Below are 119,191 nucleotides of genomic sequence, written 5' to 3' on the forward strand. Positions count from 1 at the left end.
TATAATGTGATTTCAAAAGAACCACATCTGGAAAATGTTGAAGAAAAAAAATTCCATTGATTTATAAGGCGCTTGGGTGTGAAGCACCAATTGATTGCTGATGGAAAAAACATTAATATTAAAGAAAAGTGGGGGGGAAAAAGGAGTCTACATTGGGGATCAAGGTTTAGCCTGTTATTCATTGCAAACATTTATTACATTTCATATGATGCAAACAACAGTAAGTCCCACCCTTGCTGGAATAGCTCATCATCTTGTCATGAGGGAATTAAAGAGACACAAAGGGACAGGGACAGAAAAAAGTATGTATTATGCGCAATTCCATTGTTTCCTTACAAAACAAAAACAAAAACATAACAATCATCTCATAGTGAATTTTGGCATCTCCTTCTCTCCTGTTGTATTGTGGAGTAAATGTAAATAAAACAAAAAAACTCAAAAGAACAAGGCATGCATAATAGTATCTGGTAATGCACATAGATCAAAGGATACCACTTAGAAATACAAAATCCATGTACGATGTTTGTGTACATTTCATATATATGGTCCCTTTCTTAGGTGTCTTAAGCCTATCTACCTGTTCCCACTGTGGGACGTGTCTTCTGCTTGGTCACTAGATTAACCCTGTGAAAAGGTCTGAGCAGGAACGTACATCTGTAGTATGAACTTCTAACAGTGATGACTACTAGACGTTACATCTGGCTGTTTATTTTATTCCTCGCTTCATTTCTTACTGCATGTTATTATAAAGATATTTATTGCAAAGTTCATTTAATTTATTTAAATAGTCTTCCTTGCATCAACTGACCATTGTGCTACCTACACAATTTCAAACCTTATCAGAGTTACAGCCAGTATTACTTCTATTAAAACGTTCCTCTTGTTAGTTATGTTACCACCCCATGCTTCTCTTATGTAAATTTAAGAAAGGAAAAAAAAAAAGAGAAAAAGAAAGGGGGGGGGGGTGTTATTGACTATTTTGACTCAATATAATGTGACTGTGCCCACAGAGCCTGGGATGAGAGTATTTTAACTTCCAAATAACCTAAAGAAACTCATCACATTTCTGATACACCAAGATCTGTTCCATTTTAATAAATGGGTAAAACAGCCACATGTATAGAGTGGGGGGTGTGCATGTGGCCACTTCATTTAGTTATTGAAACCATGTGGGGAAAGCAAAAAAACAAAAACAAAAACACTGCGATTAAATACGATGTTGAATGTCTTTACTGTTAAAAAAGTGTACTGCAATGTATACAACTATGTTGCTCTCTCTCATTGTTTAACATGTTGTTGAAGAGGGGGTGGGGGAGAGGCATTGGATTGTTGATTATATAAATGGAATCATGTACAGTTTTACACTTATAATGCATCTATCATCATTATCAACAGATCGCAGTGAGCGAGGGAGAAAGGGGCAGCAGAGGACAGACAACATAGAAAAGATTCATCCACTTGAATTTGAACACCCTTTGCTGTGGAACCAATGCTATGTTACTCTTTCAAAGAGGGGAAGAGAAAAAAAAAAGCGAGAGATGGAAACAACTGTGTTCATGTACAGGTATGAATGCTGTAAGTGCAGAACCAAATGTTCGACCAATAAAAGTCTATTGGGATCAAGTTGTACTGGTTTCTCTGAAGGTGGATGTAGACTTGATTAACCGAACGTGGGGCTGAGCATGATGGTACTGGTGGCAACGGTGGGCGACTCGAATGGTTGGATTTAGCGCTCGCCCTGATAATCGTGGTGGTGGTGGTGTCAGCGTGTCACGGGGCTTGGCTTCTTTAGTCGATGTACTGGGAGAGCCAGCGGAAGCCCTCACCGTAGCCCTGCCTCTTCAACACACTGCACATGAACACCTCCAGTGGTCTTGTGTTCAGCTCCTTCAAGGGAACGTTGCCCTGAGGATGGAAGAAAAAAAAAAGCAGAAAGAAAAATTAAACCAAACCCACTTTGGGACCACAACACATTGGTACAAGGCTCATTTACTGCACATGATCCCCTATGTCTTTTACATTGATAAAATATCTGACATGTTATGCAAAAGAACCAGGCAGGGATTTATCTAGGACTGTTGGTCCTTTCACATTTTGATATATGAACTTATATATATTTTTTTCTGTTCTTCAGCATTTAGAGCTTTAAAGCCTTGGTTCACTTGGACGGTGTCTCACCTTTCCTGTCGTCTGTCCGTACAATCCGAAGATTTCCCTCAGCTTCTCCTCGCTGATGGCTTCTGGCCTGTCAATCTTGTTGCCCAGGATCAGAATAGGCACATTTCCGATGGTCTCATCTGTCATTAATGCCTGGGTGGGTCAATGAGAGTGACAACATTCGTATTGGTAGGTAAAGGTAGATTTGGAATCATATTCCAAAAAGTAAGACAATGCTTCAACACATTTAAAATTCATCTCAAACAATGGCTAATAAATTGTTGTACATTGTCTGACAGTGTGGGGTAAATTTCTTCTTCACTATTTTTGTCTGACCTGTCAGAGACCACAGATGAGGAGCAGCCTTTTAGCTAACTCTGGTATATTTACATTGATATCTTCAATAATATGCATCGTCCCTTCTAAATTAAAGGGAAAAAATTAATTCACGAGCAGATTTATTTAAAAAAAAAAAATAATAATAATAATTAAAAATGCGGTGTTTGAATGAAGCGTTTATGGCTATTATAATTTTTTCTAGTAAGTTCTCACAGTTATTGCTTTGATTGTCCTCTAACTGACTAAGTTATATGTAACTAGTAGACAGTAGTAGCCTTTGAATAGCATGAGTTTTTAGTGACTTGAAGTCAGACAGGAGACCACAGTAACAATGACGTTGTAGCTCATTTGGCTTATGAACCATCACTGTTCATAGGTTACTGCCTGTAAAACTAAAATGTGACCTTGAACACAGCTGGTGTGAATTTAAACAAACTTGCACACAAGTTTGGTTAAATTCTTTCCAATACAAGGAGGAGGAGTGATTCTTATAGCCATGCCAGGTCATTAATCATTCACCCAGATTTGTCCATTTAAAAATTAAATTTAAAAAAGCCAGCAAAAAACATGCTTTTGTGAAACACAATTAGAAAATAAAGAGTGTGATTAACATTTTCCTGTAACTCCTAAAATACAAACAAAACATTTGACTGGCCAATGTTACACTTTTAGAATTTGCTCAGTTTTGGATGTTCTGTGAGCAGCTTTTGCCTTTCAGACTATTCTAAAACTGGTAAATTAGTTACCAGAAATATCCCTTTGGTCGGCTGGTTGAAAAGTAGATTAGAACATGTAGGGAAGAGAAATGAACCCCTCTCTTTTAAGAAGCGGGGCTAGAAGCAGATTTTTCAGAAACATCCAAGACATTAGATTAATGCACCACAAACTGAAACCCTTAAAAAAAAACATTTGAATAAAGAAAAACTGCCATACTGTTTTGTATAATCTATCATAATTCCCATAATATTGGTACCCATTGGGCAAACAATTGTGATCAATAATATTGTGGTGCCGCTTTCATACAAACACGCTTTTTTCAACATGTTTCCTTTTTCTCTTATTTTTAAAATAATTATTAATTATATTGTGTTCTTTTTCTACATGATTACTTGTTTTCTGAAAGAAATAATCCCTTTATGAGTAGTTCTTTAATGGTCCCTTTGTATCTTTATATGGACTTACTGGGGAAAAACAAAAACTATTATCTCCTCTCATTTTTTTCTCAAATTGCAATTATCAAATACATGTGGTAAAAGGTAACATGCACAATGAATAACCAAAACTACACTTATTTCTCTCTTTGTTATTATACTAAAAGCTGTCAAAAACGAGGCTTAGCGATGTGATGGGGACCACGTGTGTTGCGGGTACTTACATCAAGTTCTGCTTTTGATTCACCCAATCTCCCGAGGTCTGCACAATCCACAAGGAAGACAATGCCATTGATGGCAGGGAGGTAGTTTTTCCACACCCTGCGGGCTGAGTGAACAAACAAAATTTAAAAAAAAAAAAAAATCTTATTTGTCAACTTCTCTTCTGTTTTAACCTTGGGCTAACCAGACTGAAAACTGAAGTACATTAGCCATACAAATGAATATTGTTGTTTCCTTAAAAACAAAATGCAATCAGTAAAATACAAAAACTATCAGAACACAGACACACCTTGTGCGTGGCCTCCAAGGTCAAAGGTGGTGAAAGTCATACCAGCAATCGTCAGCTCTTCTGAGGCTGGAGGGGAGGAAATGAATTAGTCAAGCAAAGATACTGAAAAAACATCAGTTTAATGCAATTCCATATGGAATATCCAAGCGCATGTTACACATAGGTACGTTACATTTATGATATTACATCCAATCAACAGCATCTGCTTTAAAAGTGTCTGTTAACAAGAAAACAGATATAAATGTCTGTAAAAGCTGCCTCCATTTCTTTGTATTGATAGTCTTTTGACACATAACCGAATGAGCATGTGTGAACGTGCATGCATGTGACAGAGTAAGCACCAACTCACTTGGGTGTAAAGTTGGCACATGCTGTCCCAATCTGTCATCTTTGAGCATGTGCAGTAGCGTCGTTTTGCCAGCATTGTCCAGGCCAAGAAATACTAACTTGCCGGATTTCTTATACAGTCCTGAAAGAAAGCCAAAAGTATTTCAGAACACAAACCTGTACGCTACTACTCTTTTTTTTTTTTTTTAAGTTGCTGAATCACATTATATATTTTTTTAACCTTTAAAGCAAATCAGTGACACTAAACAAAGGCTGTCAAGCTCAGACCTGTTCTTAGAACTACAGGGGACATTTAATCCACATAAGTTTATATAAATCAGAACACCATTTTGGTTTTCTCAAATTCACACAATGATTATTTAAAAAGAAGTAGTTAGTTTCCAATTTGATGGACTGATTTGACTATTTTTCTTTCTTCTTCTTTTTTCTTTTACATTTATTAAAAATATATATATATATATAAAAAAAAAAAAAAAAAAAAAAACCTTTCTCAAAACATAAAAGGTGCAAAGTTATGCCACTCCTTGATCAACTTTCCTAACAAGATTACAAGCCTTTGTGTTTACAACTCTGAGTCAGCATAGTGATACCTGGTGGATTTATAACATTTCTGAGTCAGTCAACTGGATGACATCATTACTTACAGCAGCACTATGCGACCTGTCTAACTGGGAGAACAGGAACGCCCGTTTCATATAAGCAGTTCGAACACAGAAACTAGAACAGCACACCCTGGGGAAAAGAGCTGCTGGTACACATTTCAAATGGACACTCAGAGAGAGAAAGAAAAGAGGGGAAAAAAAAGAAGGGTGGAAAATTCTGTCATGTTTCTGAGAGATGTATCCTTTATGAGGCTTTCATGTTTACGCAGCATGTGGACATCACTGAAAGCTTTAAGCTGAGCGACTTTCAGGGAGCAAAATGGCAATGCCATAACCCATAGGCTACCGTGTGTTAGAGCTCTAACCAGGAACTAAAGACATACACTGAAGCAACAGAAAGAATTTGAAAAATGATGACCACTCCAAAAAATGGTGATACAATCAAAAGTGTAAGAGTGTAAAAATGGATGTGTTAGAATGTGAAACAAAACAAAGCATTTTCCTGACAAGGGCTGCAGCTGAAAAATATTTTATGAACAACAATAAAACTTTGCAGCGTGGATTAGGAGATAATGAGTGAGGATGTACCAATCCAACTTATTCCATTTCTAATTTGATACCTTACCTTCAGTTATATTTGATATCAGATCTCAACTAAAGCTGTACTACCCACTGTGTCCCTCTTATGTCAACAGGGTCAGGATTGAATAAATGGCCCATTATACCTGATGTCTCCCTAGCAAATGGCGGCAGACGCCAGAGGTGACGCTTAAAACATGCTTTGGTGCATTTTTCCTGATCATGCATCTCTCAATTTTTGTTACCTTGCATGGAGGTGCAGACAGGTTGAAGACATGCATGTGCAATCCTGTCAGTTTTTAACCACCATGGTTCACCACTCAGAGATATCCATATTACACAGAGGGAGATGCTGCAACAGCCTGGAAAGATCAGACTTTCTGTGTGAAACTTTGGAAAGGTTTTGCCTGAGGGACAACACCTATTTGTTTAGGTGGATATTGCAGCGAGTTTCAAGCACTCTCAGCCAGTATATATAGTCCTCACGTCACAGCTGACTTCAGGGCTGGACTGGGACAAAAAAAAAACAAAAAACGGCCTGGGCATTTTGACTAGAGACCGGCCCACCAGGTATTAAAGCCATAAAGCCTTTGAATGAAAATAAACGCTGTTGTGACAGTGATGTACACTGTCCTGTTGGTATATGTATGATTTCTATACATTTTACATCAGATAAAAACTTTGGTTGTAAGATTCAGATAATTATTTTTTAAAAGCGAGACATTTTAAATGAGAATAAGAAAGAAAAGTATTTCTTTGTGCCCCCCTTTCCCTGTTAATGCCCTACCTGGCCCCCTGACCCGCCCCTGCACAGTTACCAGCTGTCAGCTACTTAGAAAAGGATCCTGATGTTATTTGTCTCTCAGAAACAGTTTATAACTTCCCTTCAACTCATTCATGTCACCTAAAAAGGTAAACCTGTCTCTCCTTCACCTGTTCAGCTCTGATGATTCAGTAAGGACATCTCCTGGTTTCATCTTCATGTTTCCCTCTCACCAGATATCCAAACCGATATCATGACCAGTAGCTTTTACAGCTGTGGCTCCAGCAAATATCAGCTGATACTAGAAAGTAATAAGCAGTGATGAGATTCTGAAACCACCCAGGTGAAAGCCTTTCGCTATTTGGCTACACCTAGAAATTCTGTCCATGAAAATTATGAACAGAATCAGGGACAAAGGGCAGCCCTGGTGGATCCCATCACCCACCAGGAATGAGTCCAACTTATTGCCAGTTATGCAGACCAAGAGCTGGTCCAGTGTTCCATGACCAGGATGAAAAACGCATTGTTTCTCCTGTATCCAAGGTTCGACTAACAGATGGACTCTCGTAACACTGATCTGCCAAGCGGCAAGCAGATCAGCGTTAGTCAATACTCAAAAAAGTAATTATCACTCCAAGGAGAAAGTAATTAATTTTACTCGTAACATTATTTTCATCTTACTGTAACCAGTGTTGGGGAGTAACGGAATACATGTACCGCCGTTGCGTATTTAAAATACAAAATATGAGTAACTGTATTCCGTTACAGTTACCGTTTAAAAGGGTGGTATTCAGAGTACAGTTACTTTGTTGAAATAAATGGATTACACTGCGGTACTTTCCTGTTTCATTTTGTCGCGGGTCAGGACTGTTTGGGTTTTGTTTGACAGCTACGTTCTGTTGATCCAGGCGGCAGCGTTACGGTTGCCATGGTTACAGGGCGACGCTCTCTCTCTCTCTGCGACTGTGTGTTTCCTGGGTGAGAGAGCGCCTTTTCGTTGTTGTTGTTGTTGTTGTTGTGCTAAGCTAACAGGCAGAATGCTACAAGCATAGCTCTAAAGAATGTAGCATCATGGGCAGTGTAGTCCGTGCTGCAGGGAGAATGGACTGCCATACACGTTATGGGTCTGTGAGCTCGAGGAGGGAGAGAGAAAAAGGGGAGTGGAAAGGTACGAGTTGTCATCGAGGAAAAACGGGAGCTGGAAGCATGTAAATATAATAATAACCACTTCAGCCAAGAAGAGTGCCTGACGAGCCCAGTTGTAAGTAAGCTATTAAGACTCGACTGTACACCGTGTTCGTGTTTTCCTCCGAAAACAATAAGTTCCGTTGGAGCAGTCTTTCAACGCCTCTCTCTGTCTGTCGCAAGAAAAGTTGACCCACACAACAAAGTAAAGCTAGTTTTCGGCTACGAGCCGACAGGGACCCCGCCGTTTTAGTCAGAGGTCCCTTTACTACAGTTCGGAGTCGCGGACCTTCAGTAATAGTAATAAATCACACAGCAATAGTACATTCACGTTGTTGTAAAAAGCATGATAATACATTAAGTAATCCAAAGTATTCAGAATACGTTACTGTCATTGAGTAACGTAACGGAATACGTTACAGAATACATTTTGGGGCATGTATTCTGTAATGGAATACATTTTAAAAGTAACCTTCCCAACACTGACTGTAACATAGCTGAAATGCATTGACTCATAATTACCATTTAACAATACAAACAGAGGCTACAGTTTCACACACCAAAACAAATCGCTATCCTAATAAGGTCACAAAGATAAAAGATAAGATAAGATAAGATAAGATAAATTAGTCCCACACGTGGGGAATTTGTTTTGTTACAGCAGAAAGTGGACAGTGCAAAGTTACATAGAAAAATTAGAAAAACACTGGAATAAGATAATGATAATAATATGATCTTTCTCTCAGTGTTTAGGTATGAACACAAAACTGACAACACAAAGCAATGATGAACACCAGCACAAAGACACTTCAAAGTGATCAACACAGTAATTCTATTGTTGAAACGGAGGCTGCAGCCTGTCTGCTCATCAGTTTGTTACCTTTGAAGTTTAGGGTCTGTCTGGCTGGGTTGGGGTCAGCAGTCACTCAGCTTTAACATCACCCTGCGTTCTTGGCTAGCTTAGCGTTAGCATGCTGTCTGACTAGATGCTTGCAAAGAGTCGAAGCTGTGTTAGCAACATAATGCAGGTGTTTATGTCCTAGATGGAGTTTCCAGTTTACCATTGCATTCTCATCCTATTGTGCAATAACAATAAAAGTAATGTCATATCCACAATATAGACTGTGTCACTATTGGCAAGTGCAAGAACCGATAACTGGATCGATAGACAAGCAGACCAACAAGACTAACAGTTCCCAGTAGTCCAAGGAAATGGACAACTGGGAACCGGTTCTTGATTCCCATCCCTAGTTGGTACTCACCTAAAAACTGTAGTACGCTATTGAAACCGCTAGAAATCCACTCCAATAGGAATGACATATCCGGAGCTGTTGAATCCTGAAAAACAACCCCACCCCCCAAAAAAAGAGGATTCAAAACAAAGGAAAGAACAAATTAATTCACAGAGAAGGGTATTTTTCCCCCTTTGGACTGATAAGTGCTGTAAAGTGAAGCAAAATTTTTAAATATTTAAAGAAAATATCTTATCTGATTCAACAGTACTTTTCAAATTTTATAAGTTGTAAAATTGTGATTTTTTTTTTTTTTTTTTTAAATAGGGCAAAAACCAACTTGCCAAAGTATCTGAAAATATTAAGTGATAAACACAATTAAAGGGTAACACATAACTTAAGAACTAAATATGCCAGTTGCATCAACCTATCACACAGATACTAGCAACTGCTGATAAGAACAGTGAGTGCCTTTCTACAGCCAATGATTATCTTGTTCCAGAAGGACAGGAGATTCAGAACCCTGATCACATACCATCTGACAGTTTCTTGACAGACAACATGAGCTTTAATCTGAAAATTATGCCGTCTAAGACGTTTAAATGGGGGTAGCCTAATTGTTTGTCCAATTAAAAAAAAAAACCCAAAATAAACAGACTCAGATAACTACTACAAGTATGAAATCAATAGCAGTTTCTGTTGTGTAACAGATGTTTTTTTTTCTTCTTTTTTTCTGGGTAAGACACATTTTTACAGTCTTCATTTTTTATTTCTACTTCATATAAGCTTCTTTGTCTCCCATTTAAGTGACCCAATCAAATATGTGAGAGCTATGCTTATGACATTCAATAAAAGGGAGGACAGAAAAAGCAAACATCCCCTCTCCAATAAGAAGTTTTTGCACTCCATTTCCAACTTCATCTCATTTTTCAATCCTCACACTGATCACAGCAAGGTAAGCTGGTACAGACCTCTGGCCCCAATTACGTAACATGAAAACAACTCCAGGGCTAAAGTATAAGGCTGACAAAGGTCAAGATCATGCAAATACAGCTGAACTACACGTCAGCTGGTGCCACACTGTGGACCGATATGCTCCCATGCCTGCCTCAGTGACTGTAAAATATTCGGCAAGCAAAAGATGCATGTGGCCATAAAAAGCTTGCCTGAAGTCTGCTGCCTTACTCTGTTTCAACTGCATTTGGCGGTGTCGTTTACAAGATGTGCAAACTGATCATCAAGCATGACCAACTGCTACTACTAGGGTCTGAAATGAAAAGCCAAATGCCAACAGATCTTCTGTTTGGTCGGTAAATCTCAGAAGACTTTCTGACACACTGACAGGTAAATATATGCCCTAAAAAATACACATGAACAACTTTAAAAGACTATGCTGACGCTCTACTACATTTTGCTGTTGTTGACTTGCTCTGTCATTTGCCGTCTGTCTCAGAGTCCAATGAACAATGACAATATTCTAACAAGAGAACAAGAGCTCACCCAAACCAAACGGTAGCCCTAAGAAAGACACAGACACTATCAAAATAAAGGGAAAATAGGAATGGGTCTTTAGAGTAAACAAATAAAAATGTAATGCAAACATGAAGGTGAATTACTCTGATCAAATTGATTATCCATGAAGAAGGTTTCCGAACCATTACAGCCTTCTTTTTTCCTCATAAAGGGCCTCTAGGACGAATGGTCCCCACTTAAGATGTCAACGTTACCTGTGTTATCTTAACAGAAGTTTATGAATTTTCCTGGCCATCTAATAGACAACAAGATTCCTTAAAAGAACACCCCCTAAGAAACAACTTCTTAAAAATCCATTCTCATGTCATACGATTGAGGAAAAGGCAAAAACTATTAGGTGGGCCTAGGGCTGTGCGATATGACCAAAATCTCATATCCCGATATAAAACATCTATCGTCCGATAACGATATAAATCACAAAAATGTAACATTTTCTGTAAATTCTGTGAATCTCGGGTAGCTGAAGTGCTTCTAGCTGGGCGTCATATATCTGGAGTCGAGTGTTTTACCGATGCATGAAACTACACATTTTTAGACATAGGTTGTAACAGCCGCCGTTTTCTTTGCAGCGTGCTGCAGGGAAAAGCCTGTTCTAACGTTTGAGTCTAAGGTTTATTTTTTAGCACCTGACGGCTCTTTTTTGCTTCTCATTGGTAAATACTCTGCATACTATTTTACGTGATTCAGTTTATTTTGAAAAGTCTCAACAGGATCTTGAGCTTTATTGAGAAAGGTTTATGTGGAAAATAAACAAGCGGACGCGATGGTTTTACCATCATTGTTGCTGATGACAATGCATAAAAACAGGCGCTTGTCCGTCCATAGTGTGGTTATATTAAATATAAGAGAAAGAGAGAACTTTAAGAAATGAATATAGCCACTACAGTGACCATCAAAACGATGAAAAAATATTGCCATAAACAGTTTATTTTGCAACACCACGAAACAAATGATAGCGTAAAATGAAACGATAGACGTTTTTATGTCGTCATCCGATATATATCCTTATATCGTACAGCCCTAGGTGGGCCCCAAACTTTTCACATACATTAAGTTTTTTTTGTTAGTTTGATTTATTTTTTTACTTTTAAATATGCTCAGTAAAATTTTGTGCTCAATTGCTCAGTACTTTGAGAAATTATGTTTTGAAATTAGTTGTTACATATATTAAAATAGTTATGCTACAAATGTTCGCTTTTGCAAAGTTATGTGAAACAACAAATGGTAAATGGCCTGTATTTATATAGCGCTTTTACTAGTCCCTAAGGACCCCAAAGCGCTTTACATATCCAGTCATCCACCCATTCACACACACATTCACACACTGGCAACAAGGCAATTAATTTCATTGGCCACTATATTTTCTCTATATTTATTTGTCTCCTTTGCCTTGAACCTTTAACTTGTGACAACAAAAAAGATGACTTCGGGAACTCAAATGTGCCCTCAAAGAAAAACTCGTTATAACTAAGATGTCTAATATAATTAAATCTGAGATTTAAATACACTGCAATAACGCTGAGTCAACATTAAATGGGTAACAGGGGTGTCTTATCAAAAATCGTCACCCATGTAGACCGCTTACCTCAAACACTAACGTGATCTACCTCTTGAATTCCTAGTTCAGCGTGTTAGTAGCAAAGTGCTCATGTCTTAGATAAAGCCTATCAGAGCAGTGTGTTACCAAACTAAGATGGGGCACATTTTCTCCTCTGAGAAGATATGAATTATTATCACATTTAGGTTTCAGGCAGTACCTGTCAACTAACATAACACTGCGAAGACAACGAATGCGGTTTGACTCGGCTGTCAAAATCCCCGGGTTATAACAGCCAGTATAGACGTAGCAGTGAAGTTAGCTAACCTTCAATATGACGGCTAATGTTACAGCAATTGATGGTCTCTGCCAGGTTACACTTCAGCCAAAAAACTACAACGAGGACTGTATTTAAGAATGCCAACAAACCATGCCACGCTTATATATATATATATATATATATATATATTGGCTAGGTATAGTTTGAAAAGAGAAGGCGAGGCCGGCTAACCGGCTAGCAGGAAGCTTCTAGCTACGTGTCATATTCTCTATCACTTAGGCGACGTTGCATCGATGGCTACGTTAGCTAACTAGCAGTTAGCTACAAAAGCGGCTCTTCGACGTGCTAAAACCATGAAATTTGTGCAATACTCCGACTGTTTTTCAACTCTGAAATAAGCACCAATGTTTAAATAAACATGACAACGGGTCAAGTTAAATGTACACCTCACTCCCAGCACCGTAACAGTAAACTTGGTGTAAGAAATGCTAACGTAGCAACATTAGCAGCCGGGAGAAATTGCTAGCCTAGATGTCGAACGTTTACGGGACTCTTCAGATATCAAGTACATTAAACAAAAAAAAAACTTACCCGTTATCTAGGTGTAGATTAATATAACAAGTATGTTCGCTCTAATACTCATGTAAATTGGTCACTTGCTCAAAAAAACCAGAGAGCCTGCAAAATGCCAGGTCCTTCTCTCCTCCTTCGTGTTTTGTTACTGAGCCACGACACTGCAATGGCTGTCCAGCAACTCCCCGAAAACTCTGCCCTGCCGCTTCCTGTTTATGTTTCACAGTCATCTTTCCGGCAGGGGAACTAAAATCTAGCTCCGCTCTGGATTTCTTTTTGTTTCAGAGCCAACATGGACATATTTTGCTCATTTTTTTTAATTAAATAATTTTATCGGTGTATTAACGCGTGTGTGATGTTTGCTCCAAGTTTTCATATTGTTATAGTCAAATAATCTCGTTAGGCAAGTCCATGTCAGCTCTGATATGACGAGATGTACTTTGTTTATCTCATATTTAGAAAATCATTTGTTTAAAGCAGTTCAAATTAATAGTAAAATAATAATAAGAAAGAAAGAAATGGAAAACTATACTAATAAAATCTTGCACTCCATTCAGGAGGTGCAGAAGATAGTCCTCCTGGGAACTGGTCACATTCTGAGGAGGACTTTATCCATCAAGTGAATCATCACATGATATCTCATAGTAGTTCTAAGTTGAAGGAATAAACTCAATATCATGAGTGAACAGAACAGGATTTTAAGGATGATAAAATATTAATATTAATAAAAATACCCGTCAAATACTTTCTCTACGAGGCAGGTGTATTTTATTATATTATTTATTATAGAGGGTGATGTGGTATGTAGCTGTACTTATGTCAGCAGAGCTTAATCACTCTGTTAGAGAAGGTGCTTTCTCTCGCGGTCTCTCTACAGTAACCGGTGCGGAGGGTGGTCCGGATTAATCCATGATGGGAACAGTTTGTTCAGTGATCTGCTCTCCAGCTTCAAAAGTGTTAAATTTGTAGCCAGTCACAGTGCCACCCTCCAGCAGACCACTGCGAAGTAATTGTGCTTGCACAACTGAGTAATAGAGAATCTCCATCATGTATCTGCACACACTGAAGGATCTAATTTTTCTTATGAAACAGAGTCTGCTCATTTCATTTTTTTATACAGTTTTTGTGTTGGTCTTTCAGGTCAGACACCCACAACACTAACATCATATCCCAAGATAGACACAGGTCATGTAGGATGTAATTATTTTGCAGATTATTTGAAATGTATAGGACTTGTAGACCATTTTTACATTCAGCAATTCTTATTTCATTTTATATTATAAGCACAAAATGTATAGGCTACATCATATTATGTGCATATGACTAGAAGGATAAAGTCCTGGCAAAAACGAAAAAAGAAAATTAACAAATTATAGTTAACTGACTTATTATTCTTAAAGTTTTGTTGTCACATTTCTGCATTTCTTGACAAAAATGGTCAAACATTTGATTTGGAGTTTGTCCACCAGTTCTTATTCATATGGAATTTCCCCAGTGATTAAAAAAAATAATGTACAAATGTATTCCCTTTGACTTTCTTATCACTTTCAAAACAATGATGCTGGATTTTTCCCAGTTGCATGCAAGGACAAAACAAATAGCTCGGAATTCATAGAAGTTGTAAGGAAACTCAATGTCAAGTCTAAATGTTTCCAGTGCTTGACTGTTTAATCAAATGCAAAAAAGGTGAATTAAACTACATTAATCCTATTATAAAGATGAAGCTTATTCCCAACTAACCAAGGTTGTTTTTTCCATACAGTTATGTCCAAAAGAATTCACCTGGGGACAAACTATAGCATATTCTTTTAGTGCTTTAACTTAGATTAGAGGATTCCACCATACGTTGGAAAAAGTATCGCAGGTTGTATTTCACGTGCAATTAAATGAGCAGCTTCTCAAAAAATGCACAGTGATTGTCCATGAACTCGATGATGTTTCTAGTACACTGGAAAATCCTGTGCACCGGAGGAAATGCCACGTGTAAATACTGCGCATGCCCGACAGTTTCTACGTTGATCCTGCTGGGTGATCCCAGCTTCCGGTGAAAGGGGAGAAGTGTCTGACACGATTACTCTGACCAGGCCCATCGTTACTCACCCGTAGATAGCCGAACGGGTTTTTTGATAATGGCGATGGGCTTGTAATCGTCAACAAGTCACCTAATCAACTTTTTTTTTGAGATAATAGGAGACGTCGCCGCGGACGACGCTTTGAGCAGGCTACGCGCCGTCAGAGCTACAGGTTTAAACGTTACCCGCGACTGTCAGCCAGCTAGTTAGCCAGCTAGTTAGCCAGCTAAAGTCGTAGCTAGCTTTTCGCCAACCAAGCACCTCTAAATTAGATCCTGGTGTCTGTTTCAAGATGTCAACTGCGGGGTTCAATTCTCAGAATGGGACTGGGACAGGGCAAACATACGCAAATGGTGAGTAACTTTTATTAAATATATTTACTTCAACGCGAAGTAGCTAACCGCTAACTGGCTTTTCGGTAGTCACAAACGAGCACTAGCGGCACTTCTTGGATCTTGTGTCTGATGCTAGTTGTTAGCTAACTGACTTGCTTAGTAACACTGTAACGATAGGTAGCTAAGTAGGGGCGACCTGTCAGGTGTAGAGCTGAGGTTAATCTTGATCTATGCTACCATGATGACTTAACGTGACCAAAATAGTTTCTTTCTTTAAGTTACGCTATACATACACATTTAGTTAGTGTTTGAATGTTTGCTACTTTTCCCTTGTCGAGGTGGCAGCCCAACAGGTTGATTATAGGACTCATCAGGCACCATAAAATTATAGAGACAGGTGTTCAATTGTCCGACCTTTCTCCACACAACATAATATAATATACGTAGATATAATGCGAGCTCGTTGATAACTTGAAAAGTAATTGTTTTTTTCCTTTCATGCTGCTGGATTTGTCTGAACCTTTTTTCCCTTCCTTTTTTTTTTTTTTTTTTAAACTCCCGATGTAGTTTTAGTGGCAGTGAATAAATACATTTGCTTGTTTACTAGTTCTTTCACTGTTGTGCAATACGGATTTTCAGCTGGCTTAAAAGCTCTGGCTTGTCTGCGTCCTGCGTTTTTCTGTACATGTGGCACGTTGGGGACCATCCAAATATGTTAAAGCAAAGCAGCCTGAAACAGATAAATGTCTTAATTTCAGGTTATTCATATCTTTTTATGGTTTTCCAGTGGAGTACTGATATTTCACAATCAAATTAGTCTGCACTTGAAATAACTTTCTTGTTCTGTGCAGACAACAGCATCCCTAGGTCATAATACCTCAGCTCCAATTCAAAAGTTGTAAATGAGTACACGTGATTTTGGTCATTTTAATATAGCATTGTTTTTTTCCTTTCTTTTTCTTTTTTCTAATTGCAGTTCAGTTAAAAATACAGCAGTGGAAAATAAACAATGCCAATTACCAACAAGAAAAAAACCCATCAAGCACATCAATAAAGCTGGGTGGCATGACTTGAATAATATTTGTTATCCTGGGTTATCTTTATGCAAATGAAATGTTAATGTGTGAATATGGATCTTTGTTTAAAAAATGTTTCCATATATCAGGTGTAATTCCCATCACTTATGAATGGACAGAAATGTCATATTATAATGCTAAGCTTCGTGTATAAAGACTAAAGGCAGTTATAAGGAAACTGTCCATTACAAGCCCCTGCATATGCTCATAGGTGAGGGTGTGGTTTTTGTGTGTGTGTGTGTTTTGTTGTTGTTGGGTTTTTTTCTTGACTGATTTATATTTTATTCGGTATCATTATCATATACCCAGTTTTTGTTAAAGCCAGAAGTTGCAGTGGACTAGACTCAAAAGGCTTTCCTGACTGCCTTACTAGTATTCAAGTTAAAGCTGACAGTCTGCGCTGTCTCTGTATCTTTGGTTCATTTTCTTGTCTTGAGTATTAGTATTTCTGGCAGCACAGGGTTGAACTTCTGAAGACAATTTAGTAATAATTTAATTACAGCACTTACCCATGGGCATTCTCCCATTTAAACTGAAATTATTAGTTTTGTGTTTGGAGTTAAACAGCGCCAGTACATTAACAGCCTCACTATTTGAACTTGCTGTCATAAAGTGGTCTTTAGAGCTGCTTTCATTATCTTAATCATTGTAATGCATATTTACACCCTCAAGTCTAGATTCACATGGGTTGTATTTTCCTACTCTGTAAGTGAAGTTTTTCTTGTTTTACCATTAGATGCTTTTTGTTTTTTTACTGGAGTGAAAGGTCTGATATCACACTCGGCACTTTATGATTTCTGATTTTCTTAGAATTTCCCTGCTCTTAGAAAGGGCATAGATGACTGGATTATGTTCCGTCATCTATCTTTGCATGTTGAGAAAAGTTTTCTAATCCCTTTTCACTCTGCTGACTTTGCTCTGCTGTCAGTTATAAAGTAAAGGAATAAATGCATAGTAGTGAAACTGCTTGCATTACATAATCGTTTTGGCCACAAATGGCATCACATTGATGCTGCAAATTAAAGTGTGCTGATTAGATCATTCTTGGTAGTTTTTGTCCTGCTTTCCTTCCTTCTTCCTTATAACTATTTAGAATTTGACAACTGTTTCCTGTTCATAACAAGATCTTACATCGCCTATTGTTATTAATGTTTGACACTCTTGAAACTGAGATGTTTGTGTTACATTTTTAGCCTAGTATCTGCACAGTAAACACAGCATTTTAATGGTGCACAGGTGTCAGCTTTTATCACTGCTGTGTTCAGTAAGTAAGCCTGAAACCCACTGTCACTGAGGGAAAATCACAACAAATTAAATCCAAGTAAAGAGATTACTCCTCTGGGCTGTCGGCTCATTGGTCATTTGATGCATCCGTGTAGTTTTCACTGCCAGCACTGTGCCATCTGTTTTTCATATAAAAACATTTAAAGCAAGTGGATTGCCTTAATTAAAATGCACTTGAATCACAAAAAATAGCCCCTAGCTTGAAATCTATAACATTGCTGGTTACATCTCTCTGTAACGCTAAAGGCTTTACTGCTTTTGAACCGAAGGCTAAATTTCAGATATAACTCTTATCCTACATGACAATACTGTTATTTAAAGAGCTGCAGCCATTGTGAAATGTTGGCGAGTAGTCAGGCAGATCTTTTCCCCTAAACAAAGGGATTGAAATAAGAGTTTTTATAAAAAAATAAAATTGACATAAAATTAACCAGAGAATTAAATGATTTTCATGTCTGATTTTAATTACTCAAAGAGGAAACTGTGAGAAAAATGTATTAACATGTCTGTATTTATCCTCCTCTGGTCTCCAGGTCCATCACAGAATCCTGTTGCCCTCCAGCAGCTACCAGGGGTTAGTTATGGGATGACTAATCAACCACCATACAATCCAGTGCAGGCCAAAGCTCCTGCACCCCCTGGCCCTGGACTTTACCCAGCTGGGCTATACCAGCCTATTCCCCCAGTTAGCTCATATCAGCCAGGCCCACCACCCACCTCCTACCCATCTTCTGCAGGCCAGCCACTGTTGCCCAGGCCTCCAATGGGAGGTCATCCATCACATACCCCTCCTCAGTCTGCCAGCCCCAGTCCTGGTCCTAGGATGCCAATGCCTCCTGCACAGGCAACACCACCTCCTCCTTCTGTGTCTTCTAGTAGCTACTACCCCAACCCTCAGCAGCCCATGACTCCAGCATGGCAGTACAACACACCTACACCACCACTGGGGCCAGCAACCTCCATTAGTGCGCCTCCAATGGGCCCTGTGGCAAATCATGTGAATCCAGCTGCAACCTTAGCAGGGCCATCACTGCCATCATCAGCATCTTACAGCTCAGCAGCACCACTACCACCACCTCCCAACATGTCTTACAGCACTACCCAACCCCCGGGCCCAGGAATGCCTCCCACCTCTCTGCACGGCTATACACAGCCAGGTAAGTACATCAAGGCATATAACAAAGAGATACTCAGTGTTTCCCCACACATAGACTTTACGTGGCTGGGAAACCTGGACAAACTGACAAAGACATAATTTTTTCTTGCAAATTATTTCACAGTGTTGTTTTCATCCAAAACAACATTAAGATTAATATATAAATTGACAATCCCATCAGTCTTATTTCGAATGTTCAGGTGCTATTGACCTATAGTCCTTTGCGTCCAGTTTTTCCATGTTTTCCTACAAGTGAGTTGGTTAACTTGCTCTTGTCTCTTGTGCCTTTTATACTTGAGCCGTCTTGAGCCTCTTGCCCTATAGTCCTTGCTCTGGTGTGGAAATCTGCTGGTAGAGTGCCACTCTAACCAGCTGCCACAAGTGGAAAGCTAAACTCATGAGGATAAAGAGCATAACAAGGCCTTTCTCCACCTATAGCTGGAGTCTGTCCTTACGATGGAACTAATTGTTACTGTTATTTCATGTAACCAAATACATATGGTATTATTTGTTATGTTATTGGAAAGGGCATATACAGTGGTGTGAAAAAGTGTTTGCACTCTTCCTGATTTCCTGTTCTTTTGTATGTTTGTCACACTTTCATGTAAAGGTAACACAAGTAAACATAAAATGCACTTATTAAATGAAGGTGTTTGTTATTAAAAAGAGTAAAAAAAAAAAAAAAAAAAAGTTAAAGCGATTACCCCCCTAAACCTAATAACTGGTTGGGCCACCCTTAGTAGCAAAAACTGCAATCAAGTGTTTGCAATAACTGGCAGTTAGTCCTTTAAAGTGCTGTGAAATAATTTTGGCCGCTTGTTCTTACAGAATTGTTGTAATTCGGGGCGATCGTGGCTCAAGAGTTTGGAGTTCGCCTTGTAATCAGAAGGTTGCCGGTTCGAGCCCCGGCTTGGACAGTGTTACGGATTCAAATATTGGGGATGGATACAAGAGGAAAAACCACAATAACAACACTGGTCCGGCCGGGTTGAGTCAAACGATGATTTTAATGATCACACGCGTGGGAGATGGACACCGTACGCAGACAGCATCAGATCTCAAAATGGTGGAGCATTGATCAAACTCTTATAGCCTCTAGTGGCCCCCACCTAGTCATAAAAGCCTAAACATTCACATGCTTTCTCTCACACGGCGCCTAAGCTACGACCTTGGCTCCCTGTTTAACTGCTCCTGCTGAGATGGGGCAGAAAACTCCAGTATGTTCTGTTCTCTTCTAATCAGACAAATAAGGCGATGACTTTCTGCGAACAGTATTTCTTATAACTCAGCAGTATAATGCATCAGTTATCACCTTCTTCTAATTCAGGAGAATAATTCAAACTAAAACTACGTAATAATTCACAATCTTTAATTAGGTGTCTAACATGGCATAAAATAATATTATAATCTCACACTCCCCCTGTTGAGCTCTTTAGAATAAAGAGCTCACCTACACCCTGTAATCCAGTGTGGCCGGGTTCATTTCTTCTTCCCCCTGAGGCCCTTTGTCCCCCTGTTGGGCGAACCATATGTGAGATGACCTCTGTGTTTGCGCAGTTCAGATGCAAGAAAAACTATTATTACAACAGTAGCAGGTACAGATGACACTCCCCAGTTCTTCCACAGCTTTATTTTGGTGCTACCTTATACCCTTCAGACGTACTCAGACTAGAACCTCTGTCCGAGGAGCTTTTAGCCTTTATTTTATTGCTGCAGCCACCAGTGTCTTCCAGTTGGGTGATCCTCTGCTCTTCTTTCTTCAACCTCAGGGGTTAGACAACCCTTCAGTCGTTGCACAGATCAGGGGATTATTCTGCCCCGATTTCAAACAACGATCTGTGTATCCTCGGGTCCTGTGTGTCCTGTGTATCCCCCAGAAAAAGGAACAGGAACGTGTCCCCCTTTTGCCCAAGAGCCTCTCGAACCTCGTTGGTCTGGTGTTCCTGGATTTCCGCCAACCCCTTCATGGTTAACCCTTTACAGCCGATCGGAGTGGGCACGCTCTGTTTTGCGTAACTATTTTTAAATCCCGGTAGCACTGCAACCACGTAAGCTAGCGCAAAAATTTTTTTTGCATATGAAACCGGAGGAGTTGTACTTACATCTTATGCCATCAGCACATAAAGCTTTGCAAAAACTGCATAAAAAGCGCTTGCAGGAACAAAAACATAATATTCCAGAAACACGCTTTACCGATCCAATCAGCTGGTCATAACACTTCCTACGTTGGAATAGACGTCAGCGCGAACTTTTGCATTTCCGCCATTACATGCCCGAAACCGGAAGTGACGTCATTTTCGCGGAAATGTAGTCTTTTTTACTATCAGGGCCTCAGGGCCTATACTCGTCTTTTTAAAAGTTATCTTTGACTTTATGACTTTCTGTGTCGTTTCTGGGATGCTTAGGACTCATATTGCACTGCTGGAAATAGTTTATTTTGATGCATATGCTGCTTTTTTGCAAATTTGCAGTATAATATTTATTTTCGTTTTTCCTGCAGTGTATAAAAATTGGTGTATTTCAAAAATAAAACTATGAAGACACTCAAAATAAATTTCCTGTGGTGGGAAACTATTTTGTGCAACTTTTTTGTATTTACAGTTTTGAGGGATAAGCCTCTTAAATTTCTCTAACTACAAATATATGTTAAAAAAGCAAAAACGATTTTCAATTTTTTTGTAGTTTATTGCACTTTTTTGCAATTTATGTAATTACTATGCACTTAATGAATACATATTATTAAAATCTGGGCTATAATGGTTGTATTGATGTATAGCAACTTGAAATGCTCCCAAAAATGGCTCCACAGCATGTAAAAATATGATATAAGCTCTGGCGGACTTGGTTCTATGGTAGGTCTTAAAGGGTTAATGCTGTTAGCCCTCTGCACTCAAGGCATTTCCTACACTTTATCAGTCTGGACCATCACGCCGAACGAAGCTTATGACCTTCAAAAGACCGAGTGCCAACTCATTATAAGCACATTTGCAAGGTGTGTCTGAAAATTATTAAAACCACTCATTTTAACAAAAGACATCAAAAACAAATTAGCCATTTTTAATCCTAACATTTGCCCCCCCAAAAATCATGTGTTTGCTTCCGCCTACTGTCCCATGGTTTCCTCTCCAGTGTGGTACTCAGCTTCTCATGAACACAAGCATTTTATCATCTAAACGCTATTCAGTTCATTTCAATGATTAACGCTTAAACATAGAAATAATGATTTATGCTTCTCACTGGATCTCTAAAAAAGTCCGGAAACCTCTTGGGTCACTATTAGCTTAAGCTTTACCATACCTAAGTTATTAAAACACAAATGAAGTCATAAAGATGTTCATATAACCCTTGTTTGATGTTAAAACTCAACTTCCCCCCTTCTTTGACACGTTCCCATGTGTCAAATCAACGGAGCTAGAAAATTAAAAGAAAAGGTTAGTGACCTCATATCTTAGAAAGTATGAGACCTTCTCCTATCCAGTGTCGTTGCTCCAGTCCTGTCAGCCTGTGCCAGGGAATGAAACCAATTTAATTGTCATGTTAGATCTGTTCAACTCCTGGCTCCGCCCAGAGCCTGCGTCTGCAGAATTTCCAAGAAACAAAACCTGCATTAATATGAACTTCACTGGAATATGAACTTGTTGACTACTTTTGACACAGCAAAGGAACATTCTCTCCTTCTCGAGGACAGGCACTGACTCCCACTTATCTCCTGGAGCCAACTGTCCCTTATGGAGACACAATATTGCAGCTACAAGGTTTCGCAGATTGTTAAGTTGATCTGTGTGTAATGCTCTGAATCAGGTATGTAATATTAAATGAATGTCGTTTAATTAACTGCCACTACTTAAAACTTAGCAAAAGATATAACTGAATAAAAGATCGCCAAGAAAAACATGATATCAGTGTTATGTAAGCGCGTGAGGCCTTCTATGCTCGAAGTCACTCCAGTCCATAGATCAGCCAAACATCGCGTTGACTGTAGCTTTTAACCCTTATTAACTTGAGCACAACTCTATAATGAGCAACAAACTGCAATATGTATAAAAATGATCATGGTTACACCTGCAATGAAAGATCATATGATTATCCTGACACCTGTAAATAGAAGATTAACCTGAGGTTATAACAATCACTGGAACACAAATGTTAGTATAATGTCAAAAGCTTCAATAAATGATCAATGCAATGTTTGTTATATGATTCTGATGTAACAATAATGCTGATGCTAAAATAACAGTAAAACACCCCCTTTTATCCCGTTAATAAACTTGACACATAAACGTTTATGAATGCCTCTTTTAAATTTTATTTCCCCCTGCTTTTCCCTCACTGACCACAGCAGGGGAATCTTTGTCTTGATTCATGCTATGAATCCGGCTAACCTGATTCATCACTGAGCCCCACCGTGACTGGCATCTGACAGGGTGGCGCTGCATACTCTTCCTTTAATGTCTCTATGTTCAATCTGTTAATTAGAGTGCTTAAACATGAAGTAGACTGCGTCCACAACAAGTCAATACAGCTGTAAATGTGGCCAATTATCAATCAATAACAAAAAATAGCTTTTATTTTATGCATGCTTTTAGTCAACCACTCACCCAGAGGATCTTCAATCGCAGGAAATTCCTTCTCCTCATTTAATGAGTCTGTCCTCCTTCCATGCCCTGGTAACTGGTCCATCCAGAGCCATATGATCTTGAAATATACATACAACAAGCCAAACCACACCTTGGTCACACCAACCCTTTTCCGCCCTGAAGATGTTCAACGCCATCTTAGTCTGGACTGTCAAAGGTGACTTTAACGCTGACTGTTCCGACAATCCATTTGATAACATTTCCTGGTCAGATTTGCCAATCTCTGCACCAGGGTTTTAATAGCTTTGCAATTTTCATTAGTTTTTATTTTTATTTAGCTTCGACTTCAGATTTTCAATTTTATATCAGTTGTAATTAGTTTTTACCAATTGTTTGCTAGTTTAGTCTAGTTTTTGTTTTCTGAAAATCCTTAGTTTCAGTTTAGTTTTGATTAGTGTCAGTTATAGTTTTAGTTGTGTCTGCAATAATTAAGTGTAACAAAATCCCAGTTTCATCATATCAGTCATGCTCTTGTGCTTATCCTTGGGTATTGAGACTATTAACTCTTGCAGCACCGGGTGTTCGTAATTTTGGTTCAAATGAATTGATAAACTTTTTGAAGGCAATTGACTCACACAGTCATGTAGATATCCCAGTCCTGTTGTCTCGGGATGCATCACGCCGCCTTGTCTGGGGTTAGCTTCTGTTTTCTGGGGATGACGGTTGAGTGTGCTCCCGTACCTTCTCAAGGTAAGCTAGGTTAGCTTTCTGGTGTGAACTTTTCAAGTGCACTTTAAGGTTTGTGGGATTTTTTCCCTTTAGAAATGTCCCTTATTTGCCCCTCAATTTGTCTCTTTCCACTACAAGACACTTGCTTTATCCAAAACACAGTCGTATTCAAAGTAATCCCAAATTGGACTCTGACGCTTTCTCCCGACTTTTCCTGACATGATTCTGCGCGTGGACGGAGCAGCAACACAGACGACTCGACTAACGTACTTGCCACCTGCTGGCATAATGAGACAGCAAGAAAAAATCTGGAAGCTAAACTTCATTTTCACCCTTGACTATTGTAGGACACGCACACATCAATGAAACTAAACACATTTTGCTATAAATTCAGTTAATTTTAGTTAGTTTTGTGAACACTCATTACAGTTTTAGTTAGTTTTCCTTTTTTTGTTTTTATTTTATTTCCGTTAACGAAAATGTTTTTTCACTTCTAGTTTTCGTTATTTCATTTGTTTTCGTTAATAATAATAGCCTTGCACTGCACACTGGAATAAACAGAATCAACATGATCAACATTTTACTGCGTGTTATTTCACCATCTTATCGATTCAAATGCTCCATCCTTATGTGGTTTGCGACATTATGTTTATCCACTCTGTCTCTAAATGTTTGAAGAATTTTCTAGTTTGGGGTCAAATTTTGAGAATTTGACCATAAGTGAAAGTTATGGTGTTATCACCCCCCTTCGGGGCTTACCTTTCCCAGTTTTGATGATATTCCTCCCTATTCTTTGCAAGTACCCCCTGTTGGTGGCGAGAAACTGTTGGTGTGGTCAAGTGGGTGCTGTAAAAACAAATGCTCAGGACAGAACAGTTATCAGCCATGTACTTCATACAAAATTAGCATATATTTGATTTCATATTGATCCTCTGAGTGTAATGGTACATTTTAATTTGAATTTATCAAAGCTAAACACAATAATTTTTCTTTATTTTGCTCTTGTTCTTGTGCAGCACCACCTCTCAGCACATGCCCCTACTTTTAAATTGCTGACTATTTCAAGAGAGCACCCAAAAGATGGGGACCAGTGTTTATTATTACATATCTCCATTTTGAATGTGACAGTGACCAACTGACTATCCCTCAAAGAGTACAAGGCCTAGGCGTCCCCGGCCTTGGCAAGCGTTACCTCTGAGCACTGCGTTTCTTAGCGGTCCAACCGCCGTTCTATAATAATTTATAATACTTTGAAACAACAGTCAATACCCCAAAACAAGTGTATGACTGACCCAGGTCCAACCTGTCTGACCAATGGGACTCTAACCCACAAAATGACCAATTCCCTATCAAACTAAATTCACTCAGCAGTCCAACTGCTTTAACTTCAATCAGCAGTCCAACTGCTTTAAATACTCAGTACTGTCACTTTCAACGTTTCATTATCATTACTTCAGCTTCAGTTCTCATGAGATTTTTTTCATCAAAATCAAAACAGGCCTTCTACCAGTAATTTCAGTGAGTAGACTTTAATTTTATCATGTCCAATTTGGCACACTTTGGAAATAGATTCAACAGGTAGTGCCTTACCTTTGTATAAGCCGGCTTATACAAAAGCCGGCTTATGCCCACTCACGTCAGACCACTGGCTTGTGCCTGTCCGTTCGACAACCTCGGACCGTCCAAACCTCCAACTTCCACCCCAATACCACAGGACGAGCCCCCAAACTGTTACGGATTCAAATATTGGGGATGGATACAAGAGGAAAAACCACAATAACAACACTGGTCCGGCCGGGTTGAGTCAAACGATGATTTTAATGATCACACGCGTGGGAGATGGACACCGTACGCAGACAGCATCAGATCTCAAAATGGTGGAGCATTGATCAAACTCTTATAGCCTCTAGTGGCCCCCACCTAATCATAAAAGCCTAAACATTCACATTCTTTCTCTCACACAGCGCCTAAGCTACGACCTTGGCTCCCTGTTTATCTGCTCCTGCTGAGATGGGGCAGAAAACTCCAGTATATTCTGTTCTCTTCTAATCAGACAAATAAGGCGATGACTTTCTGCGAACAGTATTTCTTATAACTCAGCAGTATAATGCATCATATAACAATATCATTCATTCACAATAAATCAGCGGTCTAATGTAATGCAAATCAGTTTAACAAATGCAATAGTTATCACCTTCTTCTAATTCAGGAGAATAATGCAAACTAAAACTACATAATAATTCACAATCTTTAATTAGGGGTCTAACATGGCATAAAATAATATTATAATCCCACAACAGTCTCGGTTGTTGTGTCCTTGGGCAAGACACTTCACCCGTTACCTACTGGTGGTGGTCAGAGGGCCCGGCGCCAGTGTCCGGCAGCCTCGCCTCTGTCAGTGCGCCTCTGTGAATAACTGGTTGTGTAAAGCGCTTTGGGGTCCTTAGGGACTAGAAAAGCGCTATACAAATACAGGCCATTTACCATAATTCAGCCACATTGGAGGGTTTTCAAGCGTGAACCATCTTTTTAAGGTCATGTCACATAGAGGTGGGAATCACCATACATCCCACGATACGATATTATCACAATACTTAACGCACGATATGATATTATTGCGATTTAAAAAAAAAAAAATTTTTTGCAATATTCAGATTCTGTACATAAAGTTAAACTTTATCAATATTCATTTTATCTAATATCAAAGTCTCGCACTCAGTCTTTCTCTCATTTCAGTCAGTTTTATTGTTGACAAACTGAACGGTTTGTATTACAGTCTAGTCCAACTTAACTGAATGCAACCATCTGGTACAATTATAGCTATTCTGAACTATGCAATTTATGAAAACTATGCAGCCCCTTCAGCAACTGAAGAATTTGAAAGTAAATTAAAACAAAATATAAATTTACATTAAATAAAGTTTCAAACTTAATTAAAATAAAACATGTCTTAAATTAAAATAAGTAAACTGTCATGTTTATTGCTGCCAAAAAAAAAGTTAAACACATTTGGACAGTGAAGGAATGTCAGGATTCTTGCTCAGAAAAAGGATCAACATGCTCTGAGCAAAAAAACCTTTTTTGTAACAAAATATCGATTTTTGCTGTCCCTGTATCGATACATTATTAGCAAACAAAATATCACGATACTACACAGTATCTATTTTTTCCCCCACCCCTAATGTCACAGCATCTCAGTCAGATTTAGGTCAGGACTTTGACTAGGCCACTCTAAAGTCTTCATTTTGTTTTTCTTAAGTCATTCAGAAGTGGACTTGCTGGTGTGTTTTGGATCATTATTCTGCTGCAGAACCCGAGTGCACTTTAGTTTGAGATCACGAACAGATGGCTGGACATTCTCCTTCAGGATGCTTTAGTAGACAGCAGAAATCATGGTTCCATATACCACAGCAAGTCTTCCAGGTTCTGAGGCAGTAAAACAGCCCCAGACCATCCCACTACCACCACCATATTTTACCAGTGGTATGACAATTTTTGCCCAGTCTCTTCATTATTGTTGAATCATGATCTCTGGCCTCAACAGAGACACATGAAGCCTGTGATTCTTTAATGTTCTTCTGGGTTCTTTTGTGACCTCCTAGATGTGTTCTCTATGCTTTCTTGGATAATTTTGGTAGGCCGGCTGCTCCTGTGAAGCTTCACCAATCTTCCAAGTTTTCTCCATTTGTATATAATGGCTTCAATAGAGTCCCAAAGCCTTAGAAATGGCTTTGTAAACCTTTTCAGATTGGTAACTGTCAGTGACTTTTTCTCAGGTTCAGACCTTGGCATGATGTGTTGTTTTTGAGGTCTTTTAGCCTGCTTCACTTTGTCAGACAGGTTCTATTTAAGTGATTTCTTGTTTCAACAGGTCTGTCAGTAATCAGGCCTGAGTTTAGTGAAACTGAATTCAGCTTTCCAAAAAATGTGTTTAGTGACAGTTAATTTATGTTTAACAAGAGGAGAGATTACTTTTTCACATACGACCGGGTAGGTTTGGATAACTTTTCTCCCATCATCAGTGAAATCGTCATTTAAAAAAATGCTTTTTGTATTTACTCGGGTTATCTTCGTCCAATATTAAAATTTGTTTGATGATCTGAAACAAGTGTGACAAATGTGCAAAACACTCGGAAATCAGGAAGAGGGCAAACATTTTTTCACACCACTGTATGCACTGTTCAGTTGAATTCTGTGTACAACACTGAACTTCCAGAGGCCACTGCACTAACCCAATGCAATTTCATTTTAAAAAAAGATGTAATTACACAGTGGTGAGGCAACAATTCTTAGTTGTTGCAAATGAAACCATAATGATGCCCCCTGTCCTGGGGTCAAATCAGTAAATAGATGAATCATCCTGTCGGGTTTCACTGAAAGCACTGAACTTTAACCAATTATTATCATGCAATTATTGCCTATTTAATTACTTGAAAATATATACTGTAATGTGTGTTAATTTGGCACTGTTCCTTTCTGGTATCTTTTCTGTGGTGTGATTGCTTTAATTTCTCCCTGTCATTGTCTTCTTTCATTGATATGTGTTGGAGATATGCATATCTAGAATGCTGATATGTTGGAGCTGGACATTGCCCTCTGTTCCTACACTGAACATGTTGGCCTGCTGTGGCCTCTGGCTCCCTCCCAAGCACAGAAACTCATTTAGTCTGAATACAAAGTTCAAATACAAACCATATTGTTTCTTATACTGAATATAATTTAGCTTTTGGGACCACTTTTACTTTTTGGCACAGCCTCTGGTGATAATGATGAAAAATGAAAAATGCACAAATTAATGCTGTTGATATTAACCAGTTTCACTCATTTGTATCTCAAGGTTATTGGTTACATTTTAATTTCCTGTGAGGGTTAAGGGTAGCCTTCAGTTAGCTCACAGCGGTAACAAAAAACACTCATAAAGAGTCTTAGTAACAGGAAGTGGCTTTGTTACATGATTTAGCTTGACATAAATTGGTTGTGTAATATGTGACCACAGAGGCAAAGTGATTTCACAAAGCATTTCTGTAATTTAACCTAGATTTTTGTTTGTTTTAGTGCAGTACTTGCAGAGGTCAAACGGTTGCTTTGAGTCTTTAATTTTTCAGTCAACTTTGATTTAAAATTGCCCCATCAGAACTATGTGTTGATATCTTCTTCTTCTTCTTCTTCTTCTTCTTCTTCTTCTTCTTCTTCTTCTTCTTATTATTATTATTATTATTATTATTATTATTATTATTATTATTATTATTATTATTATTAGTGAAACATTTTCTGTAACATTGAAAACTGTAAAGGAAAGGGTTTTTTTTGTTTTTTTTTAAAGTTCTTTGTCTATTTATGCTTTTACTACATAAATCAGTTTTTGAATAAACTCTGTATGGGCACAAAGGGCATTTAGTTTAAGTGGTAAAAAAAATGCTTGTGATCATGAAATTGGGTTTTGTTCTGTTGAGTTGCTCCAGTCTGCAAAAGCATACTTGAAGCCATTTTATGTCTATATACATAATGAACCTGCCAAACTACATTTTAAAACTTCATTAAGGATGGATGTTATTAAGATTTTCTTCATATAGGTCAGGTCCTTTTTTGTTTTTGTGTTTTTGTTGTTGTTTTTTTGGGAAGAAAAGTAGGAGGACATAGGTTTCCAGCATCAGTGCAACTATTGTGTTATCTCCCACAGTGTGGAACAAAATCTTTGCTTTGCAGTGTGAACTGTTAGAAAACCACTGCAGTGTTAATAAAAGGAATTGAGATGATCAGGCATAAAATTCCAGTGGATTGGATTTGGTCCTAGCTATCAATGGAAACCTATACAGCCACTGATTGTGTGTGCAACCTATACAGCACATGCACACACAAATACATCCGCCTGACAGACAGTCTAAATCCTCCCCAGGCATCCCTAAAAAAGAAGTCTAAACAAATCCCCCCCAAATCATTAAAGAGCACTGAATGTGACTGAATCACTAGACTAGACTGTAATTGGTCTGCAGTGCTTCTAAGCCCAGTTCTAACAGAAGGTGTGCCACTTTTTCTGTGAGGCGACAAAGACATCATGTTAGAGCTCTTAGCTGATCTTGAAACATCTATCCCTTTAACATCCGATGGCATGATTTGATGGTGCAGTTATTCTCATTAAACTAAATTACACATTTCTGACACACATCATAATTACTAATAACTTAATGTATTTAGTAATCTTTGTCGATGTCTTAATTCACTCTAATTTGGTGATACAGGTCTCTACTGCAGCGGTTTTAAAGTTTCAGATACCTGTCCAAGTCATAGACAAAATGATTAAATTCTCACTAGTCATTCTTCTGACTAAATATTTGCTCCTAATTTGTGTCTGTGAACCTTTATATTTTCTTAGTTCATTGCTGCAAACACCTGCTCTACAACAGTAAATATTACAAAAATTAAATAATAAGTGTTTAGGTGGATTGTTTTAGTTTGGAGTGTCTCATATTAATGCAAAAAAACAACAAAACAAACAAAAATTGTTTCGTCTTGGCCAGACCTGTTGTAAAGGAGGTAATGCTGTCTAGCAAATTGATGGTTTAACTTTAACTTTTAAGTTTAACTTAAGTAGGTAAAACGGGACTCTTTCTTCAAGACAGAAAGCAAATGTTGCCCACCCTTGGCATACAAGCTTAGGAAATTGCATAATTAACATAGTAAAAGAGTAAACATACTTGCTGTCTTCAGTCATCACTAAGTTCATCAAGAAGTGTTTGTTTGGGCACAGACAGTCCTGAACTAGCTGGTGTGTTAGTGCAGATGAATTCATTTGTGCTCTGAGGTTAACTTGCTGTAGGTTAGTAGCGCCACCAGCTGCTGTCACCACAGCCTGGAGCTTAGTGCAGTACAGTACACTCTGATGTCTTGTACATGATAGCATGTTGGAGTTGTTTTACATAGACTGCAACCTTGACATAATTTTAGAAGTGATAACTGACCAGCTGAAAGCTGTAACATGATGTCAGCAGATTCACAGGGATGATAGAAGATGTTGCTAAAGTCCCGGCTGTGTGCCAGAGAAACAAGCTACACTGGTTTCTGATTAATTAGTCATTTATTAAAGAGAAGAAAAGATAAACATAGTCATTGATTCAAGCCTTTTAATTTTAAAGTTTTCCAGTTCTCGTGTCAAAGAAACCTCTCAAATTTTTCACATTTTGTATGCAAAGTAATTAGCTCATTATACACTGAATAGAGGAAATCATGACAAATTACAGTCTTTGTTTCTCTACAGGTGTGGCACCTCCACCAATGAATCCCATGGCGCCCCATACATACCAAGGCCAGTCAAACAGGCCTGCTTATGGGCCTCCACCTACAGGTCCAACACCTGCAGGCCCACCACCAACAATGAAACCCACATCGTTTCCCACTGGTCCTCCAGTGGCAAATGCCACACCACCACCACCTAAAGCAGATGGTATGTGTAATCTTTTTATAAGTTTTTTTTAAAACACAGAGCCCAGATTTCAGCACATTTGGAAACATTAGAATAATCATTAAACATTTTACTCCCACAGATGTGATAATCGTGATATTTAATGACTGCATATCCTTTGTATAAGCCAACGTGTTATTATCTCTCTATATATTTTTTTTCCTGATCACCTTCCATTGTTTCCCTCCCTCCGCTCCTTCCACTACATGCCAGCTCAGTGTGGGGGTGTTGTTAACAGCACTCTTTCCCCCACTAAGCCCGACAGCCAGGAGGGAGATATTGAATGTCCAGGTGTGGCAAAATCAGTTTTCAGCTCTTAGATGTTGTGTCAGTGCTGTGCTGCCAGTCCTGTCTCATCTGTACAGTTCTTGCTTGTATCTCTGGATGCACTATTGAGCATATACAGAGGTTTCATCTCATAGTCTTAAAGAATAATGGATATAAAATGAAAAATAATCTAGAGATATTGTAATGGCATTCATAGTAACTCTGTATCTTTTTAGTGCTAAACTGAGCATCCATGGAAACAATTATTTCTTGGTGGTGTGTTTTACCTTTTCAGTCATCTAGACTCACCATGTCTTCCATGTGGCTCAACTTCTAAATATTAAAATCACCAATGTAATAATACTTCCCATAAACATGTTTAGTGTCTCTTTAATTTGCGTCATCATTAGTATTGTCATTGTTTTGACCCTTTTTGTAGTTCATTTTGTTCCATCCCTGTTATTTGTGGTTGGCAAAGTGCCGCTTAAATTATTCATATCATGTCTGTGTTTGCTTTGAAACAGGAGCTGTGGCTGGCAATGGCCCGCAAGCAACAAACAGCTATAATCATCTTGACAACAAAATGGGTAAGGCGGTTTTCTGTGCACACACCAGTCACATTTGCAGCCTTTGCAAATGCCTGCCCTTGCATTTTTTGACGAATATGAGGCATTTCTACATTTTATTGTACAATCTTTAATTGTGTGATGTACGTCTTGAATCCCAACTGGATTCCCTTTTCAGTACAAATATCTAAATATTAACTGTCACAAATCCCACTGCGACTGTCAGCTCTGGTGAACAGTCTTTTATTTTCTGTTTTTCCCTTTGGTTCCATACCAGCAGGCGTCTCGGAATTTGTAATATACTTTTCATATCATCAGCAAATCCCATGAAAAGAACAAAATCCACAATAAACAACTTCTGCTAACAGCCATTGTTTGTGTAGACAAACATTAAGTAGCTTAAGCCTATAAAAACACATTCAAATCCTCATTACCACGAAACATTGCCACTGGGTTTTATTTAAGTTGGTGACTAATATGCCTTGCTGCTGTGTGTACCTGTCAGCCACAGAGCTTCCCATTTTTAGTGATGTCTGCTATTTGAGTTCTCATGTAAACCTTTGTAAGTGTAAATGTTTTTAATGTTACTGTTTCTTCCATAGCTGGCCCGACTCAGCCTGGACCACCCGGTCGGCACTTGGGCCACTACCCTTCGCTCCCTCCTGGGTACCAGAACACCTCAGCTCCCCACGCCACCCCTCCCATCCACCCTGTGATGCAAGCCGCCACGCAGCCTTACACTCAAGCACCTCAGCCATATCAGCAGGTGAGCCTAACGTCACAACCCAGTTCCACATAATTTTAGAACACTTTCAAGTCAAGTCAAGTATTTATTTATTGTCATTGTCAAAGAACAATGAAATTGCGTTTGGGGCTTCCGTACAACCCGTAAAAAAAACAAACAAATACCCCTTAAAACCCAAGTGTAAATATTTAACCCAGTGTGACTTCAGTGCAATGAGACAATCCTTAGCAACAACATGAGAACAAGACAGGTAATGTTCATAGGACATTCAGACAAAGACCTGAGAAACATGACAAAATGCAACAATGCAACCCGTTCAATATTATTGTACTGTGAGATATGATGGTTGTCTATTTAAGAAAGAGGGGGGAGAGAGAATAAAGATATAATGCACCAATGCAAACCAGTTCAGTGCTATTAAGAAGTTGGATATGGTTATTGTCCGTGAGAGGGGGGCAGAGAGGGGAGGGGGGCAGAATTCAGGAGCCTCACAGCCTGTGGATACAGGCTGTTGGCCAGTCTGGATGTTCTGGCCTGTATAGACCTGTACCTTCTCCCTGAGGGCAGCAGGTGGAAAAGGTGGCGCGCAGGGTGATGTTGGTCCCGCAGGATACTGTGCACCCTCCTCAGACAGCGAGTGGGGAAGATATTACTGATCTCTGGCAGAATTGTTCCAATAATTCTGCCAGCTTCTTTCACCACCCGCTGGAGTGCTTGCTGGTCGGCCTTGGTGCAGCTGGGGAACCACACTAGAAATCCATGCGTCAGGACGCTGCTGATGGCACAGTTATAGAAGTTCAACATCAGAGGTCTGGGAATGTGTGCGCTCCGTAGTCTCCTCAGGTAGTAGAGGCGCTGTTGGGCCTTCCATGCAACTAAGGTGATATGGTTGCCCCCAAGAATTTAAAACTGCTCACCCTCTCCACCGCCTCACTGCCAATGAAGAGAGGCAGATGGTTGTTATGACTTTGCATACACAGTTTGTTTATTCGATTTTTCATTGACTTGCACATGAATGCAAAACACGTACTGGTTATATGGAAAGGAGAATAACCAACACTGGGTTGCTTTTTTCACTGTTGCATAGGGTTGAACTGGTTATAGAACTGGAATGGCTAAACAAACTTAGGTGAATTATAGTAAAGGGCTTGTGAGGGAACAGTTTGCAACCAATATTTAAATCAATTTTAAATTAATTTTATTTCAAGATACGAATTTAGGAAAAAGCACTTGAACACGTGTGGACTTCAAAATTCTCACATTTATTGTGTCAAGTAAATATTATTAGACTATCAGGCTTAATGTATTTTTTGTTTGTTTGTTTGTTTGTTTTTTTTGTTTCAGCCACCTGGTGGCCTGGGGCCAGCTCAGCTAAGCCCATCATTAGCAGCCATGAGCCTCCAGTCCAGCACCCCAGAGGCCCTGAGAGTGGTCAACCTCCTGCAAGAGAGGAACCTGCTGCCACCGGCTCCAGTCCCTGCCCCGACTCCCTGCCTCACCCAGGACCTGCAGAAACTCAACTGCAGCCCAGAGTGAGTCATAATGAACTAATTTTCCGTGTTGTTGCATTTGTCTTTCATTGAATTGATTGTTTTTATCTCATACAGCTAGTAATACTGTAAATGATCTCTGTTTAGTTTTTATGTTTTTAAACTCAAAATTATAAATGGTTAAGAAATGCTTTGTTTAAAGTGGGACATCAATCATATCACTGTTTCGTGTTAAGTGCACACAGCCTAAACGCTGAATTTGCCACTCTGTGTGCTTCCAGAGTTTTTCGCTCTACACTGACCAGCATCCCTCAGACCCAGTCTCTGCTCAATAAAGCCAAGATGCCACTGGGCTTGCTGCTTCACCCATTCAAAGACCTCTCGGTAACGTGTCAATTTATTATTGAATGTTCATTCTAAGTTGTCAGTCAGTTTAACTGGGTCAGTTACTCCAACAGCTTCCACTGTGAACCTCAGCTGCAAGCCAGCAGGTTTTCAGCAACAAGTGCTGAGTCTATCTTTCGTTTATTTCAAAGCAGAGAACATTAATTACATGTCATACACATCACCACAATCCCAGCTGGAGATTTGTTACCCGGGGCCTATGTTTACTATCATTACCACTTTTATGATCAATCCTGAGTGTGAGGAGACAGCACTGATTTCTGTCCTCACATTTAAGTAGTTATACACATAATATTGGTGACACATAGGAGACAATTTAGTCACAAATGTGTGTAGTCATTATCATGTATCAACAATTAGAGGTGTAGGTTAATGGCTTTTAGACAGAGGGTGGCGAGGTATTTCTGTCTGTTTAGAAAAAAGGTCTGCTCTATGTGAAACGATACTGGGTTACACCCAAAGCTCAGATGTCTCCGTTTTCTCCCAGCATTCAAATGTCTTTCGAAGCAGTGACTTATTTTGGTTATTTACATGAATGCAGGGGTTGCAGTATTATGCATTTGCACATGTATTAATCATTTCACGCACTAACACTTTAAGACAAATTTCTCTCCATATATCGCTGTCATAGCTATGTCATATGGTGAGAATATTTATAGACTGTTTATGAATATAGGTTGCATGTATTAACTTCTGTTTTTGTCTGTTTTTCTCTCATTTGAAGTGGATAAGAATTTGTCTTGATCTTAAACGCTTCCATGCAGTTTTATGTCATCATTATCACTGGGTCAAACCTGGCAATTGGCACTTATCACACATTGACAAAAGACTAAATTATAAATAAGAGGATTGCATTGAATAAAATGTAGCGTTAGGATATTGACTCTTTCTGCTGCTTTAACTGCTGCATGTCTGGTTTGAATGATAAAAGTGCGGTAATGTCTCCCTTCAGTGGAACAGACTTTCCTCTTTACTTAGTGGCACACACATGCTTAACTCAGAGTGAATGAGTTTGTTCTGTGTCTTTCTGGAATAGGTGCCTCATTCCTCTGGCTTCTTCCTTAAACATATGCCTGTGACTTATAGTTCATTAAATGAATTCCCCACAGAAATCATATACCGTATTTCCCGGACTACAAAGCGCACCTGAATATTAGCCGCACAAGCTAAAATCAGGGGAAAATCCTGTTTTGTACATACATTAGCCGCACCTGACCAAAAGCCGCAGGTGTTTCAATGTTGACTCATCATATGTAAGAGAATATGCACAAAGGGAATTGTCAGGAAAGAGATGGCTGTTTGGAGACACACCCCTTTTATTAATATTTTGAAAAACAAGTTATGGGTACATATTTGCACATGTGCTGTGCTTCATAAATGAGTAACAAATGTATTACATAACAGTAACCTACAGCACACCAGAAAAATAGATTCAGACTACCTTTTAGGCTCAGGTGCAGTGACACGGCTTTAACAAGAAAAAAAGTCAGTCATTCACCACCATCTTCCTGCGCTCTAAAACCACCAAAGTCCTCTTCTCCAGTGTCGGATACGAACAGGATCAGGATGGCTTCGTCATCCACTCTCAGCTTCTTTCCTTCGTTGTCACTTTCAAAACCAAAGAAATCCTCATTGTCATTGTCAGTGTCGGAGTCGAACACCCTCTGAAGGGCCGTGGCGGTGTCCTCCTCTTCATCATGCAGCAGTCCAGCCCTTCGAAATCCGTTGGTGATCGTGGATGTTTTCACACTTTTCCACGCTGTCAGAATCCACCGGTGGAGTTGAGCACAACTTGCTTTTCGCAAGTTTATCGCCGCTCGTCATCCACGACTCCCGCTGAACGCGTAGCGCTACTTTGAAGTTTGTTTTTCGCGCTACTTGTACGGCACTATGTTGCCTGGCGGATGGACATGTGACCAACATACCACTCTTGAACCCCGATCCTTCCGCCAGGCAACGTAGTGCCGTACAACAGCGGAACAAACAAAACAAATCGTCTTACGATATCACAAAAATCATGGACAATCTATAGAAAAGCCGCACCTGACTAAAAGCCGCAGGGTTCAAAGCTTGTGCAAAAAGTAGCGGCTTATAGCCCGACAATTACGGTATATGTTACAGGAGCTAATTGTCTAATCTCATTAGTGGTGCTTTTAAAAATGAGGCATTCCCAGAGCCATTTTTAAACGTTTCATCCTCATATAACACCAACATATAACAGCTATATTATCTTTAAAAAGATGCATGAGCTGCATCAAATTTGTATTGGTTAAACAGTGTCTTCCTAACAGCTATTTATTTCCCAGTAGGGTTTGACTTAATACACCCCTGGGCAAAATCTATCACAGTGACTACGTTTATGTTTCCCTGTTAATTGAGGACACAAATTCCAGAGACATTTCACAGCTTGGACAGCAACAAGAAACGTCTTTATTGAAATAAGCTGCATACCAGATAATGTTTGCCTTGAGGCTCTCATCTCACAGAAGTTGTTTCTCATCTGCTTTTATAAATACAGCAGCTTCCTGTTGTGACATCCAGCACGATTGTTAGGTGTCGGTTCTGCAGAACCTACATCAATCCCTTTGTCTCTTTCCTGGACCAGAGAAGGTGGAAGTGCAACCTTTGCTATCGGGTTAATGATGGTACGTAACAGGAGGGTTTTTTTTTCCACCCACAGATTAAGTACAAAGAGAGAATAATGTCACCTACTTTGGAAAGAAGATTTTGTTAGTTTATATGTGTTTTCACCTCAGGTAGAAGATCTGACTCAGTACTAAAATCTCACTGGAAGTTTTGTGTGTTTGTGTGTAGTTCCAGAGGAGTTCATGTACAACCCTGTCAGCAGATCATATGGAGAACCACACAAAAGACCTGAGGTCCAGAATGCCACCATTGAGTTCATTGCTCCTTCAGAATACATGGTAGGTGTTTAACATTGCATCTGTCACCAGTTAAATCCATGCTATTATAAAACTGGCATTTTCAGAGTGATGTAAAATTGAAGAATTATGATCTGAAAGCTGAGGGAGATTTCAAAGATGGTGGGAGAGGTGTAGCCTTCTGCAGGGAAAATACTTTCCAGGACTCTGTCTCAGGGCAAAGTCAGTTAGTGGTTACTTTAAGCTTTTAACTTGCTATTTTAACCTGCTAAATTAAATTCTGAGGGTTGGAAATTGTGCAGTCTTCTGTGTACATGATAGTAATTTTGTCTCTTTTTATTAACCCTGCTTTAACTAGCTTGTGTTTGCTCTGATTTTGTTCAGCTGAGGCCACCCCAGCCTGCTGTTTACCTCTTCGTTCTGGACGTTTCCCACAATGCAGTGGAGACAGGCTACCTAAATGTGTTCTGTCAGTCACTGCTGGACAACATCAATTCGTATGTACAACCTTTAATTTTGATTCATTAGAGTCCTTTTGACAAAATAGCCTTTTAAACAGTAATTTTCCGTATTTAGTATAACATCAAGCATTTAGGCATGCAGCCTGCTTCTACAAACATTTGTGAAAAAATGGGTCGCTCTCAGGAGTTCCATGAATTCCAGCATGGTACTGTGATAGGATCCCACCTGTGCAACAATGAGGCTTATAGTGCACAGAGGTCGCTGACTTTCTCCAGTCATTCGCTACAAATCTCCAAACTTTATTTGAACTTTAGATTAGCTCAAGAACAGTTTGTAGAGAGCTTAATGGAATGGAAGAATGATCGAAAGTTCCCATAAATACACTGCTAAACCGTAAAGAAAGCCTTCCCAGAAGAGTTTAAGAGTTGTTATAGCTGCAAAGGGTGGGTTGACATCATATGAAAACCTATAGATTAGAATAAAATGTCACCCAAGTTCATATGCATGTGAAGGTACACGAGCGAATAATTTTGGCAACATAGTGTACCTTATTTTCTGTCATACACTGTTCTGGTGGACGATACTCATATTAAACATGTACAGTTAATATTTGCACATGAAGGTTGATCCCTTTTATATAGGACAAACTGGACCCCCTGGCAGGCTGACTCTGACCACCTGTCTACATATTTGATCAACAGATGGTTATTTTCTGTAATGTGCAGTAACACGATCCAACATAATATCTTAATGGAAGGATCTTAATTTGGGTCTTTGCTAACTTCGATGAAAATAGGTTATCCCTGACACATAAGGGCAAGCTTTACTGAAGTGTGTGTTTATGTGTCCTAGACTTCCTGGAGACTCACGGACTAAGGTAGGCTTCATCACCTTTGACAGCACCATCCACTTCTACAACCTCCAGGAAGGACTTTCCCAGCCTCAGATGCTAATCGTGTCTGACATAGAAGGTGAGACGCAGCTGACGGCAAAGGCCACACTTTCATTATCACAGTAACTTGACATCAGCTGTGTGCCCACTTGCTGCAGGAATCGAGAACCAGCAAACATATAAGGTCACAGACTTACTGGCTCACTAAACATGAATGCCATGTTGGTAAATTAGTACATTTATGTTTTTTCGCCTTTATTTTAAGCGAAACTTTGTAAAAACTGTTGCAATACATGCAGTGACTCTTATTTCTTAATGAAACCACTTTATGGTTGTTCGCCTGTTTGATTTATGGTTGTCATTACCTACTGTTATATTTGTTTAAATAAATACGTTTTGTTCTCTACAGATATCTTTTTACCAACACCAGACAGCCTTCTAGTAAACCTCAATGAAAGCAAAGAGGTCAGATATGCACATTTTGTTAAAGTCCTGTGTTGTTTAATTTATAAATGACTGTATTCTGAAACTGAGATTCAGTGTAACAGTTTACTATGTGTTTACATTATGTAGGAAGTAAAATTGATTGCTGCTTTATATTCATATCCGTTTTCTCTGATTAATAGCGATAACACGTCATAAAAATATGACTCATGTCCACCCATTTGCCTTTCAGCTTGTGCAGGATCTGTTGAAGAGCCTGCCAAATTTATTTGAGAAGACGATGGAGACGCAGTCCGCCCTGGGTTCAGCTCTGCAAGCAGCCTTTAAGTTGTTGTCCCCCACTGGAGGGCGCATGTCAGTGTTTCAAACGCAGCTGCCTAACCTCGGTGTTGGGGCACTGCAGTCGAGAGAGGACCCCAACCAGCGGGCATCTGCCAAGGTAATGAGAGAAGTGTGCTGAATGGTATACAGCGGGATTTAAATATAACCATTGTGTTATATGTAGACACCAGTTGCCATAACTATATTAAACAAAGTAAGTCTTAATGACTAGTGTTTCAAGTCAGTCATAGAACAAAAATGGACATGACGAATGTTTGACAGCTAGTTTTAAACTTTTCTAGTAAATGCAAAATAAAAGCATTTTTTTGGAATAAGATCAGATTTATTGTAGAAAAACTAACTTTTCAGAGACTGAGAGAGAGAGAAGATTTACCTTTTTATGTTTAGAGTTATTTGATTTTGGTGATCTTAAACCAGAGGGTTAAATCAGGATTAAAAAATGTCAGCTTTTCCACAAACTGTAAAAATTTGTTTTACTTTGGACGACTTTTGAGTTGTTGCTTTACATTTACACTTTATGTTCATGGCGCTATCTGATGTGCATTCCTTTCAGGATATCCAGCACTTAGCGCCGGCGACAGACTTCTACAAGAAGCTGGCTCTGGACTGTTCCAGCCAGCAGGTGGCTGTAGACCTGTTCCTGCTCAGTGCTCAGTACTGTGACCTGGCATCTCTTGGTAAATCTCACCTCAATGGACTGGAGGGGGACAATGGAGGGAAAAGATGGATGCAGTGGATCTTTTATTGTTTTTATCATGTTAACCTCTTGCTTAAAAATCCCCTCATATTCCTAGATTTTAAAACTCTTGAGTGGTAAAAACGTTAAGCACAAAAATATTTGTTGTTAATGGGAGGAAATCTGATTACAGAATCGATGCTATCAGATTTTATTTCTTCCCTAACGAGATGGAAATTGATAGAAATTCTTAACCAGTCTGTTTTTTCAAAACTTTAAAGCTTTTTCTCTCCATTTCTGTGTGTTCTCTCTTTATTGCAGGATGCATATCCAGATATTCAGCAGGGAGCGTTTACTACTACCCATCCTACCACCACCAGCATAACCCAGCTCAGGTTGAGCGCTTCCAGAAGGATCTGAAGAGATATTTAACCAGGAAAATTGGCTTTGAGGCTGTCATGAGGATACGCTGCACCAAAGGTCTGTGGGCACAAAAGAGCTAAAGATGATTGAGTGTTGAATAGAAGTGAAGGTTACCGTTGCATGATGTTGTTTATAAACTTTGGAATTAGCAACTCTGCACTGATTTGGCATAAAATGTGGTCTATTCATCATCATCCAAGGCACAATTAGATAAACACACTTGTAATAGTAATAATAATACAAATAGTTTTGATTTTCACTCAAAAATCATTTTTAGAAATCCTGGTAATTGGTTCAAAACTTTTCCTTACAGCGATAAATTCCCAAATATGGTTTCAAGTTTCTCTTTACATGTTTGATTTATTGGTAAAAGTATTAGTAGTATATGCTTACTGTTGCTAACACCAAGGTCTTTGTAGCCCTGTATTTGCTCATCATGGAAATTGGACATAAAAGCTTAAACTCTGAGTCATTATAGAGAGGAAAACACATTTGGACTCATTCATGGTTTCTGTTTTTTGCTACCTTTTAAGATAGTGCAGTCCAGTTTAATTGATTTTTATTTCTCTCTGTTCCTATGCAGGTCTGTCCATCCACACGTTCCACGGAAACTTCTTTGTGCGCTCCACAGATCTGTTGTCCCTCCCCAACGTCAACCCAGACGCCGGCTTCGCAGTTCAGATGTCCATCGAGGAAAACCTTGATGACATGCAGGTTGTCTCTTTCCAGGCTGCGCTGCTTTACACCTCCAGCAAAGGTACGCACATGCTCACTTAGACGAGCCTGTTGGGTTCCTTATCTTTTTGCAGAATAGTGTTGATAAATGGAAAAAAAAACATCCATGCAAATAGTGACTTATGAATATTATTATTATATAAGATGGAACTACTTAGTGTAATTTTATCGAATGAAAAGCAGATGTTATTATTTACACATTTTTATATGCAATAAATGGGTAGAACTAAAATATGTTTAAATAACATGAATGGTCCCTTACAGGAGAGAGGAGGATCCGCGTGCACACGTTGTGTCTCCCTGTGGTGAATTCTCTGTCGGATATCTTTGCTGGGGCTGATGTTCAAGCCATCACTGGGCTGTTGGCTTGCATGGGTACGTGCTAAACTGTTTTCTAAAATTTCACATGAGATAATAAAGTTTTACAATTATTTTGTTATTTTTTTTACCACTCATACTTAATTTTATTTGGTCAGTTTGCACATCTCTTTTGCATACTTAAGAGTTATTACCAGTTATGTTTGTTTTGAAACTTGTATATAATAATTGTAGGCAGAAGTGTGAAAGTGAAGTAACAGTGTGAGAGCTTTGTCTTCACCAGTTGTAAATTTCTGGATACGTGATTGTGTGTTTGTAAAATCTGGATAAACTTGGATTTGTGGAAAGCATAACTAGGCGATTATTCTTCATTGTCACAGTTAATACTCTTTTAATTGGCTGGATCCTAAATCCTCACAGGGTTTTCATCGTCTTCGCTGTTATAAGCACTGACAGATGGTGATGAGTGGTGACAGCTGCGGTGTCCTAGCGACCATTCTATAACCGAGCATTCAAATCTGTGCTGGCTCATCTGATGTTAACTTGGAGAACAGATACTGATATTATGTTTCAGAAGAGTTTATTTCATTTTAATCTTATAACAATCAGGTGGAGCATGGCTGTTTTAGCACTGTGACTTCAAATGCATAGTAAGGCGCAGCCATGCCATGTGAATGATGATTATCAACTCACAACTGTAATATACACAAGGCTAATACTCAAAAAGATTTATAAACACTAATCCTAATGCTAAGCTCTGCTGGGAAATATAAGCATTTTTTACAGGTCATGTCACAAATGTTAACATCTCAAAGACGGACGTATTTTTTCATTTTAAATTCACAGAAAATTCATTTGGTAGTTAAATGTCCTACTGCATAAAATTGGATCACTTAGCAGTGTTCAGCATGTTTTTCTTTCCACCCTCTGGGTAAGTAGATCAGACTTTTACTGGCCCACCAACACAACTGTCGCTTACCCACAAGAACCAATATAGCCACAGGCCTGCAGGTCATTCATTCTGTCAAACACAAATTTATTTAATTTCCTCAAACTGAATTCACATCATAGTCTCCATTGAAATGTTATTAGAAGAGCGTTACTATGAAGGAAAATAAGTTTTTGTAAAGTCACACATATTGTGAATTTTAACAGTAACAATTTTGCTGTTAGGTGAATTAGATTAGCAGATAAAATTTTAATGAATCTTTTTTTTTTTTTAGAAAGTTCATCTTTTAATCACACAAATATTTAGTTTACCATATTCTGGTAAAGAGAAGTATTATATTTCTGTTTCAGTTAAATTATTTAAGAAAGGTTCATAAAAGTCTGATTTTAAAAAAACATTGTCTTAAAAAGTGTAATTATTGAGGTCTTGATCACAGATTTTTTTTTTTACGTTTTGAACATGGTCTAGGAACAGCGCCCCTTATATTACAATATCAGACCTAAAATGCATGATTGTCTCATAACTGGTGTGAGACTGGAGCCTCTTTTAAACTACTCTGGTAGTCGGTGTTGTTTGTAGAGACAGCCCTTCTATTTAATCCCACAAATATCTGCCTAAAAGTTCTTAATGTCCCTCTCCACAGCTGTTGACCGTTCGGTGACGGCAAGTCTGAGCGATGCAAGAGACGCAATGACCAACGCTGCTATCGACTCGCTGATGTCTTACCGGCAGTCTGTGTTGACAATCCAGCAGCCTGGCCTGCTGGTTCCGGCCTGCCTCAGACTCTTCCCGCTCTACATTCTTGCGCTGCTCAAACAGGTTGGCTGGTTTACACAACTGCTACACTGCCATTAATCTTTTCCACTGACTGATTTTCAACCTTTCCCTGTGCTTAAACGTACCTTTGTTTGGTGTAAAGATCGATCTACTATATCCTCTCTTTGCTAAATTCACGAATTTTTATGAACATTAACACTAACTGGCTCTACTTCCAGAGGCCTTTCTTGAATACGCCACCACTGAGTCGTCATTGAAGGTTTTTGGTGTGTTTATATGTGCGCTTTGCAGAAAGCCTTCAGGACAGGCACCAGCACCAGGCTGGATGACCGGGTGTTTGCCATGCTTCAGCTGAAGTACCAGCCACTGGCCTACGCCATGCTGATGATCCATCCTGCTCTGTACCGTGTCGACGACCTGACTGACGAGGTGAGGAGGATGAATTTAAGTTTCAAAGCCCTGTGTTTTATTTCTTTTTATGCGTAATGTGTAGTTTTAAGATTACATGACTGGACTAAAACCATTTTCGGAAGGATTTTATTTATTTTCAGCTTTTCTTCATTACTAAGTGATCTTTTCTTTTCTCCATCTTCAGGGAGCATTAAACATCAACGAGCGGACCATCCCTCAGCCCAGACTGCTGCAGCTGTCTGTGGAGAAGCTCAGCAGGGAGGGAGCTTTCCTCATGGATGCTGGAATTGTGCGTTTCAAGATGAGCTCTTAGAGCAAGCTAACAATTTTCAATGTCGGGCAAAATTACAGCTTGGCATTTCCCATCCTGAATGTCTCATTTAATTTATTTCCTACATTTTTCCTACTTATTTGCAGCAGTGCTAAAGATTCTTTAGATGGCCCTTTTTTCTGGCTTTTTAAAAGGTGCTAATATTGGCATAGTGAGAGAGATTGAGAGATTTCCTTTTCTGGAAAATGAGAAATCACTGAATTGTACATTTTGTATCACTAGTGCCTCTTCTCTGTGTGACTTATGCAAATGTGTAGCTCTGTGATGAAGCCTTACTCCAGCTTTCTCCATGACACTAATCATTCTCCCCCCACGCCTGATAATAACTTGTACACTCAACATTTTATGTAACCATGTAGCACAGTTCTAGATTAAAAACATCAGTTATGAGCTTTCCTGAGCTGTACTTAAAGGTGTTCAGCTCTTCAGTCACAGTTCTCAGTACTGTAATCTTCTTGCTCTTCAGTTAAAGATATTTAAATGAACCTCATTCTCTTCCCAAAGGTGATATACCTGTGGATTGGACGAAACTGCCACTCCAACTTCCTCACACAGGTCCTAGGAGTTCCAAACTACGCTGCTGTGCCTGATAATCTGGTAGGATTTCTTACTTTGGGTCAACTGCTCTATCTCTGTAACAAGACTTCTCAAAACATGCAGCCCAGCTACATTTCCATATGTTGACGCCTTCCCCTACTTGCTGATAACAAAAACTGTTGCTGTCCTCTCACAGTATTTGCTTCCGGAACTGGACACTGCAGAGTCTCAGAGAACCAGAGCTTTCATTGGTTGGCTGAGAGACCAGAGGCCATTTTTCCCCTCCCTGCATATCATCAGGTGGGACCTCACTGGGTATTAGAAAAGAATGAATTAAGTTGCAAAAGTAAAAAGTGTGCTCCCTGGTGGTCTAGCTAAGAACTGTTATAAACTACCGATACTTTTTGTAGTGCTGTCAGTTTTTCCCACACTCTTCCACAGGTAAAAGATCAAGATCAGTTTATAGCTTTATCTATATAACAGCTAAAATTTCACTATAGTAACTGTTTTTTATAGGGTGATGTGTTGACTTAATGTTTTCTCAGGGCATATAAGACTGTTTCAGACTTGATCTTTCAGAACCCAGCAAAACAAAAGGGTCTAAAAAATACAAGCCACCCTGTGCCTTTAGGATTATAGCACTTTAACGCTTATGATACTAACTATAATGTAATGTATAAATCAAGTAAGGCAAGTGGCTTATGAGGGACTGTATTTCCTGTTGAGGCTGATAAGTAAAGACAAAAACTGTAGATGATCTCTTAAACCAATAGGGTCATTCCTACTATTCGGTGCCATTTCAGTGTGATCACTCTTCATCAAAAAATACAAAATTTTGAATTATTTTAACATTTCATCTAAAAGAGGGATTTTCAACCTATAAGAAAAATGTATTGGTCCAGCTAAGGATATTATATTATAATATTTTTTAAAATCAAAGTCTTTACCCATGACGTGCCAAATGTCCACCCTGTTACAGGACATTCAATTTTCTATTAATAACTGTTTTGAATACACAGTTATAGTAATATTTACATTTTCTAAAAGCTACAATGTCCCTTTTTAAAATCTGCAAGGAAATTTCAAGGAAGTATTTTAAACAAGCATTATATTGAAAGAAGACAGGTTCAGTTTTAAGACACAGTGTAATTTCAAAAGATTGTTTTTAGATTCAAAGGGAATATAAAAAAAAAATTGGCTCCATTTTTAAGTAACTTAATTTTGCTGATTCATTCCCTCCCAATAACCAAAGAGACATGCATTATGTTTGTTGATTTGATTTAATTAACAAAAGAAACACACAGGTAACAGGGTGGACAGGAGGTAACAGGGTGGACATAACATCAGTGACAAAAAATACCACCTTAAAGAAACTTTGAACACCTTCACCATGCCCGTCCAACCAACACAGGTAGATACATGTCCACATTAAACAAGCAAATTTTCACTGTACACCCAACATAATGAACATTTTTCTCACACATTTTACCTATGCAACAGACCAGCAACTCCAGTTTTTTTTCAAGGAAATCCCACACTTTCCTCTCCAGCTGAACTGACCTCTTATTCAAAGGTGTTGGTTCTTTCATCAGACACACAACCTGGTCATCCCTATACCAGGTTATGTCCTCACGTGGACTTGGCCAGTGGAACTTGTTGGTCCCGTTCTTGTGCATGCATTTCACTTTAACATCCTCTTCAACCTCCAGAATGATTCCTGGGTAGGGTTCACCATCGTAGTTGATAATGCACCACTGACCAATATGATCTTTTGTGATGTTCTCAGGCCGGGTTGGTCCCTCAGTGCAATGTGGACTTGCCTCTTGACTAAGGCTTATCTCCTTCAGGCCATAGCATTCACAGTCTTTGTGCCAATCACAAAGACAAGGGCTAGTGCCTTTGGCACTAGCCCTCTGCTTTCTTTTCCTTTCTCGCCACTGCTTTCTCTGTGCTCTCTTCTGTCGTTCACTGAGATCTGCCACTTTCTTTTTTTTCCCTTCCTCTCTGTCCTTTCTCCACTTCTCTTTCTCTTTATTGAGATATATCTGTCTTCTCTCAGGGTCAGCATCACGACGTGCTCGGTAGCGCCGCTGCTTCTCCGCAGCAGACATTGGTGCCATTCCCTGAAAAATGTATACTATTCAAAATCTTCTAAAAGTGTATATATATACAGGTTAATAATAATTACTAATACACACTTGTATAAATAACCCTAAACACTAAACTTCTATCATCTTACATCACCCCTGTTACCATGTGTCCCCCCCTGTTACAGTACATAGCAATAACAGGGGTGACGGTAACAGGGGGAAGATTTTATGCTAAACTTAGCCATTACTACTAGTATGATGAACAACAAGCTAGTACATGGTGACCACTAAGAACCATTTTTAACATGTTTATTAGCCATATTATAAAAATTACAAAAAAAAAATTGTTTCCACTATTAATAAGCGTAACAGGTTGGACGTGTTATGCTTTGCCACATTACAAAATCTTGCTAAAACATTGAAAAAAGGGTTGATTAAAGAGTGGTACTTACTCGTCTTCTTCTTGAAAGTTTTCCCTCCAAAATATGTTACATCTGGGAGTGTCATGTGACTAAAAGAATAATCAGGTGATGTGTTCTATGGAATTCTTATCAGAGTAACAGGGGTGACAGTTGATTCAGGGACACAACATTTTTTAAAGATTTTAAGTATTAAACATGCATTAATAATAAAAAAGAACATTTGATGAGGAACATTAGAAATAAGCCAATCCAGAAATGATGAAAAATCTAGATTTTATTTTATTTTTTAAGTTATATTTGTAACTGAAGTCGAGCAAGCATGACTGGGGACATAGTACTTTAGTGACTTGTGCTAAAATAAAAGTAATTTACTTTTAATGTATTTATCCTGTGTATATATCAATGTGTTCTATGGTAGAGGGGGGTTAAACATACGAGAAAATGGTTTAGAAATAAGCATTAGACAAGTTTTACACTAAATATACCATATTATGTCATTAGGACTCAAATGGCACCGAATAGTAAGAATGACCCAATAGACCTTTTTGCTATCTGTGTAACAAGCAAAGAGGATTACAAAGCAGCATCGAAAACCACCTTACAGTAGCTTTGGTGGGCATGGAGTTGCTACCTCTAGTTTGCAGGGCAGATATTGACTACTCACTGAGCAGTTAAGAAACTGAAAAGTGTGGTGCAGACCGCAAACAGAGACCGTTCCCCTCCAGTGTAAAAGTTGCTACTTTTGAAACGTGTTGGTTGTACTGCTGAAGCACAGCTTTTACTTTGAAAGCCCATGGTCTATGTTTCTGGTTTGCGTCACACTTTTTTAACTGGTCAGTAAAAATCAATTTTTCTTTCACGACTATTGATGGGAAAGTCCCAGACGGTCGTCAACAGGCCTCCTAACCCTCCTTTATAGTACAGACTTCATGTTAACAAAATAGTAAAATATAGGCTTTGCAACTGTGCTATGTTGAAGGAAATGCTCTGAAAAACTTTAGCATCTCCTCTTCTTCCCTGTTAAAATGAATGAAAGTATTTTAAATTGCACATCTTTAGTACCTGAATATGTAGGAGCAATCCCAACTCACGTCTTCTCATTGTGTTCTTATTTCCCACCCATTATCATGTGACTCAGGGACGAGAGCCAGCTGAAAGCCAGCTTTATGCAAAACATGATCGAGGACCGAACAGAGTCGGCCCTGTCGTACTACGAGTTCCTCCTTCACCTCCAACAGCAAATCTCCAAATAATCTTCAGTGTGGCTGCGGAGACGAGGGAACATTGAAGCGAACATGTGCGTCAGTGTATGTGTGCGAGTATATATGTATATGGTGTGAGAGTGTGTATGCGTGTGAGTGAGACTACACTCAAGGTCGCTTCTTGGTCCTTCTTCAGCTGTGGTCCACCATATCTCTGAGGGGGGGAAACCCGAGCTGAACTTAACACGAGGCATCAGCCCAATCAAGTCATGTGACGAGGATGTGACAAATAATTGGTTCTGATGCTTATTGGGCACTTTTGAACCCTGCTGAAGAAACAAGAAATCCTGGATGATTATTGTGTCAATGATCGAATGAATCAGTGTTTATTCTCACAGAACAATGCTGTCTAACTGAGGTAGTGCTCAGAAACAGTGCAGGAAAACAGATGTGTGAAGTGTTTGTGTTTGGAAAAAGCACAGTCTTTATTAATAAGAGTCAAACATATATACGTACGCTTAAGACTAGTTTATAAGACAGAAAGGAACCGGCAAAAAGACTGTTTTGTTTTTTGGGTGTCACCTGGAGTATTTGTACACACAGCAGCTGAGCTCTAACAACACTCTAATATTGTACCTGAAGGAGAGAGCGTGTGCTTTTTATTTGACTTTGACAGTCATTATACTTGTGTGTTGAACAAATCTGTAGACTCTGTTGTTTGAAAGCCTGAATTTTAAAGGTGTTTGAAGGCAGATCAGCCTCGTTGCCGTCGCTGCCTCGAATGTTTGGATTTGGCAGCGGAAGGTGGTTTCATCGGTCTGGTCTGTCGCTCATCTTTTCGCTCTTTCTATCTGGATATTCAGAACACCTCTGACGACATTGCTGTTCTGTTTGTTTGTTTCTTTTTCTGATTGTTTAATTTATGAGACTCCCAATCTGATTAAATTCTATAATTGCCTTGTATGGGAACTCACTTTTTATTATTAAAACCTCTGTTTAAATACAGACTCTATATATGAAATATTTTAATATAATAGGATATGGGAAATTCTTTAACACAGACATAACAAAGCCATTGTGATCTTTTAATCATGCTTATTGATACTTGTATATTAAAAGATTGCATTATATAAAGGTAAAGACATGCTGATGATTTTAGTACAAATAAGGTGAAATGACGCTAAGAAAATAAAATGTTGGGACTTTTTAAGTGTAGTTTGTGTTTTGGTGGGTGAACAGTGTTTATTCTGTGAACACAAAGACTACAAAAGACAACATGGACCAAATCAGTCTATATTTCTCTTGAATGCATTTGAATCGAATTTTTTTTTTTTTTTTTTTAATTTGGTTTGGTCTCATTTCATACAGTTTGTAATCTATGTATCATATCAACAAAAATGTATTTAGGAACAGACAAATATGTTTTGGTCTTCATGCACAAGGAAAATTGTTTTTCATAAAAAAATACTGATGAAAATAAAAAGCAGCTTTGTTTTTGTACAGAGTTAACCTGCTGAGGACTGGATGTCAGTCACATGACTACAGCTAAAATAACACCACTCGTGAGTGTGGACAGAGTGGATTAAATCAACAGATGTAATGCCACTGGCTTTTTAGAATGACCTCACCTTTCAACAAGAAATTGAATTAATTTAACACCCAAAAAATAAAGTAGAAAATAATACAAATTTGACTTGACCTGTGACTTCTCTTCTGACTTACATGGACAACATGAAGTCAAAGTCACCTTTATTGTCAATTCTGCCACATGTACAGGACATACAGAGAATAGAAACTACGTTACTCTCAATCCCTAGATAAAATAGCAAATGAACATTTAAATATAAGAGTGATTAAAAAATGCAGGTAAAATAATTAAAAAGTAAAAATTTAAATAAATACAATACAATTTTACATATAACAAGAAAGCTATACAATATAACAGACCTTGTCTTTGAAACTTTAAAATTGGTTGGAGGGTGGGTGGAGGTTTACCTGTTAGTTATTAGCTGTGTCTTGAGTATAAAGTGGATCATCAATATTGGCTTTGCCCCACATCTATACACTGTTCAAAAACAGTAGCAGCACTGATGAATTTCTACCTCTGTATCATCGGTGTTTGTGCGCAGGACCTCAGTCTCAGTACTCATGTTGAAGGAAAGTAGACTCATTTTAGGTTTTTTCTCTAATCTGAGAGGCTTCTCTGATTCTTCTTGGCCCACTCTGTGTTCCCTAATTGTACAGGCATTGTAAAAACTAAAGTACACACTCCTTTAATTCTTAGGCTTCATGTAATCAGGATGTAACAAAAAATCATTTTGTCCTTACAGGTTCTAAAATGATTTAAATACAACCTCAGATGAACATCAGCGTGACATGAAATAACTTGAAATAATTATTTTCCATATGACTTCTGGTCCACTCTTCTTTACAATGTTGTTTCAGATTATTGAGGTTTGTGGATATTCACTCCAGTCAGGTGGAGGCCTGGGCTTTGAGGCACTCATTTGGAAATTTGTTCTGGGGTCATGGTTCATGGTCAACTCAATGACAGCAGCCATGACAGTGCCCTGTGGCTGCAGAGCAAGGCCAAATCATCATGCCTGTGCCATCATGCGTTATAGTTGGTATAAGATAATTAAAGGGGAGAAAAGTGACAATTGAGTGAAAATTTATTAACTTATCACCATAAAATATTTGTTTCTTAGCACCAGACTTTTTTTGTTTGTTTTTTGTCAATAAAGAATAAATTCCAGTCAGCCTCTGTCCCCGGCTCAGCAATAGATCCCTCTGCTGTCTCTGCTGGATCTGCTTAGATCCAATCTTCCAAACAGCTCATTATATAGAAATACTTTCTCTCATCTTTACTCTTCAAAACTCAGTTTGTCAATCACAATTTACTTCATATAATTTTGTTTTATCAATTAAATTAATTAAATCATAAACATTAAAAATCAAACTTTCTCTGAGTATTTGCTTAGTCATTCTGACCAAGCACTACAGACCTCAGACAAGCTCTAGGCTGTGTGCCATATTTAGATTCCCTGCTGGTACAATCAACCTCAGCACAAAAGCACACGCACACACCAAATCACAGCAAAAGGTCAGGAGATTAAATATTAAATCAGTTTCATTACTCAGATTTCTCATTCATCATATTACTTAGATGTATACTTTAATTATAACTTTGATACAAATTAAAAACACACATTGATAAGATCTTTTCTAGAACTTTGTTTCATTGTTATCATAAAGGCTGGATGTTAAGACCTTTTACCCTATCTCCAATGTAGTGAGAGGTTAGCCAAGTGGACTTCAATCCCACCTTTCTCTACAGTGCTAGTACTCTATCGTAGAATATTGACGAGTGGACATTTATATTGATATGGTGATTCTTCTAGAAGAAGAAGTGGTTTGTTCAGATGCAACTTTGCAAATGTAAGCTGTGCTGATGTGTTCATTTCTCTTGTTCGGTCGTTTTTTAAAATTGTGCTGTCATTAACTTGAACATGCTAACAGAGGCCCATAGAGTCTGAGATGTACAGACACCCATCAAGGGTATGAAAGTTGTGGTAAGTTCAGGCTTTTAGTGATATCTGTCTGTCTGTTTTTCAGCATCAGTATGTGCTGTGTTGACATTTGCAATAAGCATTTTTCTCAGACCTTTAATTATATCACTTCATTGCTTTAATATAACCAATGACCAAAAGATGAAACAAATAAAATGATCAAGTTGTTTCATTTCTTCAGTTTTTCCATAGCTCAGTTACAATTATTTAAATCAATATGCCCTGCTTTTATATAATTAACTGAAAAAAATTGTTATTTCAGGTCTGATTTTTTTTGCATCGTTAATGCACTTTTTACTTCAGCTTGAGTAAAGAATACTCCAAACCTAGAGGTTAGAGCTATTTTTCCTATTAACACTACAGACCATTCAGAAATGGATTTTTTTTTTAAAAGGCAGAACTTGTCACTTCCAGCCTCTTGAGGTCTAGAGAAAATCTAAAATTTGGTGCCATTTCGAAAAACAAAAATGAAACTAAAAATGAAATTATCCCGTTTTTTATGCTTTATGCTTTGTTATGCTTATGCTTTGCCACTCAGAACACACTGTTTCCTTAGTGTTTCTTTGTACTTTTATATGCTCGTTAAATGCTAATATTGTTATACAGTTTTATGAAGGTGTATTAGAGCCGATTAAAGGCATAAAGAGGCTGAGGATTTAAACAAACTAAGAACAAATAAATTTATTTACCATAAATTTATATAGTTTTTTTTTTTTTTTACCTTTTTCTTGTAAACTTGCCATTTGTTTTTATTTGTTTTAAATATCACCTTTTTCTTTTAAATATATGACCCGTTTTGTTGTAAATTTGCCTTTTTGCAGAATATACCCATCCGGCCCCTTCACTATTATTATTATTTTATTACTATCCGATTGTTCAGTCTGACGTCACTAGCCGTGTCTGGGTCTAAACTCTGCTGCAGGTCCATATATCAAACAATCACTATGGCATTACTGAGAGTTGAAAAACTGTCTAAAGTCTTTCATCTTTAATAAAATGATCAGCGTTCTGCTCTACCGGGTGTAACAATTGAGTTTAACATCCAGGCATCCATGAAAACTGAATTTATGACATTTAACGGAGTTAGAAGTTAGCAGGAAGTTAGCTCGCTAGCTTCTATCTAAATACAATATAGCATGTCCTGACTGCGGGGTTTTGGAAACAAATTAAAACGTACAGCTCTGCTATCACTTCCAGCATAAATGAAGACAGAAAACTAAATAGCAGTGACGTTTGTAGGGTTACTGAAGTTTGGCTAGCTGGTATATAATGATGTGCTACGTGCTTGCGACACAGCTATGTTAGCATAATATAAACAAGCTAACTTTTTTTCCCACTCGATAAAAGTTAACGTGAGTGTTCTCGGTGGTCAGGAACAAATGTAATCGCATGGCAGGATGCTGTAAAAGGACCAAACTTCAGCCAGGAGAACAACTGAGATAATCCATCCACAATACGAGGTTAGTCATTCATATACTGCTGCACGGGCTGGGCTGTAGTTACATCCTAAGGTTTTAAAAACTGAGCTTAAATAAATGATTAGTGGTAATAAAAGCCGAGGGAGGTCAACAGTGATCACTGACTGTTTTAGGAGCTTTTTGAGATTAAATAGAAGAAAATACATAACATTAAACATGTTAACAACACAAAAGCCATATTAAACGCAGACTACTTTAGGCCCGGAAGTAGGATTCGTCGCGTCATCACTGAACAACCGGATTGACCGTCGCAATCATCGCATATCGTTGACGTAATCTAAAAAAGCCGTGCTGACATCATCACTGTGCGCCACAGTTAAGGCTCGTCGCTCTTTCGTGTTAAGCGTTTAATTCAGTGGTCTGAGGCTTCTGTGTCGTGTACCGTGAGCTACTGAAGCACTAGCTTTATGTACTGTGGGTTGAGTTTGCATTAAAGGGTCATTTACTTAATTATCGACATGGAGTCCGGGGAGGCCAGCGAGGAGAAGACGGGCTCCATGTCGGCGGCACAGAAAAGAGCGGAGATCCGGAGGAAAAGGCTGCTCATGAATTCAGAGGACAGGATGAACAGGATCGTGGGAATCACCAAAAACGAGCCTGAAAATAACGGTAATCGGTAACAAACGATCCTCTGAATTTCTCCTGGGCGTGTCTTTCCTATTGAAACACGCTGTCGTGACAGAGACCCGCCTCATCCTGCGGCTGCAGTTAGGACGTTAGTGCTGTCTTTTAGGACCATAACTTACTATGTAAATAATCGGGCTCACTACAGATATATTAAGTAGAAGAGGAAAATGGCAGCAGCTTGGGATTCAAATCATGCTAAATGTTGTTAGCATTAGCAGGTGGAGATCAGAGGGTGGCTCACAGGCTGCTCAGCTCTGATAAACAGAATAATTAATACACAACAATACAGCAGTGTAGATAGAAGGTACCTCAGCCAACCTGTCTTATTGCACACAGGCTTTAAGACACCTGCAGAGAAGCTGCAGTAGTCAGTACATAATAAAACAAAAAGTACATATATGCCAAGCATATCTCTTGTAACAAATATCTAGTCATTTGGAACCAGAAAGCACAGGAGTGAGTGACAAGGTAAAAGCTGCAGTTGGTTTTTGGCTGTGACTTTTATATATCCTTTATTTATCAGGGTAAAAAGTGTCATTGACATGAAGAATAGAGAGATATGGCCAAAAGGGGGCTGAAATTGCAACAAATAATTATTGAGATATTTTAAGTGGCCAAAAATGACTGTATTTATTATAATGTAGGTACAATAAGCAAAGATATTATACATTGAAAATGCATAGAAAAATCAGAAGTGGCAGACAATCACTCTATGGCACAACACCAGCAGTACTGTCTATGATGTCATTCCCTTTCTTTGGCGACACATCATAGTTATCATGTTTCAAAAAGTGATCGAAGCGACCATCATCATCAGTCACTGTTCTCTTCTTAATTGACTTCTTCAAGCCCTCTTCTTCAGTGTGGCCATATCTACCAAGCCCAGGTCCTCCTCCATCATCATGAGTGCCCTCGCTGAAGTTATCTTACTCTAAATATCCAAAATCAATCTTCCCAGACTTGAATGTGTTGAAATTCTCAATTCTGTGGAACATACTATGAGTTTTGACAAGTCCTGATTGTTTTTGCTCAGACCTCTCTGTTCTCACTCACTCCTGTGCTCTTGAACACTGTGAGGCAAAAAATTATGCTGACATTAACTTCCCAGTTTAACTTAAACAACACAGACAAGCTGGAACTCATCAGTGTCTTCACGCCGTCAGACCCAGCAAAAAAAAAAACTTAATGGAAACTTACTGGTACTACAATCTGTTATCCATATTATGCTGTCTCTGAACTGAAGTAAAACCATAGTCCCCTGTACAAAATCTAAACTGCTTGCAATTTGTTTATAAAGATAATTAATTAATTAGTTAGTTAAATCCTTTTGAATTAAAGCTAAAACTGCAGTTACATCACACCTGGATTTGGGGTTTTTTGGGACGGGGGGGGGTGACCAATCATTTTAGCACTAGCTAATGTCATATTATTGATTATTGTCTTCTCATTGTCAGGAGCGTCGCGGCGTCCTGCAGAACCCCGGTTCCATCTGCCTCTAGAGCCATGGTCCACTGCCTCATCTTCTCCGAGACCGTCTCCAGGGATTGGCAGTCACTCCCACAGCTCCACCCCGGAGAGGAGAGGCTCACCCCTGCCAGAGCTCTCCAGTGAGCCACCCGGAGGATCCTCAGAAGATGATATCGGAGGAGTCCGGCGGAGACCGAGGGGCGAGCGGCCGTCAGATGATGTCAGTGGCTCTCCTCGTCCAGGCTTTCTCTCTGCATCCTACTTTTCTCGTTTTGATGATGCCATGAAGCTTCGGGGTCAGCTGGCCAATGAAAAGCCGGCCGAGGATGGAAGGTCGGACTCAGAGGAGTTTGATCCCTTCAGGGTCTTCAGGCTCATCGGCAGCGTCCTCCTTGCTGTTTTTGTCAGGGTTTTTGTCTGCAAGTATCTGGTGAGCCTTTGGTTTTTAACACAGACTTGTTAGTGCACTAGTAAGGAGTTCATTTTTACATTTTATGCCAGTATCAGTACCAAATATGTATTTATTTATTTGTTTGTTAATGCTACATTTATCTTGTTTTATTTTAGTCAATATTTGCTCCATTTTTGACACTTGAACTGGCCTACATGGGGTTGTCCAAATACTTTCCAAAGGTGAGTTTTTATTTTTTTTAAGACTCTCGTCACTCTGCATGCACACATTGTGCATGCAGAGCGGACAGCACTACGAATAATATTTTAGTTTTGTTTTTCTCTGTATAAATAGAAAATCAAATACAATGACCTATTGCAGTTGTTCCGATGTAGTTGTGCTGTGTCTGACAGCCCAGTCTTTTTAGCTACAATCTTCTCAACCAACGCCAAGTTCATACAAAGTACAATAAAAACTATTTGCTAATAAGGAAAAGACAAATACCTGTTCAACAACTAGACAGATTAAAACAACCTGCTGAAACCGAGCATCAGAAAATCTGGGAATGAAAGATGATTCAAATGTAACATAGCATGGTTTCTGGTGCCAGTTAGGCAGTCTGAGTATTTCAGAAACTGATCTACTAAGATTTCCCCAGACAATCATCTCTTGGGTTTACAGAGAATGGTTGAAAAAAGAGAAAATATCTTATGATCAGCAATTCTCTGTGAGAAAAATCCATGTTGAGGGTTTGACTCAAAGAACTTGTTAAAACTAAGGTATACAGAAGAGCACCTTTAAATGCAAAATACCCTGAACCTTGAAGCAGATGGGCTATAGCAGCAGAAGACCACACCGGGTGCTTCTTCTGTCAGCTAAGAAAGGGAAACTGAGGCTACAGCTCATACAGGGTCTCAAAAATTGGACAATAGAAGTTTGGAAAAATGCTGCCTGTTCCAATGAGTCTGAATTTCTGCTGTGTCATTCAGATAGTAGGGTCAGATTTTGGTGTACTGTTGCCGACCATGCCCATCCCATTATGACTACAGTATACCCATCTTCTTGAACTGCTTTCATGAGCATGACGTTGAGTTCACTGTACTCATTTATGATGTGGTGGAATTGGAGATCTGCATAATGGATGTTCAGCTAACAAATCCACAGCGACTGTGTGGTGCTTTAATGTCAGTATGGTCCAAAATATGTGAGGAATATTTCCAGGAGCATTTTGAATTTATGCCACAGAGGGTCCAGTGATATTTTAAAACATGGACATAGCCACCGTGACATCACCCACTAGTTTTGGACTCATTTTGAAGGCTCAGGGTTTAATTTTAACAGCTGCTGTTCTTGTTTTTAAATAAGAAGTGATCATATTTGGAAAAGCTGGTGGATTGTTAAGTCATCACCAGAAGAATAGATGGAGAGGTCCAGTTCAGTGACTCCACTTAATTTACAACCAAAGCAGGTTGTAAACATGTTTCTTTCTGCTGCAAAGCTGGACATTTTAACATGGGAGTCTATGGGGATTGACTTGCTCTTTGAGCCAGCCTCAAGTGGCCACTGAAGGAACTTTTGGCACAAATTTCTAATAGAGTTTTAGTTTTTGAACATTTTAATCTTGATTTATTTAGTGCAAAAATAGATTGATTAATAATGAGAAGTAAGCACATATATTTGCATATAATGTGCTTTGGGTTCTCCTGTTTCTGCAGGTAGAGAAGAAGACCCAGACCACTGTGCTAACTGCTGCCCTGTTACTGTCCGGCATCCCTGCCGAGGTCATCAATCGCTCCATGGACACCTACAGGAGGATGGGTGACGTCTTCGCTGACCTCTGTGTCTACTTCTTCACCTTCATCCTCTCGCATGAGATACTGCTCTTCATTGGCTCAGAGACTCCCTGATAGGTTACAAGGACCTCTGTAAACCCCCACCCCTCCTTTTTTGCTGTCCCCTCCCATCTCTCATAGCGAAATAGGCATGCTCATTTGCACCCTTAGGTGCTTGTTTATCATTGACAGTCTGGAGGTGAACCCCTGCTGCCTTATGATCAGGCCCGCACACGCCAGCTGGACGAGTGCTCGTCATTTGAGCTCTTCGGGATTTCACTAACGCTAAAGCTACGCCCAACCACAAAGTTCGGTGTTTGTTACAGACTTCCAGGTTAATATTTCTCTGAACAGAAGCTGTGAAACCTGTGTTACCTGTGTGTAAAGAATGTACTGCCATTTATTGCGCCGAAGGATATTTATTAGTACGGAAAATGGGAAGTATCACGCCGAAGATTGGATTACTGTACAGTCATCAGTCTGACATCCCAGTGGGCAGCCACAGATTGCATTTAACTTATGAAGGGGAAACACTGGAGACTCCTCAAAGGCTGGGTCATAATTCAAAATCTGACACCTGATAGGAACAATTGTTTGCTGAACAAGATGTTGAGTCAGAACACTTTGAATTATCGCCAAGCCTGTGAGTCATTCTGCGGAGTAATAACCTCCAAAGTTGAGGTTAGTCTGAGCAGGGTGTCATATTTTCAGCCAGATTCCTCAGCAGGGTTCTAACTCTTCTGTAAAACCAAAATCTGCTGTCAAACCGATGAAAACTGCTGGAGAATTTTGGAGGTAGCTAGTCTACAACACTATAGTACGGTAATCTTTTTGTCAACTTAGGGCATCGCACAGGGTCAACTCACTTTCAGTTCATGCCACTCAAATCAAACGCAGAACACTGCTGGCCTTTTAGGTTGAAGTGCTTCATTTGTACATTGTGAAAGTGACGTTGGTACAACCTTGCAAGGAAAGATTGGAGAAGTTTCTTGATCCGTTACAATTGACAGTATGAATGACATTGACAGAAGCAGCAGTTTTCTGTTCTTTCTCATACGGTACATAAACACCCCTGCTGATTGCAGTGTCCACACCAGAGCTGTAGACGAGATAGAGACGTGACAGCTGTGTCACAGATCGTAGCATAGCAGCCCAGTAGAAAAATCTCCCGCAAACAAAAGTGTGAGAAACGTTTAACTCGAGCAGCGTTGGAAAAATACTCGCCCTGAGATTAATGACAAGATTCAGAAATTTGCTTTCTGACTTTTATTCTCAGGTTTATTCAGCTTTTTTGTGAATACTGTGATTAATCTCAGAGATCTCACAGTTACGTTGCTTCTCTCTGAGTGGAGAGGTTCGGATGACCTCCGACACTGCTGCACAGCCTATTTAAAACAAATAATAAGAAGGAGAGAAAGAGGCCAGCAGTTAGACATCGTTTAACCACACTAATAATCTGTTGTAGAAAGAGCCGTATCAAACATTTCTGTCCATCAGAATGAGCTGGCTTAAAAAGACGGAGATCTTAGAGGTAGAAGAGGCCGGGAAGAACAAAACTACTCTGGTATAAATGGAATGAGGAAGAATGACAGAATTTCTGGATTGCCTCAAACTGTGAGCTTCTTTGATTTTTCTACAAAACAAACTTTTACATAGATGGCCCTCCAACCTTCAGTTAGAGATTTTAAAGATAGTCGAGTGTTGAGGACCTTCCCATTTCTGAGGGATTTTCTTTTCCTCATAGCACTGCTTTAAAAATCACATTTTCTCTGATCTTTGGGAAGGGTCCACTTACGTTACAAACAATTTCCTTCTTTGTTTACATCTGATGAAGAGTTTAGCCCTTGTATGTTTTGTGTACTTTATTAAGCTCGGTGAGCTTAAAACCGCGGTGAACTTTATACACGCTGAGAGTGTTTTGGGGGGTTTTACTAGAAAGTGCTGTCACTGCAGTTTTGTGTGAGGCAGTGGGACTTCGTATGCTTATTTGTGTTGAGTAATTCTGGTGACATATCCTGCTTTGCTTTGTTCAAGCCTCTCTCATACATACTTGCATAAATATACAGTATGCTCTCTCTACTTCTGTGCTGTCCTTGTTTCATATTTGTAATTTTAACCTGATTAATTTATGAATGTGAATATTTTTTCCATGTGAATGACTTGGTGTAATTTATCCTACAACTTGTCTGACCTACTTGATTGTTTTTTGATAAGGTAAATTTGCAGATACTGTTTTTAATGGCTCTTGCGGTATCTTACATATTTGAACGTGAGTAACAAATGTAGTGTTGATGTGATGTAAACAGTCTCTGCTCCAAAAGATGAATGAGCAACCGAACAATTCATACCAAATAAATACTACTTGTGTGACTCACCTCTTCTTTTTTTTTTTTTTTGGCAGTCAGTTATTGAGCCAAACTTTGAAAAAGCCTTAATTTGAAAGACCAAGGGAACTGAAATGACTAAATTTAGGTTATTAAAAATATGTATCTAATCTAATCAGCCAATCACAGGGCAGTAACTAAATCAGAATCAGAATCAGAATACTTTATTGATCCCTGGGGGAAATTATTTTTTGTTACAGTGCTCCATTTTAAACCAACATTAAGACAAGACAGACAATACGCTAACTAAGAATAGTACAATATATACATATATATACATACATACATACATAAGTCACTTATAAATAAATATTTGGAAAAGAAACATGTGTAGTTGTAGCAGCAAACAGTGTGTTAAGTGGATGCGTTGTACAGGTAAATGCCTGTATAGCCATGTAAGCATGGTCAAGCATGTTTGGTTTGGCAGCGTTTTAGACAGGATGTAACCCTAAAGGGTATTTGTGTCTGTAGCTGGAATCAAACCAAAAAACTCTTGCACAATTAAAAGTGTAAGGTCAGAATTTGATGTTAACAACATGAAAGCATGGATCCATTCTGCCTTCAACAGCTCACGCTCCTCTAAGTTTGGTTAGATTTTTTTCCCTAAATACATGAAGTCATTTAAAAACTGCATTTTGTATTTACTTGGGTTATCTTTGAGTAATATTAACATTTGTTTGATGATCTGAAACATGCAGGTGTGACAAATATGCAACCCCCACCCCCCCAAAACTTATTGGAGTTATTTGATCTGCTGTTATACGTCTTGTCTTTACGGTTACTACTCTTCTTTTACTTTACTATTCATGGTTCGTATTGAAATTTAACCAATCTTCTGGCAAATATTTGCTACGTTGAACATTTTGCATTTAGATTCACCCCAGTAGTGACAAAAAGCTGCCATTGGAGGATTTTTTTTAAAAAGTTTTTTTTTTCAAATCCAGTGCGATCTCTCATGTAAGTCTCAGCTTTAAAATGTGGAAGATAACAAGAAAGATAAATAGGTTTTTAATTTATAACTCTGTGGTGGAACCAATAAACCACTGATCCTCCAATTAATACATCTTATATTTAAGAATGAGAGCATTTTAAAATGTTTCAGTTCCACGAAAGATAAAGAGATGAATAAGGTGAAATAAATGAAAATGAAATCATCTTCATAAAGTTCGGGAACCGCTCACAAATGAAAAGCCCTGCGACACAGCCTGTGATAAGGCTGGGGTATTCTGACCTCCCACCACTTGGTGGCGCAGCAACCTTTTACCCGTGGAGTTCAGGAGTTGTAGAGTCGCACTTTTTTTACGTGCGGGTTCAAACACACAAACATCCACTCGACGCGCAAGACTCGTTTATTTTTTGAGAACTAATTTCACTTTTTTTGCGAGACTTATCTGCGTGGGTTCGAGATGGGACGTGAGTCGAGGTATGTCTGGACTTTTACGGTTAGTCTGGTGCTGGTGAATCGAGTGTGACTAACTTCTGTTTGAGGAAGCGATTTTAGATTAGCGTTAGCATGCTGGCTAAAAGCGTACTGATGTTTATGCACGTTAACCAAGAGCTAATCTCTCATATCATGTGTTTTTTAATCAACAGGCATTACCGGAAACGTTCCGCATCTCGGGGACGGTCGGGTAGCCGATCAAAGAGTCGCTCCCCGGACAAGCGCTCCAAGAAAGACGAGCGGAGCCGGAGGGAGAGGTCACGGAGCCGGGATCGCCGCAGGTCGCGCTCCAGAGACAGAAAACGAGCCAGGTGTGTGGTGGTTTGAACTTAAGTTTAAGTGTACACGTAAATAAATACATTTTGAAGTGGACTGAAGTCTTCTGGTGTTTACAGCCTGAACACAAATTGAAGTTTTTGGTCACTCTTTTGATCCGATGTAACAATACTGACTTTCCAACCATATGCAGGCAGAATGACCATCTCTTGCAGACTTGCACAACACTTCCTGACCTATAATACGACGCAACAATACCAATTGCAGTTCTGGGTTCATTTCAGTCACTTTATCTTGCATCTGTTTCAAAAGTCTGACATTGTTTTGGTTGTAGCCTGCCTGTTGTCCCATTTCAGCTTCAGCATGCAGGTATTCTGTTAATAAATCACTCCTGGGGCACTCGCTAATCTCACACTCTTTTGTTTTCCCACTTGCAAAGATGAGTAACTTGACTCGCAAACATTACAGTTCTTGTCCAGAGCCAATGAGAAAAGGTCAATTGTCTGCTTGGAGAGGGGCACATTCTCAATTTTTTTTTCTTCCTTCAGAGACATTAGGACAACAGAGTCCACCAAAAACTCTTTGATAAACATCATCAGACAATAGCCTGCTTTAATGGGGGGAAAAAACAACAGGCTATATGTCCAAGCTATACGGTGATGAACAGAAGCCAAATTTAGTTTTTAACAAAACTGTTTACTGCTGTTGCTCTGTCTGGTAATTATCTTTAATTTCAGTAGAATTGCATCCATTGATTTGAAAATTCTTTTGAACTAAAACTTTCACATGTGTTGAATTTTGCAAATCCAGTAGGACAGTGGATAAAAATCACAGTGATGGCGAAGAATCATTTTGAATCGAGACAATGAAAACTCTCATGCACTTTTTTTATGATACAGTTTTATTATGATTAAGCTATTGTGAGGTTTCCTTTCAGATGCACATCTGCACACTTAAAAAGCTGAAACTGACAAAACTGTTGTCTCCCTGTTGATTTGTCCTTTTACATGTGATATGTTTGCCTTTGGCTTCCAGGCGCTCCAGGAGCAGGGAGAGGAGGAGGTCGAGAAGCCGAGACAGGAGGCGGTCGGGCAGCAGAAGCCGAGCCCGGAGGTCCCGCTCTGGTAGCCCCAGCAAGAGCAGTAAAAAGGATGAAAAGTGAGGCTTTAAATTCCCATCTGTGAAATTGAAAACACACAGAGTCTTCTACTCTGTACTTCCACTGTGTTCTTTTGCTGGCACGCAGAGTCATGTAAAGATGCTATCAGCAGCCAGGATGTGAGGCATATTTTCAGAGCTTGGCGACAGTTAAAAAAAACACCATATAATATATGGAGCTTTCCATTTTTATAAAGATTAAACTGTCCTCTAGAAGTGGTGAACGGTATAGAAGACCTTGGAAATTGGATGGATGGTTTGCTTAATCTGAGCAATTCCATAATCCCATCTATTACACTTTGTCTTATTTTCTTTTTCCCTTGCAGGGCTAAAAGCAAAGAGAAGGACACCCTGGAGCCAATAGCTGAAAAGAAAAAGATTAAAGAGGAGAAAGAAGATGAAAAGGTTGAGGATGTAAGTTGGTTGATATGTTTATTTCTGCTAGCTTGAATGCCATTGTCCTTTCTTCATGTTTTTCTTTGCCCATAGAAAGAACTTTAAAGTGCCTCTTTGTTTGAAATAATAAGCAAGTAAGTAAAGAACATAACGAGAAGTAAAATATTTGTGCTTTTCCTTTGTTTTCATGCAGCAAGACTTTGACCAGAACAAACTGGAGGAGGAGATGAGGAAGAGGAAGGAGCGGGTGGAGAAGTGGAGGGAAGAGCAGAGGAAGAAGGCCATCGAAAACATCGGAGAGATCAAGAAAGAACTGGAGGAGATGAAGCAGGGCAAGAAATGGAGCCTGGAGGACGATGATGGTGAGGAAGTAACTGGAGGAAACACTGTTGAATTTTTACTTTGGACTTCACGAGTAGTTTAAATTGTTTAAACTGTGTCTAACAAAACTTTATCTGTGTGATAAACCAATCAGTCACCCTTTATTTGCTTTAATTTTATCAGCTAACTGACCAATACTTGCTATAGGTTTATCTTTGCCCAGCATCTTAATTAACTCTTCATTTCAGACGATGACGAGGATGGTTCTGCTGTAATGGAGGGAGATGATGACGAGGAGGCGGACGGGAAAGGGGAAAGGCAAGAGGAGTTAAAGGATGGTAAGAAAGAGGGTGATGACGATAAGGACAAGGAGACTCCCATGGAGCAGCAGACAGAGGAGGATGATATAGATCCCCTGGATGCCTACATGGAGGAGGTGAAACAGGAAGTGAAGAAGTTCAACATTGGAGCCATGAAAGGAAATGATAAGGTGAGGACAAAATCCCGCATTTTGCAGTGTTATCCTTATTGCCCAACCCTCCCCAAAGTCATTAGGATCAGCTCTAAAAACACACCTGAACTAAAAATCTTAGAAAAAATGTTCAAATGCAATTGAAGTTTGTCAACATTTTCCTGATGTTTGTGTAGTTGCTATCATTTTGTCTTTAGGTGTTCATCACTGGAAGCGTGTGGCTTTGGGTTTATCATCTACTAGTGTCAGACCAGATGCTGCCTTTATGGATGTTTGTTCTTCTGCTGATGAATATGCGTGTCTTCTCTTCTTCTGCAGAAAGGTGCAATGACTGTGACCAAAGTGGTGACAGTCGTTAAAACCAAGAAAGGACCTCACACGCACAAAAAGAAGGGAGAGCTGATGGAGAATGACCAGGATGCCATGGAGGTGAGATTTTAATGCTTGCTTTGATTATATAATAAAGGTTAAACCTCTTCTCTCGCTGCCCGAGAAGCTGATATGAATGAAACAGAGATCCTCAGTAATTAATCTGCTTTCTGCTGATGGGCTCATCTTTTAACAATCTAAAATGATGCTCATGTGTTTGACAGTACTCATCAGAGGAGGAAGAGGTTGATCTCCAGACGGCTCTGACAGGCTTCCAGACCAAACAAAGGAAGATCCTGGAGCCTGTTGACCACACAAAGATCCAGTATGAATCGTACCGCAAAAACTTCTACGTGGAGGTGCCTGAGCTGGCCAAGATGACTACAGAAGGTCAGTGAGAAAACCATATCTGTTCTATGATAAACGACTTGTCTTTTTCATGCTTAATTACCTGTTTAAAATCTCTTTATTCAATTTGTTTATTTACTTTATTTTAAATAAATACAGAAGTGAATGCGTACAGGCTGGAACTGGAAGGCATTACGGTGAAAGGGAAAGGCTGTCCCAAACCCATCAAGACATGGGTGCAGTGTGGAGTGTCGATGAAGATCCTGAACGCCCTGAAGAAGTGAGTGTGTCTCTGTGTGTGCATGTTTGAAAATCATTGTGCAGTGAGCAGTCTTTTCTCTTTATATAAAATCCATTAATAAGCCAATAAATATGACCATTCATATTCACTCAAGACTAGCCACAAATATATAATTAATATATTGGGATTGCATATGACTCTTTCTGACAAGATGCTCATGGTTTTCTTTTAAAGGCACGGTTATGAGAAACCCACACCCATCCAGGCCCAGGCCATCCCTGCCATCATGTCGGGCCGAGACCTCATTGGTATTGCTAAGACCGGCAGCGGGAAAACCATAGCTTTCCTGCTGCCCATGTTCCGACACATCATGGACCAGAGACCCCTGGAGGAATCTGAGGGCCCAATCTGTAAGCAACAGGAACTTTTATTTTTCCTTTGGGCTTCTCGCTAAAATATAAATAAACTCATCTTTTGATCACATTCAAATAAAAACATATGAATCCTGTCTGATTCCTTTGCTTTTCATAGTCCGGGTTCAGAATCCAACTGTAGGTCAGATGAAGACCAAATGGTCAAGTTTTTTTTCTTTTCTTCCTTTTTTTTTTCCTAACGACAACAATCCAATTATCCTGTTTTTCCTCCCTTTTACACAGCTGTAATTATGACTCCAACCAGAGAGCTGGCTCTGCAGATCACAAAGGAGTGTAAGAAATTCTCTAAACCGCTGGGACTCAGGGTGGTGTGTGTTTATGGAGGCACGGGCATCAGTGAACAGGTAAGTGTGCGCTGTAGCACAACTACATCATTTTAGAGGTTTAATAGACCTATGGTGTCCATCTGAAATAGCAGCTCATGCTTTTCAGTAGAGCCAAAAATGGATTTATATATTGGATGGTAGGGTTAGATTTTGGTATAGACGACTTGAAAGCATGGATCCATCCTGCCTTGCATTAATGATTCAGGCTGATGTTGATGTAATAGTGTGGGAAACTACAATAGGTTGTTTTTAAAAAAACAAACAACAACAAAAGAACAACTGCTGCTATAATAACTGCTTACAGGACTACTGTCAACATTGACAGTATAACACAGGCTTCAGAGCAAATTGTGGTTCCGCTTGTTCCATCCATGTACATGTTTCTGTGTGGACAGTGAGTGGAGAGAAGGGTTTTCACCCACTGCAAAACACTTCCATGCAGTCCTCCAAAATGCCAGTAGTGCATGTCAAAAAATACTGTATATCAACAGCACAAGAAGAGTGGCCCACAGACCGGCTGTAGCACTTATTTGTTCGCTGCCTCAATTGACAAAAAGCTCTGTGCAGGTAGACCGTAGATGGGCCATCCCTGGACTTCCAGCATATTGTGAGCGAGCTCTCCCTGCTGAACCATAAATAAATTCTACTTTAACTTTGAGGTGGAGTAGAAGATTAAACCTGCTTCTTTTTATGGGCAGCAAGGGGGTGATTCCTCCAATTGCAAGAAGATTTTAAGTAGTAGAGTCTGTGCTATAACAGCCCTTGGTTTCCTTTACTCTGTTACCTGTAAGCACTTTCCTGAAGACTTGAGTCTAAATGATGGCCATTCGTCGTCAGAAAGGAGGAATATCCAGGTTATGTTCACTGGCTAACGACTTGGATTATCCAGGCTCTTTACCAGGTGGTGATATCCTCAGTTTGAGTCTCACTTTTCACATCTAATTTAAAAACACCAAGGTGGTGATGTCAAACTGAACGTCACCAAACAGCAGGTGACGACATTGTGGCCGCGTCTACCTTTTATACTATCAAATAACGGCATAAAATACCTACCTAAAATTGGTCTTCTAGACTATTTTGCAATTCTTGTATATATTTAAACAAAAACATGCATGGCTGAGACTTCTTAAAAAATATATTGTAAAATAATTTGAAGAATTTTGGAGGAAACACCGATTTGAGACCCAGTAGCACAAACTTCCAAATTCAAGTTGCTCATTATTGTATACGCTCCTCGTGCACCATAATCACTTTATTGTGTTTGTGTTGGTATTATAAGTGTTTAAATTCTGGACATTGTTCCTCCCTCAAAACTCCTGTAACAGAAAGAAAATGTGTGTTTTTCCTTAACGCTGCCTTCTGTATTATAGATCGCTGAGCTGAAGAGAGGAGCTGAGATCATCGTGTGCACACCAGGAAGAATGATTGACATGTTGGGGGCCAACAGCGGTGAGTTCATCACTCTTGGTCGTGTCGCTTCTCTATCCTTATAGGACATAAATGCAAATCTGCTCATTTGATGCCTTTTCTTGTTGCTTTGCATGGATTAAACAGTATGATACAGTACATAATGAACCAAATCAGTACTACTTACTAAACTGTTGGCATTATTTGACCACCTTTGGGATCACTCATATCTACAAGACTGATGTGTTATTCCCGAAGCTCAGGCCAAGTACAGGTAGGTGGACCTGGTGCTGCCTCCACGGTTCCTCTGACTTAAAGCAGGAAACAATCGTAATGTTTGATAAGTGTATCATAACATGGATGTAAGGTGGTCAGGGGTATGCACTGTATTATATCAGAGTTTTGCATCATGTCAGGTTATTTTGACTTAATGTGCTGCTTCTGGGAGTAAATATGATTGTAGAGTCCTGCGCAGCACTGAGCCTTTGCATAGAAATGTGAAAAAAACACTATTAGTGTACTTAGAAAGTAGCTATTACATGTGTGTAGCAGTTAGTATGATAGAAGGGGTTTCTTGTTGCTTCCACACATGCGAGGTAATCTGTAATATGTTTCCCTTGTAGGTGAAAAGGCGCTCGCTCAGATAGTGCTTGATGTGGCTCCATCTCTTGTATTATATGTTTTACAGGTCCCAGTTGCCCCTGAGATGGTACGCAAGACGAGCAAAGAAATGAACAGCCTAAAATACCAATGCAATAAAACTCTGGCCACTTGAAAAATGTGCTGAAATTAGGATGCCTTGATTTATTGTCCAGTTGTATCAAGTAGTTGTATCATGGAAAAAGCTTTTCTGTGTTTTGTTAGACTAGTTTCATGTGATGTGAAGAAGGCAGGATGCCTGTTAAGCCTTGGCGTTGTTCATATTTAACTGATTTCCTTATGCCCGTCTTCCTTAATGTGTAGGTCGGGTAACCAACCTCCGCAGAGTCACATATGTGGTCCTGGATGAGGCAGACAGGATGTTTGACATGGGCTTCGAGCCACAGGTGGGGGATCATACATTAACATACAGCTTTTCATGCATCAGTAGCATCAAATGAAGCATTTTTAGTGTATAATGTTTAGCACTTGAGGAACGGTTGTCACAATAATGTTTTATAAAGCCAGGACAAATCAACTTTGAACCTGCAAAAGAAAATGTTCAGTGACAAAAATTCTCAGATATATTTTTTTCCCCCTCTGATTCACACACCAGGTGATGCGTATCGTTGACAACGTGCGTCCAGACCGTCAGACGGTCATGTTCTCAGCAACTTTCCCCAGAGCCATGGAGGCGCTGGCTCGCAGGATCCTGTCAAAGCCCCTGGAGATCCAGGTGGGAGGCCGCAGTGTCGTCTGCTCTGATGTGGAGCAACACGTGGTAAGCCATTTATGTTACATCTCACTAAACAGTAACTTTCCCTTTCAGTTTCTCTGCTTACTAGTTCAGTTTTAATTCCCCCCCTTTTTAAAAAGTATCTGTTTTTATTTCTGCAGCTAGTAATCGATGAGGACAAGAAATTCCTGAAGCTGCTGGAGATTCTGGGTCACTACCAGGAAAAAGGATCTGTTATCATCTTTGTGGACAAACAGGAGCACGCAGACGGACTGCTCAAAGACTTGATGAAAGCCTCGTACCCCTGCATGTCTTTACATGGAGGTAGTGAGCCACACTTTGACTTTGACAGCCATATGATGAATAACAAAGCTACTGTGACATCACCCTCTGGTTTCTCAAGTCTCATTTAGAAGCCTCATTAGTTTTTTTTTTGTTTTTTTTTTCATCATATTGAATCTTCATTGGCTAGCAGATTGTCAATCACTTTTCAATTTCAGGTATTTGGGATGATCTGGTCTGTTTAAACAACGACCAGGAATATTAAAAAGTCTCATCAAACCACATGAATTCATATTTTTTTTTGTCCTCCTAATGTGAATATACAATCAGTCAGTTTTATATCTGTCAGTTATATTTTTAGGTTTCTGTTCTGTTATGGCCACATTTACTACAAATTAGTAATTCTGTGTCTCCAAGGAATCGATCAGTACGACAGAGACAGCATCATCAACGATTTTAAGAATGGAGCGTGTCGTCTGATGGTCGCCACCTCTGTGGCAGCCAGAGGCCTTGATGTGAAGCAGCTGATCCTGGTGGTCAACTACAACTGTCCCAACCACTACGAGGACTACGTTCACAGGGCCGGGCGCACGGGCAGAGCAGGCAACAAGGTCAGCCCCTTTAAAGGGAGCTCATTTAATTTTAGACATCAAAAACTAGGAAATTTGTGTTGACATTTGGGGTGTTTTGTTTTTGGTGGTAATCATGTTTAAATCTGTACACATTTGCTTCTCAGGGATACGCCTACACGTTCATCACGGAGGATCAGGTTCGCTATGCTGGCGATATCATTAAAGCTCTGGAGCTGTCGGGCTCTCCGGTCCCACCAGAACTGGAGCAGCTTTGGGCCTCTTTCAAAGACCAACAAAAAGCGGTAAGATAAAGACCCGCAGTAGGCAATCGTATATTTTAGCAGTACTTACTGCCAGGGAGAAACGTATGTTGAAGTTTCTGAAGGTATTAGCAACGTCTTTCTGCACATGTAATGCATCAGCTTAAATATCATGTTCATTTTTATGCTTTCTTTGCAGTTACATGGTGCTAGTTTGTTGCTTCTATACTTCGTATTTCATTTGTTTATTGTTTTCTTATATTGTAAATGCTTAACATTAATTGGGATAAAATTTGATCTTTGGTGTCTCAGTTAGTAAGCAGATTGAAAAGGATCTAGAAGAACAATGTGACAAACTTGAAAGCTTCTTTCTTTCCTCCCTTTGCTCTGTGCAGGAGGGTAAGACCATTAAGAGCAGCAGTGGTTTCTCAGGAAAAGGCTTCAAGTTTGATGAGACTGAGCATGCTCTGGCCAATGAGAGGAAGAAGCTGCAGAAAGCTGCTCTCGGTTTGCAGGACTCTGACGATGAGGACGGAGCCCTGGATGTGAGTAACTTTTAAATAATGGAGATTTAAATTTTTTTATTTAAATTATTTACTTACCTCTGCTAAGCTGCTTGGCTTCAAGTTTTTTTTGTCCTCTAATTGCAGTTCTATTATTATTAAACATGTTTAACTGTTATTCCTTCTTAGATTGAGGAGCAAATCGAAAGTATGTTTAATTCCAAGAAGAGGGTGAAGGATCTGTCTGCTCCGGGCGCGGCTGCTGGTCCAGCTGGAGCTGTTGCCGCCACAGCGGCTGCCCCCGGAGGTTTGCCAGGACTCGGGCCTACGTCTGCTGGTAACATCCAGAAATTGGAAATGGCCAAAAGGCTGGCGCTCAAGATCAACGCTCAGAAGAACCTGGGCGCTGAGGCTCAGGTACGTCAAGACTCCAGTGCCACCGTGAAGTGGACGGTTGTGCACGTATTCATGACACAGCTGAGATTGCTGGACTTGTGATTTTTCAGACTAACCACTTAGGTTTAATTTTTATTGTGTCCAATACTTAGTACCCACAAAAATCCTAGGACCTCAGCTAGTAATTAAAACTTTGTTTGCATTGTGACAATTACAATTACTCTGTGTCTACAGGATGTAATGCAGCAGGCAACCAACGCCATCCTGCGGGGCGGCACCATCATGACCCCCTCAGTGTCAGCCAAAACCATCGCAGAGCAGCTGGCAGAAAAGATCAATGCAAAGCTCAACTACACCCCGGTGGAGAAGCTGGAGGAGGAGCGGCAGGCGGCTGAGCAGGCTGAGACAGTCAGGAGATATGAAGAGGAGCTGGAGATCAACGACTTCCCTCAGGTCAGCGGCACACAGCGCAGGGCTGTACTGAAATATTCAGCAAGGATCAGTTTTATTTTTGCTCTTTGTTTTTTGGACTCAGGTTTTCTTTTCACAGCCGCTGGGTTTCAGTAGTTTAACTCGACTAAGTCATTTCTCCAAAACAGCATAGGGAAGGAATCATGAATCTGGATGTTGTTGCTGTGTATTGTCACCAGGGGTCTGTGTCAAAAATATGGGGATCAACTGTCTGCATGCTAGCTTATTTCTGTTTGTGCTGTTGTTGGATTGTTAGCTTAGCCCGTGCTGCTGATAAGCCAAGCCAACTTCCTTTAAAGCACTTTAAAAAACAGCAACCACTGATAAAACCTCAGGATACAAAAATAAAGATATGTTAGAATAAAATAAATAGAATTAAAATTACAATGTAAAATAAAAGCATCAAGACAGAATTAAACACGAGTAAAAATTTAAAATCAAAACGTAAAATCAACATCTCACACTTGGGAAAAGCCAAGATGAAGAGGTGGGTCATAAGCGCAAACTGGTAGTGAAGAGGCCTGTCTTTTTAACAGCAAAGAATTCCTCAGTTTGGGAGCCGCCATGGCAAATCCCTGTTCTCCCGAGCCTCCACTGTGTCCTCGGCACATCCAGGAGCAGCTGGTCTGCTGATTTGAGCAACTGGGAAATAAAACAGCTCAGATGTCGTGTGGGGCAAGGCCGTGTAAGGACTTAAAAATGAGTAAAAGACCAAACAGAAGACAAATCAAAACATAAAACAAACTTTTGCTTTTGCATTTTTTTTCCTGACTACTTCCTGTTAAACGGAGCTCTACTATTGCTCCCTTTGTTTTTCAAGCCCACTTTAAAAAAAAAGAAAGAAAAAAACCCCAAAACTATTATTATTTAAAACTTTTCAACAAATTTACAGACATGTAAGACTAACCTGCAGCTACCTGGTTAGCCATACATTTGTATATAAATAACGAATGCGTAATGGGGAAATCTAAGGATCATAATACATCATAAGGCGATAAAACAACATCATCAATATGATTATTTATTGATTCCTTTGGTGGAAAGTTATCCAGACATAAGGTCATATGTGAGTGTTGACGATCCACCCTGTCACACCCTGTCTGTTTCCATCCAGTAGTTTTGCATGTGTTGACATTCCCAGCAGACATAATGCTCTGCAGTTTGGGAGCCACAATTCCTCCAACACCCAGATTTACTATTATTAAAGTGTACTTTCATGTGGGGAGCAATAACAAAAATCCAGCAAAATTCCTTCAAAAGTTATTTTTCCTGCCAAATGCACAGATATCCTGTCATTCTTTTTGCATTATTGTAAGACCTCCTTCTTCTCTCATCTTGCTTTTTATACGTTGTGTTGAGTGAACGTTGCTAAAACCCCTATAAAACTGAGAGATGATTCCCATTTTAGAGTCTGCTCACTTTTTAGTCTGCAGGCATTCTACCCATACATACCAGAAGTTCCACTTTACACGTCTTTGAGTGTTTTCTTTGCTTTCTTTTTAGTGATTTTCACACCACACCAAACCCATCTCCTGGTTGTGGTTTCAAGTGAAACGCGTTCAAGTTTTTCTAGCATAGACGTTGTTTCTCTAAGTGTTTATGTAAGACTTACACTGTCGCTTTTTTTAGCAATGCAATTTCAGATTTAAAGTTGGAAAGCCATTTGTACTTTTTTTTAAAACATCTGTGAATGTGTGTTCCTGATTTGCTTACACGTAAGTCTTGATTATTCTCCATTGCGAACACGGATGCAGACAGCTGGAGACCTGAGGGCCTAGTAGTCATTCCTGTTATACTCCTTTAAAATCCACCTCTTGCATGTAGTTGGTGCATCATGATGTAAAGTCTAACATATGCAAATTTGAGTGGAAAATTAAGCAAATCCATCTATTAAAAATACTTGACATTAAAATCCTCGACTTCTTTAAGCTACTAAGAAAATAACTTTCTTTTAATCTCTGATTAAAAAAGCTAAGCTGTTCTAATTTTTGGCAAAATGTTTATGCTCAATACAAATGCTTTTTGTCCGGGAGAGGGGCTTATCTTTTAGATGACAGATGCTTAAACTGAGCGTTTTGTGTTTTTTGTCACGACTGATTAACAATCAAGAATCCCAAAGTATTTTGTTTCTTCCTCTGAACATAAAGCAGACAAAAAAGGGCTTATAAAATCTTCCTTTTCTTCCTTCCCTCAGACTGCCAGGTGGAAGGTGACATCTAAAGAAGCTTTGCAGAGGATCGGTGAATACTCTGAAGCTGCCATCACCATCAGAGGAACGTACTTCCCTCCAGGCAAAGAGCCCAAGGAAGGAGAGCGCAAGATCTACCTGGCTATTGAGAGTATGTGTCAAAGAACGTCTGTCCTTTTTTTTTTTTTTTAAGTCCTGACACCTGATATAACAAGATATTTTTAGGGCAGCTGTACAATTGCTGAACTCTAAGGTTCAGTGAACACGAACAATGAACATGATAACTTGAGAACAGCACAACGCAGGAAGTTTATAAACTAGTTATCACACGGAGCAGATAATCTTGACTTTTCAAGTTTTAAAGAAGGAAAAAAAGCTTTTGTTGGCTTAAATCATGCTGTTAAAAGTGCCTCTTGCAAAATACAACTCCTCCCTCCCTTTTGGTATTTTTTTTTTTTAATTACCTCGAAGGCAATGAATTTCCTAATGGGGTGTCCAGTTTCCTTAACAGAGCAGCCTATACTGAATATTAACATGTTATTTGTGTTGTAGGTGCAAATGAACTGGCTGTGCAGAAAGCCAAAACAGAAATTACACGGCTAATCAAGGAAGAGCTCATCCGATTAGTAAGTATCTTTTTGCTCACACATGTTAAAACATGTCATCCACTCTTATTATGCAGTGACTTTATGCCGAAAATGTTTAATTTTATTTCCCGTTTCTTTCTTTTTTCCCCCCCCAGCAAAACTCCTACCAGCCGACGAGCAAAGGCCGGTACAAAGTGCTGTAGAGGATGAACCGAGGCACACCGGAGGAGCTTCCATTCCTCATCTCCACAGTTTCATCCAAGTTGTTGAAGAATATTTTAGTCAATATTTTTTGTAATGTGTCCAACTTTAGTTGCATTTTGTTTGTTTGCATTTTTGACCCCCCTCCCCCCCCCCCTCCCACGCACGCACGCACACACGCACACACACACATATATGTCCAATGATTTTTATACCATCAAACCAGCACAATGCTGCAGTGAACTATCCACAATATGTCTTTAAGTATAAGACCTGGTTTCATTAATAAGATGTTTTTAGTCACATTTATGTAGGAACACCACACCAACCATCATCTTTATGAAAGATCCCAAGAAAACAATGTTGCTAAGAAAATAAACTTGTTTCCAGTCTGTTAAGGTGCTTCGTATTTGTTCAGACTGCTAATGTTAATTATTTAATAGCAGTTCTTTGTATATTATTCATCAGTGGTGGGAAGTGATGCTTGGTGAGCATTAAAACTGCTTCATGGCTCGGTTTCAGGATAATAATCTGAAAAATAAAGTCGTTTTTTGAGCCTTTACTCTCGCTTGTTTGGTGAAAATTAGAATTTTCAGGACTTGAGAGACAAAAAAAGCGTTTTCCGTCGTGAAAGCAGTTCAGGAGGAGGGGAAGGAGAATAACCTCTTCACATCCCCAGTTTGCTGTTGTGCGCATGCTCAGACTGCGCTGCTGTCTTATAAATTTTTAATGGAAAATGGCTGCGTTTCTTATCCAAACCGCTGGAGCTGGGAGATGAAAAAAGCAGCCGTCTAGCTGACCACATCTCACCTCTCATCGTCGCTCGCGTCGAAACTACCCGATGCGGTGATCGTGTGTTAGCGAACCGATGTCCTGTGGCGAGAAAATATTCTGGAAAATGGATCGACTCGCGCTTTGAGGGGGATGAAAGATCATTTTGCTCCTTAACCCTTTCTGCTCCGAGATCTGCGAACAATCGAGGTACAGTAACGTTAGCGCTAACGCGGGTCTCCGGAGGGGCATTTAGATTCGTTATGCGGCTCAAATGCGAGCACATAAATCAGCTCTGTCCGCGGTCAGCTGCCATGTTGTAAACAGAGTAAACAGAGTAAACCAGTCTCTGTGTCTCTTAAAAAAAAAAAAAGCCCGTTATTCGGGCCAGGAACGAGGCTACGTTCAGCCCTCGGTGCTGCTCGTTAACGGAGAGCTGGAGGTTTTGTCTGAATGCAAAGATGCGGAATCCATGTGCATTTTGTTTTTTGTGAATGAATATTACTACTGACAGTGTAGCGTGTGTGATGGTGAAAGTCCACACCTCCCTGCGTCCCGTTTCCTCTGCAGAAAAGGCGACAGCAGCTGTGTGCACTCTTTACTTCACTCCATTTACACTCTTCATTACTGTAATTAAAGTGTGCAAAGCAGCCAAATGCATTCAGTCTAACGCGGTTTTATGACCGGCGAGAGGAGAGGTCTTGCTCTAAGGCACTTCAGCACCACTTTGGTGAGGTCTATCCTTATTCTTAAGGTCGAAGCTGTTTATGGGACGTATGTAATCATATGCTGTTTGTTAAATTATGAAACAGCTTTTCATGGTCGAGTTAACACGAGAAAGTCTGCGTGTAAACAAGCGAACTAGATGTGAACTTGAGTTTCTAAACAAAGCATTTTTCATCGAGATCTATAGTTTTTGTATTTTTTTTATTGTTATTTCAATATTTCTAATAAGTTACTTTTAATTCTGTTTAGTTTCAGGGGATTTTCTTGTTTATTTTAATAGTTTCAGCACTTGTTTTTTTGTTGTTATATGAAGGGTATTTGCCTGGTTATATAGGTAGTAGTAGTAGTAATAATAACAATAATGTTTTTTAACTTTTAGGGGTTGTTGTTGTTACATGAAGGGTGTGAATCCAAATTTCTAATTTGGTTTTAATTCTGTTTAGTTTCAGAGTGGATTTGCTTGTTTTTCTTGTTTACTTTTAGTTTAGTTTTGTATGTTTCCGTGCTAATTATTATTGAAGGCAGATTAGGAAGTTCAAAGCTGGTATTATAAAACAAGGACAACACTGTGTGAAGGCAGTTGACTCACAGTCATTATAATAAAAACAAACAAACAAACAACCCAACAGATTAACCAATGCCTCCTCAGGCTGAAAATAAATAAAATAGCCCTTTATTGTCACTGTACATGTAGAACTAAGTTATAAGTCCTCCATGCCAACTGTGCAGGAACAAAATATAAAGAGTAAGACAGCAGGAATAAATAAGAAACAAGAGAAATTGGAGAACAAAGTGCTTAGAAGTAGTGCAAGTTAACTAAGACTAAGCATATTTACTCAATATTGTGGATTACTTTTGTAAGTCCATTATTGTTTCTGTTAGTTTGCCTTTCTTTTTGAGTCTACGTTTTATTTGAGGTCTGGTTGTTGGGTCTTTATCTTATAGTACAAACACCATGAGACAACAGTTATTGTGTAGTTTGTTTGCTGTAATAACCTCGACTTCAGCACACAGCCACATTACAGTATGCTGCTGCTCCTTCTCTGCAGAGCAAAACAATCCTCAAGTCCTTTCTTCTGTTAAAATGGTTCAGATATAGCATCGTCTCCCACCTTCATGCACTTTGAAGTTTCCCCTTTCAGTGTGCAATGTGGTCATTGTTGCCCCTTGGTCATAGTAGATGCTTTCAGCCTTCTACTGTCAGCGTGGCAGTAATGAGCCCTTAATATTTAGCGCTGACACTAAATTTGAACTTTGACCAGCAGCACAAAAGTGAAGCTCACTTCAGAAATAAGCAGCACCCTTTCTTGACCTTTCTTATGAGAATAATCTGTTGGGATGGGATTAGACCCACCGTGTGTAGATCTGGATTAGACCAGATGATGCTTTCAGAATATTTCACTGAAGTCTTAGTGTTCCCATGTTTCTTGTCTTCATGCAAATATGGGTATGATCAGTTTCAACTGCAGAGTTGTTTTTTAACTTTAACCTGACATGGCACTATCCAGAAAACATTAGTCCTGATGTTTGAGTGATGATGCATTATTTCCAACCCCCAACAGAAGATGATGCGCCAGGTGACAACCAGTGACTTCTGCATGAACAGCAGGCCGTCGTGCCTAGCAGAGGACAGCCACCACCCCACTGCTCACTTTGACCTGTGCACCTCACAGGCCAGCAAGTTCTACCCTCCTCCCCCTCCATCATCCCTCCAGATGACACTGGCTCCCATGGCCTTACCCACCCAGAGCCACAAGCCCATGGTGTGCCAGAGACAGGAAGTTCTTGGGGGTGACCCCCGCTCGTCTGGAAAGCTAGCAGGGTTAAAAAACACCAATCAAGCAACAGATGATGCCAAGAAGAAGAACAAGTCTGTCGGGAAGACGGGCAGACGTGGGAGGCCTTTGGGAACCACCAAGCTAGCTGGTTATAGAACCAGCACAGGGCGACCACTCGGCACCACCAGAGCTGCCGGGTTCAAGACGAGTCCTGGAAGGCCGCTCGGTACGACCAGAGCGGCGGGGTATAAGGTCAGCCCCGGGAGGCCTCCTGGCAGCATCAAGGGCCTCTCTCGCCTCAACAAACTGGTTCACAGTAGCACTTGCAGCGGAGCAGCTTTCCCCTATCCACTACCACACAAAGAAATCCTCTGTGAACCTTCCTGCAAAGAGAAGCCCGCTAATGAGTAAAGCCTGTACCCCGTTTCTACTTCACCCTTCGTCTCTGGAATAACAGACAGACACGCACAGGTTTCCTGCCACATATTGAGGGTGATTGCAAACTTTCCTAGTCTGCTGTGTGGCAGAGAGAGAGGAGGATTTTTCTATTATTCGTGTTTGTGTCTTTTGTGTGCCTGCCACCTGATAAAATTACTGTTTTTCAGTGCTAGAGATCTATAGTGTGCGAAAGGTTTCACTACACAGTGTACACATTGCTGTATCTGTTTTCTGGGGAGAAAAAAATACCAGATATTCATTGAACAAGAGGCTTTTATCCAGCAGCTACTGTGGTAGTTAAGTCTTAGAGTGTTACATGTAGCATTTTAACGCCAACAAATGTTGGAAACTTGGACTGTCCTGTCAGATTTTCTCTTCACGATTATTGCCGATAACGACAATATTATTGCAATTTTGCAAGTTCATCTACACCGTTGTCTATTGCATAATTTCTTTTGAGGCAATTTAATTAAATCTCCAAATAAATGGAGTTCGCAAGAGAGTGTGTAACCATAGCCATGCAAAAGCATAGAATAAGAACAGCTACACAATAATGTATGATGTGATGTTGATCATTTATTTTTAAATTATCGAGGAAACCTCTAATGGAAACAATTCAAAATCTTGTTTGATGTAAACAAGGACATTATTGCTGAACTACAGTTTGTAATTTAAATGAGCTGCCGTCATGAAAAACAGGCAGGTTGATAGGAAGTAAAGAAATATAGTTATAGAGGAAAGGTTGGTAGTCTAGTGGTTTGCTCAGTGGCACTTCAAAAGTAGAAATCTAAATATTTATCCAGCATCCAAGAACTAAAATCTGACCGATCCAGTTCCACTCAGCTCCTCATGTAACACAAAAAAAGGAATTCCTCCTAAAAACAGATTTTATTCTCTAAATGTCACATTGCAAAATATCTACATATTATTTGCATGCAAAACCACTGACTCAACATGCAGATCATTGTTATTCAGCTAAGGTTTTGTTTGTATTTTTTTAAACTAAAAGTATAAAACTTTAAAAAAAAATGTACACACCTTCACAGCAACACTCTTCGTCTCTGATGACTTGCTACAAATTGGCTAATGTGGACTGTGGTTGCCTTTTTTGTTACATATTCGGCACAGAGAAGCTGTAGACATTTGGATGGATGGTGTTTTTGTATTTGATCACTCTTCACAGCCACTAGCTAGTCCCAGCAACCTGCTGGCTTATTTGTGGTGGGACTTGTTTCTCCACTCTCTGCTTTTGTCTGCTATTCTTTTGCAAATTTCAGCACAAATACCAAAATAATCATTTTTTAAAATGCGCTCTTTTTCTACACAGCTTACTTTTACAAGAACAACAAACTTAATGTCTTAAAAAAGCAACATGCCCATTTAAAAATATGACCTTCCTCACTGTTCCTGCTCTGGAACAACTTTTAGACATGTTTTGTTTCGTTTTTAGGAGGCACTTGTGTTTGAAACGCAGCTTAAATGTCCTTATATTGATCTAAAAGCTTCATTTTTAGCTTTGCATTTATCACTCCTACGGCAAAATGTAAACCCGTGTGACTGTTTTTAGTGTGTAGATGTCAGTATAAAGTAAGAGAAAGGGTACACTGCTTTATTCTAAAAGGCTCACATTGTAGAGGAAAATCTGTTACCTATTATTGTGTTCTTGTTTTGTGTCAAACCACAGGGTCCATTTGTTGGTGTAAAATAATGAAATCTTGCGTCAGTGTTACATTTGTCCCAAGATAGTGAACAGATTCACAGATATTCAGAATCTCATCTGCTATGAATGTGTTGCTGAATGTAATTCGAATGATATGACTTTTAAAAGTTAAACACTTTTACCCAGCTAAAGACTCAAAAGTCTTATTGACATCCTTGCTCACAGATCAGAAAATACACTGCCTGTCAAAAAAAATCTAATAATATCTTGCACTGCCTTTTTAGCTTTGATGACAGCTCGCATTCACCATGGCATTGTTTCGATAAGCTTATGCAGCGTCACCACGTTTTTGTACATACACAGTTGCATGCTCCTGCAGGGTTATGAAAGCCTGAAATATGAAATAATTGCTAGAAAGTTCTTTGAATTTTTTGAAAATGGAGAGTTTATTGAACTATCTAGCAAATTTGTTTGAAAAATGAATTACATTTTAATTTCTATATATGACTTTTAATTTATATTGTGTTTGCTACATCTGGCTTCAAAGAAAATACTTAAAAATTAATTTTTTTAGGTTTGTTATTGGGAAAAAAAATCACACTGATGATATAACTCACAAAAAACTGAATGTATGTAATATGAAACAATAGGCGTTAAAGGGTTAAATCTGGCAATTTTTCCACTGCTGAGTCCAATCTTTATACTTCCTACCAAATTGAACCCTTTTCTACCCTTTCATTGACGAGTGGTTTTGTTTAGTCCTGTTCTTTTTACTCTGTGCTTACTGCCTTATTGTAATGAGAACTTGGAAAGCCCCTACCCGGTTTTAGTAGTTTATCAGTCTCTTTAGTTGTTTTCTTTGCCTGAAAGAGGCCAATAATTTGACCCTTCCAACATACTTGGATGAAAAATGATGGATGAAAATTTTTCTTTTTTTTTTGCTTTGTAAAATTTGTTTTTTTGGCCAGGCAGTGTATGGACAAAATGCTGAAAGTAAACAAATCAGACCATCTAATAAGGCTTTCTCCCACCACAGGCCTCTAGGTTTTAGTGGGAAATCTGCAGAGAGAGGGCGCTGTTCCTCCAGAGGAAAGACGAGCTGATAGCAACATTTGGTGATCACACCATCACTGCTGTGAGTCTCACAGCATCATCACTTAAAATCATCACTTAAAATGTAACTTTCCTAAAGGAAAAGTTTAAGCAGCTCATTATTTTTTAAGTGATGACAAAGTCCAATCATGCTTATTATTTAAGGTTAGTATTTATTGTGCATTTTTAGGTATATTACCATTACCCTGTAACGCACTTGAAGCCGACCGTAGGTGAAAGCGATGTTTTCTGAAATGCCAGTTTAGTGTAAATGTAAGATGCACAAAGCTTTATTGGTTTAATATTTGTGACTTTACAACATGTGTAATACACATATAGTTAATGAGAATTTTGATACAAAATGACCGATTGGCTATGTAACTACTTGCCACTATAATTTTTTTACTTAATCATTCAGCAAATAATAATTTTTGGTCTTTAAAACGTTCCCTACTGAACATTCGCTTTTTAATTGTATTATTCATTTATGGGTGGCTTTAAATCCAGAGAGTGGAGAAAGTGAAACAGTGTCACTAAGTCGCTCTGCTATAACATTTATAATAGTTACATTTGGTGCAATAATCTGTTGTATGTATTGTACTGTGGAAACTTTGATACTATCACTTTTTATCATTGTATTTTTAAACTTGTGTATAAGGCCTTTTATCATTGGTTTGTTGACGTGCGTAGTGTTATCAGAGGTAATTCATACAAACATCCTCTTCACCCTCCTTTTACCAAAGAATATGATCTCATCTGACTTGATCTAAAAATACTCGAACAACCTCACAAAACAGCCGGCGCATGAAAATGTAAATGGAAGTTGAAAAACAAACAAACCACTAACCCATAAAAAATGATTGTTTGGCTTCATCGTTACATTGTTACATCTGGGAGAGTATGTGTTTAATGAGCACACTGTAAAGTAGTACACGTTGATAATACAAACTTTACTTTTCATTGTTTTCTATTTATATGCTTCAAAATTAGACTTCTTTTTATCCATAATTCTTATATAGTCATGTTTGATATTTACCTGATATTTTCCATTGAGATTATGGTGGATATGGTGCCTGTTTTTCTCATGATCTGACCTTTTTTTTTCACACAGTATTTGTGGCTAAAGTGTTTATTAAATTGTTATTATTTGTTTCTAACCCTGATAGGATCAACAAAACTGGGGAGCTTTTCCCACAGCAGACATTTTGATATATGACACAGCAGGAAAAGCATAAATAAGAGCATACACAATGGCTATTGTGAAGTTTGCTCGCAGTGACTTAAAGGGAGATTTGAAGACATGTTAAGGTTGCTTATAACATGTGTAAGTCACCTTTTAGTAAAAGCTGTGACATATGGCTTTTTGTTACTGCTCTTCAATCTTCTGGGTAGCTTCTGTTCTTATAACATCTGCAACTTACTGAAAAAGTGAACACACACACACACAATTAGCTTTGTTCACTTTTAGCAGCTCCAATAGACTTTTACATCTTGCTAGTTTGCTATTAGCGGCTAAAAGCTAGATATTTGCACATAGACAGTGGAGTTTTGGAAACTTTGCGTTTTTTAAAATCTGTTAATAACAACAGTATTTAACGCCAAACACCCAGATTATGTGTAAAAAACCCTCATCAGGCATATTCAATTTTTTATTGAAAGAGCTTAGCTAGCTCTCATATGCGTTTTTTTTTTAGCAAGTAAGGGGGAAACTGTTATCTGGATTGAATTCCAATAATTAGTCGCAGGGCCAACACACAGAGACAGACAACCATTCGCACTCACATTCACTCGCACATTCACACCTATGGGCAATTTGGATTAACCAATTAACCTATCCCCAAGTGCATGTCTTTGGACAGTGGGAGGAAGCCGGAGTACCCGGAGAGAACCCACGCAAACACGGGCAGAACATGCAAACTCCACACAGAAAGACCCCGGCCTGATGGTGGAATTGAACTCAGGATGTTAATGCTAGAGGAGCTTTGGAGCGCGGCAGAGTCAGCAGAGCGTTGCTGACTGTTAAACACCATGCCTCCTCTGCTCTTATTACTTCATGACTGAGTTGCTGTGGTTCCTAAACACTTCCACTTTGCAATAAAACCACTTACAGCTGATTGTTGAATATATCTAGCATGAAAACTGACTTGTTGCAGAGGTACCGCAGCACTACGCTTGAATGTGAGCTCTTCAGAATGACTCATTCTTTCACAAAAGGCAGACTGTGTGGGTAGGTGCTTGATTTTACACACCTGTGGCAATGAGACTGAAAGACTGAAAGTTGTGGCTCAATACGTTTGTCCATATAGTGTGTATAGTGTATGCAACTAAGGAAAACCCCCAAAACATGTTTCAGCTCTTAAAAAAAAGACAGGAAGCTTTTTGTGTTACAGGCGTTAAAAGAACAGAAGGTAATTATAACAACCGTTATCTTAATTATCTCAAGCTTTGATATTTTTAAGTATAGATATATGCTGAGGCTGAGGTAGTTATGATTGACTCTCAAGTATTTGACCTTTCAAAGTCAGAATTTAGGTAAGACACTTTCTGCACCTTTACAGATTTTCTCTGAATGGTAAGAATTTAAGGGAATGAAATGATAAATGTCCAATGATCCCAGAGCGCCCTGACTTTGTTTGTGCGTCTGTTTTACTGTAGCTTTTATTTCTTTTGTAGAATTGATGTACAAAAGAAAAAAGGACAAGGTGTTATGTTAATAATTTCTGATGTGTAATTTTTTTTTACTTCTAAGGAGGACATCAAATAAGGGATAAGGAATTGATGGTGCATTTGTTGACATTCCTGGCATTTTAAACTTTAATATTCCAAATGAACTCAATGCTGACGCAGTGCACAGTTATGTATAGTTAATTGCTGACTTCATTACCCTATAATGAGTGTTTTCGGCATTCAGTCAACACACGGTCTTTCGTCTGTAGATAATGATTTTTAAAAATTACCTCACATTTTGAGTGTTTTTGAGACAATGATCAGAAGTCCAGTTATTCCTGAAGTGTGATTGGAGAAGCGTGTAAAGCTTTGTATAATTCCCATTTTATTCCTGCATGATTGTTGTGGAATGTTTAAACAAGTTGTGTAATAAATCTGAAAGTAACACTGTCTGGTGAAATGTTTACTTTTATTTACTTTTGTAACCTTTTACTTATTTGTTATATTAAAATAAAAGTAAAGAAATTGAGAATCATAAAAGTGGAACAAATCCAAGATTTATTTTAAATGGCCATGGACAGGACAATAGGAAATCTATCAGAAATAAATGCAACCATCAGGTGTGGCTCTTCTGCTGTGCAGGTTACAAAAGACGGGACCGTTTTGCTCAGTGGAAGAAAAGATAACCTGAGCTTTTACACTAAATATACTCTATAACAATTAAAAATCCTGCATTTGTAAAGATTGAAAGCATTAGTGTTAACATTATAGCTACCAAAAGTAAATTTGGTCATTATTCAGAATGCTTCAATTAAACATGCTTAAATTTACATTTAATACTGCTGTGATTTTGTAATATCATTAAAACAGCTTTATAATATATACAAGAAGAATACACAGCATATGAAATACCCAGCAACAAATATAGACATTGAATTAATTAATATATAAATTATAATGACATTTTCTTACATTATAATACATTCCTTTCGGAGATGATTGTGTTCAGAGAAATTAATAGGTTTATTTAAATGAATAAATCAAAACACTTTCTAATGCAAGTTTTATTCTTATAAAATCTGCATATGTTATAAGTATACCTGCTTTTATAAATGCAGTATTTTTCAATTTTTTTAAATTCTCACCCACAGAGTTTGACCTCAGCAGTGCAGCCACATCTCAGCATATATTATTTTACTGTTCACCACAGATCAGTCATCACTCCGGTCTACTTTAACTTACACAACTCAACAGTGTCTCCAACAAATGCTGACAACCAAAAACCAGGATAGAGAGGCTGAGTGAACCTGGCCTGGACTCTGTGGAGGAGATTCATGGTCTCAGTGATGCTGTAGAACAGGGGTGTCAAACTCAAATACACAGTGAGCCAATATTCAAAACTGGAACAAAGTCGCGGGCTAACGTTAATATTTATTGAAAAACAAAATCTTCAGATTCTCAGATATAAGAATGAATCTTTTCTTATGGACTCAAACAAGTTTTGCTGAAAAACTGAATATGGAACAAGCAAAGCTTAATACTAAACAATATATATATTAGCTGTATAATACCAGTAGGCCAGCTCTAATAGTAATTTGGTATGGCTTCGCGGGCCAAATGTAATTAGGCTGCGGGCCAAATTTGGCCCGCGGGCCAGAGTTTGACACCTGTGATATATACAGTGGTAGCATACACAGTATGTGATTATGGATATGGTTGTAGAAACATGCAAGACATAAATTTAACTATTTTACCGCTACTATTAATTTGTAAGTAATAGATATCTATAAGTATAGACATGTACATGCACACTACACACACATGTGTACTGTAATTCATTATTATCAGGATGTCCAAAAAACTCACTGAAAAGCCTTCAGCTAATCCAAAATGCTGCAGCAAGAGTCCTGACAGGGACTAGAAAGAGAGAGCAGATTTCTCCTGTTTTGGCTTCCCTTCATTGGCTTCCTGTTAAATCCAGAATTGAATTCAAAATCCTGCTCCTCACATACAAGGTCTTAAATAATCAGGCCCCATCTTATCTTAATGACCTTGTAGTACCATATCACCCTATTAGAGCACTTCGCTCTCGCTCTGCAGGCCTACTTGTTGTTCCTAGAGTATTTAAAAGTAGAATGGGAGGGAGAGCCTTCAGTTTTCAGGCCCCTCTTCTGTGGAACCAGCTTCCAGTTTGGATTCGGGAGACAGACACTATCTCTACTTTTAAGATTAGGCTTAAAACTTTCCTTTTTGCTAAAGCATATAGTTAGGGCTGGACCAGGTGACCCTGAATCCTCCCTTAGTTATGCTGCAATAGATGTAGGCTGCCGAGGGATTCCCATGATGCACTGAGTTTTTCCTTTCCAGTCACCTTTCTCACTCACTATGTGTAATAGACCTCTCTGCATTGAATCATATCTGTTATTAATCTCTGTCTCTCTTCCACAGCATGTCTTTTATCCTGTCTTCCTTCTCTCACCCCAACCAGTCACAGCAGATGGCCCCGCCCCTCCCTGAGCCTGGTTCTGCCGGAGGTTTCTTCCTGTTAAAAGGGAGTTTTTCCTTCCCACTGTCGCCAAAGTGCTTGCTCATAGGGGGTCATATGATTGTTGGGTTTTTCTCTGTATCTATGAAGCGCCTTGAGGCGACTTTTGTTGTGATATGGCGCTTTATAAATAAAATTGAATTGAAAATTGAATTGAATTGAATGTACACACTAAATATACATATGTATACATACACATATACCTGCACACGTCCATACATATAAAAAGATGCATTATGCATGAAGTGTGACAGTGTATGTCCACAATGTCCAGTGACTTATGATTTTGTGATTGAGGAGTTATAGAGTCTAACTGCTGTTGGGATGAATGATCTGCGAGAGCGCTCCTTCCTGCAGTGAGGCTGTTTCACTCTCTGACTAAAAGAGCTGCTCAGCACACAGACTCATGCAGAGGGTGATGTGGGTTGTTCATGATGGATGTCAGCGTTACTAATATCCTCCTCTTGCCCACTGCCTCCACAGACTCCAGAGGACATCCCAGCACAGAGCTAGAGCTCCGCACCAGTTTGTCAAACCTGCTCCTGTCCCTGTCCGTGCATCTGCTCCCCCAGCAGGCCATTGCATAGAAAAGGGCAGATGCTACCACGGTATCATAGAATGTCCTTAAGAGAGTCCTGCAGACTCCAAAGGACCTTAGTCTCCTGGAGAAGTCAAAAAACATTTTCCTCACAGTGCTCCCAGACTGTTCTAGGTGAGAGAGGGATCGGTGTAAAAGGTAGATGACAGCGTCATCCACCCCGATTCCAGATCGGTAGGTGAACTTCAGGGGGTCGATCGCTGAGCTCACCAGTGGGCAAAAGTGGTGCAGAACGAGCCTTTCCATGGTCTTCATCAGATGAGAAGTCGAGGCCACAGGCTTGAGGTTGTTTGGCTCCTTGGGGTGTGCGATTTTTGGCATCGGAACCATGCAGGAAGTCTTCCACGGTTCAGGACCCCTCTCCAGACTCAGGCTCAGGTTGAAGATGTACAGGACCACCTGACACAGCTGGTCTGCACAGTCCCTGAGCAATCTGGAGCAGATTCCATTCGAACCTGCTGCCTTCCTTGCCTTTGTCCTCTTGAGCTGACTTAAATATATATTTTAACCAAGATGGTGCCTTGTCTCTACATCACCCAGTTTTCTTCTAAATGGGACTGCAATCTTAAGAATTGTAAATGCTTCAAGAGCAGTTTACATGTCTGATTCTTTTGGTGTAAGTGTAGCTTTTGTTAGTTTAAGGTGGTTAAACTGGCTTTGTTTTTGAAGTGTTTAAAAAATAGCTGGCAATAGTTCTATTTAATGTTTTTATTAAATGTCACACCATCACACCACAATCTTAAGACGTCTTGCGGTCTACGGCTTAGGGTGGCTTGTATTCTATTACTTCGTATAAAGTAAACACACTAAGAGAACCTTTTAAAGGTAGGTGTGGTCAAACCAACTCTTTATGAACAGTGCCTTTTATTTCATTCTGACATTTAACCCTAGTTTCAATTGTCGATGTCGTAATCCTAATTGTTTTTGTTTGTTTATTTTTTGTGTGTTTTCTAACCTAAGGGTGTTTTGCTAACTGCTAAACAAGCTAAAGTGTAAAAAAAATTATTCGCTTTTCTTTTGTTTGTTTGTTATGTTTTTTTGTTTGTTTTTTAAAAAAAGAAATAGCACTGGGGTTAGTTCGTTAAAGTAATACAAATGCAGAAAAGATAAACAGATACATTCAACCTCCCTCCAGCTGCAAGTTTTCTCAGACTTTCTCATTTCACACCAAAGTTACAAAAATGCATAAATAATTGTAACTTATTTAAGCTAGTTTTGTATGTCCACTTCCATGGTTAGAAACTGCTGCAAATCCAGTGTCAGTACTCTACAGTAGATTACTGTGGTCTAGAGTAGACTTTGTGCAGTTTTCTGTCTGTACACCTGAGGGCGGAAGTGTGTCTTTGTGAAACCTTAAACAATCATAGACGTGTTTATTTGATTTTCGTCGTTTCATTTCAACGCACGATACTGGTATTATAATTCTTTCATCTTGTAATTATCATATTATGAAAACAATTATAACGCCAAGAAAGTTATAAAAATGAATTTAAGACGCTCCGTCTTAACGACCGCTGATTGGACTGCAGACGACCACGTGATTTTGAATCTCATTAACCGGCACGCGCTGACCGGCGTTTCAGAAACTAAAGTGTCGTTATATATGTGGCGCCGTTTATAAACTGAAACATGCCGACCATAGTTATATTGTGATTTTCGGAGGTAAAACGTCAGTAAAACATCGACCTGTCCTCTACCATTTGTTAGAAGGCGACTGTGTTCTTCATTGTAACCATGAGTTAGAGTTGCAGTAAGCAGAATGAGTCGTTTCTGTCGTGCCATATGTGGGTATCGCTTCTCGGCCTTTTGGCTAAGATCAAGTGTAGTATCTGTTCTTATCAGTTTAATATCTGATACGTCCCCTACCCGGGGACCATATATTAAATTGATTTTTGGAACAGGGAGATGGAATAGGGGCTTGCTCCGTCCACTCCACGCATCGACCTGGTATTGCAGTATTTCCAGGAACGGTGCACTCCCTGAAGCTGTGAAAAAGAAGTGTAATTTGATTCAACAGTTTCTGTAAAGAAATTTGTTATACGTTAGATATATGCGTGCGTGTGGATATGTGGACATTGCCTTCGTGTAATCTTCGAAGGTTAGTCAGGCTGAAATGTTGCGACTTAATATTTGTGAATGAGTTACATTTAACTATTACGAGAATTACTAAATCCTGCCACTTGGACTGACACGTGGACACACACTTTCTATGGGAAATCAAAAAAATATGTAGTTTTGAACTGCAGTTACATTATTCTGGCTCGAATCCTGCAGTTACCTCTGTTGTCCACTAGAGACCGATAGAAGTCTTTAAAAACCGGAGGCTGCCATCTACAAGGACTCATGTTGATTATAGGTTTAACTCTTCTCTTTCTCTACATACTGCAGCTTCCTGTCCTCTGTGGCTGTAAATTACATCGTTTGAAAAAAAAAAACCCCCACAATTTTTTCTTGGCTTTTTAGCTAAAATCACCTGTATTGTCTGTTGTTTCCATTTGTGGATGGTTAATAGTGCAGAAGATTGTTTTTCTGTTTTCAGGATTACATGAAAACATTTTGGAACAGATCATTTTTGTATATAATAAATCTTAGGATAGTATTGGTTTTGATGATTTATAAAACAGCTGTGTGCCGTAGCCCTGGTAGTGTGGATCCTTAGTGTGTAAAGAGTAGATAACTCATGTAATATGTGTGAATGAAAATCCATGGACTTTATAAGAGTCCTCCATTTATGGCTATGATCCTAACAAACAAGAATAATACGTTTCTTTCTCCTACCAATCTTCCTGTTTCCTAAAGGAACACGCATACACAATATATATGCGCCAGGATGGCCGAGTGGTTAAGGCGTTGGACTTAAGTTCCAATGAGCGGATGCTCTCGTGGGTTCAAACCCCACTCCTGGTATAATTTGGAGCCTCGTGACTGGTAAACTGAAATGTATCTATGGGAGCAACAATGATCAATAGGAGTTTTTAGGAATTTGCTGTGAGCAATATCCCCCCACCCAGTCACCCCCAAAAAAGCTGGGATGTAAGACAAGAAAGACAAATGAGAGGTCTGTGCCAAGGTTGCCCCCTCTCAGTCTTACTGTACATGTTATATGTAGAACCGTTGGCTTGTGCAATTAGGGAAAGCCCAGACATAACAGGAATACAGTTACCGGGAGGAGAAACATTAAAAATTTAACAGTATGCGGATGACACAATGCTGTACCTGGCTGATGATAAAAGTGTAACAGAATCAATAAGAGTTATACAGGAGTTTTTGAAGGCTGCGGGGCCTCAAATAAACAAGTATAAGTCAATGTATAAATACCTGGGAAGATGGGCGGGCAGGAGAGAGGCAATTTGTGAATATCAATTATGTGGAGGGCCAATGGAGGTCTTGGGTATTTCCTTTGGGAATACAGAGGGGGATGCTATCTTTAATTGGGGAAAGATTTTGAAGAAGATGCGTATAAAATTGGGGCTATGGAACAAGAGGAAGCTTACCATTTTGGGAAAGGTGCTAGTTATCAAAGCTGATATCCTACCAGGCCTTCTCCACCTTGCTTACATCTTCCCAATTCCATGTGTGTTGAGGTTTATATGAAAAATGTTTAAGTTTATGTGGGGAGGGATTATGAATATGTGAAAAGGGGGATGATGTACCAAGAGATAAGGTAGGGGGGAAGGAATGTGCCATGCATCCCTCTGAAGTTGGACATGATTTTTTGCAGTAATGTATGCAAATTGCTAAAGGAAGCATATATACACAAGTGCCAAGCTTTAATCTGTTTCTGGTTGTCTTTACCTCTGCGGTTTTTGATTGAATGGGATAATAAGGTCCCCAAAGCTGAGGATAGACCAACTTATTACCGTCAAATGGACAGATGGAGAAAGAAAAATAAGGAATGTAAAGATGTAATAATAATTATAAATCATAGACTTCTGTATAGAACCTTGGTGCAAAAGTATAAGACTGGGGTTTTGATCAGGGAGGCGGAAATGTGGGAAAGGGTGCAGGATAAAGAACTGAATAATAGATGTAAGGATTTTAATTAGCTCTTAATGCATAAGAGATTACCAGTAAGGGCTACTATGTATGCACATGATTTGGCAAAACGTAAATATATGCACCAGGATGGCTGAGTGGTTAAGGCGTTGGACTTAAGTTTCAATGAGCGGATTCTCTCGTGGATTCAAACCCCACTCCTGGTACAATTTGGAGCCTTGTGTGTGGTAAACTGGATGGAATCTATGAGAGCAACAGATATGGTTTTTAGGTATTTGATGTGAGCAATATCTTTCCCACAAAAAAAAGCTGTGATGCTGAACCCAAAGGGAAAATTGTTAAATGGAAATGGAAAAAGTGAATAAAATAACTACCTTGAAATTGGGAGGTGTCACCTCTCTGAAAGGCAGTTGAACACTTTTCAATGTAAAACTAATATTAACCAGGGATGTTTCTGTGAAATCATAATTTCTTTTTCTTTTCTTTTTTTCATTTTTTTTTAAAATGTCTTGTATTAAACCGCTGTTTTCTTTCTTGTGTTAATGCCATTCCTTTTCACTCTGGGAACAATGGGAAGTCACTTATCTGGGCAGAGCTGAGTGACATTTAAAGGTAATGCTGCATCTGCTGCACATGAGCTTCTTAAAGTAGATACAGTGTGGCTCGCTTGTCCTGACACAACGTGTAAACAGGAAGTCTACTGACATTTGTTCAACTTCAAGAAGTTAAATACCGAGAACCTTAACCACTCACTATTTCTATTTTTGGCAAAGCAGCCATATGTAATTGCACTTTTCAAGAATTTTATTTATCTTGCCAAAAAGTGATGACACTGTATTTTGTGACACATTGCATGTATTTTCTCACAGCAGTATAACGGACTACAGACCTATTATGTTAAATGTTTCTTTATCCCAGCATGTACAGTAGCTGTTGGATTGTTTTGAAGCAAACCCTTTCCCCCAGCAGCTTTGCCCATATTTCCTTACAATGTGGGACACTGTGCCATTTTTTTTAGTTGCCTAAAGCTGGAGGTCAAGTTGACCAATCGGCCAAAACAAATGTATTTCTCTTCTCTAAAATAAGATAAGATAAGACTATTGATCCCACAGCGGGGAAATTTTTGCGTTACCTCAGCTCAGGTACAGATAGCAGCAGGAAAATACAAAAATACAAATAAAATACAAACAAATACAAAATAAGTAAGATAATACAATATATACCAGGGGTGTCAAACTCAAATACACAGTGGGCCAAAATTCAAAACTGGAACAAAGTCGCGGGCTAATGTTAATATTTATTGAAAAACAAAATCTTCAGATTCTCAGATATAAGAATGAATCTTTTCTTATGGACTCAAGCAAGTTTTGCTGAAAAACTGAATATGGAACAAGCAAAGCTTAATACTAAACAATATATATATTAGCTGTATAATACCAGTAGGCCAGCTCTAATAGTAATTTGGTATGGCTTCGCGGGCCAAATGTAATTAGGCTGCGGGCCAAATTTGGCCCGCGGGCCAGAGTTTGACACCTATGCTGTAGAAAGACAGAATACCTGCCCTGTGATCCAAATACACTCCCACTCTGGAGGATTGAGGGCCTGAGATTAAAGTGGAAATGCTGTTGTGTCTGAAAACATAACTACCGTCCTCACATTCCAGTGCCCACGATTTCTCATTATTTCCAAATCCACATTTAATCCTGTTTCCTGTTCTACAAATGTCATTGTATGTAACTGCAATTAAAACTTTACCACTCCACTTTACTTCCCAGTAACAACATCCAGTCAGACCATCAGAACTCATCACCTGCCACCATGGTAAGAACCTTTTCAGATGCAGTGGCGGACTCCCTCAGGTGTCGGTGCGTTGGTGGTTCTTTGTGTCTGGGGGTGGGCGTCCAGGTGGGCTCACTCCTTGGCGGCCGCTTATCGGGGGCCTGGAGCCTGGGGCTCGCTTGGGCCCCTTCGGAGGTGGGGTGCCCCCGGCCTCTCGGCCTGGGGCTCGGTCACTCAGGCACAGCTGGGGGCCGGCGGAGCTCACGGGCGCGTCACTGCAACTCCCCCTGGCTTCTGCTCCGCGGCTGCTGAGTGAACCCTCATCTGGGACTCTCCTCAGCTCTTACTGGAACAGTGGCGCGGCTGCCCCTCTGTTGGTCTTCCATGGTCTCTTGTGTTCTGGGGGCCTCTGGATGTCTGGAGTTTTGATCTCCTCCATACCCGCTTCACACCCCGGAGGACGGGGCTGTGGCCCCCCCACACTCCCTAGCAGATCGTTACATGGAGAAACCTTTGGAATACAAGCGCGCTGATCCACACAGGTATGCACACGGGTGTTCACTGCTCGTAGACCCAAATTACACCTTTCTTGGCTGCTACTTCGAAGCACATCTGTCCTGCGTGCTGCACAACAACATTGAATATTTAGTATTTACTGCTGTTTACACTTAGCTAGATTAATGCGATGGTGTTGTGTTTAGTACGTTGCTTTGTTTTTTTTTTGCTTGTTTTCTATTCTTCTCTCAACAGGTGATCCAGGAGATTTTTTTTTTCTCCCCCCCTTTCTCACTGTCCCTCTCCCCTTCTGTTTTTCTTTTCCTTCCTCTTTCTTTCTCCCTTTCCTATCCCTCACTCATGTCTGTCCCGTCTGTAACATCTGAAAATAAAATATAATAAATAATAAAAACAAAGATCGACCAAATGGACCAATACGGCAATGCCACGATGATCCATTTGGCAAAGTAAATCCATTGGGTATCCTTGTTGGTCTTCAGACAACATTTCTGATGGCTAAAGAACCAAATGGGACAGGCAAAAAAAAAAAAAGAAAAAAAAGAAAAAAAAAAAAGAACCTTTTCGGATGAATGGAAACCAAGTGTTCGACTTGCGTCAGCGTTGCCTTCCTGTTGCTCATACTCAGAGATAAATATGGATTTGCAGCCTTTGGATCCAGTGTGATTTTACGGGCGTATTTCAAAAACTCGTGTCTAGTCACGGGCTCTTTTAGATCCACTTGAGTCATTTTCTGACAGGTGTTTGCCGGCTCTTCACTCAAAGCAGCCTGTAGTTCATTTCTGAGGTGTGACACTTCCATCATCATATCCTTAAAGTACTGTTGAGGTTGAACACTGATAGTGGGTACGTTTGTAGATGCACTCTGATGTGACAGTGAGGAGTAGTTTTTCAGAAAATGGAGGTGATCCTCAGTCAGTGAGAGCTGCTGCAGTTCAGTGTCTCTCCTCCTCAGATCTCTGATCTCCTGCTCTTCTCCTGAAGCTCTTTGACTCTGTTCTGTTCAGTTTCCTGCTTGGATCTGATCTTCTGCTTCACCTCAGAGCTTTTTTTCTCAATTAGATTGATCAGGTCTTTGAACAACTCCTCACTCTCCTTCCCTGTTTTATCAGCAGAAAGATTAATGGCCTCCACCTCCTCCTGAAGCACCTTCATATCTTTCTCTCTGTCCTGGATTCTCTGCTGGATGTTCTGTCGATTCCCTGATCGATCTTTCTGCCTCTCAGCTCTTTCTGCTGCAGCTGACACTGTGACATGGTCTTTGCGTTCATCCATTAAGCAGAGATAACAGATACACTGCTAATCAGTGCGGCTTTGACCAGCTTGTGTTTCTTTAGTGGAGCTATGTTGTAGTGAGGCTGGAGGTGCTGCTCACAGTAAGAGGCCATACACACCAGGCAGGACTTGGAGGCTTTCAGCTTCTTCCCAGAACAGAAATCACAGGCCACGTCTTCAGGTCCAGCAAAGGCATGATCAGGTGAAGCAGCTGGAAGTCCTGCTTTCTTTAGGTCGTCCACTAACTCAGCTAACATGGTTTTTCACCAGGACAGGCCTCGGTGTAAAAGTCTTCTTGCACTGGGGGCAGCTGTATGTTTCCTTCTCATCCCAATATTTTTTGATACAGCTCATGCAGCAGCTGTGCCCACAGGGATTAGTGACGGGATCCTTAAGGAGATCCAGACAGATTGGACAGCTCAATTTTTCTTGATCCAGCTGATTCACTTGCTGCGTCATGTCTCCTCACGATGACTGTAAATGTCTGAAAGCTTTCCTTTCTGTTATAAGAATGCAAATATGAACTGAAATTCGAACCCAAAGTCCTTTTGAGGGAGGTCTGTGAAAGGGGAGGGTACAAAGATATTTACACTGAATGGACTTTGATTCTGATAGCAGGGCAAGAAGGGAAGGGTTGTGCGGTGAATGATTGTAGACGATCTTAGGTATATATTTTTTGAGTTAAGGTGAAGTAGTTGTTTCATGTGATCTCGCCTGTCTCAAAACATGAAAATATTCAACATGTTACTTGCTTTGTTCTGCCTGGAGAGTAAAGATGCTCACTCCTTTTCCAATAGTTATGTTTTTAAGTATTTTATATTATAATACAGCTAACTGGAGGCAAATATATAAGTATTTTTGTAACTCATTTTTGATTTGATCTTGCATTTTCTAAAATGGTGACTTGTAAGTATGTAATTTAAACAAATACAGTTACCGTACTACTTTATTTATAAAGCACTTAAAAACAACAACAGGGCAAACCAAAGTGCAGTAAAATGATATCAAATACAAAAGACAAACAACACACACCAGAAGGTAAAAGATACGGAAACAGAAAAGAGGAGTTGAAGTTAAACAATAAACAAGTACATAAAAGTAACATAAGATCACAGACATCTGACACTGGGTTGAAGGACAGGGAGTAAAAGTGTGTTTTAAAACGGTGAGTGAAGGAGCTCTTGCTTGCACAAGATAAAAATCCACCGGTGGCGTTTTGCATCAGCTGAAGGTGAGCAATGGAGGCCTGGGTGAGTTGGATGAAAAGTGCACTGCAGTAGTTGAGATGAGAGCATATAAAAGCATGTATGTCTCTTTCAAGGTTGCGTTTGACCAAAAGAAGCTTGATCTTTGACAGCTGCCTCAGTTGGAAGCAGGATTTTACCACAGTGTTCACGTGAGAATCGAGCTTTAGAGAAGGATCTCCTCTAAAGCTCATTTTCAGTCTTTTGTAGCTCAAAATACACTAAACACTGTATCAGTAGTGTTTACTACTCAGAGCTTTGGTCCTGACACTAATAGTTGTGTTGTAAACGTACAGCATATAAGAACACTGCTAACTGGACAGAGTACAGTGTAATAATAAAAAGAAGATTTTGTTTCTTTCTTTTCCTCTTTCTTCCTTTTTTATGTTTTGTGTGTCAAAAAAACAAAACAAAAAGAAAATAAACGTAATAAATGTGACATAATGTGCCATTCCCTCTGACATCAGTGCTACTGCCCTGCAGCACCACTGTTCTTTCTGACCAGCCTGAACTTGTCATGGCCCCTGGGTTTTTGTCCCAGTGTTCCTTATTCTTTGTTATTTAGATTCTGGGGTGAGTTGGTAGTCTTCATTCTTTCAGTTGTAGCTATATTTTGATTCCTGTGTTTTGAGTTATATGGCGTCTGGTTTATTTTTTAATTATTTTGTTTGTGTTTTAGAGTAGTATTTATAGAGCTAGCCACACAGCTATGGTTAAAATAATAGAAACACAGTGAAGCTGGAGGATGAACGCTAAGCATTAATAATAATAATGGATTGCATTTATATAGCGCTTTTCAAGATCATCAAAGCACTTTACAATTCCACTCTTCATTCAGTCTCACATTCACACACTGGTGGAGGCAAGCTACAGTTGTAGTCAGAGCTGCCCTGGGGCAGACGGACAGAAGCGAGGCTGCCATATCGCGCCATCGGCCCCTCTGGCCATCACCAGTAGGCGGTACGTGAAGTGTCTTGCCCAAGAACACAACGATCGAGATTGTCCGAGCCGGGGCTCGGACCAGCAACCCTCCGATTACAAGACGAACTGCCAACTCTTGAGTGACGATCGCCCTATAAATAAGTTAAGTACAATGTAATAAGCCCAGGAGAGTGAGGGTACTTATATGGCCAGAGTCTGCAGCAGTGAGGAGGTAGTTTGTGTTTTTGATGAGAGCAGTTTCAGTTTTGTGGTGTGATCTGAACACAGATTGAAAATTTTAAAAAAAATGTGACATGTGTTGCCAGGATTTAACTAATAAATGAAAAGTTTGAAGTTGAAAAGTTACTGAAGTCTTTAAGGTCCAAATTCATGCCCATGATGACTTCAGGTCAGTTCAGTTAAATTCAGTTTTATTTGTATTTGCTTCACTCAGTATGAACAAGCACTTGGCAACAGCGGGTAGATAAACAGTGAGTAACAGTTTCCAGTGTAAACATTCAATTATAATTCGGTTTTCATCCGAAACACTTTCAGTTTCACACCAATCTGAGTACCTGGATGGAAGCTCCTCTCTGCACTGTTTACGCGTACCCTCTTCTTTGACAGAGTCACGTGATAAGATACAAAACAGAAAATTTCCATATGCTTTAGTTCAGTGTCTCAGCATTAAGAGACGAAAACAGCTTTTATCTAAAAACGAAAAGAGAGACCATTTGAATGAGGAGAAAAGGCGCAGCAAGTAATTCAGCTGCATCAAGAAAAACTGAGCTGTTTCATCTGTCTGCAACTTGTAAAGGAGCCAGTCACTATTCCCTGTGGGCACATCTACTGCATGAGCTATATTAAAAACTATTGTAAAAACTAAGTGACTGCCATTATTCATATGTGGTGTGTGTGGCAAAATGAGCTCAAGACAAAGTAGAAATATATTTAAAGGTCATTTATTATTCTTTATTATTATTCTGAACAAATTGCATTCTTAAAAAAAACAATTAAAACCTTAGAGTGAAAATTATCCTCTAAATAGAGGCTTGTTTTCTTGTTTAAATCAGAATACAAAACTCACATTAACAGTTAGAAAATACAGACAATACTAATTGAATTCATCATTTTCAGTAATAGAACAATAAAACATGAAATAACCCCATAATATACATTGCAAATAAGTAAGGAAAACCAATGGGCTTCAACCTACCAACCAGCCTGCAAGTATTGCACAAAGACTTGAAGCACCTACAAATACATCTTAATCAAAAACATGAAAAGTTTCAGTTTCACACCAATCTGATGACTGCCTCTCCTGGAATGAAGCACACCTTTCTAAGCCCCTCTCTGTTTACAGACTGTTTACCTCAGACGTTAGGCACACCCTCTGTTATCACAGTCATGTGATAAGTGGAAAAACAGGAAATTTCCACACTCAGTGTCTCTATATAAAAGAGACAAGAGCAGCTTTTATCTGGGGAGACGTTACTTACATTGAGGAGACATGGCACAGCGAACGATTCAGCTGGATCAAGAAAAATTGAGCTGTTCCATCTGTCTGCAACTTTTAAAGCATCCAGTCACTATTCCCTGTGGGCACAGCTACTGCATGGACTGTATCAAAAACTACTGGGATGAGAAGGAAACACACAGCTGCCCTCAGTGCAGAGAGATTTTCACACCGCGGCCTGTTCTGGTGAAGAACACCATGTTAGCTGAGTTAGTGGAGGACCTAAAGAAAGTAGAACATCTGACAGCTTCACCTGATCATGCCTATCCTGGACCTGGAGATGTGGCCTGTTCTGGGAGGAAGCGGAAAGCCTCCAAGTCCTGCCTGATGTGTATGGCCTTTTACTGTGAGCATCACCTGCAGCCTCACTACAACGTAGCTCCAATAAAGAGACACAAGATCATTAAAGCCACTTCAAAGCTTCAGGAGAACATCTGCCCTCGCCACGATGAGGTGATGAAGATCTTCTGCCGCACTGATCAGCAGTGTATCTGTTATCTCTGTTTAATGGATGAACACAAAGACCATGTCACAGTGTCAGCTGCAGCAGAAAGAGCTGAGAGGCAGAAAGGGCTTGGAAGAAATCGACAAAAATTTCTTCAAAGAATTCAGGAAAGAGAGAAAGATGTGAAGATGCTTCATCGAAGAGGGGAGGCTATCAATCTTTCTGCTGATAAAGCTTTCAGAGAATGTGATAAAGTTTTCAAAGATTTGATCAGTCTCATTGAGAAAAAAAGCTCTGTAGGGAAGCAGAAGATCAGATCCAAACAAAAAGCCGAACAGGACAGAGTCAAAGAGCTTCAGGAGAAAATAGAGCAGGAGATCAGAGATCTGAGGAGGAGAGACGCTGAACTGCAGCAGCTCTCACTGACAGAGGATCACCTCCATTTTCTGAAAAACTACTCCTCACTGTCACATCTGAGTGCATCTACAAACGTACCCACCTACAACAATCTTACTCTGCAGTACTTTGAGGATGTGACTGCATCTGTGTCACGGACCAGAGATAAAGTGAAGGCTCTTCTCAGTGATGAATGGCCAAAAATCTCAGTTGGAACGACCAAAGCAGATATTTTACTGCCTCAAGGAGAACCCAAAACCAGAGACGACTTTTTGAAACATTCTTGTCAGATCACTCTCGATCCAAATACAGCACACACACTGTTGTCACTAAGTGACAGCAACAGAAAAGTAACACTGATGAGTAGAAACCAGTCATATCCAAGTCATCCAGACAAATTCCTTGAATGGTGGCAGGTCCTGAGCAGAGAGGGTCTGACTGGACACTGTTACTGGGAGGTGAAGTGCAACGGGATGGTTGGAGTAGCTGTTGCATACAAGCATATCGGCCGTAGAGGGACCAGAGAGGAATGTGGATTTGGATTGAATGACAAATCCTGGTCATTAACAGTTTCAGGCAGCGGTTATGAATTCAAACACAACAATATTCCCACTCCCATCCCAGGCCCTCTGTCCTCCAGAATAGGAGTATATTTGGATCACAGGGCAGGAACTCTTTCTTTCTACAGCATCACTGAGACCATGAATCGTCTCCACAGAGTCCAGACCAGGTTCACTCAGCCTCTCCATGCTGGACTGTGGCTTCCACAAAGTGCTGGAGACACTGCTGAGGTGTGTGAGCTCAAGAAGAGAATAAACATAAAATAGTGAAATTTGATGCCGTGTGCTACTTGTTGAGATGTGTTTATCTATCCTGCACCTGTTAGAGATGAATGCTTATGGATATAAGTGTATTCTTTAATTTCTTTGATTGTGTTGTTTTCAATAGCTATTTGGGTAAAACTGTTTATTTGGCAAAACAATATTCATTTCCTATATAGTTTATATTTAACCAGTTTTGTTGTAAAAAAACTCACATAAATATAAATTCATATGAAAATAACTTCAGTGTATTTAAAATTACAGAAAAAAATAATTATGTATCAGATAAGTTGGAATCAGGGTTAATATGGTGTTTGCAGTTTTAATGTACTTTTTATTTCTATACTTAAGTTGGTGGATTGTAAAATGTTTAATTTCAGTTATGTTTTCATGAACTTTTTTTTTTATTTACTGCTGTTTGTGAAATAAAGTGAGCAATGTACACTAAAGTTTCCTGTTCCAAGAAATAAAATATCACTAACATGATGAATGTAAACTTTGTAAAGAGACATTTAAAATAGAGCATTTAAAAATGTCAAATAATGATGAAATAAAAAAGTGTAATATTAAAAACATACATAGCTCTACAACACTAATTTAAGTAGGAGGATGTGGATGTTAAAGTTGAATTGGAAAGAAATTTAAATATAACAGACGAGTTGTCCGTTATTAATTAGTAATTCATGTAAATTTTGATGTAGGGGCTTTGGAATTGATTAAGGATTTTACACGTATATTTTGGGATTTTTCAAGGTTACTTCATTTCATAAAAGATTTTCCAAAAGGGATTTAACAGATTTCTGGAACTGATGATCATTTAGATCCATTACTCTACATTAGCCATGTGTCTGTATGATATATCAGATGGAAAACTGATATATTTGTTAAGAATTCTGCTCCATATTGACAATATGGAGAGTTGCCTGCTTAGGTAGGCTGATTTTTTCCATAATGCTCAGTTGGTATTACAGGGCCCAAAGCATGCCAAGAATATATTCACCACACCATTACATCATCAGCCTCTGACCCATTGATAAAAGGCAGGACTGAGTCATACTTTCATGTTGTTGTATCTGTTATCAGTAACTCCCTGCAGGCAGGTAAAGAGCTACCCAAGAGTGTGAAACTGCAGCACCTGCAAAGCAGATCTTCTCGTGGAGTGATGGCCAGATGAATTAAACTTTAAAGCTCTCCATCCACGTGGAAAAAAATGATGAATTTCTTCAGGCTTTGTGTGTACACAAGTGTGTCCTATTAAAAAAGATGTTTTTCCTTCCCACTTGCTCATAGGGGGTCTTCTGATTGTTGAGGGTTTCTCTGTTTTCTCCATCTTACAGCAGGGTCTTGCATTAAAATATAAAGTGCCATGAGGCAACCGTTGTTATTTGGCGTTATATAAATAAAAGTGTAAAGATCTTGGAGGACTGCACAGCAGCATGTCTCGCGTGGCAAACCCCAATGTTATGCTTTTTTATTTGTTATTTTTGTAAATGAAAAAAAGCAATATCTTATAATAGTAACTTTCAGTTTCACACCAATCTGACTGCTCCCTTTCCTGGAATTAAGCACACCCGTCTATTTACCTCTCTGTTTACAGACTGTTCACCTCAGGCGTTAGGCACACCCTCTCTTATCACAGTCATGTGACAAGTTGAGAAAAAGGAAATATCCATACGCTCTAGCTCAAATAATTAACAAAAATATTTGTTTTTTTTCTCTTTTCCTCTTTCTTCCTTTTTTGTGTTTTAAACAAAGAAAATGAAAAACAAAAAGTTGATAAACTTAAGTGTGGAATAATGTGCCCTTCACTCTGACACCAGCAGATATTTTCCAATGCTACTGCCCTCTAGCACCACTGTTCATTGACAGGCCTGAACTTGTCATTGCCCCTGAGTTTGTGTCTCACAGTTTTGTTTAGTTTATTATTATTCTTTGTTATTTAGTTTCTGGGATGAGTCAGTAGTTTTGATTCAGCTGTAGCCATATATATTGATTCCTGTGTTTTGAGTTTTCAGGAGTCTGGATTATTATTTTTTAATTATTTTGTTTGTGTTTTAGAGTAATATTTACAGAGTTTGCAGTATTTTTTTTCCAGTTCTGCCGATGTTCTGTCCTTCCCCATTCTGCGTTAATCTTTATTCTAACAGTATGATTTTATCTTTTCATTTTATTTTTTTAATAAACATTTTCTAAGTTGAGTTCTTTTTAGGTTGTATTTTGAGCTTGGATTCCTGTTTTGATTTTCATCCCATTATGAGCTATTTATTAAATTCTATCATTGTTTAGTTCCAATACTGTTAATATTGGTGATATTTTGTTACTGTCCTCTAGATTTACCTTCTCTGGCTGATGTCTAGTTATTTGGCTGGTTGACAGGATATTTATACCCATGATGACTTCATGTCAGGGAGGAGCAGCTCTCCACCATGACCAGCTGGGGGTGAGGAGAAAGAAAAGAGAGGAGAGAGACAAGACAAAAGGCAAACTACCGAAGAGAGTTTAATAACTGCTAAGTGTTAAATACAGTAGTGGTGCAGAAACAGAAAAGGAGTCAAAAGAGAGAAGAAGAAATGCTCAGTGCATCATAGGAAACCTCTCTCATTTTAAGGTGTGGAGAAATATGACATGAAGGGTCCCTACACTAGTATAATTAATTTGTAGTTGTTTGCGTTTTATAATGAGGAATGTGTGGCTGTCTACGCCTGTGATGGATGTGTCCCTACTGAAACCCAGTTATGATTTCTAGAAAGAACAGCACTTTAAAAAACAGTTTTAATTGTTATTGGGATAACAAAGCATCTTTTAACCATAATACATTTACCTAAACAGAGATGTGAAAGTTGCTTTCTAATAAGTAATTAGGCCTATATTTGTTATTTACATGTTAAATGCTTGACCTGTAATCTGTATATTCTGTATGTTTCAAGCCAGACTTAAAAGAACTCTTCAGCATTAGTGATGTCTCACATCAACTGTTAAGCTTATTCTAAACTTGTTTTGGCTCCAGTCTATTCTGCTCCATTCCCAGTATTTAAAATTATATAATGGACACTAAATGTACTAAAATGTTTATTTTTTGACAATTACAAGTCCATTTTTCTCATAAATTTGAGTCAATTTAATGTTTCTCTAAAAAGGTATAAAGGCATAAAGGGATCAGTGTTGAACGTTACTAATATTTAGTATTGCTAATTGTATCCCTAGTGAATTGTTGAGTGAGTAACAGTTTCCAATGTAAACATTCAATTATAATTCTGTTTTCATCCGAAACACTTTCAGTTTCACACCAATCTGCTCCCCCCTGTTTACAGACTGTTACCTCAAACATTACGCGTACCCTCTTCTTTTACAGAGTCATGTGATAAGATGCAAAACAGAAAATTTCCATATGCTTCAGTTCAGTGTCTCGGCATTAAAAGACAAAAACAGCTTTTATCTAAAAACGAAAAGAGAGACCATTTGAATGAGGAGAAAAGGCGTAGCAAGTAATTCAGCTGCATCAAGAAAAACTGAGCTGTTTCATCTGTCTGCAACTTGTAAAGGAGTCAGTCACTATTCCCTGTGGGCACATCTACTGCATGAACTGTATTCAAAACTATTGTAAAAACTAAGTGACTGCCATTATTCATATGTGGTGTGTGTGGCAAAATGAGCTCAAGACAAAGTACAAATATATTTAAAGGTCCTTTATTATTCTTTATTACGGTGGCCCCTAGAGACAAAGCACGTACAAACTCCAAAACACATGCAAACTCCAAAACACATGCAAACCCCAAAACACATGCAAATTCCAAAACACAACGGAAGTGCTCCAGGACGCTAGGGGCAGTGTTGAGCTTTTGTTACCTAGTAACTACACAAGCCAGGAAGTACCAATGACCGGATTTGGGGTCTGCAGCCTTAAAGGCCGCATTTTAAGGCCGATTACGTCACAGCGACACAATTCAAAGGCTGCTCGAAATTCAGCGTCCTTAATATCCCTGAATTTTAAGGATGGGTCGGTGTAGCCTTCATGGCCCAACATATCCCAGACTTCATAGCGCGGCAGTGGTGTTGATAATTTTGCCGGAAAAAAAAACGGCGTAAGCAGAGCGGACGAAGAGTAAACTTTCAGAAGTAAGTACTGAATATTATGTCACTTATTTATGCGCAAATGTTTTTATAATGAAGAACATTAAAACATTAGTGATGGGCAGATGAAGCTTCATGAAGCACTGAAGCTTTTCATCCAATTGGTTCATCTCAGCGCAAAGCTTCTTGAAGCTTCATTTGCTCTAGTAGGACATCTACTGGACGTAAAAATATTAGTTGGCATGAATTTGAAGAGAGTGGCCTTTTGCACACAGCCTGTAAATGTCAACAACAAAAGGAGTGTGTAAAACTGCACTGTTGCACTGTTAATGTGCAAATTCCCTGCTGACTCGGCCTCAGGATGTGTAGAGGCAAGAATCAAGCGCACCCAAATGAGCGCATCAGTGATCATGTGCGCATCAGGCAGAGGGAGAATGAGAGACGAAAAGCAGCAGCAGAATACCACAATTTTTCTTAAAAATGCCAGCCATGTGCCAATTGCTTTACGTGTAATAGAGGATTTCTCAAAAGGGTCTGGATTGGTCCTAAACTTAAATAAATGTCAGTTATTACCTGTCAAAGAGTGTAATGTTCAGAGTATTTGTAATATAACAGTTAAAAATGAAGCAACATATTTAGGTCTGATTATCTGCAAAGATACAAAAGACAGAATTTTACTAAATTTTCCCCAAATTATTAAAAAATCTCAAACCAAATTAAATCAATGGTTGCAGAGAGATTTAAGTTTAAGAGGAAGGGTATTGCTCTCAAAAGCAGAAGGTCTGTCTCGACTGACTTATGCAGCAATTTCTCTGCATGTGGACGGCAAAACTTGTAAGGATATTGACCGAATGCTCTTCAACTTCCTTTGGAAAAACCGGACACATTACATCAGAAAAAGTGTATTGATGAATGACTATGAACACGGTGGTCTCAATGTTTTGGATTTTACTACTCTAAACAATACATTTAAGATTAATTGGGCTAAACATTTTCTTAAAAATCCGGTATCCATTTGGAATTTTATTCCTCACTACATTTTCTCTAAGTTTGGTGGTCTAAGTTTTATCTTAGGTTGTGATTATAATATAGATAAGCTTCCAGAAAAGTTCTCGATGTTTCACAAACAAGTTCTATTAGCTTGGTCCCTTATATATAAACACAACTTTACACCCCATACGTATTCAATTTGGAATAATAGGAACATAGTGTATAAAAATAAATCATTATTTTTTTCTAGGTGGGTTGAGAAATGGATTGTTTTAGTGAATCAGCTGTTTAATCCTAATGGGCAGCTCATGTCCTACTCAGAATTCTTAAACACCTATAAATTTCCAGCCACACCCAAAGAATATGCCATATTATTTGATGCAATACCTACGGGTATTATAATGCTTTTTAAAGGTATTCAACCTTGCATATCATCTGTTTCTCTCCCCAACCCTTTAGATTCACACATAGGAAGAATCTGTCTAACAAACCACAGTAAAAGTAATAAGAATATCCGTGCTTTGTTCCAGACAGAATCTCTAACTATCCCACATGTGGTCTCTTATTGGAATTTCTTTGTCAGTGACATTAACTGGAAAAGAGTATGGACAATTCCTAACAAGTATCTGGTAATGAATAAAGTGAAGGAAGTCTCATTTAAAATATTGCATAAATTTTATCCTGCTAATCATTACATGACGAAGTTCAAAAGGGACATAAATGTGAACTGTGGATTCTGTGGAAGCCATCCTGAGACTGTGCAACACCTCTTCTGGATCTGTTCATACGCTAGAACATTTTGGAAAGACTTCAGTAGATTCATTGCTGGACATCTCTATAATGACTTTACTGTGAAATGGGAAAATGTTGTATTTTGTTTCTTTCGAAGGCAAAAAAAGAAGATGTTTACTTTATAATAAACTTATTAGTTATCTTAGCTAAATTTTATTTTCACAAATGCAAATACAGTAACAAAAAACCTAATTTTAAACATTACTATAATGATGTTTTATGTTACATAAAATTGATTAGTGGATCACTTAACAAAAAGGCTATGAAAACTATTACTATTTGTAGTAATTACAAATTATTTGAATGTTTGTAATTCTTTGTATTACACCCCCTGGCATATGTTAATTTTGTTCTGATTGTATACATGTTCTGTATACTGTTTCTTAATAAAGTTTAATATTTTGAAAAAAAAAAAAAGCAGCAGCAGAGCATGGCAGTGGTATCGCAGTTTGTGTGATTCCATGTGCGTTAATGAGACTGTAAGTGTTATTACCTTTGACAGGTTAACTGGTAGGATAGTAGTTATAGTTGTTTGTGTATGTTTAAGCTAAAGTTATGCCTCAGTACACTGCTATCACGTTAGTAGGTTTATTTCATTATTTAATTAATTAGTACTAAGTTAATACCAGTGGCCAGAATCTCCTCCAATGACTATATCCCGCGGTTAAAGGATTTTTCTGTTGTTTATTGTTTGGTTTAGCTGTTGTTAGCTTGCCACATGCTTGCCTTAGTACTAGCAACTGGGAAGATATGTGCTATTTAGCCAACTTCTGGTCTTACGGCGACCCCTTGTGGACATTGTAAAATATTGCTGTGTCTGAGTAGATGATGTCTTCTGATTGTTGCTTAGTTATCTTTGACCCTGCTAATTATAGTATTACCTGTTTCTGTTTCCAGACAACCATGCTTATAGTCACCTATACTGCATCTGCCACAATTAGAAGTGCGTATCTGGCTGTATCATAGTTGGATTTATCCTGGCAAGCCCTGCTGTAACCAGTTCTTCTGTGAAGCTTCATTAAAGATGGTGAACTAAACTCCTGGACTGCTGCAGTCTTTCTGACCGACGACTTAGGCCAGACTATACCCAGCACTTCCAATATTTAATTAATATATATATAATTAATATATATATATATATATATATCCAGCAGCTGGATAGCGTAGTGGTTAGACTACACGCCTTTGGAGCAGAGGATCGGTGGGCAAGAGATGAAAACAGGGCGTTGTTGGAATGCTACTACGCAAGTAACCCCAGCGGAAGGGGCTACATGAATAGGATGATGGACCTATGGATTCTTCGATACCCAACATCCACAATGACGGCGAAACAACTAGTAGCTCAGTGTTCCAACATTCGAAAGAAGGAACTGCTCTCACAGCTAGAGATTGACGAGGTACAACACAAATGCTACGGCAAGGAGGAGTCAGGACGCCAGGTCAGGGGGGAGATATCATCACCCCCACCCGAGATTGGGTACATAGCCCCAAGTGCGATAGGAGAAGGATCGTTGAGTGCGAGAGGAACTGACCTGAAAAATAGGATCATGGCCAAGCTTGAAACCTGGATCCCCCGTAGCCGGTTACCAAGATTACGTGAAGTACCCTCAGAAGGTCTGCTAGATGATGTTAATGCAGCACTACGGACAATACCTACAACCACGATTACCGACACTAACAAGCTGATCTACAATACGGCAGCAGTGATCAGTGAGATGCTTGGCTTCAAGTTGAACAGCCACAAGGGGCAGTACCCTCCATGGAGAAGGAGGCTAGAGGGCAAGATCAAAGTAGCACGGCGGGAGGTTAGCCAACTAACGGAGTTGCAGAAAGGTGCGACAAAGAAGGTGTCTAAGAAATACAGCAAGCTGTCCATACCTGAGGCCTTGGAAACTGCCAAGCAAAGACTCACAGCCTTGGCCAGCCGCTTGAGGAGGTACACCAGAGAGATAGAAGGCAGGAGATTAAACCAGCTGTTCTCCACAGAACCAGCAAAGGTGTACTCTCAGTGGCAAGGGAACAATAAGAGAACAGCACCACCAAGGCTGGAGACGGAGCAATACTGGAAGAGCATATGGGAGAAGGACGCAACCCATAACTGCAATGCTCAGTGGCTAGTGGATCTGAGGGCAGACCACAGCGACCTCCCTGAACAGGGTCCAGTAACCATCACAGTGGCAGATATCCAAGAAAGGGTCTCCAGTATGAAGAGTTGGACAGCACCAGGGCCCGACATGGTTCACGCCTACTGGCTAAAGAAGCTGACTGCACTCCACGAGCGTCTGGCAGCACAAATGAACCAGCTGCTAGTTAACGAGAGACACCCGGCTATGGCTAACCGAAGGTCGGACGGTCCTGATCCCCAAGGACCCCAAGAAGGGAGCGGTCCCCTCCAACTACCGACCAATAACCTGCCTCAGTACTACATGGAAGCTCCTGTCAGGCATCATATCGGCTAAGATGAACAGGCACATGGGTCAATACATGAGCGGGACACAGAAAGGAATTGGCAAGAATACCAGAGGCGCAAAACACCAGCTACTGGTAGACAGAACAGTCAGCCGAGACTGCAAGACCAGACTGACCAACCTGTGCACTGCCTGGATTGATTACAAGAAGGCCTATGACTCAATGCCCCACAGCTGGATACTGGAATGCCTAGAATTGTACAAGATCAATGGGACCCTAAGAGCCTTCATCAGGAACTCAATGGGGATGTGGCGTACAACACTAGAGGCCAACTCCAAGCCCATAGCACAAGTCACCATCAAGTGCGGGATCTACCAAGGAGATGCTCTGTCCCCACTGCTGTTCTGCATAGGCCTGAACCCCCTCAGTGAGATCATTAACAAGACTGGCTACGGATACCGACTACGGAACGGAGCAGTTGTCAGCCACCTCCTGTACATGGATGACATCAAGCTGTATGCCAAGAGTGAACGAGACATCGATTCACTGATCCACACTACCAGGCTATACAGCAATGACATTGGAATGTCGTTCGGACTGGAGAAGTGTAGTCGGATGGTAACAAAGAGAGGGAAGGTAGTCAGAACTGAGGGGATTGAACTACCAGAAGGCAACATTGCAGACATAGAGGACAGTTACAAGTACCTGGGGATCCCGCAGGCAAATGGGAACCATGAAGAGGCCGCTAGAAAGGCTGCAACCACCAAGTACCTGCAGAGGGTCAGGCAAGTCCTGAGGAGTCAGCTGAATGGTAAGAACAAGATCCGGGCCATCAACACGTACGCCCTGCCCGTGATCAGGTACCCTGCTGGGGTAATAGGCTGGCCAAAGGAGGAGATAGAAGCCACTGACATAAAGACAAGAAAGCTCCTTACCATGCATGGAGGGTTTCACCCCAAGTCCAGCACCCTGAGGCTGTACGCTAAGCGGAAGGAAGGGGGCCGGGGACTGGTGAGTGTCAGCACCACAGTCCAGGATGAGACAACGAACATCCAAGAATACATTGGGAAGATGGCCCCAACTGACCGAGTGCTCAGTGAATACCTCAGGCAGCAGAAACCCAAGAAAGAGGAGGGAGACGAGGAACCATCATGGAAGGACAGGCCCCTGCACGGTATGTACCACCGGCAGATAGAGGAGGTGGCTGATATCCAGAAATCCTACCAGTGGCTGGACAAAGCTGGACTGAAAGACAGCACAGAGGCACTAATCATGGCAGCACAAGAACAAGCTCTGAGTACAAGATCCATAGAGGCTGGGGTCTATCACACCAGGCAAGACCCCAGGTGCAGGCTGTGTAAAGATGCCCCAGAGACAATCCAGCACATAACAGCAGGGTGCAAGATGCTAGCAGGCAAGGCATACATGGAACGCCACAACCAAGTGGCCGGCATAGTGTACAGGAACATCTGTGCCGAGTATAACCTGGAAGTCCCGAGGTCAAAATGGGAGATGCCCCCAAGGGTGGTGGAGAATGACCGAGCTAAGATCCTGTGGGACTTCCAGATACAGACGGACAAAATGGTGGTGGCTAACCAACCGGACATAGTGGTGGTAGACAAACAGAAGAAGACGGCCGTAGTGATCGATGTAGCGGTTCCGAATGACAGCAATATCAGGAAGAAGGAACACGAGAAGCTGGAGAAATACCAAGGGCTCAGAGAAGAGCTCGAGAGGATGTGGAGGGTGAAGGTAACGGTGGTCCCCGTGGTAATCGGAGCACTAGGTGCGGTGACTCCCAAGCTAGGCGAGTGGCTCCAGCAGATCCCGGGAATAACATCGGAGATCTCTGTCCAGAAGAGCGCAGTCCTGGGAACAGCTAAGATACTGCGCAGGACCCTCAAGCTCCCAGGCCTCTGGTAGAGGACCCGAGCTTGAAGGATAAACCGCCCGCAGGGGCGTGCTGGGTGTTTTTTTTTTTTTTATATTAGGGGTGCAACGATACACAAAATTCACGGTTCGGTTCGGTTCGATACTTTGGTGTCACGGTTCGATATTTTTTCGATACAAAAAAAATGTTCATGCCTTTTTAATTTGTCATTTATTAAAATTATAAATATATATTTTAACTCAAAAGTACAGTTTTTAAATTTAACCCTAACCCTTGTGCGTGGTTTTTATTTTGACAGCGAATGCGCACCTGCGGACCACTTATGTGCAGCCCTGGTTATTTAGCTCATCATATTGCAGCCACAGAAATTCTTTTGTCCATGAAACCATAAAGCTGTACTTTCTTTTTGCCTTATAGTCTGATTTGTCATAACTTTTCCGTTTTGTGGTAAGCTTTTCTTTGGCTGTCACTTCTTCACCCTGACCTGTCTTATTTGGCTCAGCAGAACTAAAATATATATCTGTCTGTGAAGGTTCTCAGTCATCCAGGTCATCGTAGTCAAATATATATCCTGCTGCTTTTACACACGCACTCACATAAGCTCAGCGATTCTCTGTGCGATCAACCTCTCACATGTTTAAGCTTGCTGCGGGAGATTTCACTTGTCATGTTTGCATAGTAAGCTAACGATTAATAAGACGATGTCAGAGGAATTGGTGCACAAATTATCATCACTCACAGATCAGTGCTGTCGCTCTCTATACACAGTTCACGCGATTGCAAAGTGAAAGCAAAAAAACAAGCGCAAATTCAAACGCGATTTCAATATGTCACATATTGACAGTGGCTCACCGATGCCAATGACATAATAACCCAGCTACATTTCTGAAAGAATGCAAAAGCATTGACATATATTTTTCCTACAATAGCCCGACGGGCAGGGCAGAGATAGATTTTGGTACCCCGACTGAAAAAAATCGCTAGCCCCGGGACGTCGGGCTAGCGATATTGCGAGCCCTGTATCTGATTGAGGAATCACTCATCTTTGGAAAAGAGAGTTTATTACAGAGAAATGTCTCTTTCCAAAATAAAAGCTATACTATCCGCTTCTTCTGGGCTATATTCTCAGCAGCATAAGGAGAATCATGTGCTAACAGCTGTCTAAATGACTCGGCTAAAGTTAGTAGCATGCTTGCTTGTTTTTTTTCTGCTTCCACTTGTCTTTGCACTAGGATGATGTCGGCGTAAATGTGCAGTCATATTCGTTGTGTTCCCACTAGTGCTTTCAGGTTAATCTCGTTGAAATGACCTTAACGCCACAACACGGCAAATCTCCGTTAACGAGCTACCGCCGATCGCCCCGTGCATGGGGCTAGACGGCCAACACGTTAACGAGCTAACTGCGCTAACACACTAGTTCCCACCCATGTAATTGAGCATTGCATGGCACATCCAACATACTGTTTTACTTTAGTCCAGGGGTGTCAAACTCAAGTACACAGTGGGCCAAAATTCAAAACTGGAACAAAGTCGCGGGCTAACGCTAATATTTATTGAAATATATTTATTGCTCCAGATATAAGAATGAATCTTTTCTTATGGACTCAAAAACGTTTTGCTGAAAAACTGAATATGGAACAAGCAAAGCCTAATACTAGACAATATATATATTAGCTGTATAATACCAGTAGGCCAGCTCTGATAGTAATTTGGTATGGCTTCGCGGGCCAAATGTAATTAGTCTGCGGGCCAAATTTGGCCCACGGGCCAGAGTTTGACACCTATGCTTTAGTCCATGACTCGCTTACCTTCAGGGTCATACGTCACATGAAAACCAAAATAATTCCAAACGCCAGATCTGAATGAGAGTGGGGGAGGTCTATGTTGTAAGGAGAGCTTAACTTCTGTCTCGCTAGCTTGCCCTGCGCTCTTCCTTCTGACGATGCTGTCTGTGTTGAGCGCTCAGTGAATCTGCGTTCGACTACTCCGCCTAGGCTGCACTGTCGACCCTAGGCGGAGCAGTCGAACGCAGATTCACTGAGCGCTCAACACAGACAGCATCGTCAGAAGGAAAGTTGATAAAATAAATTACAAATTTTGTATTGTTCGATACATATGCGTACCGAACCGAAAGCACTGTATCGAACGGTTCAATATCGATATGAATATCGTTGCACCCCTAAATATATATATATATATATATATATATATATATATATATATATATATATATATATATATATATATATTCTACAGTTAATGTTAGCTATGTTATAATGCTGCCTCTGTTTGGTGGTGTAGAGCCAAACGGACTTTAACGTGTGTTTGAACGAGCTGACGGTTCACTCGTTAAGCTGAAAGAAAGATGCTTTAATCACAGGAGTCACACATGTGTCCACTGTACCATCTGGGAACTCTTCTTGTTTCGTAATAACACAACCACTAAATCCTCCTTCTCTGGTGCTATTTTGTAGCAGTGTATACACCTGAGACTGCCACCTGTCTGTCTGTCCTGCACTCTCTCTCTTTCTCTTTCTCTCTGATTGCGGAATAAAAGTATGAACATGTATTTATAAGTTACACTTGTGTTTGAATCCTGCAGCTTATCACACATTTGATTTCCATGTGTGACGACTGCAAGTGTCCAGAGTGAGGACAGACTGAGGGACCCACTGCTGCACATCATCTGAGAGGCTTTGCACCCCTGATGATCCACCAGGACAAACTCAGCAGTGTGTGAGGAAGAGGAGGAGGAAGAGCCAGCAGCAGCTGACAGCTGGAGAGAATAGACAGACTGTTCCCTGTTTGTGAAGGACTGCTAGAAAAGTTTAAAATAACTAATTGTCTGTCCTGAATCAGTCTTATTAGGCAATGTTGAAATAATTTTATCATTCCAGTGTTTTCAGTGTGGGAGAAAGTACTCAGGGCCTTCAAGTTACACACTATGAAAGGCAGCAACAAGTTTAACATTCAGAAACCTAAAGTATGTATCAGCAGCAGAATGGAGCTAAAAATAAATGTTTGTTTCAGTTCTATGAAGCTTTGAGTATTTTGGATTAGTAGCACTGCTGTGTTTGTTGCATCATATTGCTGTAATTGTTTATATGCTTTATATATTCTGAGGTAAGTTGATCTATAGTGTTACATCATATTCTATAAGGATGTTATGTGTTTGTATACTTTCTGCCCAATTTGACCCATTTAGCAGAAGTCAGCCTGTTTAAGGCTCTGATATCTATTCTGTGTGACTTAAAGCAGTTATGACATGGTCTGATTTTCTCACCCAATAAAGGAATGATTCATATATCAGTCTACTCTTCATTTTATCAGAAACAGTTATCACAGCTTGTACATTTTCTTTTTATAAATATATGTAAGCAATGAGCCAAATTTAGTAATGCCAACATACTGAAGGAACAACATTTGTCTCTTATATATAATACACCTATATATGCACTGTCAAAGATACTTGTCTTTGAGTGAAGATTTAAGGTGATAAGACATATAAATAACTGCAACTTGAATCTTTATTAAAGCTCAGTATTTGACACAGAGTTCATGTTCACTGCTGTAATAGCTAATAATGATTAATATAATAACTATAATATTGGCCATATTATATTTACATTACCAAAGTGATACGACTTTAGTCTCATGAACAACATGAGCTAATTGTTATTTACTAACTAATCTTGAAATGACTGTTCAGTACAGAAATGAAGCCCAAAAATCATGTTTTACTGTCCTGTGGTCTCAGCCTCAGATACTTATCAAATCACACAAAGCTCTTGTAGAAACAAACAAACAAATGAACAAAATATGTTCTCCTTCATTTCTGTCAAACCAAGTTGTATGACACGTTTCCAGCGGTTAGTATCATGGTTGCTAGGCAACCTGGGAAGCACGACGGAGACTAGACCGTCCCATACAGACAAACTTGCTGTTTATTTTGCAAATCGAGCTCAACACTGCCCCTAGCATCCTGGACCACTTCCGTTGTGCTTTGGATTTTGCAAGTGTTTTGGATTTTGCAAGTGTTTTGGATTTTGCAAGTGTTTTGGATTTTGCAAGTGTTTTGGAATTTGCAAGTGTTTTGGATTTTGCAAGTGTTTTGGATTTTGCAAGTGTTTTGGAATTTGCAAGTGTTTTGGATTTTGCAAGTGTTTTGGAATTTGCAAGTGTTTTGAATTTTGCAAGTGTTTTGAATTTTGCAAGTGTTTTGGATTTTGCAAGTGTTTTGGAGTTTGCATGTGTTTTGGAGTTTGCAAGTGTTTTGGAGTTTGTACTTTGTCTCTAGGGGCCACCGTACTTTATTATTATTCTGAACAAATTGAATTCTTAAAAAAAACAATTAAAACCTTAGAGTGAAAATTATCCTCTAAATGAGTCCATCAACAGCTGTAGAGGCTCGTTTTCTTGTTTAAATCAGAATACAAAAGTCACACTAACAGATAGAAAATATGCACAATACTAATTTCTGGTACATTTGATTGCAAACTCACAAATGCACAACTGAAATGGTCCAAACAGTCCTATATCAAAATACAAAGGAAAGAAAAAAAAGAATTTATCATTTTCAGTAATAGAACAATAAAACACGAAATAACCCCATAATATACATTGCAAATACCATAAATAGTAAGGAAAACCAATGGCCTTCAACCCTGCCAACTAGCCTGCAAATATTGCACAAAGACTGGAAACACGTACAAATACATCTTAATCAAATACATGAAAATTTCAGTAGTCAGTACTCTGACTACTCCCTTTCCTGAAATTAAGCACACCTGTCTAAGCCTCCCTCTGTTTGCATACTCTTTACCTCAGGCGTTAGGCACACCCTCTCCTATCACAGTCATATGATAAGATGCAAAACAGGAAACTTCCATACGCTTCATATCAGTGTCTCTATATAAAAGAGACAAGAGCAGCTTTTATCTGGTAACTGAAAGGGAGACGTTACTTACATTGAGGAGACATGGCACAGCAGACGATTCAGCTGGATCAAGAAAAATTGAGCTGTTCCATCTGTGTGCAACTTCTAAAGGATCCAGTCACTATTTCCTGTGGGCACAGCTACTGCATGAACTGTATCAAAAACTACTGGGATGAGAAGGAAACACACAGCTGCCCTCAGTGCAGGAAGACTTTCACACCGCGGCCTGTTCTGGTGAAGAACACCATGTTAGCTGAGTTAGTGGAGGAGCTAAAGAAAGCACAACATCCGACAGCTTCATCTGATCATGTCTGTGGACCTGAAGATGTCAATATTCAGCCTCACTACAACGTATCTCCACCAAAGAAACACAAGCTCATCAAAGCCACTTCAAAGCTTCAGGAGAATATCTGCCCTCGCCATGATGAAGTGATGAAGATTTTCTGCCGCACTGATCAGCGATGTATCTGTTATCTCTGTTTAATGGATGAACACAAAGACCACGTCACAGTGTCAGCTGCAGCAGAAAGAGCCGAGAAGCAGAAAGGGCTTGGAAGAAATCGGCAAAAATTTCTTCAAAGAATTCAGGAAAGAGAGAAAGATGTGATAATTCATCGAAGAGGGGAGGCTATCAATCTTTCTGCTGATAAAGCTATCAGAGAATGTGATAAAGTTTTCAAAGATTTGATCAGTCTCATTGAGAAAAAAAGCTCTGAGGTGAAGCAGAAGATCAGATCCAAACAAAAAGCTGAACAGAACAGAGTCAAAGAGCTTCAGGAGAAAATAGAGCAGGAGATCAGAGATCTGAGGAGGAGAGACACTGCACTGCAGCAGCTCTCACTGACAGAGGATCACCTCCATTTTCTGAAAAACTACTCCTCACTGTCACATCTGAGTGCATCTACAAACGTACCCACCTACAACAATCTTACTCTGCAGTACTTTGAGGATGTGACTGCATCTGTGTCACGGACCAGAGATAAAGTGAAGGCTCTTCTCAGTGATGAATGGCCAAAAATCTCAGTTGGAACGACCAAAGCTGATATTTTACTGCCTCAAGGAGAACCCAAAACCAGAGACGACTTTTTGAAATATTCTTGTCAGATCACTCTCGATCCAAATACAGCACACACACTGTTGTCACTGAGTGACAGCAACAGAAAAGTAACACTGATGAGTAGAAACCAGTCATATCCAAGTCATCCAGACAAATTCCTTGAATGGTGGCAGGTCCTGAGCAGAGAGGGTCTGACTGGACACTGTTACTGGGAGGTGAAGTGCAACGGGATGGTTGGAGTAGCTGTTGCATACAAGCATATCGGCCGTAGAGGGACCAGAGAGGAATGTGGATTTGGATTGAATGACAAATCCTGGTCATTAACAGTTTCAGGCAGCGGTTATGAATTCAAACACAACAACATTCCCACTCCCATCCCAGGCCCTCTGTCCTCCAGAATAGGAGTATATTTGGATCACAGGGCAGGAACTCTTTCTTTCTACAGCATCACTGAGACCATGAATCGTCTCCACAGAGTCCAGACCAGGTTCACTCAGCCTCTCCATGTTGGACTGTGGCTTGCAGAAAAGGCTGGAGACACTGCTGAGGTGTGTGAGCTCAAGAAGAGAATAAACATAAAATAGTAAAATTTGATGCCGTGTGCTACTTGTTGAGATGTGTTTATCTATCCTGCACCTGTTAGAGATGAATCTTTATGGATATAAGTGTATTCTTTAATTTCTTTGATTGTCTTGTTTTCAATAGCTATTTGGGTAAAACTGTTTATTTGGCAAAACAATATTTATTTCTTATATAGTTTATATTTAACCACTGTTTTGTTGTAATGTTGGCAGAAAAAACTCCCACAAATATAAATTGACATGAAAATAACTTCAGTATGTTTAAAAATACAGAAAAAAGTAATTATATATCAGATAAGTTGGATTCAGGGTTATTATGGTGTTTGCATTTTTAATGTACTTTTTATTTTTAGATTTAAATTGGTGGAAAATGATTGTAAATGTTTAATTTCAGTTATGTTTTCATGAACTTTTTTAAATTTACTGCTGTTTGTGAAATAAAGTGAGCAATGTACACTAAGGTTTCCTGTTTCAAGAAATAAAATATCACTAACATGATGAATGGAAACTTTGTAAAGAGACATTTAAAGTGGAGCATTCAATAATTTCAAATAATGATGAAATTTAAGAAAGTATAACCTTAAAAACATACATACTGTAGGTCTACACTAATTTAAGTGGGAAAATATGGATGTAAAAGTTGAATTGGAAACAAATTTTAATATAAGAGAAGAAAAAGTTTTCATAATAAGAAAAGCAGGAAGTAAACTAGCAAAGTGGAAAATAAAAATGAGATATTTTAATGTACGGATCATTATTTTAAGATGTAGTAATTCATGTAAATTTTGCTGTAGTGGCTTTGGATTGATCGAGGATTTTACAGATGTAACAGATTTTTGGAACTGATGATCATTTAGATCCATTACTAGCAATATGTCTGTCTGATGTATCAGATGGAAAACTGATATATTTGTTAAGAATTCTGCTCCATATTGACAATATGGCGAGTTGCCTACTTAGGTAGGTTGAGGGGTTTAAATATTACAGGGCCCAAAGTGTGCCAAGAACATATTCACCACACCATTACATCATTGGTACTCTGAACTTGATAAAAGGTGGGCTTGAGTCATACTTTCATGTTGTTGTATCTATTATCAGTAGCTCCGTGCAGGCAGGCAAAGAGTGTGAAACTGCAGCACCTGCAAAGCATGTCGACTCATTGAGCGATGCCCAGATGAAGCCGAATGAAACCTTAAAGCTACTTTTGTAAAAGAAAAGTTACTTATAAAAGTAACTTTCAGTTTCACAGCACTCTGACTACTCCCTTTCCTGGAATTAAGCACACCTGTCTAAGCCTCCCTCTGTTTACAGACTCTTTACCCCAGGCATTAGGCACACCGTCTCTTATCACATTCATATGATAAGTTGCAAAACAGGAAATTTCCATATGCTTCAGATCAAAAAATTAACAAAAAGATTTAATTTCTTTAACTTTTCCTTTTTCGTCATTTTTTGTGTTTTATGTGTCAAACATAGAAAGTGAAAAAAACACCTTAATAAGTGTGGAATAATGCACTTTGACATCAGCAGAATTTTTTCAATGCTACTGCTCTTTAGCACCACTGTTCTTTCTCTCTGTCACAGGGCGGCCCTTAGTAGTGATGTGACGTTCTGTATCGAGACTTCGAAGCTTGTGTCGAGTAATGGAATTTGAAGAGTGTGGCCTTTTGCACACAGCCTGTAAATGTCGACAACAAAAGGAGTGTGTAAAACATCTATATTGTATTGATGGCAGTATACTTTGTATATTTATACTGGCAGTATGGAAAATGATCATTTGGAAATGCTTAAAATGGAAATGATCATTTACTGTGAGGTGAGGTGTGGTTGGGGTGTGGACAGTGGTTGTGCTTTTGTAACGTTGAGGTATGGACAGCTACACACTGAGGCATCAGTCCTGCCCATATTTTATTCAGTAAAAACTAAATTTTCACTGCTTTTATAACCTTTAGTGGGGAGAACATAGCTAGGATTTAATGATTTAACAAATCTTTTGAATCCTTTGTCCTCCACAATGCTAAATGGCTGGGAGTCCTCAATCACCATGCTAACCAGGTCTTCATCTATTTGAGATTGTTCTCCTGAGGAAAGACAATAAAGATAAAGCACAAATATAAATATCACACACGTAACTTATTACAGTTGTATAATATTGTTATATCATTTAGTAACATTACTGCATGCTATATTATCATGGCATTTGATGGCTCACCTGGTCTTGCTCCACAATCGGTGTTCCCCTTATTCTCATGCAAAGCTCTGTAGTGCCTAAGCATGGATGAGGTGTTGTTGTTATATCCCAGCTCCCTGGCACATAGCAAACACTTCACCTTGTACAAAAGTAAAGCCGCTTAACATAAATTGTATTGCACCATCAGTATTATGAAAATACATCTTCTGTAGAAATTTACATACCATGTTGGGAGAAATAAAATCAAAATGTTCCCACAAAAGGGAGGACATCCTCCTCTTCTTAGCTGGCTCCATTCTCTCCTGACTTTCTCTCCTCACGCTCATAAACCTCCAAACTGTCTCCAAACTCTCACTAACCGCAGCTCTCCATCAAACACCCACATTTTGAATGAAGTCTGGGGGGTTTATATCGCTGTCATGTCTCGCGGCAAAGTTCGAACCACTTCATGAACCAGTCACGTGGTACAGCCGGGC

The 119,191-nt window shown here is 39.4% G+C and overlaps 7 protein-coding genes, 3 non-coding genes and 1 pseudogene across 13 annotated transcripts; 9 read left to right on the forward strand and 2 right to left on the reverse strand.

The window, feature by feature from the left end:
• Nucleotides 1-285: 285 nt before the first annotated feature.
• Nucleotides 286-12,992, reverse strand: sar1b (secretion associated, Ras related GTPase 1B). The gene is made up of 7 exons (XM_086309294.1): nucleotides 12,809-12,992; nucleotides 8,898-8,973; nucleotides 4,508-4,627; nucleotides 4,159-4,224; nucleotides 3,872-3,975; nucleotides 2,179-2,310; nucleotides 286-1,905 (listed from the first exon to the last, which is right to left on the reverse strand). Exons 2-7 carry the CDS (start codon nucleotides 8,953-8,955, stop codon nucleotides 1,789-1,791), a joined length of 597 nt encoding a protein of 198 aa, XP_086165420.1. The 5' UTR covers nucleotides 8,956-8,973; nucleotides 12,809-12,992; the 3' UTR covers nucleotides 286-1,788.
• Nucleotides 12,993-14,818: 1,826 nt separating this feature from the next.
• sec24a (SEC24 homolog A, COPII coat complex component) lies at nucleotides 14,819-50,327 on the forward strand. Of its 3 annotated transcripts, none has more exons than XM_086309295.1 (24): nucleotides 14,819-15,215; nucleotides 18,091-18,714; nucleotides 31,275-31,460; nucleotides 31,692-31,769; nucleotides 32,270-32,332; nucleotides 32,914-33,077; nucleotides 34,401-34,588; nucleotides 34,828-34,930; nucleotides 37,470-37,596; nucleotides 37,766-37,875; nucleotides 38,218-38,330; nucleotides 39,148-39,266; nucleotides 39,597-39,652; nucleotides 39,864-40,070; nucleotides 40,527-40,650; nucleotides 40,971-41,129; nucleotides 41,656-41,829; nucleotides 42,072-42,182; nucleotides 43,718-43,893; nucleotides 44,143-44,280; nucleotides 44,447-44,551; nucleotides 45,098-45,190; nucleotides 45,327-45,430; nucleotides 48,781-50,327. In XM_086309295.1, the coding sequence occupies exons 1-24, from the start codon at nucleotides 15,155-15,157 to the stop codon at nucleotides 48,893-48,895; spliced, it is 3,498 nt and encodes a 1,165-aa protein (XP_086165421.1). In that variant the 5' UTR covers nucleotides 14,819-15,154; the 3' UTR covers nucleotides 48,896-50,327. The 3 variants fall into 3 exon arrangements, with proteins under 3 accessions (XP_086165421.1, XP_086165422.1, XP_086165423.1); XM_086309296.1 differs by having other exon boundaries at nucleotides 37,473-37,596; XM_086309297.1 differs by lacking the exon at nucleotides 31,692-31,769.
• A 3,857-nt stretch (nucleotides 50,328-54,184) lies between these two features.
• Nucleotides 54,185-60,601, forward strand: camlg (calcium modulating ligand). Its single transcript, XM_086309298.1, has 4 exons — nucleotides 54,185-54,500; nucleotides 55,973-56,415; nucleotides 56,553-56,618; nucleotides 58,092-60,601. The coding sequence occupies exons 1-4, from the start codon at nucleotides 54,350-54,352 to the stop codon at nucleotides 58,281-58,283; spliced, it is 852 nt and encodes a 283-aa protein (XP_086165424.1). The 5' UTR covers nucleotides 54,185-54,349; the 3' UTR covers nucleotides 58,284-60,601.
• Nucleotides 60,602-61,870: 1,269 nt separating this feature from the next.
• On the forward strand, nucleotides 61,871-75,178 carry ddx46 (DEAD (Asp-Glu-Ala-Asp) box polypeptide 46). Its single transcript, XM_086309299.1, has 23 exons — nucleotides 61,871-62,015; nucleotides 62,186-62,344; nucleotides 63,345-63,467; nucleotides 63,794-63,881; nucleotides 64,057-64,225; nucleotides 64,433-64,674; nucleotides 64,975-65,085; nucleotides 65,250-65,415; nucleotides 65,533-65,653; nucleotides 65,849-66,024; nucleotides 66,271-66,392; nucleotides 67,745-67,823; nucleotides 68,745-68,827; nucleotides 69,037-69,201; nucleotides 69,318-69,480; nucleotides 69,856-70,049; nucleotides 70,175-70,312; nucleotides 70,666-70,815; nucleotides 70,963-71,190; nucleotides 71,404-71,622; nucleotides 73,835-73,979; nucleotides 74,381-74,454; nucleotides 74,571-75,178. Exons 1-23 carry the CDS (start codon nucleotides 61,999-62,001, stop codon nucleotides 74,616-74,618), a joined length of 3,180 nt encoding a protein of 1,059 aa, XP_086165425.1. The 5' UTR covers nucleotides 61,871-61,998; the 3' UTR covers nucleotides 74,619-75,178.
• Nucleotides 75,179-75,318: 140 nt separating this feature from the next.
• Nucleotides 75,319-84,198, forward strand: lg10h5orf24 (linkage group 10 C5orf24 homolog). Of its 2 annotated transcripts, none has more exons than XM_086309300.1 (2): nucleotides 75,319-75,597; nucleotides 77,676-84,198. In XM_086309300.1, exon 2 carries the CDS (start codon nucleotides 77,679-77,681, stop codon nucleotides 78,300-78,302), a length of 624 nt encoding a protein of 207 aa, XP_086165426.1. In that variant the 5' UTR covers nucleotides 75,319-75,597; nucleotides 77,676-77,678; the 3' UTR covers nucleotides 78,303-84,198. The 2 variants fall into 2 exon arrangements, with proteins under 2 accessions (XP_086165426.1, XP_086165427.1); XM_086309301.1 differs by having other exon boundaries at nucleotides 77,679-84,198.
• A 778-nt stretch (nucleotides 84,199-84,976) lies between these two features.
• On the reverse strand, nucleotides 84,977-94,913 carry LOC147321007 (tripartite motif-containing protein 16-like; annotated as a pseudogene).
• LOC147321008 (U2 spliceosomal RNA) lies at nucleotides 88,682-88,872 on the forward strand. Its single transcript, XR_015131346.1, has one exon. It is a non-coding gene; the product is annotated as a U2 spliceosomal RNA (small nuclear RNA).
• trnal-uaa (transfer RNA leucine (anticodon UAA)) lies at nucleotides 89,716-89,798 on the forward strand. Its single transcript has one exon. It is a non-coding gene; the product is annotated as a tRNA-Leu (tRNA).
• On the forward strand, nucleotides 91,011-91,093 carry trnal-uaa (transfer RNA leucine (anticodon UAA)). Its single transcript has one exon. It is a non-coding gene; the product is annotated as a tRNA-Leu (tRNA).
• A 1,824-nt stretch (nucleotides 94,914-96,737) lies between the features above and the next one.
• On the forward strand, nucleotides 96,738-100,551 carry LOC147321011 (E3 ubiquitin/ISG15 ligase TRIM25-like). The gene has a single exon (XM_086307540.1). It carries the CDS (start codon nucleotides 98,130-98,132, stop codon nucleotides 99,801-99,803), a length of 1,674 nt encoding a protein of 557 aa, XP_086163666.1. The 5' UTR covers nucleotides 96,738-98,129; the 3' UTR covers nucleotides 99,804-100,551.
• Nucleotides 100,552-114,928: 14,377 nt separating this feature from the next.
• Nucleotides 114,929-116,527, forward strand: LOC147321012 (tripartite motif-containing protein 16-like). Its single transcript, XM_086307541.1, has one exon. The coding sequence runs from the start codon at nucleotides 114,929-114,931 to the stop codon at nucleotides 116,525-116,527; it is 1,599 nt and encodes a 532-aa protein (XP_086163667.1).
• Nucleotides 116,528-119,191: the final 2,664 nt, after the last annotated feature.

This window comes from Aulonocara sp. 'chitande type north' Nkhata Bay, linkage group LG10 (genome assembly GCF_057382095.1).
Source record: "Aulonocara sp. 'chitande type north' Nkhata Bay isolate Kocher_YH1m ecotype deep benthic linkage group LG10, A_spYH_male_GT1.1, whole genome shotgun sequence".
Taxonomy (NCBI): domain Eukaryota; kingdom Metazoa; phylum Chordata; class Actinopteri; order Cichliformes; family Cichlidae; genus Aulonocara; species Aulonocara sp. 'chitande type north' Nkhata Bay.

Bases quoted from the DNA above. Each gene is read 5' to 3' on its own strand.
- LOC147321011 (XM_086307540.1), top strand. From the start codon at position 98,130: ATGGCACAGCGAACGATTCAGCTGGATCAAGAAAAATTGAGCTGTTCC.
- sec24a (XM_086309295.1), top strand. From the start codon at position 15,155: ATGTCAACTGCGGGGTTCAATTCTCAGAATGGGACTGGGACAGGGCAA. The intron at 33,078-34,400 runs GTGAGCCTAACG...TTTTTGTTTCAG, and splicing joins CACCTCAGCCATATCAGCAG to CCACCTGGTGGCCTGGGGCC. The intron at 38,331-39,147 runs GTATGTACAACC...TATGTGTCCTAG, and splicing joins CTGCTGGACAACATCAATTC to ACTTCCTGGAGACTCACGGA.
- camlg (XM_086309298.1), top strand. From the start codon at position 54,350: ATGGAGTCCGGGGAGGCCAGCGAGGAGAAGACGGGCTCCATGTCGGCG. The intron at 54,501-55,972 runs GTAATCGGTAAC...TCTCATTGTCAG, and splicing joins AAACGAGCCTGAAAATAACG to GAGCGTCGCGGCGTCCTGCA. The intron at 56,619-58,091 runs GTGAGTTTTTAT...CTGTTTCTGCAG, and splicing joins TGTCCAAATACTTTCCAAAG to GTAGAGAAGAAGACCCAGAC.
- lg10h5orf24 (XM_086309300.1), top strand. From the start codon at position 77,679: ATGATGCGCCAGGTGACAACCAGTGACTTCTGCATGAACAGCAGGCCG.
- LOC147321012 (XM_086307541.1), top strand. From the start codon at position 114,929: ATGGCACAGCAGACGATTCAGCTGGATCAAGAAAAATTGAGCTGTTCC.
- ddx46 (XM_086309299.1), top strand. The intron at 65,416-65,532 runs GTCAGTGAGAAA...AAATAAATACAG, and splicing joins GGCCAAGATGACTACAGAAG to AAGTGAATGCGTACAGGCTG. The intron at 71,623-73,834 runs GTCAGCGGCACA...TCCTTCCCTCAG, and splicing joins AGATCAACGACTTCCCTCAG to ACTGCCAGGTGGAAGGTGAC.
- sar1b (XM_086309294.1), bottom strand. From the start codon at position 8,955: ATGTCATTCCTATTGGAGTGGATTTCTAGCGGTTTCAATAGCGTACTA. The intron at 3,976-4,158 runs GTGTGTCTGTGT...TTGTTCACTCAG, and splicing joins CCTTGGAGGCCACGCACAAG to CCCGCAGGGTGTGGAAAAAC. The intron at 1,906-2,178 runs GTGAGACACCGT...TTCCATCCTCAG, and splicing joins ACGGACAGACGACAGGAAAG to GGCAACGTTCCCTTGAAGGA.